The sequence below is a fragment of the Lissotriton helveticus genome, chromosome 6 (genome assembly GCF_964261635.1).
Source record: "Lissotriton helveticus chromosome 6, aLisHel1.1, whole genome shotgun sequence".
In the NCBI taxonomy this organism is placed as follows: Eukaryota; Metazoa; Chordata; class Amphibia; order Caudata; family Salamandridae; genus Lissotriton; species Lissotriton helveticus.
Window position 1 is genome coordinate 1,048,867,181 of NC_136067.1, and position 144,179 is coordinate 1,049,011,359.

Consider the following 144,179-nt stretch of genomic DNA (forward strand, 5'->3'; position numbering starts at 1 on the left):
GTCAAAATAATTTGTAACCCCATTTATATATAAAGAAAACAGGGTAGGAGCTAAAACACACCCTTGCCTTACACCTTTAGCGACTGGAAATCTATCTGTTACCTCCCCTGGTTTACCCCAACGTACTTGGGCAAATGTTTGGGCGTGTAGATTCACCAAGAGGCGTATGAGAGGGGCTGGCATACCCAGCTTCGCTAAACAGTCCCACAACTTTGTCCTTGGGACAAGGTCAAATGCAGACCTTAAGTCCACAAAGGCTGCGTAAAGGATTCCTTTACCTAGGATAACGGTCTTCCAGTAGAGAAGAATGAACCGAAAGGCCTGGTCTAGAGTGCTCACATGGGACCGAAAGCCGGCCTGGAGTGGTGTAAGAATGTTAAACTCACCAATCCAGTCCTGAATCCTGCCAAGAACAAGGCGGGCTGAGATTTTTTGTACCGCATCTATAAGGCTGATCGGCCGGTAGTTAGAGGGAACCGACCGATCGCCTTCCTTGTAGATTGGCAGGATTTCTGCCCCATACCAGGACTCGGGGACCTTAGCACCAGAGGCTAGAGCATTAGCCAAATAGACTATGTAGGGGACCCAGAGATCCTGATCCTGCTGAAATAAATCAGCTGGAATACAATCCGGGCCCGGTGCCGTGCCCCTTGGAATAGATTGCAGGATATGTTTGACTTCACAACTCGTGAATTTAAGAGGAGCGATCGGAACAAGACATGGAATGTCATCCTGAGCACTAATACAGTTCCTAAATTGTTCCTCAAAATAGCGTACCCACTGTTGTTGACCAACCGAGGCAGGGCTTGGGCGATCTTCCTGTGATTTGCCCCATTTTAATAGATGCCAGAACTGTCGCATATTCCGGAAGCTACATGCTTCGGTTAGTAGTAACCATCGTTCCTCATCCCAGTTGGACTTGGCTTTGTACTTTGCATATTTATATGCCTTCCTACAAGACCTAATTTGGCTATGATTTTTTTGCTTTATTGATTTAAACAGCTCCCTATGGGTTCGACGACACTCCTCATCAAACCAGGATATAGTTTTCAGTTTCCCCCTCTTACCCTGCTTGGAGATGTTCTTCACAAACAGCTTTTTCAACTCCAAAAATAGACTAGTGTGGATATTAGTGATTATTGCGTTAATATCGTCCTGTGACCCACAATTAGAGATTTCTTCCAGTGAGTTAGATACCAAGGATCTAATCTCCTTGCGTGCCTCAACATTAACAGAGACTTTTGGCCAACGTACCCTCCTCATGTCGTTACTAAGTACGACTTCATCCTGAACGACATTTAGGTTACAACTCTCAGTCCCAAGAAAACTGTGGTCCCTTAATTCCATCACAAGTGAATCATGATCACTTTCCGGGCGGATCGTGACCACCATGTCCTCAACTGCAGCCCACATCTTTACATCGACTAAAATATAGTCTATACGGCTACTATGTCTGCCGTTGCTAAAGGTATGTCTACCTATCCTATCAGATCGCACTCTACCATTTAATGCTCGCAAACCCTGGTCCAGGCACAGCCCTTTAATAAATGTAGCAGATTGCGTCCATTTCCCAATCGGGGCTAACTCAAGCTGAGGAATCCCCCAAGTCATATCCTCAACCTCAGTGAGTGAGCCATCACCTACACTCAGGGGTTCAAAACAGGAATTGAGATCCCCCATTACAACCGTGAACCCGTTTACAAGTGCACCTGATAGGAAATCGTCCAAAATGCGGAGGGTTGGAGCAACCCTTCCGCCCTGGATACCCCTAACATATATATTGATCAACAAGATGTCAAGGCCTTTAGAGGATCTTATTCTAACCATTAATATGTCAGGGCTATCAATTGGTACCTCCTCCACTCTTACTCCCTCATACTGGCGAACCCAAGTAGTCAGGCCTCCCATAGCGCGCCCTCTGTGACCTTTAATTGCTGGTTTACTAAAATTTAAATATCCAACTAAGAACACCGATGAGAGTGCCCAGGTTTCCTGGAATGACCAAACATCACCTTGTTGAATAAAATCCACCCAATCCGTGTTACACATTCGAGACTCAAACCCGGCTATGTTCCAACTACCAAACTTGGTGCCGCTTGAAACCGCCAAGACAATAGTACTGGCCTTAGAAAGGGAAGGTACTACATCCTGTGAAAGTGGAGCTACATTATCATCAGAGGTGCCCCTAATATTTCGTCTGTCCTGTGGGGGTACATCGTCACTCCTTTTATCAGTTTCAGCCACACCAAAAACTACCAACACAGATTCCCCGCAACCATTTAGCGACCCCTCGTTACGGCCAATCACCTTATCATCAGCCTCTACAGTCGCTACAACCTGAGCCACCACTTCTGTTTCCAATTTTCTACCCCGGGCCCCACCAGAAAGATCATACTTCCCGTTAACACAATGCATTGGCTTGACATTTGATATTGCACCATAAGGGGGAACCTTTTCTGGGGTAGAAGAAATAGCCGTACAATCTAAGTTAGCCTTTGGGTCTAAGAGTGGAAAAACAAGTCAATCGTTAAAGTCCAACCCTGCATAAGGTTCGTACAGATTTTGCAATGGGATGTTCCAGTACTCGTTGTAACGGTTGAAATTAGTAGGGTCGCTTGATATGGGGAAGTAACTAGAAAGATGGCGGCGGGGAGGCAGGGCATAGGAGATGTTTGAGTTATTGGCGGGATGGGAAAAATAGGTTGTGTAGTTTGGCATGTTCAGGGAGGGAGTATTTCTACTAGAGCTGGGGTAAACAGGGCCTCTGGGTAGAAATAGCTCAAATTTTGAGTGGAGACACCTCCTTCCTTATTTCCTGGGTACCAGTCACTTATGTGTGAGACAACTCTGTGGTCCTTAAAATTAATGATCACAATGTCTCCATCTATATATTTCGGGCGAAGGCCCACCCAATTACACCTTCTTACCGAGATAATATCTCCGTTTAAGTGAGCTGAGAGGGGTCTGTTTGTTCTCAGCCAAAAGATGACTTTGTTTTTCAAGTTTGCATTATGTTCAGGATTTCCATTTGTGATCGGGGGAACACCAGTTAAAAGGATCACAAAGTTTGCCGATTCTGGGGGTAGATCCACTATGTTCTTACGATTTTAGGATGTTCTTTGGGTTATAGTTTTAATATTATCAACCCCTGGGAGCATAGTTGGCTTGGTTGTAGTAGGGATCAGTTTGTTGGGAGCCGGCACGGACTTCTCTTTAGCTGGCTAAGATACTAACGTCGGTTTGATTGATGTTGGGGGGCATTAGTATTATTAACGGTTAAATTTCCATTAGTTTTGAGTGGTATACTTGGGGTCAGAGTTGTAGTAGTAGGTTTGCCTTTCGATTGAGACTGATCCTTAAAGTTCGTTAAATGGGGGATTTTAATCGGATCAGCAGTTGCTAGAAGGCAGTCCATTTTTTCCCCCAGAATCCTAACTCTCTCCATGAGTGGGAGCATATAGGATTTTAGAATTTGTTCGAAGAGTTCTATGGACTCCTTTTTTGACATAGGTGATAATTCTTCAAGGGGAGGTGGAGAGGAATGGATATAGGTACCTGGTAAAACCTCCCTCACGGACGGGACAATTGCTTTAGTTTTGGGGGTTACTAATGGAGGTGGGGGGCCCTGGTGGTTAAGACCTTTTCTTTTAACCCCACCCTTTCTCCTTTTCTTCCTTGGCGGAGAGCGAAAAACCCTACGTAGGTTCATCGGCTTAATTCCGGAACCACTTTTCAACGGTGTCGGAATTGTCTCGGTGGGTGCTACAGTATCAATTGAGTGATTAGACATGGTTGAGTGGATTTGTGGGGCTATGGTTGAGGCTGCTGGGGTATTAAGGTCTATAAGGCTATTAGAAACAATAGGGGGACTAGTACAGTTATCCTCACTATTGATACCAGAGTTGATAGCAGATGTGTTGTGGTCGCGAAAAATGCTAGGAATATGGTCAGTACAGAATAGATCGACATCTCTATCCAACCTACCAATACTTCCCGAGTCTTGTGAAGTAATTAAAACTAGCGGGGAGGTCGGTGTTTTTTTTCCAATTGCTCTATAGATCGACGTCGCTCAGCACGTTTCTCTGCTAGTAGGAATTCTTTGTCGATTTCCTTGTTAGCCTTCTCAAAATATTTATCAAGAGGCCCAAGGATCGGGACCCCAACACAAGAGGGAAGTGAACTAGACATGACTATGGAAAACCTTAGTATGTTGGGTGCCCCAGAGACCGACTAACCTGAGTACGACAGACGGCAGAGTGTAGGTATTAGGGACCGGACCCAGCCCAGCCACCTTCAGCCCCTGACGGCCACAGACGGTCCCGCCCTTGTCCCGGGCTTCTCCCGGGACGCTCCGCGCAGCGGAGATAATGTGTGCTGTTTATTGGGAAAGTAGTTGGTGGGGGCTTGGCAATCAGGGCGAGCGGCCCAGGTGACTCGGGTCAGGTCAGTAACAGGGACTCCTGGGAAACGGAGTCCGAGTACCAAACGCTCGCAGCCCTGATTCTTCAAGCGCCCACAGCAGTCTTGGAGAGTTTCCTTCTCCCCAGCGCCCACAGAGAGCATGCGCCGCGAAGCGGGACCCGCGAAGCGGGTCCGGCAAGAAGTAGCGCTCCGGGGAGAAACAGCGCACCAGCAACAACAAGGGTCCAGTCCCAACAGGAAGGCAGGAAAGCAGAATGAAGTGCCACGCAGGCTAGGAAGTCCAGTGGCTGTAGCAGCGTTGGTGGGGGCGTGGCAATCAGGGAGAGTGGCCCAGCTGACTCGGGTCAGGTCAGTAACAGGGACTCCTGGGAAACGAATGTCTGACAAAATATCGAAATCAAAAATATCGGGTTCCTATACTTAACTAGATATATACACAAATATCGATTTTTTAATATCGATATACAAAAACATCATTTACTTTTATATCGACTACATTAACATCGGAAAACAAAAATATCGCTATCTACAAAAAATAATGACATTAACTATAATATCGACATCAAAAATATCGTGCACTTCAATATCGGATTATCAGCTATATCGACTTTTTATATGCATCTGTTTGCATAATTAATTAACGTTTTATATGTGTTCACATCTAAATAAACACACAATACTTAAATTAATACTATAGACACACTATTAATTTGTCAAAAATATCCTATTGGTATAATTATATCACCTACACATATAAAAATATTCTATACTACTTTGTATAATTTTATAATTTGTTTTTGTTTTTCACTTCTATTACAAAGTAATCACAACTGAAATTCAAATATACTAACTAACCAATCACAAACCTAATTTTTTAAATAAACCAATAGCAAAGTAATTACTACTGACACTCCCCTATATAAACAATTAAAATCTAAGCACAAACTACTTGCCAAAAGTCACTGAAGGAGATTCATCTCTATCCGAATTGCTGCACAACAACTAGAAGAACCAGACTATCAACCTACTATCACATCTTCTAAGTAAGTAAATAAAATAGAAAGTGCATTATTTGCTAATACTACTTACTTACCTGCTAAATACCCAGTGCCCCTTTGCTATTCATACTACTTAACATGCTAAATAATTATATGAAACTATTTTTTTTAGATACAACGAGTACTGAATATTCTACTCAAAATAACTGTGAACAAACCCTAGGAATACAGATTCTAATAACTATGTAAGTAATTTCACATTGATTCATTATGTGCACATAAATCTAAACACACAGAAATAATGACTTTTGCCCCACATATTTCTTTTTTTCTGTAGATTCTACTACTGAAAACTGCACTACTAATGAACTAAGGACATCAGTACTATTTCTCCAATACATTTTACTACGTAAGTATTATGCAACTGAAATAAATGTGGAAAAACAATACTAACATTTAGAACTGTTCTAATTATGTTCTATTATATATTGTTTATTTACAGAGCAAACACAACGAATAGATATACAGACATAATACAGAACTCCACATTCTGAATAATACAGATAATAATCACAAAGTAAGTATATTAAAGAACATAATTACCAGATAATCTATTAAAAAACATACCAACATGGTGATTATTCTAATACATATGTTCCTTTTTTATTTAAGATAACACTACAAACTACTCTCCAGAAGCTGAAGAAACAACTATACTGGCAAAGACCAACCTAAAAAAATATGTAAGTATCTTCACAATGTGAATCATGAAGATACACTTTTGTAGTAGAAATGAGCTCTAACATTGCAAATGTACCGAAACATTAATTAATAATATACTACTTTCATGTTTTTCATAACAGCTACAACAACATCACAAACAATTATCCCCAACTAAAGAAGCAAGCAGCTCCTAATTTTGCTGTAAATTCAAAAACACGTAAGTATAAACATTCCTACTTATCACTAACATAGATTATTTATCACATTTAATTTGACATTAACTATTATATATACATTTTATAGATATACAAAGTACAAAATGACCGAAGGAGCGGAATTTGTGACCAGCCAGAAAGGAAAACTATTACTATGCTACATGGGTTACACTTATACACAAGAAAAGCAATATGGCATGCAAGTTAATTGGAAATGTTGTAAATATTATTCTAACAAGTGCTATGGCAGAGCAACAACTAAAGAAGCTACAGTACTGTATACTAGGGAACACAATCATCCACCTAATGTTACTGAAATAGAAGTTAGAACAGCTTTGGAAAATATAAAAGAAGCTAGTACAGGTTCCCAAAAGCAAACAAATGTCATTTTAAAAGAAGCCATTCCTAAAATCCCAAAAACTGCCACAACTCAAATGCCAAATATCCTCTCCTTAAAAAGAACTATAGCACGAACTAAAAAAGCTACTACTTCTACAACACCATCTCCCAGAACATATCAGGATATAAATTTAACTGCTAACCAAATAATAACTTTAAATAAACAACCATTTATAGTTTACGACAACGAAAACAATGACAAAAGGCTTATAATTTTTGGTACCAGTATGAATTTAGTTAAACTGCAGCAAAGCCAATATTGGATGATGGATGGAACATTTAACATCTGTCCCAAACCATTTTTCCAATTATACACAATACATGGCCTCTACCACAACTGCAACATACCTTTGCTATATGCACTATTACCAAACAAAAATAATTCCACATATATGGAGTTAATAAATATAATTAAACAAAAAAATAATGATTTTTTTCCTGAAAGTATCATTCTTGATTTTGAGCAAGCAATGCTCTCAACTATCATAAAAATCCACCCCCATACCTGCATTCAAGGCTGCTATTATCATTTAAACCAGTGTTTATGGAGACACCTTCAAAAAACGACCCTAAGTGTCGAATATGCTACAAACTCATCTTTTGCTTTCCAAATTAAAAAACTCATTGCACTTGCTTATGTACCTGAAACAGACGTAGCTGAACACTACAACATTCTTATAGACAGCCCCTTCTACAAACAAAATGAAGCTAAATTAAGTCCATTTCTGGACTACTTTGAAGACACCTGGGTAGGCAGACTCCACAGATCTGGCCACAGACGAAATCCCAAATTCCTCATACCCTGGTGGAACGTTTACAGAAGTACACTTAACGGAGATTCAAAAACTAACAATGCAGTGGAAGGTTGGCACAATGCATTTGTACAATCAACTGGCAGAACCAAACCTACTCTAGAACATTTCATTAAATGCCTACAGAAAGAACAGAGCTACCAGGAATTTAGAATGGACCAATCTGTAACTGAACTTGTCCCTAAAACATCAAAGCAAAATAAACAAATGCACAAGTACCTGGAAGAACAAGTTAAACTTTACCCTAGTACAAAAGGCATAGAATACCTAAATATCATTGCCAAAACACTACTCTAATTAATTCCCAAAATGTTAAAAAACACTAAAAGTATCACCTAAGTATGGAAAAATATGTAACGTGAGCTTCTAAAGTATTTAATGTATGCAATAAATAGAGATATTATTATAATATATGCACACATTAAAACTAAATAACAAGTAAAAAACTATTCCATAATAAAAATAACATTACCCACCCACACAAAATAAGAAAGCAGGGACTTACCAATCATGTTGTCAATCCAATAACCTCCTTGTCCACCAAAGTAATCCAGGTAGTGCCAAATTAACCCAAAAAAAATGTAAAAATACAACTGTTCCAAAATTAAGACATCCACGTTATCCAGAGCCATCGAATAAGCATAAAAAACCCGAAAAAATTGAAAAATAGAAAGGATCGCTCCAGCAAAACCGAAAAATGTAAAGAAGTGTTTGTAAAGCAGTGTTGAATTAAACAAACAAACACTTCCTTTAAAAAAAAACGGAACTTCCGATGTAGCGTACACCTATGACAAAAACATAGAAAACAGACATTCCCACCCACATTAATTAGCTAGTAATTAGGTACAAACATATTAAAATAGATTATTTCACTTGTAGATATACCGTAAAAGACTAAAATTCACTCTATATATAATGAGTTAACTAACTAACACTACGTGTATATACCATAAGTAATTATCTGTTTTCGAAATCTAAAACATACCTCCCTCACATTCAACAACACAAAATATAAGGTCACTAATCTCAAAACATCATTAAAATACACATAAAACATATAAAATAAACCTTACCTGAAGCGACGTGAAGTGTCTCCCAACCGCGATCAGCCCTTCTTCCAAATAACCCAAAACGACCTAACCCGGTTACAAAATAAAGCACCCAAATGCAATAAAATAGTCCCAAGTATAAAATATAATACATATACTTCACTAAATATGCAAAAATGAACATTAAGTTTCTATTATTGTAAAGAAATATTTACTTTAATCCTACAATGATTTGATTAACAAATATGTAAATGAATGTAATAAATACATATTATGAAAAGAATAATATTTATATTAACAATGTCTAGAAATATAACTACATTGTCAAAAATTATAATAATAGAAAAATGTGTTAAAAATATGTGACTTACATAATAAATATTTTATGTATTGAAATAAAGTGTAAAAAATACTTTTGTTATTTCTATATTTCTTTATGAAATTACAATATGTAAAAGAGATAACAAATAATAATCATTTTTGTACAAAAAGTATGAAAATAATAATGCTTCTGTATAGTTGCTTATCATTGTGTTTATAAAATATGTTTATAAAACCAAATGTAATAAAAAGAATTTTGTAATGAAATAACATTTTATTTGTGAAACATAAATAAAAATAATGTTTCTACAATCATGTTGAACTATTTGTATCATTATCTTACTATAATGTAACAATCTTATCAGAAATTTTGCACTGTATATTAAATGTGAGTATATGTTGGTCTCTAATAATTTAATTATTACTATACCAAATCCAGCGTACATTAAATTAAAACTGACCCTGAACCCAAAAAATACCCCTTTACCCAAAAACCCAAAACTGACCCTGAACCCTAAAAATACCCCTTTACCCAAAAACTGAAAACTGACCCTGAACCCTAAAAATACCCCTTTACCCAAAAACCCAAAACTGACCCTGAACCCTAAAAATACCCCTTTACCCAAAAACTGAAAACTGACCCTGAACCCAAAAATTACCCCTTTACCCAAAAACCCAAAACTGACCCTGAACCCTAAAAATACCCCTTTACCCAAAAACTGAAAACTGACCCTGAACCCTAAAAATACCCCTTTACCCAAAAACCCAAAACTGACCCTGAACCCTAAAAATACCCCTTTACCCAAAAACCCAAAACTGACCCTGAACCCTAAAAATACCCCTTTACCCAAAAACTGAAAACTGACCCTGACCCTAAAAATACCCCTTTACCCAAAAACCCAAAACTGACCCTGAACCCTAAAAATACCCCTTAACCCAAAAACTGAAAACTGACCCTGAACCCAAAAAATACCCCTTTACCCAAAAACTGAAAACGGACCCTGACCCCTAAAAATACCCCTTTACCCAAAAACTAAAAACTGACCCAGAACCCAAAAAATACCCCTTTACCCAAAAACTGAAAACTGACCCTGAACCCTAAAAATACCCCTTTACCCAAAAACTGAAAACTGACCCTGAACCCAAGAAATACCCCTTTACCCAAAAACTGAAAACTGACCCTGAACCCTAAAAATACCCCTTTACCCAAAAACTGAAAACTGACCCTGAACCCAAGAAATACCCCTTTACCCAAAAACTGAAAACTGACCCTGAACCCAAGAAATACCCCTTTACCCAAAAACTGAAAACTGACCCTGAACCCAAGAAATACCCCTTTACCCAAAAACTGAAAACTGACCCTGAACCCAAAAACTACACCTTTACCCAAAAACTGTAAACTAACCCTGAACCCAAGAAATACCCCTTTACCCAAAAACTGAAAACTGACCATGAACCCTAAAAATACCCCTTTACCCAAAAACTGAAAACTGACCCTGAACCCAAAAAATACCCCTTTACCCAAAAACCCAAAACTGACCCTGAACCCTAAAAATACCCCTTTACCCAAAAACTGAAAACTGACCCTGAACCCTAAAAATACCCCTTTACCCAAAAACCCAAAACTGACCCTGAACCCTAAAAATACCCCTTTACCCAAAAACCCAAAACTGACCCTGAACCCTAAAAATACCCCTTTACCCAAAAACTGAAAACTGACCCTGAACCCTAAAAATACCCCTTTACCCAAAAACCCAAAACTGACCCTGAACCCAAAAAATACCCCTTTACCCAAAAACTGAAAACGGACCCTGACCCCTAAAAATACCCCTTTACCCAAAAACTAAAAACTGACCCAGAACCCAAAAAATACCCCTTTACCCAAAAACTGAAAACTGACCCTGAACCCTAAAAATACCCCTTTACCCAAAAACTGAAAACTGACCCTGAACCCAAGAAATACCCCTTTACCCAAAAACTGAAAACTGACCCTGAACCCTAAAAATACCCCTTTACCCAAAAACTGAAAACTGACCCTGAACTCAAGAAATACCCCTTTACCCAAAAACTGAAAACTGACCCTGAACCCAAGAAATACCCCTTTACCCAAAAACTGAAAACTGACCCTGAACCCAAGAAATACCCCTTTACCCAAAAACTGAAAACTGACCCTGAACCCAAAAACTACACCTTTACCCAAAAACTGTAAACTAACCCTGAACCCAAGAAATACCCCTTTACCCAAAAACTGAAAACTGACCATGAACCCTAAAAATACCCCTTTAACCAAGAACTGAAAACTGACCCTGAACTCTAACAATACTCCTTTACCCAAAAATAATTATTATTATGTAATTACAAAATAATTATTAATTAACAATAACAATAAAGTTAATATATTAGCACATTAGCTGTAAAGAAATAAATTTAATTATTAATATTATTTTTTCCAAATTAATTTACAATAAGTAAAAAATATATATTAAACTAAATGAAGCTAATTAATATAATTAACTAATTTATATTAATTAATTACCAATTAATTATTATTTAAAAATATGAAGAAAATTATATTAATTAATTAACTAATTAATAATAATTAATTAACAATTATTTATTATTTGAAAATATATTCAAAAGTATATTAATTAATTAACTAGTTAATATTAATTAATTACCAATTAATTATTATTATTTAATTACCAATTATTTATTATTTAAAATTATGTCCAAAATTATAATAATTAATTTACTAATTAATAATAATTAATTACCAATTATTAATTTTGTACTATTATGTACGATATTATATTAACTAATTAACTAATTAATATTCATTAATTACCAATTAATTATTATATAAAATAATGTACTAAATTATATTAATTAATTAACTAATTAATATTAATTATTTACCAATTAATTATTAATAAAACGTTTTTTACAAATATATATTAATGTATTATTTATTTTTAAATTACTTGCCACCCTTATCCCCTATAAACCCAATAACCCGCTCCTAAAACTATATGTTTTTAAAAAATATTTTTATATTAAATATATTGTAATTTTTTAATATAGACCTTTTTATCAAATTTTTATTTACAATTATTATATTTTTTCCTACACTATTTATTTTTTCCATTACTACACGATATTTTGTATTGTCGATATTTTGTCATGCGATATTATTTTTTTCGATATTTCTACTTACTTACCTATTACGATATTTTTGTATCAGATATATTTGCTTCCCAATATTTTTTACCTTCGATATTTTAACTTCGATATTTTGTCTTTCCGATATTTTATTTTCAATATTTTGTCTGTGTACCCTGGGAAACGGTGTCCGAGTACCAAACGCTCGCAGCCCTGATTCTTCAAGCGCCCACAGCAGTTTTGGAGAGTTTCCTTCTCCCCAGCGCCCACAGAGAGCAAGCGCCGCGAAGCGGGACCCGCGAAGCGGGTCCGGCAAGAAGTAGCGCTCCAGGGAGAAACAGCGCTCAAGATGGCAACAGCGCACCAGCAACAACAAGGGTCCAGTCCCAACAGGAAGGCAGGAAAGCAGAATGAAGTCCCACGCAGGCTAGGAAGTCCAGTGGCTTTAGCAGCGTTGGTGGGGGCGTGGCAATCAGGGAGAGCGGCCTAGGTGACTCGGGTCAGGTCAGTAACAGGGACTCCTGGGAAACGGAGTCCGAGTACCAAACGCTCGCAGCCCTGATTCTTCAAGCGCCCACAGCAGTCTTGGAGAGTATCCTTCTCCCCAGCGCCCACAGAGAGCAAGCGCCGCGAAGCGGGACCCGCAAAGCGGGTCCGGCAAGAAGTAGCGCTCCAGGGAGAAACAGCGCTCAAGATGGCAACAGCGCACCAGCAACAACAAGGGTCCAGTCCCAACAGGAAGGCAGGAAAGCAGAATGAAGTCCCACGCAGGCTAGGAAGTCCAGTGGCTTTAGCACTGTTGGTGGGGGCGTGGCAATCAGGGAGAGCGGCCCAGGTGACTCGGATCAGGTCAGTAACAGGGACTCCTGGGAAACGGAGTCCGAGTACCAAACGCTCGCAGCCCTGATTCTTCAAGCGCCCACAGCAGTCTTGGAGAGTTTCCTTCTCCCCAGCGCCCACAGAGAGCAAGCGCCGCGAAGCGGGACCCGCGAAGCGGGTCCGGCAAGAAGTAGCGCTCCAGGGAGAAACAGCGCTCAAGATGGCAACAGCGCACCAGCAACAACAAGGGTCCAGTCCCAACAGGAAGGCAGGAATGCAGAATGAAGTCCCACGCAGGCTAGGAAGTCCAGTGGCTTTAGCAGCGTTGGTGGGGGCGTGGCATTCAGGGAGAGCGGCCCAGGTGACTCGGGTCAGGTCAGTAACAGGGACTCCTGGGAAACGGAGTCCGAGTACCAAACGCTCGCAGCCCTGATTCTTCAAGCGCCCACAGCAGTCTTGGAGAGTTTCCTTCTCCCCAGCGCCCACGGAGAGCAAGCGCCGCGAAGCGGGACCCGCAAAGCGGGTCCGGCAAGAAGTAGCGCCCCAGGGAGAAACAGCGTTCAAGATGGCAACAGCGCACCAGCAACAACAAGGGTCCAGTCCCAACAGGAAGGCAGGAAAGCAGAATAATGCATATATTAGGACCAGGTCCCTTATCACATATCTGGCACTAAACAGATGTAAAATAGTTCCTCATGGATTGCAGTGCAGTCATTTCAAAGGCGGATGAACACACTTACAATAGAGAAAACACCCAATAGAATGAGGGGAAAGGGTTATTCTCCTCTGGGTAGAGCCACTACCTACTCTTCTAACTTATTAAAGAACTACTGATAACACGTGTTACAGATGACTTTTCTGTCAATTCAGACCTAAATATCTCAGGTTCATGAGATAAAAATATGCTATAGTCATTAAAAAAAGGCAAATTATAACTGTACTCTGTTAATTTTGAAAAGCACTTGTTTATAACCTAAGGCAACCAAGAAACGTCATGAGACAGAACTTTTCACATGAAGCAAATGTTTTGTGAAGCATTTTGTCATATACAAAAAATTCTTCATCACCCAAACTAACCACTTTCTTTTAAAAAAATCCAAAAATAATGTATGCTTTCACTTGTTCCCAATTATAGTCGATGGGTGCTTCTACATATTACCAGTCACTGTTTGGAAAATGGTTCAGCATTTCTGGCACACTGAAGATTAGTCGTGATACAGTCTTGTCCATCATTACGTGAAAAGGTTTTGAATAGTCATTTCTGTTATGTACATGCAGGACCTGGAATTAGGGGAAGACAACTAGTGTGAGCATAGTCAACTATGCATCACTGTAGTTTACTTAGCTTTGTGAAACATGAACACTTATTTTCCAGTCCAAAAGCTGGAGCTACATTGAAAATGTGTAATGTTTATTTTTTCTCCTTCTCATGTAGAAAAGGATTTTTTATTCTTAGGATTGTGCTATCATTTAACGAGGCCTTTTAGCTGCACCTGCAAGTGAAAGCAGCCCATATGTCATATCTGCTAGTTTGAAAAACAGTCAAAGTTGCTTGTGAGAATGTTTTGTATATTTTAATGAGGCTGAAACTGTATCTTTTCTGTCTTCACTTGATTGGTTGGCCCTTTAACAAATGATGTGTTACGGATAATTTTAGAATTCTGTTGTTTGAGGAATGTGTTTGTAGCCTTTAGATTCGGATTACACTTAGATTTTCTTTCTCTCTCTCACCAGAGATCAAGATTTTGTCCTGCCTTTCTTTGGAGTCAGTTTCTCTATTTCCCTCATAATAGTGACAAATATAAAACGCCTTCTTGCATCCTCAAACAACCAATTCACAGAATCAGCCCAATTGCAACCCCACAAAAGCATTTTGGTATGTATGAAACCCAAACTGTGATTAGATAAAATATGTTAGTGAATCGCGATTTGGGTTTATGAGCAAATACCAATTCAGTATTTGGAAAGAGCATCACTTCCAAATACCAAATGAGAATGGTGATGTTTAGTGACAAAACTACTGCTGCAAAACATTAGTACTGTACCATCTACAAGCATGTAGTAGTAACCCATTCGTAAACAAGAAGGGGGGTCTTCTAGGGTCTCCTTTCCCCTTGTGAATGTAAAAAAAGGTTGATTTAAGAGGAGTGTGTGGTCCATGTGACCATTACATCTTCTTAACCAAACAAAAACAAGAAACTTTACTTTTTATGTACAGTGCAGTTTCCTGTAGGGGAAACTGGCTGCATTAAACAAAATACTTCTTTAATAAAAAAACAATACAGACATGGTGGCCTGCTGACCTAAACAGGACCCCATCCTTATTATGCTGGCAATACCTAGTGAAGTGCCAATTGTGACGGCCACATTAATATTCGTGTACATTCAGGTAAATCGATTTGAGACCCACTAAAAATATATAATTTAAAAAGCAAAAGTTCCTACATTTACAACAGGGATCATCAAATAACATTTCAGAAACAAACGCTATTTGGAAATTGCTATTCTATATGCATCTGGCCCTTAAAGAAACTGCTTGCTACAGCCTTTTAGAGTCTTTCTGGCGGAATCCCGCTACCCTGACTTCTCTTCGAATTTTTCAGAATTTCCCCTAGCTTAGCAGTGTAGGATGCTCTATTTATGAGAGAATGAATTTACTCCCTTCTATTTGCAACACTTTTATATTAGTGTGTTATTGCTCAGATGACTTTGAATTGCTTTGAATATATTGACTAATGCATTCATGTATTGACTATTAAATTCAAATGAATCCTGATGAATTTAGTTTTAACTTTGCAAATCTTTAAATAAACCTTTATGGTTTTGAGCTTAAACATTCTCTGACTTCCTCTTGGGTTAAATGTTCTTTACGTTGTTACAATATATTGAATTTGATGTCAGCCTCAGTTGGAACTGAACATTTATTGAGGGAAATTATTGAACTAGAATTTGCATTAGAATTTGCACATAGCAAAGTGTCCAAATAGTGGCCAACTCCAAAAAGGCACAGTTTATTAGGATTGGTCTGTCATTCCAGAATGTGTCCTGCTCAGCAGTTTTCTTGGGATAGTTATCCACTGTTGAAGACTCGTACAGAACAGAGATTCTCTGACACACATGCTGCATGAGCCTTTGAAGCAGATTAATGAATGTCTAATGGACAATTGTGAATAGCAAGCTTTTGAAGACACTGAAAAAGGTTTCTAGCAGACACTGTCATGGCCATCTTTCATCATGAAAATGAGATGAAACTGATGATATATTCTTTCTTAGTCAAATCAAATCAAAATTTCTTTATTTCGATTGTTTGAAGCAATCATAAAAGTACAAGTTAAAAGAATACATTGATTACATAATTAAAAAAAATGAATATGATACAGAAATTCATCAATCAATTCAAGAGATTACGGCTCAGGAGTAAAAAAGTTTAAAATGTAAAGTGTTTTTACAGTGCATTTAAATATCCATTTCCTAGTGCGCATCACATCTTTTAAATATAGTGTTATTGTTGCTACACATAGATGGTTGTCAAGACATTGGATATTAAGCATCGCCAAACGACACTGTCGGTGTCCTAATTCTCTTAATAATGGTAGTAAGACATTTTTCCTTGTTACATCATAAAATTTACAAAATAGGAGGACATGGATAGTACTCTGAGGTGAGATGTGATCACAGGGACAAGGAGGTAGATCATGCGTCCAGTTATTAATCATTGGAAAACTAACCAGTCTGTGGAAAATACCAAATCTAAAGCGTGAAAGTAAAAAACGCTCATATTTATTTGATACATAGATTAAATAGGGTTGAATATTAAAAGTCGTTAAAACCATTTGATGCTGCAAGACAGAGGGTTTTAAAAGTTTTAAAACCTCCGTTGCAATTATTTGTGAATCCAGAAGAGCTAAACCCTCCCTCTTCAACTCTTTCCGTGAGATAGCTGAAATACTAATAGGGTTCCAGAAATAATCTTCTCTCCCAATATCCTTTAAAAAATTGCAAACATAGTTCACCCATGGTATTTTTGTAGCTCCCTCTAATTTTAAGATGTCTGTCAGAACAGCTCTATTTAACTGCGTTGCATCTTGTGTCCAGAGCCTGTGCCATAATAGCACAGGCTCTAGTTTAATTAGGTCTGATATATAGGAAAGACCCAGTTCTGAGTGACAATTGTAGTTAGGAGAGCTTTTGGGAAGTGCCAAAATATATTTTAAAAATGAATTTTCAGCCATCTGTATGGGGGTGGGGTTTGCAAATCCCCAGACCCCACTACCATAGGTAGCGCCAGCCACACACTTAGCTTTATAGATTTTAATTAATTCTACAGGTGGTCTGGTCCCTAGTTTATTTGAAAAGATTTTAAGAGCAGCAGTCGAACGTAACAGCTTAAGTTGTTTTGCAGACACAGCTTGGGTCCACGTCTCATTTTGAGCGAAGAGTATCCCAAGATAGGAGAATTGCTTGGCAAAATCGAGTTTCTGTCCTTCAAAAAAAATAGGCCTCTTGGGTTTGCTTTGCCTACCACAATACATAGTAAAGGTTTTTGTTGTGTTGACGTTCAGGCCCAGCTCGTTCATAAAACGGGAAAAGCTGTCAACCACGCGTTGTAGGCCCACTCGAGTACATGACATAAGTACAGCATCGTCAGCGTACAATAGTGCTGGTATTGGGCGGCCACCTACATAAGGGGGGTCCGAGCTATCATTACACAGAACTTTTTCCAATCCATTTATGTACAAGTTAAAAAGGAAAGGGGCCAGGACACAGCCCTGTCTGACCCCACTCCTGATTGGAATTTTATCGGTGCGTTCTCCCTTTAGGCCAAAGCGAACGCGGGCTGAAGCGTCGCTATAAAACGCTTAAGATAATAAATAATATTAGATTCAACCCCAAGTTGTTCTAGTTGTAACCACAGCTTAGAGTGGATCACACAGTCAAAAGCGGCCGAGAGATCAACGAAGGCCAAAAACAGGTTACCCTGTTTTGCCCTCGTATACTTCCCGACCAACATTAAAAGGTTCAAGCCCTGCTCTACTGTCCCCAGGCCGGAACGGAAGCCATACTGGAGATCAGACAGGACAGACTTTTTCTCTGCCTATTCCAAGAGCCGGTCCAGAATTACTCTCCCAGCTATTTTTTTAAAGGAATCCAGAAGGGAAATAGGCCTGTAACAGACCGGGTCATGTCTATTCCCCTTCTTGTATATCGGAACTATTACAGATTCCACCCAGGTAGGCAAAAAATCAGCGGCGCAGTTTGAATTGAGCACCTGGACCAGAAGGGGCGCCCACAGAGAGGGAGTGGTCTTAAATATAACTATGGGGACCCCGTCTGGGCCAGGCGCTTTACCGCTCTTGCTTTTGCTCAAAGCTTTTTCAACCTCCTCGAGAGTAAAATACAAATTTCTATTGGGAGGATGTTCAGGTGCAGGGTTCAAAAACCCTACTTGTGCTTGTTCCTCCCCCTCATATACCCTCGAGAAGTGTCTAACCCAGTCTGAATCAGGGATCGCTATTTCTATTGTCGGGCCGACCTCTTCTCTAAGAAAGGGAGTTCTCACGAGTTTCCAGAAACTCGCACTGTCATTACTTGTAGAGGCGATATGGAGAGCCTCCCAAGCTTCAGTCCTCAATGTATTCTTTCGGTCTTTAATTGCCATTTTATATTCTTTCCTACATCTACTGACATCCTCGTATGATCTAGGTTTTTTATGCAGCGCCTTCTTCAGGAGCGCATAAGCCCTAGTGCACCTAGAGTCAAACCAGCTGCCCCCCTTTTTTTTTATTCTTAAATTGCCTCGTAAGGGAGCCTTTAATTTCATTTGATATTGAAAGGAAGGATGCAAGACAGACTTCAGGTAGTGAATTTTCCTCAAGACACGTCATTATCTCCAAGAAGCATTTGTCAACTTCTCTTCTAATTATCTCTGCCTCATTTACCATAGCCCATTTTAGAGTATACCCATTAACGCTACCAATGGCTAGATTTGCGTCCAAACTATCACTTTCTTCCTCGTTAAACCGCGTGGATACAGTAGGTAACCGAATGGTCGCACAAAGTGGGAAATGGTCGCTCAGTACTATATCAGAGACACTGAAAGAGTGTATTTTATTACCAAATTTGTTGGAGACAATAACATAGTCTATGGTTGTAGAGCAGCCCCTACCATTGAATTTTGGAGCTAATACAGAAGGTGAGGTAGACAGTTCATTTGCAAACCCTAAGTCAAAATCAACTAACAGGGTGTTAAACTGTTCCCCTAAAGGGGTATGTTTAAAACGCGAACGACCCTCACCATCATCCTGTGCTAAACCACACCTATTATCCTGTATCAATTCACACAGATTACAATTAAAATCCCCTAGCAAGATTATCATCAATGTATGCTTAAAGATTTTTTCCTGTGTAAACAAGGCTTTGCTCAGTTTCTTTAAGACAATCTTTACATCACCAGGGGGAATATTATTGTATAAATTAACAATAACATTTGGAGTGTCACAACCCAAAACAAGTACCAGGATTTGAAAGTAAGTGTCTTTAACAGGTTCAATAACTTTTTCAAGCACCAATTTATTAGACAAATAAACACTCAAACCACCCTTTGGTCTTCCATGGAGAGCAGCAAGGGCCGGTGTATGGAAGGTCCTATAACCATTCAAATGTACTGGTTCATGGCTCCATGTTTCCTGAAGACAGAGCAAGTCCTGCGCTTGAATAAAGTCCCACCAAATTGGGATTTCAATTTTTGTTCTAATTCCCGCTACATTCCAAGTTGAAATTTTAAACACCGATGGATCTGTCAGGGGAATAGGCGGGACAGCAGGAGTCAGAGTGATAGGGCTAGTATGTAAGATGGGGGCGACTTGGTCAGCCCCCCCCCAGTGCGCTCTTGTAGTATCACAACGCCCCCCATAGGTTCGTCACCCTCCAATAGTGCTTGGACTACACATAATGAGTTTTTCCCACTTGCACCTGTATGTTTTCTTGTGCGGGAATCGGGAGTTAGATCTAACTCTATGCCTGGTGAAACAAAGGGTGGTTTATGTCATCTAGCTGTAGTCAATCATTGTTTTGCAAACCGCTAAGAGTTTCATAATAATTAAATGTTGGAACACCATATTAGTTATAGATAACCTTGTAGTCGGGGGCAATAATTCAGTTGTATCAGATGTTGCCCTAAACAACGTCTCGTTTGTTGGGGTAGTAGCATGTGCCCTAGGCAAAGCTACAAAAGAGGGGGCTAACATAGAATCCTGTGAATTAGTAGTTAACATTGACATATTCATATTAGGTAGGGGCGGGAGGGTACCTGGTGGGAGTGAAAAACGTCTTTCTGTACTTTCAATTGGAGAAGCGACCACCCCTATTGTTTTCTGCAACATTAGATCTATTGCTGTCAAGCTGGGTAAGGGGGTGTTAGTAGCTGCCCTTTGTTTCCCATTTTTGGTCGATTGATTGGGAGTATTCTTCCCCATTTTTAACACTGAGTGTAAATATAATTAGAAGTACAATAGTACAAATAAAAAGGATAATACTTCACCGTGTTTAAAAACTAGTACACATATGTTAAAATATGATGATTGCTTCAGAACAAAGTAAAATACATATTGTACATCTATAACTATGTGATTCAGTGCAGTAGTTGCTAAAAAGCAGACCTCAATTTGATGGGAAATGCCAAGAGCAATGGCCCAGCCCGGCCTCCTTCGGCCACAGAGGCCCCGCCCTTGTCCCGGGCTTCTCCCGGCGCAAACCCGCACGCAAACCGTGCAGCGGTGGCCTAACCTAATTATATACAAGCAGAAGGGGGCGTAAAGGGGGCGGGAAGAGTCAACAGCTGCAGGGTGTTACGGGGCTGCTGGTCCTCGCAGTCCCGTCCCCAAGCCTTTAGCAGCAACGATTGCAGTTCAAACGCCCGGGGCTTCACATGCACTTTTAAAGGTCCAAAAGCGGCGAAATCCAAATGAGAAAGGACAGCCTCTGCGAGCTTTCTTAGTCAAATGGTACCCATTCTAGTTCTTCACAACAGAGTGAGGGGTGAGATGAGTGCATGCCCTCAAAAGCAAAAATCAATCATACCATAAAAATGAACACACCTCAGTGAGAGGAGCCCCAAACCTCTTATGTTTTTTCATAGGGGTAAAACTGTAGAATACCAAGGTAATAAGGATAAATAATCTTTAATTGGACTTCAAAATTATCAAAATTATTAGTCCTAACTTCAACTGGGAAAATGAACACATATACTAGAAATTTCCTGAAATTGGATCCAGGTGGGTACAATGAAATTCTTTTGCCCATATTTGCCTGTCTTCATCAGGCAGAGCCTTGTCTCGGTGATCTAGAGCCCCAGCCTGCCATATGCAGGTATTAAATATTCCTTGGATCATCAGAGAGGACAAATTATTGACCGGGACCCCATATTCCAATGTGCCTTTCTCTTATCAGCCAACCTTTGGTCTCATGTACTAATGGATGCTTTGGGTATTCACTAGAAATTCTGCTCAAATTAAGCATTTCACAGATCCCTTGTAGTACATTTCTATTCCTATTTCTGTATGTTCTAATCTTCCTGTCCTTATGCAGACGTCTCTGTCCTTGTTATTTAAATTGGGTGAGTAATAGATAGGACTCATACCCCATTTTCTGTGTTTATTATGGGTAATAGCCTGGGAAAGATGAGAAGGTGCCACAAGGCGTGTATAAGACCAAGAAACAACGTCGGTGTCATGCACCCGATAATTTCACCCTAAAAGAGTTTGACACTCTAATTGAGGAGATGGAATCTATTATTGATGGCAAGAAGACTGTTAGGGGTAATGTGGCCACATCTAAGGCCGATGACCACCACTTTCTCCACCACAGAAACTAGCTCCCCTAAAGCTCATGTGCCAGATACTTCTACAACAGAGCCAGAAAGAGGGGACCTGGCTGTACTGAGCAGCAACAGATATGCACCTCTGGCCAAAATCAAGTCTCTTGAGGGGAAAAAGGTTGCTTTTCCTCACCTGTTGGGGCCTAACACCAACAGCCAAGACTTGAGTTCAGGTAGTACTCCAACTTCTGTAGTCAAGCTTCTCCTTATCCTTGACCACTTAAAGGGATACATTGGATGCTTAAATGTGTTGGTCCCAAGTTTGACTCAAATGGTTAAAGAGCTATTAGTGCAGGGCATGCCTAATTGCATGACTAATCAGCAGGCCCACTTCCTCAATAAAGGTCCAGGACAGACAAATAACACTAAAACCAACATAGCTTGAGCTTGTAGGCCATTTTAGAATGCTCCACATGGATAAGTTCCCAATCTGCATGAGCACATGGCATTTGAAAACCTTTAATATTAATACCACTGTAGTGGCGGCTGTTGGAAAATTGGTTTGCCTCTCACTTTCGGCCATGGGCACTAGAGTATTCAAAACAGTGAGAACCCACAAAATCAGGTAGAACATTATATTGGTGGATTTTTGCTCAGTCTATAGGGACTTTCAACAAGACAGTTCTCAAATTAAATGTAATCCAAACTCCCCTGTCCAGTCTGGTAGAGAAGGTGTGGTATATCTTACAAATACATCATAAGCAGTGCCTCTCGCTCATTCAGTCGGACTTTGGTCAATGACCCAACTACATATGGCCAGGTTATGTGACGTATAGCACAGACGCTATTCCTCAAAGGTCGGCAGATCCTTCAGGAGGGCTAATAATATGGTTATAGATTTTACTTGAATGTTCAATCAAAGGTCTAGAGATCCCCTCATAGATGTCCTTGGCCAGAGGCTTTAAGACACCTAAGTGGCTTCTTACCAATATTTTCAATTTCTACACTCATCCTCTCCCCGAAAATAAAAACCCTTAACAACTACTTATCACATGTGAATAATTATCCCAGAATTAACCTTGCTGGTGAGTTTAAGACACCATATGAACCATTGTCTTGCATGACTAATTTAATGCAAGGGGAAGACGAGAGTCTAGGTATTCCTACCTTGGGGGCCAAACCTTTAAAGTTTTTAGTCCTCAGCCTCCTTAACCCTGTCTTGTGGCCTACGGGCTTGCAAGGGAAAATCTATTTATGATGTTAAAATTGTATGTTCTTTGAAAAGAGGTAGCTACAAAATCAAAATTGATTAATTCATCATTGATAATAGACTCAATCCTGTCATTTTAAGCAACAGGAAATGAGTCAAATGGTTGTGTCTCACATGTCAATTATGGAACTTCATACTAAATTATACACCTGCCTTAAAGGATTTTTTACAAACACAAAATTCCAGCTCCTAAGGACAACATTATTTCAGGCCACTGGTATTGCAGTGAGTGCGAAGGACCAGAGAAAATTAGATTTTAATGGTATTCAGACAAAATATCAAAACCAAAATATTGTTATACCAAAATATCGTGCCTTAACTATAGTGACATAGAAATATAATCTGCGAAAATTATGTTCTCAAGAATATCGATTTTAAGGGAAGTAATATCAATTTTAAAAATACCAAAATTATTAATATCGTTTACAAAAATATGGTTGTTTATAATATTGCTGTTTTTTATTGTTATGTATTTTAGTTTATATTTTGATTGTATATGTAATAAATGTTTTGTATACTTATTCTTTATGTTTTTTAATATAGTTGTAATATTTTTAGTAGCTAATTTCCTTTAATTCATATTTATTTCTAAATGAATGTTATTTAAGTAATTGATAATTAACTATGCTAATTGTGTTAATATTATTTTTTTATATTATGTGTAGCTGCGGGTTGTATGTTTTGTAGGGGTATATGGGTTGCACTGACTGGAGGGGGAATAGTATATTTTACCCATCTGTAATCCAACTCTATCCCTACTGTTGCACTGACTTGAGTGGGAATAGTACATGTTACCATTTGGCAATCCAACACTTTCCCTACTGTGCGTAGACTGGAATGGGAGTAAAAAATATTCCCCCTTGGCAATCCAACACTTTCCCCACTGTTTCACTGACTGGAGTGGGAATAATCTATTTTACCCCTCCACTATTCAACACTTTCCCTACTGTTGCATACACTGGAAAGGGAATAATACATTCCACCCCTCTGTAATCCAACACTTTTACTACTATTTCACTGCCTGAAGTGGGAATAGTAAATTCTACCTTTCCGCAATCCAACACTTTCCCTACTGTCTGGAGTAGACTACTGCATTTTACCCCTCCTCAGTCTAATGTGTTCCCTACTGTTACACAGACTGGAGTGGGAATAGTAAATTTTACCTCTCCGCTTTGATAGTTTTTATGTTGTTTACTTTTTGAATTTCAATTAAATTGTTATTTTTTTATGTTATTTTGTTATTGGGTATATGTATATTTGTTTATCAAATGAATACATTTAAAAAACATTTTTTTATTTAAAATATCAATTGAGAAAATATTAGTTTCATAATATTTTTAATTAGTTATATGCAACTAAATATAGATATTAATATATATGTGTGTTTTACTTTTTGTAATAGGTATAATAGTTATATTTATTTGAAAATTAATTAAATATATTTAATTTGTATTGTATTAGTGTTACTTTTTATATATATAATGTTCAATATTTATATATATTTCAAAAAATGATATTTTCTGCAATGATATTTATAACAATATGTTTAAATTGATATTTTTGTCATTTACTTTTTAAATATAGGATGATGATATTTTTGACAACGATATTTATGTGACGATATTTTGGTATGGCAATATTTCCAGAGGCGATAACTTGTCAGTGAACCTATTATAACTATTAAAGAACAAGCCTGTGAAGCTATTAGGGAAATCAGAACAGCATAAAAGCATACTTTAAACACAAAACAAGCAAGAATGGAATGAGGACAATCCTGTACTAATGACAATGTTGCTTTCTGGCACATAATTGCCCACAGTTGCTTATCCAGCACGAATCACTGTTTACAACTGAGCCTGTGTTCTAATCTTGTTTCCAAGCTCTATTCAAACCAGCAGGCTCTAGTTCCTGTTCCTTTTGGAAGCAAATTAGCTCTGATCACTGCAGCCATTTCTGACAAGAACACATTATCTTCTCTATGCCAGCCACAATTAGCGTTATTGAGTCAGCTCAATGGACAAGGCCCATGGACCCAGGGGATGGAAATAAGTCGGGAATTGCTGTCTAGGCACCTTATATCAATGTATTATCAAATTATATTCTTGACGGGGCTAATCTAACAGACAATTTGGGATGGATGGCTCCTCTGATAAGGCAAAGGCGCTTCGCCCCACTAGGTGTAAAAAGAAAAAGAAAGGGATAATAATGTAACGTTAATTAGGTTACGTTGTTATCATTTTCTGCTTCTGGAAGCAGCGAGCCAGGTTGAGGTGGGACTGGGCTCATCACAGGGAGAGGGGCTGAGGGAGGAGGGGTGGCTGTTGCTGCACCATAAGAGTACATGACGGTTGGCCGGCCCTGTCAGGCTGGCCAAACGGTCATGCACACTTTGCAAGTCTCCACAGGCTGGATTGTACAGCCTGGGTGGGGGACATGCACAGTCTCCCATTCCCCATCTGAGTGACAAACCACAGCACTCAGACTAATAACGATGCTGCTGTTAGGGTGACAGCAGCATCGTGATTGGCTTAGGGGAACCTGGGAGCCGGAGTGCTGCTGGGACCCAGAACAGCGAGGACGGAGAAGAGGCTGCCTGTGACCACAAGTTAAGCCTTCTTTTTTTCTTTTGTTGCCCCCTCCATGCCCTGGCTCCTCCTCCATCAACCACCATTCCCTACCTGCCACCACGGCACAGGAAGTTGTCTTGCATCCATGTTTGTTAACGAGAAAGAAATTAATGTCACTGATTAATAAGGTTTTGATAGACAGCTTAATTTCATCTACACATTGGTGTTAGGCATGATTAGACTTAACAACTTCATATCCAAAACTGAAAAATGTGGACATTAGTTTAGACCTGTAGGACATAAAACAGCTTAGGACCTTGTCTCGGAAATCCATGCTGTGCTCAAGAATATGCAGTAGTCTTACATGGGCAATTACGTCAAAGACAGCTGATTAGTCTGGTAATACATTGAACAGGATTAGCTCAAGGAAACCTGTTTATTCTCCACTCCTGACTTCATGAAACCTCCAGGGGGTTGCAATGGCAGAGTCAGGGATTCCAAAGGACAAGACAGACAAAGCAGCTGCTGCGACTGGCTACCTCAGGCTGAAGTCCCTGCCAGCATCTTCCATTCCTAGGGATTCCAACAAACCTAAGTTGTGAAGACAAAGTCTGGCTGGTCCCCCATGGTACTGTCAACCATGGTGCTCAACGGTGCTCTGCATGAAATTCTTACAAAGACCATTCCATAAACATACTGATATCCTTAGAACAATGTATGCATTGACTAAAGATGAAAGTGGTTGGTTGAGTACACTTTCAAAAACTTTAAATGTGCCCACAAAGTTGATCGTATTCTCCAATTATGCACCGAAGTTGGCGCCGTCTAGTTTCCATCATGGAATATTTATGGAAAGGACAATTTGCAAGTAGTGAGGGACTGTTAAACATGTCAGCTGACAGATACTGCTATGCTATGTTCTTGTAAAACACAGTGACACTTTGTTCAACATTATTATAAACATGTATTCTTGGCAGTCTACTCTTACAGCCCCTTCACCTTTCTAGGGAGTACAGGCTATAATAATAATATCACATTTTTGTGGTTCCTAAGAAATTTAAATAACAGGTGTTACTACTAATCCAGGTATTCTCTTTACTAACCTTTAAAGATTAGGCAGTGCATCAATAAAGAGAATTCTGCAGTTTGAAATAAAATAATGTGTATAACGTATATGCAATAATTCCCTCACCAATGATGTCATTGATCCCACTTGCCAGAAATGTGACATTCCAGTGCCACAATACACCGCGTGCCATAGCTCAAATGCAAACAAGGTGTGGCTTATTTGAAATTTGTACTTAAGGCTAAGCTGTGCAAAATGGGTAGTTTTCAAGAAAAAGACGTGTACTATGCATAGAAACAAATAGCATGTGATATTCGGCTCTCCGGTGGCTACAATGTGGTACAAAAATGTTATTAGAAAACAAAAGTCGACCAGCTCGGCCATTTGAGCTGCTCTTCATTGGGAAGGGCCTCTCAGCATCTTGTGAATACAGCGCTAATCACCAGTAAACCTGAGCCACAATTTCTACAATGCAACAACAGCATATTGTGCTTTTGTATGTGTTTTTATGTTTGTTTTTGAGCTCGCTCCTGCCGCAAATTAAAAAGCAAAAGGAAATCAAGTAAAATGAATGCATTGTTTATACCCATAGACAAAGTACCCCACTAACACTCATTGTTTGTAGAGCTCCAGAGAGGACAATATTATTCAGATCATTTTTTTGCTAATGATCTACAGTCTCTGGAAGTAGTGACAAGTTTTTTTTATTTCAAGTCATTAACTTGCATAAAGTACAGTGCGTTTTGGATATGGGAGCAATTATATCACATTTAACAATAACATTGTCTCACGCCCCTCCAGCTGTGCCAGAAATGCTAATGAATTTCATTAGTGTCTCTGAATCATTTTTCTCCACGATGCAAATATGAGAGATGGCTCCAGTACAGAATATTTTCCAGAGTGAGAGGTGGAATTGAACTTTATTATCAGTCTGCTCCTATGAATGTCATTTCTAAAGTTATTCCATAATGAGCAGCGCTGTATGCTTCGGTGCATTCTCTGCTTTCGGCATTTCTCTTGGCAAAGAATACTGTAATGGTGTACCCGTTACATTAACATTTTATTGGACAAACTTGATGCTTTGTGCGGTATATTGTGAATGTGGTAGCTGTGTGAGGAATATTTCTTATTCGTCTATCTTCACCAACTTTCAGGAGGCAGAAAGAGGAAGATAGTGCTCACGCATGGAAGATATAAATGTTTCAAAACTTTCTTAGGGACACATTTGGAAAGGGCTCTAGGAACTGACTTTGGGAGACGCTGTAAATTGTCTCTAAGCCTGTATTACTATCCAGTGCCGTAGCATCCAAAGCCAGTGTCAAGTTGATAAAATATAAGTGCAAGAACTCAAGGTCTTCAGCGGCAATTGGCACCACCAACACCTCCTCAGTGGTGGCCGACACAGTTCTGGGGTGGTGCTGCAAGGAGCGAGGAGGGGAGGGAGTGTACAAAAAAACAATTACATATACCTGCTCGACGTTCTGTCCCACATCGGCACTCTTCCATCGGCTGAACAGGAAGCAGCCAGGCTCCCTTGATCCAATCACAATGCTGCATTACACCTGTGTTCGGCGCTCAGACGGGGACTGGGGGCCTGGGTATGTTCTCCACGCAGGCTGTAATGCAGCCTGATTGGAGAACATGCTAAGTGTGCATTACTGTTTGGCCAGCCCGAGACGGCGGGCCAAAGCGTCATGTGCATCTTAGTGTGCCCACCACTCCTCCCCTGCTCTGTGAGCAGAGAAACCCCATCCCACTCCGCAGCTGCCGCAACAGCAGCAAATAAAATGATAAAAACATCACGTTATTATCATTATTTTCCTTTCCTTCATTGTTGCAATGCAGTGAGGAGCCGCTACTGCACATCCTGTCATTCCTGTAGAAACATCAATGTCGGTATGTGTGGCCCACTAACCCTCATACTTAAACACGTTTGACATTTAGGATACATCAAGGTCATCCCAAGCTGTAGTGAAGACCTGGAAATGCCAGTTTAATATTTTTTTTTATATATTGAATTGTTTAACACTACTTGTCGGCTGTGGTCAAAAATAGGCAGAGAGTGCCATCGTGTGGTATACTCTCATAAATAAATGACAGTGTTTAAAATTAAGCGGCAGTGCCAAGCACTCACAAACACTGGCACAAATTAAGCAATGCCACCTAAGATGTTAGCTCATGCAAAATTAACACAGGTAATATCGGGGACATATTCATGACGATAAATCTGGCAGAATATTTTCCCGGTTAAAAGGCCTGGAATTCAGGAATCATGTGAAAATCAGTGCTGTAACGCTTATACTGAATCTTTTTTCTAATTCAGTAGGGGCTACTCAGAATTCTGAGGTAAATCTGGATGACAAATGAGTGCATTAGAATTAATGATGTAGTCTTGATAAAGGCCATAAAACGGGGAACCCAATGCCAGGAAAAACATTGCCACCTATTTCATAGGTAACTCCGCACATGAGAAAATCTACACATGTAAGGTTATTCTTACACTTTGTAGTAATGTTCTTACTCTAGGCTACTCACCATTTCCAGGTGCAAAGATACTGCAAAGCATAAAGGTACATGTTCCCACACTCTAAAATGGGGGTAGAGTCAGTAAAATTGTGACACACGATGGTAAAGTTACTATTAGTAGTGACTTTACAACCATATTTTATGTCCCACTCACTTTGGCAGATGCCGCACCAATTGGGTGAAGTATAGGGACATTTATAAACGTTTATTAAAGTTGTTAATATTTTTAACATATTTTTATGTTTAATTATAATGTAAATATTTTTTACATATTTATTTTAAATTCAGAACAAAATTAAACAAATAATGCAGCACTAGTAACTTCATTTTAATTAAATGTGATCAATTTAAGTACATTAAATTCAATAAAATTATTTTTCAAAGACTTATTAAAAAACAAACCTGGATCATGTTTATATTAATTTATTATGTACTAAAATTTACCAAACTTTATGTGTGGAATAAATTGTAATCATAATTTTTTTTCAGTTAATTTATTTTTAAATTAAACAAGCTATTACAATATTTTAGAATATAATAATATTTATTCATAATTTATATGTTTATTTATTTGTAAGAACTTAAAATACAATAATTAATTTTAACCTTATTTCCCATGAAGACATATTTTAAGCCCCTACCTCCGTTATTTTCAATGGGAGGGTGTTGTGGTCCCTGTGAGTGGCTATGTTTGGTACTGGATGTGAGGCCTTATTACAACTATGGTGGGCCATAGGACCGTCGTAGTCATGGTGATGGTCCGACAACCGATGCACTTGCACTGTGGGACCATATCACAACTACGGAGGTCGGACTACCACTGATCGCTTGCACCGCCGGGATCAAGGATCCTGCTGGGCCGCTGGTCTCTCCCTGGGAAAAATTGGCTGGCAGTGCTGGAGCCAGCTTTGCCGAGCATATTTTGAGTTGGATCACTGCCACTCTTTTCATGACAGTGCGACCACCATAAAAAGGGTGGCGGAGAGCCAAGAAAGTGTCCCTAACAGAGCCCCCTGCAGCTCCAGGGCCTAGGCGCGCAATCAGAGTGCACATGCTCCCCTATATCTTTGCACCCCAGTTCCTGCACGGTCCGGCATGCACCACTTGCAGCATCATGCAGGAACTCGAAGACGGTGCTGTCACTGGGGTGGTCGTATGTAAGGCTCTGCAATGAGCCTTAAGGACCATCGCTGTCGCACTGTGCTGCTGCCTTCCACAGATTACAATCGTAATCCAGCAGGCGGTGGCATCACAGTCTGCGGGAGTACCAACAAGGTTGTAATAAGGTGCTTATTCCCGGTCTGAGCTGAAGTACATTTACTACCTTTTTGGCTGTAGTATATTTAGTTGTGCAGTTTGTGAATAAGAAGGGGGTTACTCTTTTGTGGATGGGTCCTTGTGTAACAAAACTGGTGCTATGTAAAGCACTGTGATACCCGATACCTTCGGGTCTAGTTAACGATATATGAAACTCTAAAAATAATTTAAAAAATGGGTGCATGTCCTTCCTGAAACTCCTTCCTAGTCCTCCCTTAGCCTTTCCTTACTTCTCCCTACACCAACCCCTTTCATTTATTCATAAACATTCCCCATTTTCCAGCCTCTACCTCAAATTTACTACTTAGACAAAGAACTACAAGTGTGGGGATCTCTGCAGTAGGGCGAAGATTTTTGCACAGAAAATATTGGACAGTGAGATGGGTAGTAATATTGTAGTACTACTAAACGTACCACAAATTCAGTCTGTGAATAGGCCCATCAGAGTTGTTGATGTGCTGTATGAAAGAGAACTTCTTTATGGTCCAAAATTACATGCTTTATGCTGGTGAGCAGGAATAATGGACTGCTATTTCCACCTATGGCCCAAACATAGAGATTTCTGTTGAGCTATGAGTTTGAATACAGCATTACAGCTTTTTTTGTGCAAACAAATTCTTCAAAGCAAACATGTCTCATTATTGTGGTGCTTTTAGCAAAAACTTGCATAGGATGGCTGTCATGAATAAAGATATGTAAGGATAATTTGAATGAACCTCGTAAGGGCAGGAGGTACAAAAACCAACACCCACCAAGATGAGTAATTTGCATCTCAACTGGATTGGGAATGGGTATGCAATTCACGATACAACCTCTGTAAGAATATGCTGCATTGTAAATGGTACATTTACATGACATGTCAAAATGACATGACAATTAAATATTGATTGGTCAGGTCTCAAATTGCACCCTATTGTCGATGACTGTGGATGTAGGATGTATCTTGCAAAGGACAATAGATATTCTCCCTTGCATTTGCTTGTCCATTTTATGTATATGTACTGCTTTCAAAATGAATGTTTCCCTGATGGGCACACTGCCGGCACCACTGTCTGCTCTCAACGAGACAGTTCAAGTGAGTCTCAAAAGGGGAACCGTTCCCACATAGAATTAGATACCACTCCGTTTGAGGAGTCAGTATCTGATTTATAATTTGAGACACAATTTCTGTTGCAAAGCATTGATATATTGCATCACAACTCCCATTCAGAAGGAGGTGGCCGGCTATGCCCCCTTCTTAAAGACCTATGTCTCCTGAATATCAATCTCAGATTATAGTTATACCATAATATCAAGGTTAAAATGCAGTGACTGCAAAAATGTCAAGGGAAGGAATTGTTTTTTTATTGTAGTTTCAAATAGTGATTACTTAAATGTTATGCTAGAAAATATCATTTTTGCAAGTTATTCAGTTAGGTTTTTGTTAAATATACATTTTGGATAATAATATAAAATATGTAGTAAAAATATTTTGATAGATTTTTTTTGTGTTTAATGAAAACTATTTTGTGGATGTATAGTTTTACAAATATAAAATGTCTGAAAAACATGACTTGTTTTCCTGGTATTTAATATTTTAAAATAAGCAATTTAATAAATACATGAATATTTAATATATACATTTGATAAAATAGTTGTTTCTTTTTGACTAATATTTGTAATATGTTTATTTTATTTTGAAGTGTTATTTGTATGTTTTAAATATTTAAAGCAATAAATTAAAAGAACAAAAAACAACTGAAATATATATTTAATGTATTTAAAATGTAATATTACAAAATGCTATCTTTTATTGAATGTGTGTTAATTGAAAATGTAATGGCATTTATATAACTGTACAATTTTGGGTGATCCAGTATTAAATTCATGTTTTATAAAATGTGCCTATACAATTAATGTTTGTGTGACTATATGTTAAATAGTATTTTGTATGACCAAAGGATGTTTTCAAAAATATAAACATTTGAATAAATAAAGAATTTGTTGCAATTATGCATTTCAAAAATATAATTCTTTTCTACGCTGTTTTTGTAATAGGCATTATAAAAATAATTCATACCTGTCCAATTATATACGCATTACCCAAAAGGTTTAAGGACTGAAAGTCGGATAGTAAAAATGAGTTCCTCCACCTCTACACACTTTTACCAATGTTTGTAAAACTGGTTTTAGAATAGTAAACATTACCCTGCCCAAACTTTTACTTTTTGCACTTGTTTGTAGGGTTAAAATGGTCAATATGACTCCCACACGCCTTATGTATATGCACTGTCCCCATTGTTTCTTGGACTGGAGTTAGTTTAATGATTCTGCCCCTGCCACCAAATAGTGTGTCATTCATCAGTGTTGGTAGGACTGGAGTTAAAATAATATATTTTGTTACCCCCAAAATATAGACTTACGCCAATCTTTGTACAATTGAAGTTAGAATAACAAATATGACCCCACCTATTATAGATACTTTCTCATCAGTGTTTGCAGGGCAAGAGTTGGCATAGTAAATATGCTTTCCTCCTAATATATGCCCTTTCCCTGATGTTACTTGGACTTGAGTTAGAATAGTATATTTTAAAGTCCCACATATACACACTTCCACCAGTGTTTATCAGACTGGAGTTAGAATGGTAACTATGCCCCACCCCAAATATATGTATTCTTTCCAATATTCATAGGATTGGAATTAGAATGGGAAATCTCACTCTCCGCAAATATAAATACCCCAATTTTATTGAGACTGGAGTTAGAATAGTAATTCTGAAACTCCCTTAGATATGCACTTTCCTCAAGGTTTACAGGACTGAGATCAGAGTAGGAAAGTTGAAAAACCTCAATGGTACGTCCTTACCCCATTGTTCATGGGACTCGAGTTAGAATAGTAAATCACACACCACCAAAAACATGCACTTTAACCAATGTTCATTGGACTGCAGCTAGAGTAGAAAATATGATACCCACCAATATATGTACTTTTCCCAATGCTTGTATAACTGGTGTTATACTAGGAAATATTAACCCTCTATGATCCCTCAATTATATGAACTTTGCCTAGCAGCAGTAGGATTCATGCTAGCATAGTAAATATGGATTCCCCAATTAGATGCTTATTTCAATATGGGGCATATTATCAAGAATGACGTTAAAATATCGCTGGTTTAGCTGCAGAAAACTGCCGCTAAACCAGCGATAATGGGCTTGATAATATGCCCTGGAGTATTCAAATAGAAGCTCATATTCTCACCAGAACATGGACTTCTTTTGGAATACTCAAGAGCATATTATCAAGCCCATTATCGCAGCTTTAGCGGCAGTTGTCTGCCGCTAAACCGGCAATCATTTTTAATGCCATGCTTGATAATATGCACCTGCGTTTGAAAGATTGTAGATAGAATTGGTAAATGTGTCCACACCCACATATATTCACTTTTTCCCAGTGTTAGTGAGTTTAGAGCCATATTAGTAAATCTGACTCCACCAAACATATGCAATTTCACCAGGGTTTGTAATACTGTATTTAGAATAGTAAATGTCAACCATGCATCAAAATATGTAATTTTTAGAATTACTATATTCTTTGCATGTTTTTATTATTGATTCTGGACTTTATATTTTAAATGTGTATAGTATTCATGAAATAATTTTTAAAAGCAACATGTTTATTTTATTATTGATGCTGGCTGCATGAATATTAAGTTCATATTTTGACATACATGCATTTTTGTTATAATAATATACTTATTAAAGATAAAATGCTTCTATGTTTTCGCTGATTGCTTTGAAAAACTTTCATTATTCTTAATTGTAAAATACATTTATTTTTAAAGAGATTTTATTTTGCTTATATTGTTAGATGAATATACCTTTAAAAAAATCAGTTTAGTGTTTTGCAATTGAGCTATTTTGTAATTTTGTTTTTAAAATATACGTAATATTCATATTAGTTTTAAATTATTTCTACAAATGCAAATATATAAATATCTTTTATGTTTAAGTGGCAAAGTATTTGGAAATATTTTAAATATATATGTTTAATTAAGTTAATTAATTAAAAATAAGTACTGTTTAGTTTTTATAAACTAACTAATTGTATGTTTTTTTACTATAATTGAAATTGTGCTGCACAACATTGTGTAGTTGAAATTTTCTTTATTTTCAACTTTCATTTGTAATCCCTGTATTACTGTAGTCAATCTTTTGTTAGTGGGAAATCCAAAATCTACTACATGAAACAATTTAGTCTCCAGAAACTAAAAATCAACAATCTTGGCCAGGTAAACAACAAGGGTATACAATTGGGCAAATATATATATAGGGTTTTCAGCATAAAGGAAAGGAAGGTGTAAGGCACTGATGTCCGCACTTGCCAACGAGGTATTGAGAAAGAAAGAAGTAAAATTGTTCTTGGTGGTGCAACAAACCCTTCTATGCTCCTAAATGGAAAGAACATTCCGAAACAGACTAACAGAGTAATAGTTCATCACACAAAGATTTGTGCTGACGTGTTGAAATGCAACTATTTCATGCATTAGTTTCTATGTTAAACCATAGAACAATATTCATGGCCATTGACACCGAGTCAGTACAAATGCATATGAAGAGAGATTCTTCTTTCAATAAATCTTTATTCATCTTGTTTTCCCGTCTAAAAACCACATCAGCGAACAGTAGCTGCCGCGTGTTGTCTAACAAGGACTTCTTCAGGGCTACGAAATACTTACAAAGAATAAACACTTATTTACAATTTGTACAAACATTCATAATATATAAAAACAATTAAAAGCATTTCGTATTTACAATTTGTAGAAGTACAGATGCTGCAAAAAACGTTTCTATAGTGTTGGTAAGTGAATCACCTAATGTCAGTTACAAGTGTTAATTCTTCATCGCATTTTCTGACAACAATATAAATACATATTCATGTCTTTGTCTCAACCATGTAGCCAAACTATATATTACAGACATAGTTTATGGGGATATTGACCATTTGTATATGTTTATTTCTGAAATGGCTCCAGACTTTTACAAATTAATGACATCAGATCAACCTTGAGCACTAAAGTTTAGGGGGACCACTGTAGGATGTATAGAAAATTCCATAAGACCAGTTCATGTTTAAAGTGTGAATAATAGTTCTGTATGGGCCTGTATGGGCAAACATACCTTCAATATGTAAGTTTGCATCACTATTCATCTGTCTCCGACGGGTAAAAGTTTGTCAAAAGGTCCCATATGTGGTTATTTTATAGCATGTTAATACGATATGGCCAAATTACTAAGACCCTGAAAAGATCTATACATAAAAAACTTGAATGTCAAATCAAGAAAATGATAATGATGCATTGAATATCTATCTCAGTGTATTAGTACATCAATTCTGTTGCGCTCCCAAAACAAACATAGTAGATGACCCAACGATGTGATAAAAATCCACAGTAGAATGACTCTATTCGCCGAGGAGTTATCCTTAGTATAAGTCTAACTCTATTTGCTGCACAGGACATAAGGTCTATGATAGACAAAACTATTTCAAATTAATCTTTGCGTGAAATGTATGTTTTGTTTATGTTTAGGGAATTTGTTAAGCACATGTATACCAAACGGTCTCTTGGTGCTAAAGGAGAGGGGGGACACTTCCTGTAAGCTACTAGCAGTAGACTTGAGTGAACAAGAAGAATCCACAGAAGTGTGGTATAGTGTGGTCGCTACAATGGTGGGAGCATACAGTGTTCTTTAAATACCCCTCACACACTAAAAGGGCCCTTGGTGTCATGCTTCATCATAGGGGTCTTCGCATCCCTCTACGGAATGCGGCGTGCTACTGACCAACGACTACGCGGGAACACTGATTTGAAATCTATGTGTGGTGCATGATGGTATTGAATGATAAGTGAGTGGTGGGGTCAAAAGTGAATAAATATGTGAATGTTAAAAAATACCTGGCATGTGAGGTCTAAAAATGTTTTAATGGGCCTCCGTGCTGGTATTGTTAAAAGGGGTATGATGGAGGTATTTTGTATTTAATGTACAATACCTCTCGTGTGCGTCAACATGTTTTGAAGCAAAGGCTTCTTCTTCAGGATGGGGTGCATAGGTCCCCCCCTTACTCACGTCAGGGTGTCGGTTGGCATTAATTTACCAACAATGTATGTCTAATAAAAGTAAGAATGAGACTAAATGTGCCTACTTGTTTGATTCTTACTCACCAGTACCTACAATGAGGACCTGTAAAAAAAGGAAAAAGAAAACAGGAAAAGAATATACATGTGGTATTTTAGTTATAATATCCAACATGATAGTACAGTGACCTAGAAAAAAGTGAAGGCAGCACTCTCTAGACATAATATGTCATCCTATTACAGTGTATTGCCCTGTAAAAAGGAAGAAAAGAAGGGCCAAGTACAAGACAGACTTACACAGAACATAAATAACACGCTCTATTTAAATTCCACTGGTTGTTGTTGTAGACTAGGATATTGAAAGGTTTAATTATTGAGGTGAAAAGAATGTTAAACAATGCATACTTGCTGCAGTTTAGGTGACTGGCATCATGAGCATTAAAACGGAGGGCTCACGTGCTTAATAGCAAACTGTAACATGAGGTGCAAAAAACATATAGTCTTACCTTTGCCATTCATTGGTTTACTTGAATTGCCTGTAGTCTTGTTATTTCATCTCGGCTGTGCCGTACTTACAAAAGCAGGAGATTCCCAGTGTCCAACCATCCCGTCCGTGGCTCCGCGGATTGTGTGCGGAGCGCAGCGGGACCCGGTTAAATACCCCATCTAAATGGCTAATTGGAAAAGCACTGAGAAGTCCGGAAGTGCCCCCAAGCCATTTATGGTGATTCCGGTTAACGTGCCTTCCGCATTTGCTCCGTTATGAGACAGTGTCTCATATTACATGCGTGCTTGATTGGAGTCCACTGACCGTGCGCGGGATATCCTGCGGTTGCCCCATAATGGAGACAGAGCCTATTCTTACATGCGCGTTAAGCTGGTGTTCTAGTTTGACTTCGTGCAGGGTGAAACAGAGCTTTAACATGCATGCGTGAGGAACGGCTGGCTCATGCGTGCGCATTGTAATTAACATTGCTAAGTAGTGTAACTGTCAAACAGTTCCATATTTTAGGTTTTTACATTCATGAAGCGATGGGACATGAGGGGAACATAATATTATAGAGTGGTGGCAGTACCCAAACCACTAGGCTATGGCACAAGATAACAACGGCTGGCTCGCGCATGCGCATAGTAATTAACATTGCTAGGTAATTAAACTGTCACGCGGTGCCAACTTATAAGCAATTACATTCATGAAGTGATTGGGCATGAGGGAGAACATGATTTTTTAGCGTGATGGCAGTACCTAGACCACTGGGCTATGGCATACGATCACAGAGTGTATCACACACAGTGTTGTCTCCAGGTTCGTGACTGCTGCCCCATAACTGATGATCATAGTGTAAAGACCATGTGAGTTGGGTGATGGTGTATATGTTCACCAATTCTTAGGGTTTTTTTTGTAATAAAACACAGTTTGGAAAAATGTTTCAAAAACATTTTGTAGTATGAGAACAGCCCCATATGACAAGCTAGCTAAACTGACTCCACGGGATGTCATCATTAAGCCCAACAGTATAGGTCCCTAGGCGAAACACCCAGCGTTGTTCCTTCTCAAAAACGCCATTTTCAGAAGGTAGCTGTTCTATTATTGTCCAATTAAGATCATTCACTGTGTGTGTCTCAGTTAGAAAATAAGAAACCATTTTGGTCGTACTTTCTTACACCTGACATTACTTTTGTGTTCTCCAATTCTGATCTGAGTCGGTGCCAGGCCCTTTTTTAACTTTTTTTCACCATTTATCACTTCAAACCCACCACTCACTTAACAACATAACCCCTCCGCACACCACACATAGTCATCGATATAAGTGCTTCCACGTATTTCGTTGGTTAGCAGCATGCCGCACCCCGTAGAGGGGTGCGAAGACCCCGATGATGAAGCATGACACCAAGGGTCCTTTTGGTGTGTGAGGGGTACTAAAAGAACACTGAGTGCTCCCCACCACTGTGGTGACTACTCTAGTAACATTCTTTGTTTGGATTCTTTCTGTTTTTGTAAATTGTATTTGGGGAGACCGAATCCACCCCGCTTCTCTCCTCTCCCTTTTTGTTGTAATTATTTTTAGTTTCACTACCTAGCAATGTTAAGTACTATGCGCATGCGCGAGCCAGCCGTTGTGATCTTGTGCCATAGTCTAGTGGTTTGGGTACTGCCACCACTCTATAACACTATGTTCCCCTCATGTCCCATCGCTTCATGAATGTAAAAACTTAAAATATGGCACTGTTTGACAGTTACACTACTTAGAAATGTTAATTACAATATGCATGCGCGTTAAAGCTCCATTTCACCCTGCGTGATTGCCAAGTGAAACTAGAACACCAGTTTACCGCGCAGGGAACAATAGGCTCTGTCTCCATTATGGGGCAACCACAGGATATCCCACGCACTGTCAGTGGACTCCAATCAAGCACGCATGTAATATGAGACACTGTCTCATAACGGAGCAATCGCAGAAGGCAAGTTAACCGGAATCCCCATAAATGGCTTGGGGGCACTTGCGGACTACTCAGGGTTTTTCCAATTAGCCAATAAGATGGGATATTTAACCGGGTCCCGCCACGCTCCACACAAAATCCACGGAGCAGGGGACGGGATAGTTGGACACTGGGAGTCTCCTGCTTTCGTAAGTATGGCATAGCCGAGATGAAATAACAAGACTACAGGCAATTCAAGTGAGTAAGCACATGAATGACAAAGCTAAGACTATATGTTTTTTGCGCCTCATGTTACAGGTTGCTATTAAGCACGTGATCCCTCCGTTTTAAGGCTCATGATGCCATTCACCTAAATGGCAACAAGTATGCATTATTTAACAATCTTTTCATCTCAATAATTAAACCTTTCAAAATCCTAGACTACAACAACGACCAGTGGAATTTTAAATAGTGCGTGTGATTTATGTTCTGTGTGAGTCTGTCTTGTACTTGTCTCTTCTTTTTTACAGGGCACTACACCATTATAGGATGACATATTATGTCTAGAGAGTGCCGCCTTCACTTTTTTCTAGGTCACAGTACTATCATGCTGGATATTATAACTCAAATACCACATGTATATTCTTTTTCTGTGTTCTTTTTCCTTTTTTTCCAGGTCCTCATTGTAGGTAGTTGTGAGTAAGAATCAAACAAGTAGGCACAATTAGTCTCATTCTTACTTGTATTAGACATACATTGTTTGTAAATTAACACCAACCGACACCCTGACGTGAGTAAGGTGGGGGTCTGTGCACCCCGTCCTGAAGAAGAAGCCTTTGCTGCGAAAGATGTCGACGCACACGAGAGGTATTGTACATTAAATACAAAGTACCTCCACGACACCTCTTTTAACAATAGCAGCACGGAGGTCCATTAAAAATTTTTTAGACCTCACATGCCAGGTATTTTTTAACATTCACACATTTATTCACTTTTGACCCCACAACTCACTTATCATTTAATACCCTCACGCAGCACACATAGATTTCAAATCAGTGCTCCCGCGTAGTCGTTGGTCAGTAGCACGCCGCATTCCGTAAAGGGATGCGAAGACCCCTATAATGAAGCATGACACCAAGGGCCCTTTTGGTGTGTGAGGGGTATTTAAAGAACACTGTGTGCTCCCCACCATTGTAGGGACCACACTATACCACACTTCTGTGGATTCTTCTTGCTTAATAAATTGTGTCTGGGGAGACCGAATCCACGTTCTCTCTCCACTCCCCTTTTGTTGTATTCATTGACTAGAGTGAATAGCCATGTTTTCAGTTTTTTCCTTAAGTTGATATATTCAGAAGTAAGTCTGATGTCCATTGGCAGGGAATTCCATAGAGAGGTGCCAAGGACAGAGAAACAGGAGCCACCCATTCTTGAGCGCTTAAATCTTGGGATCGTCAGCCTAGACATTAAGGCCGATCTGAGATTGCATATGGAAAGATACCTAAAGATCTTAGCAGAGAGGAATTTAGGGCCCTTCTCGCAGAGGGCGTTGAAGATCATGCATCCTGTCTTAAGCATGGACCTCTGAGTCACCGAAAGCCAATGTAATTGCTTCAGGAGAGGTTTAATGTGACAATGTCTTGGTTGCTGAAGGACCAGCCTGGCAGCTTGGCTTTGTATTAACTATGGCCTATGGGTCTGATATGCAGGGATCCCTAGATAGATGGCATTGGCATATTCTAGCCTGGACATGATCAAGGCAAGCATGACTGCCGTACTTGCTTCCCTGGTAAAGAATTTCCTAGTTTTCTTAAAAGCCCTCAGGTAGTAAATGCAAGAGGAGGTAGCCAGATTGATCTGTTCACGCATAGATAGCTTGGCATAAATTTTAATGCCTAAACTTTTAACTGAATTTTTCGGGGTTGGTGGAAGGCCCAGTGCAGCTGGCCAGTGTACTGGCGTCCACTGATTGAGTCTATTATTAGAAATGACTATCTCAGTTTTATCCGAGTTTATTTTGAGATAGCTAGACTCATCCAGTCTTTAATGAAGAGCATTGTACATTGGAAGAAATCCTTAGACTCCTCCGTCTCGTCAATTGGGAAGATCAGCTTCATGTCATCAGCGTAGTTGTATACCTTCACTCCCTTGGATTGCAGAGCATAAATCAGCGGGCTGATGTAAATGTTAAATAGGTGGGGGGAAAGAGATGAACCTTGTGGGACACCACATGTGTTCTTGACCCAGGCCGAGTCAAAAGGGGCCAGCCTAGCAGAAATGTGTAGTGGAAATAACAACCTCACTACACCTAATGGTTTGCAAATTGGTACAAGGATAGTTCACCATCCCAACTAAGCGTCCTAAAACGAACATCCTGTGGGGGTATCAACTTTGATGATCATGTTGACCCTCCAACTGTAAAACAGCATAAATGTCTGAGAATGGAGACCATGTTAAGTCTCATAGCAACATTTTTTTAAATAAAACAATTTCTGAGGAAATTAGATGGAAACAAAGTATTTCTGAAGCAACCCAACTGCATAAACAGTAATACAATTACATAATGGTATCGTGGAAAATGGTACGTTATGTCCGTATTAAATGTATTTATGTGCCCCCAAAGAAGAGAGAGGCGACCAGGACATGGTTTTGTAAAACCCCGCTCTTTCCATCATGCACAAATTAATTGCCAGCAGTGTATATTTAAGACAATTCTCCAAGCGAAAATAAGGGCCCCAACACTAGGGAATTTCTAAAGTTATACTAGACATTATAAATGTATCTAATATGGCATCTATTGCTAAAGGGAACAAAATCATAATTACTACAGATTTATGTTGTGTCAAAACATCTGGAGAACATACGTGACAAACAGCAATTATGATAGCAAGTTTATGGTAAACTACATTTGATCTTGCGAACGCCATCTTGACATGGCTATTGAAGTATGTATAGTTCAATACTGGCAGTTGTCATACTGAATATTTAACCTATGATATAATGTCCGACTCTCTTTGCTTCCACACGTTCAGTGGAGATACATTTCCTTACTTAAAAATGCGGTAATCTCTGTTCTTTTTGGAATATAGGACAGAGAGTATTTATACATGCACACCGTAACATAATTTCACTACTTAAAATTCCCAAACCTCACAGACCAAAACTCACAGAGTGCTTGTGCTCCTTACGGACAACGGCATGGCGTCTGCTTCAATAAAAGACCAGATCACCGCGCATTGTTCAAATTTATAATGCATAGTTAACAACGGACACCTGTGAAACCAGTGCCAGTTGATTGAAATTAATGACAGACTGCGCAATTTTTGAGAGCCCATCTTTAAATGTATAAAACATCAAAAATGTGAAGCTAATCGAAACTAATACGAAGCTAAGTAAATGTTGTGTCGAAACTGACCACAGACTACGTGAGTTTTGGAGACGCCATCTTTACAGATCTAAAATGCCAAAAACATGAGACTAATAGAAACTGTTACAGAACTACGTAAATGTAATGGTATCTTCATAGCATGTCTATCAGAACAGGAGCAAAAATGATAAATCTAATAAATCGGGTCTAAATCTAGTATATTGGACCGGCCATATCATATACTGATATTCCACAAAAATGTATTTACCAGGATCATATATTGATCGGCACAGTAACCCAATATTATATGCTTATAGTCTAAGGCTATCCAAATATTGAATTATCCAATAGTGTTACCCCGTTAAGTATAGGTGTAACATTTTTGAGAAATGCTAAGAGGAGAGAGACCCAAATACAATGATAAAATATGTTTTTCTCTTTTCACAAATGAGTAACATATTCGTGTAACAAGAGAATCGTAACTTTCTTTTAATAGCATCATAGACACAGTTAAAAGGCAGGCATCATCTGAGAGGAGGCCAAACTCTAAACGATGAGGAATACTCTTCTCCAGACTATAAATTGTCAATATTGGTTGACCTTCTTGTGTATATGTTACTCATTGCAAAAATCTCGAAAAAAGGGTCATGCAAGCTCCAATCATGCCTAGAGTGATGGAAAAAAACTAAAGGCCGATGGACTATGATCACATATGAACCATAGAATTAACATACCGTTCTTGAAAATTCAGAAGGAGGATCATATAATGTACAGTCACAACATTCTGTATCACTACTCCTTATTTATATGGTCCATGAAGGGACAAATCAGTGGAATACATACAATTCATCTTAACACAAAGGATTAAAGTAAATTACATCTTCAATAAAGCACATATTTTTTCCCCAAATCAATATATACATCAGTAGCTGAAATCAGAAAAAAAGGTTTTTATGGAGGGGGGTCGGGGAAGAAGTGTGGTGTCATAGAAAATGGTGAAATTCATTTTTGGTATTTAAGCCAATATATATTTATATATATGGGGTTTGATTGAGCAAGCCCTGATAATAGCGTTGAAGACCATGGAAAAAACATAAACATAAAGATAGAAATATCAAATAGCTGCCTGAGAAAAATATTTCTTTTATCAACAGGGTAAATGAATGACACAGTTTGTGATTAATACCAGCAAAGATCACAAAAATATAAGAGTCCTCTGGAAGAAGACATGCACATATACCCATAATTACAACAGATCTCATAGCAGCTGCAAGACGCAACACATACATTACACAGGTATGGAGGACATGAAAATTTTCAAGGAATACAGCACATAGCAGCTAAAGAGCAAAGAGTGTACTAAACTGCAAAGATATCTGTGACAACCAACATCCAAGTATGTTGCTCAACAAATTTCCCTTATGCTTCTAACTTCAATTACAACCACCATGTGCTTCCTAATTAACACAATAACATGAGTTTCCACTGTCAGGATTAATAACTCTGTAAGCCAAGCCTTGCTAGTGAAAAGCTTATTTGGATCACCTGCCTGGGTTTGTCCACAGGTCGCAGAAATTCCGACAATCAACATAGACAAAAAGCAACTCCAAAAAGATGTTAAAAGATATTTGTATCACAATGCTTAATGTAATGCAGCCAACTAATTAAGGGCCAGATGTAGCTCGCCAAATACCGGTCGGTAACGGCCGATTTCGGCCGTTACCGACCGGTATTTGGAGTTTGAGATGTAGGTGGGTCTGAATTTACAGATTCGGTAAATTTACCACTTCGGTATTTTACCGAATCGGTAAATATACCGATTCTGTAAATCCATATGTAGGTGACACTCCTAAGAGTGCCACAGGCCCTTAAGAGTCGGTATTTTACCACCCAATCCTATTGGGTGGTAAAATACCGAATTCAGGTGTGCATGCACATCTGTGCATGCACACCTGTGCCATGTGACACACAGACATGCCCTTAGGGCATGTCTGTGTGCCACATGGCACACATGCCTGTACTTGGGGTGCTAGAGGGTGTCAAAGTGACACCCCCTGCACCCTTGCAGGATTCGGTATTTACCGAATCTGTAAATACCGAATCGGTATTTCACATTGATTCCTATGGGCTTCACAGCCCATAGGAATCAATGTGAAATACCGAATCGGTATTTACAGATTCGGTAAATACCGACTCTTACAGATTCGGTAATTTTTTACCTACATCTGCCTCCTTCCTATTTACCGACTCTTAAATACCGATTCGGTATGAGTCGGTATGTAAGAGTCGGTAAATAGGAATTACCTACATCTGGCCCTAAATCCTTAATCTAGGGGTATGTGATTCAAAATAGGTGACAGCTGGCATAATATCTAATTAACTCAAACACAATGACAACTTAAATTGGTTCTATTAGGAGGCCTAAACATAAATAAAAAACAATAATATATGACTTTATAAAGTTGACAATAGAAACTACAGCCAGGCACCAGGTTGCACAATGAAACTGGAGAAAGAATTTCATACAATTGTGTGGTTTCAAATCACATTCTGACATCATTGCATGTCAACTAATAAGATGGTAGTGTAGTGAGACTGTGAGCTAGGCCCTTGCAGTTCCGGGCGGACGCAACAGAGGAATTACGTAACTTGCTGGGAGGTGTTAATGTGTGGTTGTTAATGGTTATGACCTTATGAGATTGCAGTGTGTGATTGTGCACTGAGGAATGAAGACGCCTGTTATAGGTCTCTGTGTGTGGTGTATTCATTTGCATGCTCCCAGGCTGTTGAGGACGCTACATCTTGCGATTAATAGGGGATACGTGCCCTGAAGAAATGTGACTGCTGTCCCTGTGAGTTTGCAATGATACAGCAGACTTCTCATGCATGCCATGTGCGCCATAAATTGCCAAGAAGCAGTTTGAAGCTTACATGAGTGGAGTCGAAGCCCTGCTCCAGCCCATATATATGCATCCGAAGAAACTGAAGGCCCTACAAATGTGCGCACTCGAAAGCCCACCAGAATCCCACTAGTAAGGCCAAAAGAAGTAATAATGAACTCAGAAAAAATGAGTCGACGAAACAAAAAACAGCCAGGTGCTAAAAACAAAAAACTCACTCTCCATCAAGGATGAAGGCAGTGCTATAAGACCATCAAAATCACATGACAACCCAAGCACAAGAACAAAGCCAGTGCTTGCAGAAGGTGCAGATGCAGCTGCACAGCAAAAGCTGTTGGAACAGCACATGCACTTAACAACAGCAAAAAGGAGTGTGAAATACACCGCAGCCACATTCCGAAAACCAGGCCCGCGATTTAACATCACCAAGAAGCCGAATACTGGCACTAGGTGGACGGCATGGATTGAGAAGTTTGATGATTTCATAGATGCGCTGGAAGAAGCAGATGACAAGAAAATCATTAAGCACCTAAAGAACCTTGCTGGTGATGGAGCGAAAGAAGTGATAAAGAAACTATCACAAAAAGATTCAGTATCATACTGTAAATTCAAGGACGAATTGGAAAGCAAGTTAAATGCAATGCCAAATGTCGACTATGAAATGTACATTTTCGATCAAGCATGATAACAACCTGGTGAAGACTCGCTCAGAGGGCTTATGTTGAGACACTCAGCTTAGACAAATTGCTAGTGCCCCAAGGGCAGAGGAACGTCTAGCTTGACAGGCCGATGATATGGAAGCTGAAATAATGAGAGGTGAATCAGTGTTGCGCATGAAAAGCAAGCAAAAGCACAATGAAGATGCACAAAAGTCATTATCTACAGAGACTAAAAGGTTGTGTTTCCGATGTGGGTTTTCATTTCCCCATGAAGGTAAATGTCCAGCCATGGGACAGACATGCTAAGGCTGCAGGAAAGAAAACAACTTTGTAACAGTCTGCAAAGTGAAACTGAAACCAAGTGTGTCACAGTGAGAAGAGAGAATGAGTGCCAGAAGGATCCAGAAGCATTCTCACTATATCCACAAGTCCAAACAGCAATATCAGAAATGACAAGTAGAAAAAAGACACAATCAATCATTATCAAGTTCGTTCCTACAAAGGCTCTTGAATGTAATTATCAAGCACCAGTGAACAAGATGGATTTGCAATGATGGTATGGACTGAGGAACGACAGGCACCTGTAGGTTTGATTGCTTGCAATGAAGAACAAAAGACAAAGGCAAAATAGCAAACTGAATTCATTTGGACATCGCGCCAAGATCACAATAAAAGTTAACGGTTGTCCTATAACCTTTCTCATAGATGGTGATTCATAAATTATCATCATGCCAGTCGGAAGTTTAATAACTGTCTCCTGTGCCATGCCTCAACTCATCAAACATGAAGATATACACATGGGCAGCTTCTAAACCATTGCAGAGTCAAGGGTCATTTACAGCAACAATGTGACATAAAGCAGTGTCAGTGCCAGTCATGTTCTTTGAGGGATTTCATCTGTGCATGCCTACTCAGTTTTGCTACAGCTTCTGACTTAGAACAAATATCTCCCAATTACAACCTTCACATGCCATCTCAAATTGTGAATCCATTCCATTTTCTTGTTTCATGGCCTTGGAAAGCCCAATACAATGAAAGTGTGATTTTATATCAATTATGACATTTACCCTGTTGTCCAGTGGCACCACAGAGTCACTTTTCACTTGCAAGAAGCCATTCAGCAAGAACTCGAAATGACGTTTAAGCTAACCCTGGGCAGAGCTGGAGGAGCGGGACTACGCGGAGGGACACGGCTTTGGGAACAAACTCCATTGAACTTCGCTCTGCTCCACGACCCGCCTCCACCTCCCCTAATAACATTGCAATAGACACGAACTAAAACAAAATAAAACACTTACCTGTACTGAGGCATCCCCGGGCAGCCCTTCTCTTCTTCCTCACCTTCTCTGTCCTACATTGGGTGATAATTGCGAAAACTGCTCATGCACGCGCGCACGCATGTACAGTTTTCACAATCATCACCCAACGTAGGAGTGCGACGATGAGAAAGAGGAGGAGGGCAGCCTGGGGCCGCAGCAGTACTGCCAGGTAAGTGGTTTTTTTTTTGTTGTTAATCATTTATAATTCAGTTTTAATAGGGGGCTGGAGGCGGGGGCTGGCAAACTCCGCTCCGCTGCCAAGTGTACAGAGATTTGCCTACTCCGCGTTCCATGGAGAACACGGAGTAGGCAAAGCTCCGCACACTCCACTGGCAGAGAGGAGTCATTCTCCCTTGCCTAGTTTAAGAATGACATCATTGAGCGCTCCATCAGCCCTACGCCATGTGTCTCACCATAGTGGTGGTGCCAAAAAAGGACAGTGGAAGTGCAGTGCGCATCTGTGTTGACATGCACCAAGCCAACAACGAATTTGACAGAGGAAGACATGCTGGTCCACACATAGCCGATATGATCATACAACTGAACGGTACTTAAGTCTTCTCCTGTCTTGACCTAAATGAGGGATTCCATCAGCTCAAGTTGGAAAAGATCTGTAGGTACATCATTCCTTTTTTTACTGATGTTGGTTTGTTGAGATATAAAAGGTTGAGTTTTGTGGTGTCGTCAACTGCAGAAATATTTAAGGATGTTATACCTCAAATATTTCAACCTGCCACACATGCTTTTATTTACAAAGATGACATACTGGTATTTTGGGCAATGCAAATGGAGCTCTTACGCAAGTACGCCAGTTACTTGCTGATGTAGGTCTCACTCTGAATGCAGCAAAGTGGGAGTTTCACAAGACCAAACTAAAATTCTTAGGGCACATATTTTCTGATGGGGGAATGACTCTATATCCAGGTAAAGTGCACACACTGTCTAATACCTGCCCACCACAAGATGTCACCATGCTGTGATCCTTCTTAGGCAATGTCAGTTATTTGTCAAGGTACATATGTGACTTTGCTACTGTGAGGGCCCCACTAAGAGATTTGACAAAATGAAATGCCCCTTTCTAATGGCCTGCTGAATGTGAACAAAGGTTCAAAAAAATAAAACATGTGATTGAGAATACTACATAGATGGCCTATTTTGTCCGTGTTACATACTGAAATCACAGTAGATATGAGCAAAATGGGGCTGAGGTCCTTCCTCAACATAATGGTCATCTGAATGCTCAGAGACAGATTGTGGCCTATGCTAGCCGTAATCTGTTGGACACATAACTTGCCTATTCTGACCCGGAGGAAGAGAGTCTGGCTGTAGTGAAGGGCTGCAATCATTTTCATATGTTGTGCATGGCAAAGGCAGATCGTCCTGGAACAATTACACAGGACTTGTCATATTTTAAGCACTTACCTCGACGTTCATCAGCTCCTGAAATCATGAATGATGTGACCCTGACTAGCAGTCCAGATCAAGCACCAGCACTTATGCCATTGGTGCACAATGAGGGGCATATTATCAAGCTCCTATCACCACCATACCGTCACTTTTTATGTCATTGTGGCGGCGATAGGGTCAGCTCCCTATTATCAAGGCAGCGTTCAGCCCAAAAATGTGGCTTAATGCCAAGTTAAGTGGCTTAACGCTGCCTTTATAATAGTGGCCCTTTCACGCTAAATTTAGCGTGAAAGGGGAGAGCAGTGGGTGTTGTGGTGGGCGTTCCACCGCAACACCCATTGAATTCGACGCTGCCACCTATTATCACGGGTGACGATAGAAGGTGACAGCATTGAACTTAAGACCTAGAAAATCCTGGTCTTAAGATGGCGAGAAGAGGAGAAATGCTTTATTTCTCCGCTTTTTTCATTTTTCCATGTGTGCTGCCTTGTGCAGCACACATGGAAAAAGCAAAATGCCATGGTTTGCTTATGTACAGGAAGGTGTCCCTTCCTGTACATATACAAACCTTTTTTTAAAACAAAATCCATTTTGTAGCTTACATGTGTGCTGCATGAAGCAGCATATACGTGATTTACAAACTGGCATTTTAGGTTTTTTTTATGTGCAGGAAGGGACACCTTCCTATACATAAACACACCTCCCTGCTCGCAGAGACCCTTGCACTCTGGTGCAAGGGTGCCTGCATTGGCACTAAGTTTTAAAACTTAGCACCATCGCAGGGGAAAACGCGAGGCTGCATCATATCCTTAATAATATGGGGCAGCCTCGTGTTTCCGAAGTGGTGGAGAGGCGTTAAGCCAAGAAGGCTAACACCTCTCTCTCCCACCTCCTTGCTAATATGCCCCTGAGTCTCCTACCACTTGATCTGGCTGCCTAGTGTGTCTTATAGAGGAAATGTAAAGTGACTGTTGTTTGTAATTTTTGTTTAACAAAAGTGGAGAGTAGTGTTGTGAGCCTGTACACTAGGACCCTTGCAGTTCTTGGGAGACTCAAAAGAGGAATAATGTAACTTGCTGGGAGTTGTTAAATGTGGTTACTAATGGTTATGATGTAATGAGAGTGCAGTGTGTGATTGTGTTCTGAGGAATAAAACCGTCTGTTACAGAGCTACATGTGGCGTATTCATTTGCATGCTTCTGGGCTATCGAGGACGCTACAGTATGTAAAAAACACATAACAATAGTATTTTAAAAGCAGTAAAGATATATTAGGGGCTATGGGCTGGATATACTAAGCATTTTTACTGTAGAAAAAAGCCCTATTCACAGAATCAGGCCGTTTCCGACAGCAAAAATGCAATTTGGTATGTATTCATTCCAAATTGCAATTTGGTAACAAGTTACCGAATCGCAATTTTAAATTGCAAATACGTACTGATACGGTATTTGGAAGGGGCATGTATACATTTTTTGTGACCACAGTGCAGTTGAAAAACATTCACACTTTACCACCAACTCACATTTGGTGGTAACCCATTTGCAAATGGGAAGGGGACCACATGGAACACCTTCCTCTTTGCGAATCTTTGAGAAAATCGTTTTTAAGAGCAGGCAGAAGTCCCATGGACCACTGCCTACTCTTAAACAGGATTTTAAAATGTCATATTTTGTTTCCTTTTTTTTTAACTGTTTCTTTATTTAAAAGCAATCAGAGATGGTGTGGCCTGCTTACCCCAGCAAGCCACCATCCCTGTGAGGACAATGAACCCCAGTGGGTCACAAATTATGACTTAGTTCATGAATATTCCTGAGGTATATCTATTTTCGATCCACTAAGAATTGCTATTTAGGGAAAAGGTGCTGGATAACCCCTTTTGTACATTAGTATTAGCAATTACCACATTGAGATTCACAAAAAATTGCTATTTGGTAAGAGCTATTACTATTCTTCGTACATCGAGCCCTATGTTATTCACAATAGCAACAATACATCATTGATTTTGATGAAAAACAGGAGTATGAAGATATTGTGCAAACAATTAATACTTTCTTATACATTAAGCAAAAAAGTCAATTCTTTAGTTTAGAACTGATTAGAGTAGACGCACAGTAGAGCAATTTTAAGGAATAGATTGTCTGACTAAAAGTTAGGAATTCAATACGTTGAATTATGAATATGAGATCTCAAATATTAGCTCAACATTTGACTATTATATGTGTGGACATCTTACACGAAGCTAAGACTTGAGATATTTGCAATCTAATTCAACTGTTAGAAGTAAAATGTAAAGCACTGATCTACGTGTGCTTCAACAAACCATCTTTTTCAATTAAGAAATTCAGCATTGTGTCAATATAACTTTCTCTGAATGAATGTGAGCTATGCTCCTCTCAGGTATGAATACCATCGTCTTGCCCTTTACAGCAGCAGAACTCACTGCTAAATTCTTCTACCTCAAATTTAAAGATTACAGGGAATTCAATCGGATAACATGCTGTGAATGACCACTCACAGGGAACAATTTCGTCCTCAGAGAATAACAATAGAAAAGAAATGAGTTTCCAATGAGAGTATCAAAAGAGAAAAATGGTGCAAAAAAAATGTCATTTGAAAGAGGAAGCTTTCAGCTCTCTAGTCAAGAGTTAAAATGCATTTAATTCAGGCCTGTGCTAAAATTGCAATTGTAAATTGGGTGTCATGGGGTCTGCTCACAAAATGCTGTTCAAACGAGAATTCTTCAGATCGGTCTGCGATCAAAATGTAATTTGGAAATATGCTTCATCAGCCAGGGATTGCTAAATCTTGGGAGGGAATTCTGGTTGTTCTGCCCGGGGTTGACGTCTTCCATGGAAGGACTATTCCATTTGTCAGCCTAATTGCATCTGTTTGTGTGGTTGAATACCGAAAGGGCTTGGAAACCTTCCTCTAAAGTTGATTCACGCTATGGAGTTTCCCAGGTACTGAAAGCATTTAAAATGTCGATATTAACCCAGTAATAGCATAACAATCTTTAGCTTAACTGGACTCTCCCATAAAATGGCACATTACATTTTCAATTAGACTTCCAAGAAACCTTTCTTAAGATGTTTCACCTTCAGCAGTAACCAGTGTCCTTTAAAGGATTTCGAAACTTCATAATTACTAATAAATTAATTTTTGTTCTTCAGGCTTAGACATATTAAGACATATTTAGAACTTCTAATTTGAACAATGACTGAATGGCAGCTATTACTCTCTCTAGATCCGAACATGACAGAATGTGCTGCAACATCCTCATGCAATGATGGTACTTGCACAGCCCTCTCTCCGACTCATCTTTCAATTTTTTTGCAGCGAAAAGTGAGGCGACATGTAAATCACTTTCAGGCTATCACTGTAAAACAGGTGTCCTCTACTCCTCCTATGTATGACCATGTAGGCCATAATACTTTAATCCTACAGTAATAAACTAAGATAAGGTGCATGCACTCCTGCCCAAAAGAGCCCCGCACAGGCATAGACAATGGTGGCTCAGTGGTTAGAGCAGCAGACCCTGATGCAGAGGTCTGGCCAGGACCAGGGATCAATTCCCCGCCTCAGCGGGTCCTGGGCTCAATTTCCCCGGACCTGATAATTCTCGCCACGGTGCCTATTCTAATCATGGGTCCCACTCTGCAACTCTGGGCAATAGCTTGCTTGCGGCCACATGCATCAATCTAGGATTTTGCATTTCCTAATTAGCGAAAATTAAGGAATCGCTATTTAGGAAATGCAAAATCCTATGCATCAAGAAATCCTAAAAGTTTTTAGGATTTCTTAATTTTCGGAAATTGCGATTCCTTAATTGCGAATCGCAATTAAGGAATGGTATTACATTGATTCCTATGGGCCTAGAGGCCCATAGGAATCAATGCCGTTTTGCATTTTTTTTTTTGCACTCGCAATTCGTTGATGTATTGCAAGGGTGCAGAGGGGGGTCCAAAGGACCCCCCCCCCTGCACCCCTGAAATGTATTTTAAAGTGCATGTTTCACACACACATGTCCTAAGGACATGTGTGTCTGTAACATGCAAGTTTAAAAAATGCATTTTTCTGCTTTTTTTAAATTTTTCGCAAATTAACACGAGGGTCAACCTCGTGTTAATTTGCACTTCCTATTTCAAAATTCGCAATTTTTTAAAAACAAATGCATTGCATTTATGGAATCGCACAAATGCGATTCCTTAATTGCATTTGCATTTTTAAGAAATGCAAAAAATAGTGAATTTTGACAATCTGTTTCATGCATCCCAAAAACGTATTTAGGAAGTGCAAACGGCCGAATTTACCGATTCGCACCGTTTGCACTTCCTAAATAGGTTGATGCATGTGGGGGTTAATCTCCACAACGGCCCCAACAGCGCTGTGATGCCTGGCTTCACCTTGGGGGTGCCCAGGAGTGGACATTACACAGGGAAAAGCCAGGAAGGGTTCCACAGCGGTATGAGTATAGCGCCAGGACGCCCCGTTGCTGGGGCAGCAGTGCGCTTTACAAGTACAAATTCAATTCAATTTATCAACGATTCCCAATGCACCATTGCAATGGAGCGTTTCTTCTAACATAGTGGAGAAAGTCAAAGACTTTGTGGAGCAGCATAGCACCAGATAAAAATAGGCTACCATGAGTTGACAGCTGTGGGAAATCACCACTGATGAGGTATATTTCTAAAGTATTTCTGAACCACTATATATGTTGCAGATTTATTTTCAAAAATGCAATATTGCATGACCAAAATTGAAGAACATGTTATGGAGCATTAGTGTAAGGCACAGGAAACATTTATTAAACTGCCTGAATGTATGTGAAAAGGCCTAGGTAGAGAATGGATAAATCTAGAGTAAGTTCTTACCTGTAACTAAACTGAATATATGCTTTGATGTTATCTAACAGAGATTATTAATGTTCCACAATGCTCCTTTGTGGTTCTCTTGCACTTCTGAAAAATGTTCCTTAGCTTTGAAAAGCCCACTGAAATAGCTTGTAACCTCAAAATGGGATTTTTACTTATGAGCACCATTACTAAATCCACTTTGTGAGTCAGAAAGACTTTTCTGACACACAAAATGGCTTTTGAATTCACTCCAAATCACAATTTAGATGGAATAAGAAACTGGCATCCCCTCCTAATTGTGAGTTGGAAGTATACGTTTATGTTTCAATAGCTTACAACCACAATTGAGGTCCGCACCTCAAAAGATTTGGCATTTGGTTCACAAACGGGGAGGGGCAGGGCCAGACTGGCTGTTGCGGGCACTGGGCAGTCCCCCGGTGCGCCACAAGGGTGTTGGGCGGTTTTGAACCCCTGGGGGCCGTATTTGTTACAGGACCGTCTTTGCAGCATAGCTGCAAAATCGGACCTGAAACAAAATCGGTCGAAAACCGGCCCGGCAAAGAGCTCAGTCTCACCCCCAACGCCCCCTCCCCCGGGGGGCGGCGGAGCACTTTGCCAGGGCCGGTTTTTGTCCCAGTCCAGCCCTGGAGAGGGCTACACTTTTGTCACTTTCACCATTGTGAATTCAGTCAAGACCACTGCCTGCTCCTCCTGATGTATTCCCATACAAGAAACATTTTTCTAAAGCACCACTGGTTCCTTTAAGGAACATGGGTTACTTTAAAAAAAAGTTTCCCATTTGAGAATGCAAACACAGTGACGATGGTCATCTGTTTATTGTTAGCTACAACCCTGTTATTTGTGTGTTTGTTGTGAATCACAGGGGAACACAAATTCAGACCTTCCTAATTAATATTCATTAGACAAGTAATTCTGTGATGCCCTCTGACTGGAGATGTTGTGATGTGACCTATGAGGTCATAGTTTGCAGCGAAGATTCAGAGTCAGGTCTTAAAAGGTTAGTGCAGAACTTTTGACCACTTTTTGTGACCTGCCTCTTAGTACATTTGGCCCTTCGGAAAGTATTTTTGATGGTGTATCAATTGAGACAAACTTTTTATTATTTATTAATCTGTTGCAACGTGTTTCAAGACGTTGGGTACAGCTTTTTGCTCTTTAGTCCCAGCAATTTACAGTTCATATTGAGACATTTTAATGACTTTAGCTATGTCTAGTTGCTTCCTTACCTGATTGCATTAATGGAGTCTAATAAGTATGTTAAGAAGGAAATGGCTAAGTGCCATATCTGGAGCTGCTGCTTCTAATCTAACTATTTTATGAGAAATAAAAGTACACATTCTACTATGAATGATTAATTGTGCCAGTTGTTTGGCAGAGCTGTTGTCTCAAATCTAAAATAACGACTTTTAATTGGACCTGCACTAAATTTTAATTTGCTTTCTAAAATTTTAAATGCTGCATCACTTGATATTCACAAAAACAACAAGTGATGGACTGAATGTGGATCAATGTCACACACTCCCCCAGTCAAAAGATCTGGGCCCAAATCCATCGTTTTTTTGCACTCCACACCACCCTGGGTCAGATAATGGCTTTATGCAAATCAGCTCTGACCCTGTTGCCCCATGGGAACAGTCCAGTCCGAACTACAAAAGCCATATCTTTCCCAGACCGGAATCAAGCATCCGAGGACCGGACCGGTTTCGAGGTAACACCTCTCTTCAGCCCGGCTAGCTTGACTCCAAGTGGTGTGGAGTGCCTGGGACCCACGTCTGGGCATCCCCAGCGCACTTAGGGCGGCAATTGCAAAAACAACAAGTGATGGACTGAATGTGGATCAATGTCACACACTCCCCCAGTCAAAAGATCTGGACCCAAATCCATCGTTTTTTTGCACTCCACACCACCCTGGGTTAGACAATGGCGATATGCAAATCAGCTCTGACCCTGTTGCCCCATGGGAACAGTCCAGTCCGAACTACAAAAGCCATGTCCTTCCCAGAACGGAATCAAGCATCCGAGGACCGGACCGGTTTCGAGGTAACACCTCTCTTCAGCCCGGCTAGCTTGACTCCAAGTGGTGTGGAGTGCCTGGGACCCACGTCTGGGCATCCCCAGCGCACTTAGGGCGGCAATTGCAAAAACAACAAGTGATGGACTGAATGTGGATCAATGTCACACACTCCCCCAGTCAAAAGATCTGGGCCCAAATCCATCGTTTTTTTGCACTCCACACCACCCTGGGTTAGACAATGGCGATATGCAAATCAGCTCTGACCCTGTTGCCCCATGGGAACAGTCCAGTCCGAACTACAAAAGCCATGTCCTTCCCAGAACGGAATCAAGCATCCGAGGACCGGACCGGTTTCGAGGTAACACCTCTCTTCAGCCCGGCTAGCTTGACTCCAAGTGGTGTGGAGTGCCTGGGACCCACGTCTGGGCATCCCCAGCGCACTTAGGGCGGCAATTGCAAAAACAACAAGTGATGGATGCTTGATTCCGGTCTGGGAAAGATATGGCTGTTGTAGTTCGGACTGGACTGTTCCCATGGGGCAACAGGGTCAGAGCTGATTTGCATAAAGCCATTATCTGACCTAGGGTGGTGTGGAGTGCAAAAAAACGATGGATTTGGGCCCAGATCTTTTGACTGGGGGAGTGTGTGACATTGATCCACATTCAGTCCATCACTTGTTGTTTTTTGCAATTGCCGCCCTAAGTGCGCTGGGGATGCCCAGACGTGGGTCCCAGGCACTCCACACCACTTGGAGTCAAGCTAGCCGGGCTGAAGAGAGGTGTTACCTCGAAACCGGTCCGGTCCTCGGATGCTTGATTCCGGTCTGGGAAAGATATGGCTGTTGTAGTTCGGACTGGACTGTTCCCATGGGGCAACAGGGTCAGAGCTGATTTGCATAAAGCCATTATCTGACCCAGGGTGGTGTGGAGTGCAAAAAAACGATGGATTTGGGCCCAGATCTTTTGACTGGGGGAGTGTGTGACATTGATCCACATTCAGTCCATCACTTGTTGTTTTTTTCACTTGATATTCACGACATTTAGCATTATGCAGCTTTTTTTGCGACTGCTCGAGAATAGTTAAAAAAATGCCTCATTAAGTGAAGTTTTCTAGTCAAAGCTGTGTACTGTCTGTATCTTGAATGACATTTTGATGCAACATATGCCCTACTACTAGCAAATTCTATTTTACAGCATTTTCCTATAATGTTGTGCTTGTGCTATATTTGGCAGGCAACATGTGTGATTAAATAGAAGATGTTATATGAGATATTCAGTTTCATGGTTCAAATATAACCGAAATACACTTATTTTAAAAAAACTTTAAAGGAGGCTAAGAAAGCAAGAGGGAGTTAACATATATACCTATTGCGCCTGTAGCAGTAAGGCACACATCTCATCAAAGGTGTTACATTAATCTCCCACAGACCACACACTGCAGGGTGGCCTGAACTCCAGGGGGGCCCCTCTGGCACTGTGTATTGGCGTCAGGCCCCTTGCCTGAGAGCTCCGATAGGGTCCGTGGGGTAAGGGTCCTCCAAGTACTTTGCAGGTAAGCCTTCTCAAGTTCAATATACCACTAAATTTCACATAGCTTAAGGGCTGACATCGGTAGGAAATAAGTCCTTAAGGTTAACGTCATCTGGTGCTTAATTAAAAAGCGCAAGGGCCCACACAATTTCTTAGGAGCATACCACTACTATGCCAAATGCCAGGTTTATCTGATACTTGGTTTGCCAAATACCAAGGCTATCTAATATTGATTCAACCCCTTGCCTCTTTCTTCCACCACCCTACCTGTACCATGTATTTATCTAACTGATTCTCACTTTTTTACTACTTTCCTATCTTCTAATTTTGTGTTTCTCTCCTTTGTGCGTGTTTCTTTCTTGTTCAGGGTCAAAGTCTGAAAATGAAAACTAACGGCCTCATTTAAATCTTGGCGGACGGGTTACTCCATCACAGCGGTGCCGGATATCCAGTCTGACAAAATGTAAATCCCATTATATCCTATGGGATTTATATTTCAGCAGACGGGATATCTGTCACCGTTGTGGCTGAGTAACCCTTCTGCCAAAATTTAAATCAGGCCTTAAGTCGCATTTCCCAAGAAAGAGTTCCAGCCTTCCTCAATCAGGAGCACAAATTAAATTCTAACTTAATCAATGAACCCCTGGAAAAAGCAATTAGAAACAAGTTTTGTATCCTTGGTCAACACAGTTCCATTAAGCAACAACAGCCCACCTTCTGTTATCCATGGAAATAGCCGTTTTTAAAGAGTGGAACATTCTTTTGGACATTATTTGTTTGCTTTCTGTGAAATAAATGATATGCTGCTTTTCCTCCGTTTATAAAATCAGTATCACGTCTAAAAACCTAAAATAGTCTTACCATTAGGAGTTTGGAAGCAGTAAAACATAACGTGGACCCCTAATGGCTAACTACAAAAAGAGGTAGTGCATGCCTGTGATAGGACAGAGACCATTACAAGTGAAGTAATTGAAAAAACCTAGGGCACTCATTACGATGTCCCTCAGAAAGGGTTCGAAAGGCATTCAGATTTTCCCAATCCAAGTCGGAACCCATGTTTCTTACCGGCTCGGAAACATTTCCGACCGACCGACTACGATAGTAGGTAACTGTTCGGTCTGTCTGACTCAGTTCCGACTGGTATTCAGGTCCTCTGAGTCGGTTGGAGCCGAACCTCACAACTCAATGGACTGCATTTCCGACTGATATATTACAATGTCGGATTCGGACAGCCTTTCGGACTCGGTTCATCTGACATGGAATGGCTGTCGGAAACTGACTTTGGGGCCCGCAGAAGGCCCTCCTTTGCCCTGAGGCCTCTGGTTGGGGCCTGTGAGGGTACCCATGGGACCCCTCGTTACAACCATGCACAGTGTGGCAGGCTCAAGGGATGCTCACAACAGGGTGCAAGGGTTTCCGCAACTACCCCTTTCTTAAATGGGAGCCTGTGTTGTCAATGGGAGCACAGGCTCCCATAAAAGTCAATGGGAGTCCAAACAAAAGATGTTCGGAACCATCATATTCAGTCTGTAGGAGTCCCCGAACCCGAGTCGGTCAGAAACGATTCCGACAGGGAGTCGGTCGGAATGCTTCCCGACCGATATCATAATGAGTCCTAATGTTGTTGATCAAAGAAACCATCCTTGTGTACCTGTATCCTCATGCAAATATAACTGTCCATCCCAGGACTCAGACTCACCAGAGGTTAATGTTGTGAGGCATGATTCTACAACAAGGTATCCTAGGGAACTGTCTGTGTGTGCTCTGCATGGCAGAAATGCAGATGACAATGATTCAGAAGGGCAATTTAAATCATCATTGCATTCTAGACTCCTACAGCCCAAACAAAAATGTGCAATTCTCATTGAAATATGTTTAATTATGTTATGCTGTGTTGTGCTGTCTTGGACTATGCTAAGTTATGTTATCTTGTAGTTTATTGTGTTATGCTAAGTCATGTTATCTTGTGTTGTCTTGTTTTATGCTAATTTATGTTACCCAGTCTTTTATATAAACTTCACCACTTTCATCCTAAAAGCTACAGTGGATCCCTTTGCTGACTGAATGCAGAAAGAGCCCCAAGCTATAAATAAATGATCAATAGGAGTGTGTGGCCAGCAACTAGAAATAAATACTGGAAAATGTTTGTGTTCAGATGAGTTATCTACTGAATCTATTATACTTGAGGAAATGGGAAACTGTTTGTTTAAGGATAGTAACTGGGCGAACATGATACAATAGTAAATGTTTGTTTGTACAACAAAATGGACGACTTTGAATTACTGGTGAAGGGGATTTTTGGACATGTTAAATGTAAACATATAAAGAAAAACCCTGGAACCTTGCTATGAAAATGACTTATTACTGAAATATTCCTGCTGATGCATAGAATGTCTTAAGTTACACAGTCAATAAAAATTCTGCTTTGGAAGATGTAACTGCTAGAGGTGAGGTCTCTGATTCAGGTGTTTGTTTGAAATGATGAAAGAAGTGTTATAGAGAAAGGGGGAATCCTTTGGTTTAAATTCCCATTTGTCAAAGTGTCAGACCATAGCTCCTCCTGCTATTAAACCACAGAGAAACAGCCCCCTTTATAAAATGTGTGACACTGTTCCAGGAGGATCTCTCTAGAATGATTCAGGACCTATTCACGAAAGAGAGAATGATAAGTGAAAGCTACAATACGACGTGCTTCTGAAATCAGAGTCCTAACAATGCCCATTCTTTGAAAAATTCAGAAGACAATGAATCTTTGTTTTACATGTGGATCCATTGCTTGAGCACATAAAGGACTGTGGCTTGTAAATGTGTTGAATATACTCCATTTGTGTAAAGTGTGCTTGGTAGAAAAGTGACGAAACGTCAAAGGTAGTGCATGGAAGTTTGAACAGTGATCGGTCAATGTTGTCAAAATAGGGCTTTCACCAGGTTTGGATTTGCATGATGCATTTTCAATGGAAAACAATCAGCAATATCTCTGGGTTGCGATATAGGAACAGCAGATTCAGTTCAAAATGCTTCCTTTCGGCCTGTCCTCTTCACCGGGAGTGTTCACGAAAGTACTGGCATACATCATTGCTTTTTTCAATTGGATGGTGTAAGAAATGGGGGACTCTAGTTGGCAGGATGTTACCCTGTCCTAGTAGGGATCCTTCTTCCTAGTCAGGATAAGAGGGATACACTTCTAAAATAACCCCTGCTCACCCAGTTGGTAGCTTGGCACAAGCAATCAGGCTTATCTCAGAGGACAGTGTGCAAAGCATTTGCAAACAACCAACAGTAATGCAGTGAAAACCCTACAAAAGGAAATCACACCAGCTTTAGAAAAATATCTAATATTTTATCTGTGCAAACAAGACCAAAAACAATAAAAATCCACCAAACAGTTCTCAGAAACATCATTAAGCAAAAAGATACTTAAAATACAGTTCCTTGAAGTCGATAGTCGATAGCTCCATCCGGGGCTATCCAAGCGTTGTGAACAACAAATCCAAACAGTTCTGGCTGACCGCGGCGTCGTGGGCCAGCAACGGTGTCAGGAAGACCCGCAAACCTTTTAGAAATGCAAATCGTCGGGCACCTTGCGTTGAGCAGCAAAGTGCCTGCATCAGCGGTGTCTGTTACGGAGGTCAGTGCCGGAGTGGTCATGCCATTGAAGTTGCAGATCAAACTCTGTGCAGTTGAAGACTGGAGAGCCGGCCTCAGAGGGTATCGAGGATGGTTCATGCGGTGCGGAGTGCAGCCGTGCGGCATGCAGTGCGCTCAGGTCGTGGTGCAGGAAGCGGCGCAGTGATAGTTGTCCAGCGGCTGTGGTGAGACCAGGGCTGTGGTGCGAAGTGTTGTTGTGCTCGAGGTGGTGCTGGCAGGTCACGGTGCAAGCAGTTGTAGCTGAAGCGCTGTCGTCGGCAGATGAACCGGAGTCCATGACACTGGCAGGCCAAGGCAGTGGTGTGGGACAGGGAGACACATCGTGTAACATATGAGAGGTGCCCTCAAACCATGGTGCAAGCAGTGGGGTTGCTGTCTGCGTGGAGCATCGTAGATGAGAATACCAGGGGGGCGGCCTGAATAGAGGTGGTGTGAAGTGCAGATTGTAAATAATCTAGGGCAACTTCAAAACAATTAAATTCTCAGAACATATCACAATAAAAAGTAGTGACACTAATGTTTAGAAAAATACAAATGCAATTTATTCAAAATTCATAATAATATTATTAGTATAAAAGCATACAGAGACCAACATTTGTACAACATCCAAGCTACACACATCCATCACACATTCATATTACACTCTGTTATTCATATCGGTATATATGATCAATTTGAAAATAGTGCAAATCACAATTAGATCAAAATATATATAGCGAAACATTTCAATGAACACATGATTGTTTGTGTGGTTTCCAGGTTGCCTCTACGCGTGTTTTGGCAGAACACCGCCTTCCTCAGGAGTGCCACCACCAAATGTTGTGCTCAGAAAAAGTTCTCCACCGAAGAAAATGTAGGATAGGCAATGTGGTATTTTCCGGGTGCAAACCCAATGGTAATGCAAACAATAAATACCTAAACACAGTAAAGAGCCAGCAATCTCCAATTTGCGTATTTTCTTCTCTCACGAAGATGAAAAGAGATGTTATGTGCTTCATATATTGACAGAAACGAGGTAAGAGATCTTCTCTTATAACCTCAAAACCTTTAAGCTGGCAAATGATGGCCCTGGCAGGATGGACGAGCTGCCAATCCGCTAAATCTTGCAGCAAGTGCTGGATGCGTTCCCACTGGAAATCATGCAGACAGCTATTTTCCTGGTGTTGGTCACGAAGACTAAGACACCAAGATTTACAGACCCTGTGAATCTACAGGTTACGGTGGAAGCAGCGGCTCGGTGGCAGAGACGGGCATCGTCATTGGTGAGACCGGTGTTCCGGTGTGGTGCCCTCTGCAGTACATTCAGGAACCTGAGCCGACAGCGGCATCGTTGATGGCATCAGGTTGCTTTTTCTTCTGATGCACTCAAGAACGCAGTGTTCCCAGTGCTGGTAGCAGATTAACTTGAAGTCTTTGCTGTTCCTGAGACTTATTTAACAGGGGGCAAGCTCTGCCTGAAGCCCTTGGAGAAATTCAAAACAACAAAGATGCAGAGAGTTCAATCCAGTCCTTTTCTCGGCCCAAGGCAGAAGCAGCCACTGCAGGCCAACATAGCACAGCTCATAGCAAAGTTGTAATTCCTCACACCTTCTCCGGCTCTTCTTCTTGGCAGGTTCCTTGATCTAAAAGAGTTCTAAAAATCTGGGGTTTGGGCCCCAATATTTATATCACATTTTCCATTGTCCTCTTGTGGCAGAAAGTCTTCGAGCTTAGTCCAAACCAGTTGTCCTCTCTAGACCAGCTTCTTGTCAGGAGATGCAGACAGAATTGTGCACAGGAGTTAGGGCCTATTCAGTTGCGAGGAAAACTCCCCCCATACTCTACATTCAGCCCAGGTCTATTCAGTTCAGCTCTGAGTCATCCAGGAAAGGCAGGACAAATCTCAACCACCCTCTCAGTGGGTGTCTGCAGTGAGTGCACACCCCCTACCCCCTGTCACTCCAAAACCAGACTGTCAATACACAACTCAGCAGAGGCACAAGGGATGGCTAAGCAAGATAATGCCCCTTTGGTATTGCTTGGTTCGCCCAGAGTTGGCAGGGTATGCCCAGACGTTGGTCCCTAGCTCACTCTACCACTGGATTCAAGAAAGCCTGGCTGATGAGGGTTATGAACCCGAAACCGGTCCCAGGATGTTTGTTTCCAGTCCAGGGAAGACATGGCTAGGCAGTTCGGACTGGACTGTTCCCAAAAGGCAAAGGGCCAGACTGATTTGCATATGGCCATGTCTGAACTGGGATGGTGGAGTGAGCTAAATAATGATGATGGATTACACCCAGATCACTTGCCTGGGGGTGAGTGTTTGATTTGCTCAAACACTCTGTCCATCATCCCCTTTGGTATCGCTTTACTTCAAAAGTGGCACTTTCAAACATACAATTTAAGAACCATCTTTGCTAAAAGGACACAATTGTCTAAAATAAAACATGCCTGGTCGATAATCACTGAGCTCAAACCCAGATCAGAGGCCCCATATCTTTCGAGCACTTATGCAGCTGTCTGGAAGAAAAGATTTTTGGCACTGAGGATGGGCGAATGGCCCTTTTTAACACCTTGGCCACGGGGGTAATTCCGCCGTGGTGCTGGGGGAGAGGGGGGTCGCGCTGCGCCGCCATGCTTGTGACGGAACGACTCCGTCACGAGCCACGGGCACGCTGTGCTCATGACGGAGTGGTTCCGTCACGGCCCCGCCCACTCGTTAATTCAGCCACGTAGGCACGGAATTGATGCAGCGTGGGCGGAGCGGCCGCGGCGTGACGGAACCACTCCGTCATGAGCACAGCGCGCCCGTGGCTCGTGACGGAGTGGTTCTGTCACTAGCACGGAACAGGTTAAAACATTTGCCTGCATGGCGTCGCTCAAATGAGGACACTAACTATAGGGGCTGAGATCATCAATCTGAAACAATTGAGTACGTGGTGTGTGTTTGCCCTGCATTTCTCAAGGATAGAAGGCAGTTGTTGAGAGGTGAATGGATCAAGCACGATGTCCGATCCTGCCGGCAAGCCATTATATCAGCAATGAACCCCAACAACACAATGCTCAATGTTAAGTTTGCAAAATTTGTTTTCCAAACTGCAAAAAAACTTAACTCCGTAGGTTTGCAGGAACTATCGCCACAATCTTCAAACTCATGACCGGTCTGGGACCCCATGTCCCCTATTAAACTCCAAGACTCTTACTGGTGGAGCCTTTGCATGTTTTACTGGAAGTTGGTTGGTGGGTTTTACACTCATCAACAAGGTCATTATGTTTTTAAACACACTTTAGCTGCTTCTTGCTTTAAAAATATTAATAATAATAATTACTTATATATATATTTTACACTATGGTATATTTTTGTACAATTTTTTATTTTCTGATGCATTTAAGATGAAACATATTTTTTGTTTGTTTTTAAATTGTCATAATTTCAAGTAATCGAACAATAAACAATATTGTACTACTAAAAGATGTATTATTAAATTCTGAGTGTAGAGAGTCTTTCTATCATGTCCTCATGAGAAGTAAGATGTTACAAAGTATCTCCCATGCTATCCCACGGGTCAGATAGCCTTTCCATAGTGAAATATGAAATGCACAGTATTTCACTATCAGGCCATTTAACACACACCAGGACATGTCCTACCTTTCACATACACTGCACCCTGCCCAGAGGGGTACATAGGGCCTACCTGAGGGGTGCCTTACATGTACATAGGATGGCTAAGCAAGATAATGCCCCTTTCGTATCGCTTTGTTCGCCCTGAGTTGGCAGGGTATGCCCAGACGTGGGTCCCTTGCTCACTCTGCCACTGGATTCAAGATAGCCTGGCTGATGAGGGTTATGAACCCAAAACCGGTCCTCGGATGCTTGTTTCCAGTCCAGGGAAGACATGGCTAGGCAGTTCGGGCTGGACAGTTCCCATGAGGCACAGGGTCAGACTGATTTGCATATGGCCATGTCTGAACTGGGGTGGTGGAGTGAGCTAAAGAATGATGATGGATTACACCCAGATCACTTGACTGGGGGTGAGTGTTTGATTTGCTCAAACGCTCCGTCCATCATCCCCTTTGGTATCTCTTTACTTTATAAAAGTGGCACTTTCAAACATACAATGTAAGAACCATCTTTAGTAAAAGGGCACAATTGTCTAAAAGAAAACATGCCTGGTCTATAATCACTAAGCTCAAACCCTTTTAAACTCCAAGTCTCTTACTGGTGGAGCCTTTGCATGTTTTACTTGAAGTTGGGGGTGGGTTTTACACTCATCAAGAAAAAGGAAGGTTTGGGCATGGCAAGTCGGGGCACTTGCCACGTTTACATTGCGTTATAAACTGAGCGCAGACACTGCAGTGGCAGGTCTGAAGCACCTTTGAAAGGCTGCCTGTGTAGGTGGCTGTGAGCTTTTCGGTGTTTGCGGGGTTAACAGTGAAGGGCAAGAGACGAGTCTTGGTGATAACGGGTTTTATTGTACTTAGTAAATGGTCCGAACAAGTCTTTCTCAGTATTGGTGTTCGCCTGGGGGATCTACTTCGGGACCTTCTTCTTCGACGGGTGTCGAGCCGAGACGTCCTCCGATAGCCGATCAGGCTACGTCGGGCTGTGGTGTCTCCGGGGTCCGTCCTGACCTCGCCTCCTCCCAGGGACCAGTATGAAAACAAAAGACAAAGGCACTCGTGAGAGCGATGTCCGGCAAAGCCAGCCGTAACAGGGAAAGGGAGTGAGGATTCAAACCACGCGCGCTCCCACTCTTCTGATCCAGTGAAGGGGCGTGATGGGGGTTTGTGTGCTCGGGACAGGGATAACCGGGACCCAGGGAAGTCTCTTAGGTTACAGTAGAACCTCCCCTTCGTCCCACCCAGCCCCTGAGACGATTACGCACCTGCACGAGCCACGCACCTCCCCTGGGTGAGTGGCTGGGCGACACGTGGGGTCGTTGGCCTCCTGGCGTCTTTCCTCCCGTCCTGGCTCCTCGTCCTCCTCCTAGCGCGTCTTCCGTCTCCTCCGATTCTCCCTCTCTCTGTCCTCTCTCCTCTGCCTCGCTCCAGGTGTACAAGCACGCCTCGTTGTTCCGGTCTTCCTCTTTTGACGTTGCACCGTCGCTCCGTGACTCCGCCCATTCATCGTCTGCTTGATGGTTAAAGGGCCAGTCCCGTTCTTCCTCCTGTATAACAGCAAAGTCTTCCCCTGACCCTTGATAGTCCGTCTGCTGAGGGATAGAAGAGGGGTTACTGCAAGCATTTTGTAGAGGCTCTCGTACTCGCATCAGTTCTGACCTCTGAACGGGGTCCCATGCCACGGGCGCCCCGTTACAGTGGCACAATCAGTGCTGTAGATCCACTAGCAGCATTTGATTTACCGGCCCTGGTAACACAAAGTGCAGTGTATTAGGGACTCAGTAGTACATCAAATAAACGATTCATGTAAACAATAATCCATAAACACAATTTACATAGAGAGCCTATGCACTTTAACACTTTCTAGCAGCGGTAAAGTGCACAGGGTGCTAAAACCGACAAAAACAACATAAAAAAAGGAGACCAAAAAGTAAAAAGTCTGGGGGTGAACCTGCTGAAAAAGCCAAGTCTAACAGAAGGTGTTCAATCATTTCCATACTTAAATGACTGGCTGTTATCTGACTCTTTTTCTTTTTAAGTTGGTGGCCAGAGTGAAGATAGTTTCTACTGTTTGAAATCTCTGAGATTCATAATAAATTATCAAACGTTGAGTCATTCAACAGAGCAAACTAAGCCATTCATTGGGGCATTAATAGACACACAGAAAGGATGGGTGTACCTCCCAGGGAACAGAATAATTCAATCCTTGCAGACTCAGGTGACACAGATTATGTTGCTGCAAATGGCTAGACATTGGACAAAAATTCAGTGGCTAATGTCGGAAATAACAGCAGTGGTCCCTTAGGTGCAGTAAGAAATTGGTGTGTTAGTTGAAGGGAGGAAGTACTCACATCTAGAAATAATCACAATCCTTGTAATTGATAATAATTTGAGCTGAATAATCACCCTGATAGCTATGACACGGAGAAGGCAGGCTTAACTTAAAGACAATGTGTAAAACATTTATGCAGTACTCAAACATTAATAAATTCAAAAGGCAGAACAAACAAATTCCCAAAATGAATTAGAAAGCAGATTAAAATGTCATGAATAAAATGACACCAAACCAACGAAAATTCATTAAGAACAACTGGAGATATTTATTTTTATTTTTCCAAATAGAGATAGAGCCAAGAAGCACAATTGCCAATGAAAGTCAACGGTCATGGTAGAACACAACCTAGACACACTTTGACAGGTACAAGAGGAAGAGCAGGTCTAGTCTTCTAGGCTCTTCTTAGGTCTCAGACAGCAGAATCAGCCTTCTTCTATAAGCTACAGGTCCAAGAGTGTTCTGAAGAGGGTGCCTGGAGATGTTACATTTATGTCATGCATGAGCTTGTGGGTGGGGACAGCCTAGCCATTGCACTTTAGGCATTTTCAAGATGGCCAAAGTCTTCCACTACACTAAACTGAGGTTCTGAGGGCTGGGTGTGTGTATGGGAGAGTATACTATGGTAATCCTGGTATACTCTCACATGTAAAACTAAAATCTAATTTTAGGCAACCCCTGTACCCCAACAAACTCAAAGATAGCGTCTGGTAGGAACATTTTGATATTTCAGCAACCTGACAGTGGATACACACAAATAGGTTTGGCAATCTGTTTCCCTCCTTTGAAGTGCCCATCAAATGTCATATAAAAATCCCTAGCCGAGCTGTCAAGTAGGCCTTGACACTCAAGCAGTATTGAATACTGTCTTGTCAACAATAGGCCAACTGTAATGAATGACAGTCTATCTGGATGGGCAAAAGAAGGATTCAGGTCTTGGTGTCAGCTACATCTGCTTGTGACAATGTGGGCCTCTTTGAAGTTAATCAAATCTTTGGGCCCAGCATACAGCCCATCTGTCAAGGGCACAACAACCCCTCTCCACACCCAAGGCCTTGGGCCCAAGTCCTGGGCACAAGTTCACATCTCCTTCATGCCAATTTAAATATTAATTACTGCCTGACAGAAGGGAGAGAAGAAAATGCAAATTTACCTTTCAGTGACTTATGGCAGGGTAAAGGTGTCTTTCTGTAATATCTACAAAAAACCTGTCTGCCCAATTGAGTTGGATTTTTTAATAACTATTAACATTAGTTGTTTAATTATTTTTTTTAGCTAGCCCCATTCTTGAGATACAGTATTGATATGCAGGGTGATAATTGCATTGGAACAGCCAACCCTGCGGCTGCTACCTTGACAATAGGGTTGTACTACTAAACTGCAACACCAACAATATTGTTGCACAAGAATATCAAGTACAGAATTTCAAAGGACAAAGTATTGAAAGATGAGTGCATATAGGAAATATCGATTTCCTATTTCTGACTCCACATCTACGTACCTGGAAGAAATATTTACCACATATGTACACGTATATGGAGTTAGGTAAATATTTTGTCCCATCCATGTTGAATCGATATTCAGGGGACAAAATAAAGTGCGGGTCACTGAAAGGACATGTTTACATGACACTTTACATATCTTAATTTTGAATACCATCACGCCTGTCTTACTGGGCAATACAGCATATTTAGAGATGATTTATAAATATTTAAAAGGAGGTTGTTATGCCTGTCAAGAGAGTTATTGAGACAGGTCAAATTTTGAAGGCTAAGCCTGCAAAATACCAGGCTACTGACAGCAGGGTTGTAGTTATGTTTTCATTGTCACTGCAGTAGGTGGCACCATGAGTGATGAAGCCCATTAATGGCATTGAACTTACTGACCTTGGGTACATTTTATGCACCATTTACTAGGGACTTATAGGTAACTTAGATATGCCAGTTAGGAGTATGCCAAATTGACTATGTTAAATCGAGGAACGCAAGCCATTTACCACTAGTTGGCAGAGATAAAGTGTTCAAAATTCTATAGCAAGCAAAAATAGAGTGCAGCGAAAAGGCAAGTTGGGGGTGACCTTACAAAAAGGGCAAATTTCCAACAGAAGCATCATCATCTGAAATTCACCCAGATATCAGAGGAATACAGGGCCCATCTGCAGTAGTTGGTAGATAAACTAAATCTCAGAAATGTAATATACTTTCAATATCCAAGCCCTTTGCAAAATAGCATCAGAAGCCCCCTTGAGGTGTTAGAAGAAAAGGGAAAGTAGTCAGTTCTAGAGATGTATCGCTGCTCAAATTGAAGGCAGCTAATGGTGGCATGGTACACCGTTAAGAGGGTCACTCCACACTTTTAGTGTGCCTCAGTGTTGATCAGAACCAACAACAAGAAAGTGAAAGTTGACGTAAGCATGCAAGGTGGCACGAGGATCAGGGCTCTAGGCAAGATTGCCAAGGAGATATTCTCATGGGAGGAATACCACCTGTTAGCTCTGAGGGTAACTCACATTCCATGATTGGAGAAAATTCAGGTGGCAAGAATGAGCAGTGATCTACTGATGGTAATATCCTTTCATTTAAGGATGTAGGGGTTTCAGTTGGTAGTGGACATGTTCAGGAGTCCATTAATTTGTGATGTGTACTCAATGTCAATCTCATGGCTGTCAGGGATCTTCTTTGCATTCCCTCTAATACCCCTTGCATCACCTGGCTGTTTATGCAAGGCCACCCCCAGATTTTTGCCTTCTTTTGTTGAACACGTTTTTTTTGGCATTATGACTCATTTTTCCTGCTAATCAGTGGTCAACTACTTGTGCTCTCCCCTTAATACATGCTCAAATCATCTTGTATATTTAATATATTTGTAAGTCCCTTGTAAATAGTACTATGTGCACCCAGGGCCTGTAAATTAAATACTACTAGTGAGCCTGCAGCTCTCATTGGGACACTAATTCTTGAATACCAAATAGGCAATTTAGGCACTGGCCTATGGGCTCATCTCCTTGTTGTGGCCCAGCGACAACAGATCAAAATACAACTTAAAGTAGATCCAACCGTGACATCAGATTCACATAACAGTTTGCCTCTTTTAAGCTCATCTTCTGGCAGCTGTCTGTTTGTAAAACCATCCAGTGCATTGGCTATTAGGAGATAATTTGCGAGGGAGACCCAAAATTCTGACTGCTTAGGGGCCACCACAGGGTTTAATCCGGCAATGTATGCCACCCACAAAAGGCTTTTACAACATGTCTCAGGCCGCAGCCTGTAGGGCAGTTTTAAACAAAAAATTTGACCTGGGAAAATAAACCTTTTGACAAGTCTAAACCTTCCTTCCTTTTTAATACATATAAGTCACCCCTAAGATAGGCCCTAAAGGCTCATAGGACAGGGTGCATTGTTTTTATAACGTAGGACATGTGTATTTAAGTCATTTTTCAATGGTCTAGCTCTCCCATTGACACAAACGAATTGCAATTTAACATACTCTTTAATGGTAAAGGCAGATTTTAAGTCACAATTCAGAAATTGCCACTTTTAGAAAGGCTGCCCAAACCATTTGTGCCTTCAGACAAGTTCTGGGTCAAATGACTATGAATGACTCTGTGCTGGGGTGTAAGTATGGGTTCCAGACAGTAACACAAATGGACCTTAGGTGCTGAAATGATGGACCACCCTGGCAGGGTGACTAGGGGAGTACCTGTACCTTTTGTGACAACGAGGGGGCTGCTTCGAGCTGCAACCGTGCCGACCGTGCTGACCACCAATCTGAAGCTCTTGTGAGACCTGCTTTTTGCACTACAGTGACTACCAGCAAAGACCGACAACGCAAGATCCACATTCCACACTACTGGAATGATAGCCCGCAGTGACTGCTGACATGAAGCTCCAGCATTGACCATCTCCGACACCGACTGGCTCACTGTGTTACAGCGATGACCATTCACAAACCTCCCCGTGATCCTTGAGCCGTCCTTCACCCCAGGACTCTTTGCACTGGACATTGAGAAGGTCACTTTCACAGGGGTACAAACCTGGTCACAATTCCCATAGCGGTAGTCCTGAACTTGTGACTTGCCCTTAATCTAGTGCAAGCAGATGACCTTGAATGGCACTTTGTACTTTTAGGCGCTATTTTCATTATAAACGTTGAAATTGAATTTCTTTGGTTCGGCTGTCTGGATTTTTGTTGTATCTATATTGATTCATTTTAATTATTAAAATGCACTCTTTTATTCTACATTGGTTTGGCATTTTTTTTTGTGTTGTGTTTAACTTTATTGCTGTTTCAGCACTGCATATATAATTTATACTTAGCCTCTAGGGTAATCCTGACCGCTTTTGTTCCACTCTACTAGAGGGTTAAGCATAGGTCAATTTAGTGACTTTTTATAGTTCACCCAGACATGGATTGTGGTTGTTGCTTGAGCTAGGCTTCCACCCCCTCAACCAATTGTCCAATTTCTTACACCTCCTCTCCCAAATGTCTTGCTGACGATTCAGAGACAGCAGGTAGATGAAATTTCGGTGGCCTCATATCGACCTGGTCAGCTGTGGTTTCCTCTGTCAAACTACTTAGTAAAGAGCTAATGTCTTCAGCTTCTTCTTGAGCCCCTTCTTTCACCAAGCCTAATTCCAAGACAAATGATGAGTTTGTATCTCATTGCATGACAACTGAACAGCTTACCATCGAAGAATAAGGAGAAGGCATTTGACATTCAGGCCTGTAGCAAACCTTAAACTCTGGCAGTTTACTCAAGACATTGTATGTATTTTGAGATTTGGTGTCAAGATAAGGGAGGTAGGTTTGAAGTCATGTGACAATTTCCCTATAGTAGACTTTCTAAGTGATGGGTTCTTATTAGCTTTATTACCCTGTTCACATTTCATTTTGCACTGAATGATATTTCTAAAGTAATCCCACAAGCTTTGAAGTTGTGTAAGACTTCCAGCTTAAGAGGACCAGTAGTCCATATTCCAGCAGCTACTTGGGACTTGTCTGAGGTGGTTAATGTTTAAATAAAACATGAGAGGCTTTGAATAAAATGAACGTGTCATGGGTGTCAGCAAAGGTGTCTTTGCAAAGGCCAGAACTTCAGCTAAAAGGTTGAGTAATCTAGGTGCTTTAGTGATCACTTAGTGCTATCTAAAGCTTCTGGAAGAATGGCTTTCAGGTCAGATCCTACAATTAGGCATAAAGTCCAAAACCAATAAAATTGCTTCCAGGAAATTGAAGGAGGTTCGGAGACAGGTAACCCTGAACCATTCCACATTAAAAGTCTGTTGTTTATTTATTTAAGGTGGGGGAGCTAAAGGTTTTTGTTTTTCTAATGCTTTATTTGTGGAACACAGTACTGCAGATCAAGCAAAGAAGGTGACAGCAGCAACTTTGAATTAAAGGGTAAAACTGGCCATCAGGCAAGCATACATTTGCGTTGTCTTTGCTACTTCTGGGATTTTGCAGGGCTACTCTACCTGAGCAGTATCCACCTGCTGGACTAAATCATCTGGGATTTCCTTACAGGAGATGTGTAGGGCAGCCACTTGGTCCACTCCTAACTCTTTCATATTACAGTATAGGCTAGTCATTGAACTTTGTCCCTGGAGTGTTAAAAGCTGCGACTGACATGTAGTTTACACACTAGGGCACAACTAATAAGTACATTTAAACCACTTACCTGAACTGCATCGTCCCCGGGCTGCCCTCCTCCTCTTCGTCACTGTTTCTGTTAATTCTTCGAAATTGTGGACATCACAGGAAGGGGCAACAGTAGATGACATTTCACAGTACAATAGATCAGACCCTAATTGCGCAGTTTTTGCAAGAATTAGCAGAAACGGCAATGAAGAAGAGGAGGACAGCCTGGGTAAGCCGCAGTTCAGGTAAGTGGTTTAAATTTACTTATAAGTTGTATAATTTATTGTTACTATAGAGGGGGTGGAGGTGGGGGCTGGCTAACTCTGCTACGCTACGGAGTGTGTTGGAGATTTGCCTTCTCCACGCAACGCGGAGGAGGCAGATCTCGGCACACTCCGCATGCGGAGCCTAGGTCTCCGCCCGGGGCTACATTTAATTCCCTTCAATATGAACGTCAAAATGTTGATGTCACAATGTATGAATAACATACACCCATGGGAAGCCTTCTTTCAGCTTTGCCACCTGTCCCCAAAGCATCTTATGCTTTACTGTGCAATCTATGTAATCCATAAATCAATTCTGGCACCAATAATGTAAATATTTTTTATAGGATTGGATACAGTAAAACAAATCGCACACAACAAGTGTTGGAAATTCACAATCAGTATTTTGAAATGAGAGTATCAGAGCTTTTAGTTCCCCTAGCTGCACTGTACAGTCAACTAGGGACTGGGTGTATGTTTTTCCAGGACAGAACTTTCCATCATGCATGCGCCCTTTTACAGTTGCAAATGCTACAGAATACTGCTGTTTCATTCCTACTGCTGACTGGGCTGAACTATTGGTATAAATGATGCCTTCACATCAATCTAGAGGCAGAAGATATTCTTGTTCGAACAGCAGAAATGCTTGTGTTTGTAATGTAGAGTCAAATCTGTAAATTCAGCTGAGCAACGCATCCCTGAGCAGAACCGATGCATCACTGCTGCTGAGTGGATTGTATCCATCGCAACAGAACCAATGCATCTCCCCGATGGTATAGTGCATCCACAGTTCAGGTCCTCGCATCTCTCGCCAACGGCAGCCTCGATAATGACACCAGACTCCACATAGCAGCCTCGCAGCTCCTCAGAACCAACACATCGCCAGCTGCCCGCTGCATCCCTGATGCCGGAATTCACATTGTAAGCCTTGTTGCTGGGTTCCTCAATGAGGACACAACAGGGCCAAGCACAACATTCTTGCCGCATCTTGGAACGATGCATCGCTCTGGCTGCATGATGCATCTTCAACATGGATTCTTGCAATGCTCGGCAACAGGGATTTAAGGTATTATGTTCACTGGACCTAACAGGGTCCCTGTAGCTGATCTGAACTTGTGACTTTTCCCATTCTGGTGTGACCAGATATCCCCTGAAGCGCTTTGTAGTTTTTGGCACTATTTACACTTCAAACTTTAAAATTCATTAATTCCAGTTTTACTAATTGGCTTTTGTCATTTTGATCTAGTTTAAAAGTGCTACTTGAGCGGGTGGCACAATTAGTGCTGCCGCCTCACTAGTAGTGTTTAATTTAGCGGCCCTGGCCACAAGTAGTGTCATTCTACTAGAGGTTTACAAGTAAATGAAATATGCCCTCTGGGTATGAGTCAATTATACCACGGCTACAAGCACTTTACCACTGGTTAGAAGTGGTAAAGTGTGCAGAGTCCTAAGCGCCAACAAAAATGGGTTTGTAAAACAAGAGAATGAAAGGCAAAACGTTTGTGGATCACCCTGCAGAAAGGGCTAATCCCAGCAAGTTCCATAAAACCCCAAGTGGTAAATGCATCTTTTTCTGTCTTTTAAAGTTCTTCAATGTAAGATAAAGCCCATGCTTACAGGTAGATGCATCAAGCATTTTTGCGAGCGCAAATAGTGCGAATTGCAAAATTCGGCCGTTTGCGCCCGCAAAAATGGCATTTGAGATGCATCAAGGGTTCATGCACTCGCAATTTAAGAATTCGCAAATAATTGCGAGTTTTCAAATTGCGATTGCATTTAAGGAATCCCAATTTGCGATTCCTTTAATGCAATGCATGAACCATCCCAAGATTGTGAAATTGCAATCTGGGGCCGCTATTTACCGCAAAGTCTAACTATGTGGTAAATAGCAAAAACTTAGAAATATGCACTTTAGTACATTTTTCTAAGTTGTATAATACACACACACATGTCCTTGGGACATGTGTGTGCGCAACACCAGTGAACATTACCATTTCAGGGGTGCAACAGGGTGTCCTTTGGACACCCTGGCACCCTTGAAATTGCTTCCTTATTTGCGATTCGCTAATTGCTAATCGCAAATAAGGAATGACTCCCCATTCATTCCTATGGGCCTTTAGGCCCATAGGAATGAATGTGAAGACCATTCCATATTTGCGATTCGCAATTAGCAAATCGCAAATAAGGAATCAGTAGAAATCGCAAAAAATATTGCGATTCTTACATAATGCATCCCATTTGGCGAGTCTTTAATAGCGAATCCTTAAAATTCGCTATTAAGGACTCGCAAAACATGACTTTGATGAAGCTGGGGGATAGAGACTTATTCTGTTAACACCCCTGGTACTTCTTGTTTCTCTGATCTTAGTTAGTCAAAGTACGTTTAAAAAGGCATTAATCATATTACGCCTGAAGACTGTCAAGTTTGCTTAGATCTTTTGAGCATTACAAATAAGTTAGCCTTTGGCATTCACGGATACATGTTTACAGGTCCATTCATAACAGGCTCCCACAGTTTTTTTAATCATGTGATCATGAAGTATAGTATACTGTATTGACTGCAAACATTTGTGGATGGCCCTAGTTTAGTAAAAATGAAGCCTTGATTAGACCAACAGTTACTTAAGCTTGGGAACTTTTCGGCATCAATAATATTGATAAACACGACTTTGTATCTGTTCAAATTCGAACTAGGTTTTTACAAAATATTAATTGTGATTCAATTAATCAATTACAGGAAACATTGTAGTGCTTCATTGTCTTTTCATGACAGATTCTGGTATTGGAAGAGAAGACAATTAACAATTCTAGAGGTTGCAATCAGGCACTGGACATAAAACACAGTGGTAGGTGTTATTTGACACCTATCTTGTGTCAGTGGTACAGGTTCTATGCTGGTCTTTGTCATTTTTTGCATTCACCAAAGCAAAACTATCTTCCAGTAGGCATAAGGAGCTGTCAGTGAAATTAAAAGTAAAGTGTCAGTCAGTGGAGAATAGAGCAACTTTATCAAAAAATCCTTGTAGCAGTCCAACTCTGAGAGTCTCAAACCAATAGGATGAGATTGCAACATTGACCATGGATTATTGATCCTGCTTCAGCTTTGAAGAGTAGCTGCTCCAGGTATGATTATTTTCTTCATAACTTAAGGTCTCACTTCAACCATCCATCAAACTCATGCAAGGTCATGGAATCTTATTTGGGCAATACCTGTGATCTGCTCTGCTTTGACAAAAACTTACTACATAAACTTATTTGTATGAAATCAACAGGAAGAGACCTCCAAATGTATCTGTTTATTATTGTTGCTGCTTTGGCTTTTGTGCCTTGAGGACCTCATTTCTGAAAAGTGTTGCGTCGCGGCATGAAAACAGCGATGCAGCACTTTTCAGTGCGCCCTCCTTGTGACACTATGGGGCGTCGTATTTACTGTACGGCGCTCAATATCACTAGGATTCACAAATACATCAGTATTCCGTACGTATATGTAGGCGCAAAAGTGGCGCATTGCTGGGGTGTCTCTGAAAACAGAAGCAACTCCAGCAATGTGTCCTTTCAAATGGGGCAAACCCCACATGAACGGACCTGCGTAGGTTTGACGCTTGCTCTGAGACAGGTGTAGGGATTTCACGCGGTGGCTTCACAGAAGTATCTCAGTGAAATCTTATAGGTTTCACTGCAACACTTGTACAAGCCTTTTTTGTGGGCTAATGACCAACCTGCATACACTATATGTGATGCAGGTATAATGTAGCACAGGGGTTTACAAAGTGACGCATCTGCTTTGAGGCATCAGTTTGTAATTATGTCGCAGTGAGGAGCATATTTTATGCCATTGGTGTGTCACAAAAAGTGACGCACCAGCAACGCAAAGGGGCTCAAAAGTAAGCCCCTCATCGTCTTATCCAGCTGAATACTTGGTTTTCGTCAAGATTGCTTTTCAAGGGTCCATTGACCTAATCTAAGCCCAGGGATTTCACATTGCCCCTTATCACCTGCGACTTGCTCCATCTTGAGCCATTCAGGTGTTACAGGAAGTCAGACACTGCTCCAAAGCGAAAGAGGACAAGCTGTTCTACAATATTGTGGCTAAAATATCGATTTTAAGATGTATCAAGACCAAAATATCGACTTCCCAAATATCACAGCAGAGTTAATAGCTGTAAATGTATACTTACCTCGATTATGTTTCAGGGCTCAATACTATGGTCATTATACATCTGTTAACAGTTAAACTGTCTTTCAAAGCAGTAAGGCGCCAAGCAGAGTTTCAAAGGAGCCACCTTAATTTTATCACCAGAAATATTTACTGATTAAAGCACACATAGGTCCATGCGCTCAGCACAAAACTCTAGTTCAAGTTTTAAAAGCTAAATATTTCAGTTTATTTATCCAGCTGATAATGTTTGGCTGCAAGCATTAATCGGTAATTCTATTATATTAGTTGCCTTGCAACTTTCGCGATATATTTACAGACTCACTTTTAGCAACAGAGATTTTGCTCCATTCAATCCCTTCGAAGACCCTCGGGAAACGTGACACTCACAAATATTGCATTGTTGCCGTTTCTAAAATTACATTTGATTACTTTTTCATGAAAAGAAACCCCTCAGTGCCAGATGTGCTCAAATGAGTTGGCAGACAATGACAAGTAAATTACAGACGAAGATGCTATTTGTTTCCACTGAGGCAGTGATGAAGATAAAAGATGCGCCTTATTTTTGTTTTGTGTTGTGTTCCTGTATCAATGCTTCCAGTTATTTTTCAGTGTGTTCTTCTTTAGGAACACCCCGGGGATCCGAACTAAAAGCAGTTTGTACAGAACGTTCTTAGAGTGAGACTTACTTTGATGGGGATAATAGCACAATACAAGCATTGCCAAAGCCTAAAGTTCTCGGCTTTCAAATGCTGACATTTTGCCTTTGCCTAACTTTTCTTATCATTTTTTTCCAATTGAATTAAAGACGCCTGGACATGCATTGCTCGCGTTCTAGGAATGGGTTTTCTAATAAGGAAAGCCCAATTCGAGATGGACGGCGATGCATACCTATGTGTCATGATGCACTTGTGGGTCCTGATGCATGTATAAAACAGGAGGACATATTGATTTTACTGATCTAACATATTGGAAGACCACAGGCAAAGGTGGTAGGATTGCTATTATCCATAAGGAACAATTCACTTGTCCCCTGCTTGGGAACCCTCTTTCAGATAGTGAGAGCGCCCACTTTACCATAGACTTCACGCCTCTTATTTCCTTTACGGGCATTCTCATCTATCGCCCCCCTGGAGTGGTAGGATCCTTCAACAAATCACTGCAGGAGGCAGCGGTTAACCTGGCCAGCTCGATGGCTAACTTTACTCTCCTTGGAGATTTCAATCTTCACTTTGACAATCCACGAGCTGGAAATGCAGTCGAGTTGGCCAGAGACCTTACTGCTCTCCAATTGTCCCACAAAATCCTGCATGCTACTCATGTTAAAGGGCACCTCCTTGACCCGGTGTTCTCTAGTTTAGAGGACCTTAAAGGGATTGATCTCACCCCTCTTCCATGGTCTGACCACCTCCTTGTCTCCCTTTTCCTGGTCTCCACAGGCCACCAAGCCTCTTACTCAATCGATATGGACCCAAGGTTGCTCCTGGGCCAAGCTCTTCCTGGAGAAATGGACCCAGGAACTGGAAAGAACCAGACCCATACCTGACCCATGTCCAGTCAAAGCCAATGAGGACTATTGTAGCTGGACTGAGGAGTCACTTGATTCTGTCCTTCCAAAGACTAAAATAAAAAGACTGTTGGGCCTCATAATTCTTCTTGGTTCTCCTTTGAACAGCGCACTTTAAAACAGCGTTGTAAGATTAAAGAAAGACAGTGGGGGCATGACTTCCTTCCCATCAAAAAGTTGGAATACAGGGCAGCTATTTGTGTCTATATAGCAGAAATAAAAAAGCCCAGGCCTCCTATTATGAGGGTAAGATTTTATCAGCCGCCAACTTTCCTAGAGAAACCTTAATTATTATTGAAAAACTACTTAAAGTCCCCATCCCACGAATAGTACCGGATACCTCTGGTCTACGTTGAAATAAGCTGACAGAATATTTCAACACAAAGGTTCAGATTATTCTTGAATCCCTGTTGCATAAGAATGACAATGACGAAATCCCATACAAGCAAATGGATTCTGATCCACGTCCTCCTGATCACACACCAGAGGTCTTCCCCCCATGTCTCAGGAACCACTCCTTACCTTGCTGTCCTCGGTAAAGAGAGAATCACCCAAGGATCCTGCACCGCTTAACATTCTGAACCAGGCAGCTTCGATAATAGCCCCTAACATGACAGACCTGATTAACACCTCACAAGCCACAGCAATAGTTCCTACCAACTGGAAACGGGCCATGGTGAAAGCCCTACTTAAGAAACCTAATCTGGATCCGGCAGATTTGGGAAATTACCCCCCTATTTCCCTTCTGCTAGCAATAGGAAAGATGGCAGAGAAGTACGTTATTCAACCCTCTCCGGATTCTTTGAAACTCACAACCTGCTTCACTCCTCTAAAACAGGATTCCGACCGCGTCAGAGCACCGAAACGGCCCTGTTAGCAGTGGTGGAGAAAAGTAGGAAAATCTGAGACTCAGGAGATTCATCAGCCATTATACTCCTTGACCTGAGCGCAGCATTCGACTCGGTGAACCATAGGATCCTGGCTCACTGTCTCAGGAGTATAGGAGTAACAGGCATGGTCCTTCAATGGCTGTGTTCCTTTCTGGAGGGAAGAACCTTTCAGGTATTTGAGGGGAACATAGCATCTAAACTTACCTCCCTGCTGAGCGGAGTCCCTCAGGGCTCTTCACTTAGCCCAACCCTTTTCAATGTGTATATAGCTCCTCTGGCAGCCATTGCAGCCCCCTCTGCATTCCACATGGTGACCTATGCCGATGATACGCAACTGGTGGTAGCATTAAACCAAGCAGATAAAAAAAACAATGGCCTCTATTCTTGTCTAGAGGACGTTTTGAATTGGCTGGATGCATCTCAGCTCAAGCTTAATGCCGGAAAAATGGAGCTCCTGATATTGGGCAAACCCCTTAGTTTTAAATCCAGATCCATGTGGCCAACCGGCATGGGTCCTCCCCCGGTCCCTAAGTCAGAAATTAAGAGCTTGGGCATCTGGTTGGACCAGAACTTGAACTTTAGGGTACAGGCCAGGAAGAGGGCAGCTATCTGCTATGGCCTGCTTCGAATGGCCAGCAATGTACTCCCCCTTTCAAACTAAAAAAGTACTGGTCCAATCACTTATACTTTCCAGACAGGACTATGGTAATGCACTATATCTGGGGGCCCCCACAACAGTAGTCTCCAAATTACAGTCTGTTCAAAACAGCGCCGCCAGACTGCTGACTGGAGCCACCAACAGACAAAACCAGCACTCCGCTCACTTCTCTGGCTCCCAGTGCAGGGACCTATTAGATTCAAGGCCTAATGTCTAGTACCGAAATCCATGCAGGGGAACGGGCCTCCATCAACTCTGCCATGATCCGTCCCTATAATAGGACGGATCGTGGCAGAGCTAATAGGACACTTTGGTCAGATGAATTGCACCTGGCCGAGGTCCCCAGGATCAAGAAGGCCAGAAGTGGTGGATGGCACTTCTCTTATAACGCTGCTAAACTATGGAATTCTCTGCCACTACATCTTCGCATAGTTCCCAATCATCTGGCTTTCCGTAAACAACTGAAGACCTTTCTGTTTCCTTAGTTCTTCTGCCTCCCCTGTGCCGGTTCTCAGCGCTAGGATGCTCCCGGGTAGCCATGCGCTTTATAAATATTTTTTCATTCATTCATTTATTTCATGCTGGAACTGTAACAAATTAAACAAAAGATAAAACAAGTCACGAAAGGACAAAAAATTAAGCAAAAAGTCCGGAAGCACTTTACAGCTGCTGGGTAAAACAAAAATGAAATGAGTAGGGCAGGAAGCTGGGGAGAGAGGTGAAAAAAGAGCAAGCGGCCTGGCAGCACTTTGCAGCTGAATGCAAACGGATAGCAAGAATGCCTATTCTTTAAAATTGTTTGTTAACTTTTTCATTTTTTTAAACATCCCACTTTCCTTCATGCAATGACAGATATGGTGGTTTGTTGACTGCAACAGAGCACCATCCCTAGGATGGCTGCAAATCACAGTGAGTTGCAATCTGCAATTTTCATCATTAATATTCATGAGGTAGGCTGAAATACAACCCACTACGATTCATTATTTTGTGAACTGACCTATTAGTAAAGTGTACACTAGTACATACGTCCGTTCTCAAATACCACACTGGTAGCAAAAATACTGGTCTCAAAATGAGACCCACTTTTTTGAGCAGTGTTTAGTACATTTGTACTCAAATTGCCAACATCACTGTGGAAAGGCAACAGAAGGTGTTTGGGATTCAGTTGGACATGGATTTAGAGCTCTAGGTAGGTGGTTTGTGAAGTTGGGAAGTGGTTTTGTTGGTTCCATTTTGACACCACTGTCAATCATTGCCCTTGAGCAGTAGTCTTGATTGTAGGTAGGAAGGTGTGCAGGAAATACACGGTAAAGAAAGGAATCTCTCAGAAAATTGAAGACATAGAATTAGAAAGCAAGCTGAATGAATACTACAGGCAAATTAAGTGTTTGAAGGAGTTCAAGTGAAAAGCAATTGCTACAACAAGTATTTGACTTGATTAATCTAATGAAATCAAGAAATAAGATCAAGAGATTATGTGATGGCGAGATACGCTATCAGAGGGGGGATTGGAACAGTACAATTTTGATTCCACCCTAAGATACTGGAGGAGTGTGTCATAATCATGATTAGCCAGCACTTAAAAATATTTGTGTGATTAACTTGTACTGTATATTTAAAGGTCTCCACGTGTAATGGATATGATATCATAAATTGTGTGTTTAAGAAACGTGACCAGTAGAGGAGTTCGAAGCAATTATTTATGAATGAAAATCTAAGTTCCGGATGTGATTTAGTTAAGCTAGGGTGGAGACAGCAGAGCCACACTATGTGGAACTCTGGGAAGTGGTAAATAAACTATGACTAGCAACGCAGAGTTCCGCGAGTGGGCGAAGTTGCTTGTTCCGCGGGTTCACGTGACTTTTCTGATATACTGCAATGCGGATTGTGTGTTTGGGGGAAATATTGCGCGAAGTGCACTATGCAGTCGCGCATGGATGCGGCCACCTTGTTTTCTTCTCTGTTATGATGCTGGGGCCCTAGTTTTGAATCCTTCCTAAAGATTTTTAATCCCTCTTTCTGAAGACTTTTTTCAGATCTTTTTTATTGATTATCTTTCCCTGTGTCTTGTAAAGTGCATATTTTGTGTTGTTTTCTACTTTTTGTGTGGTTTTTGCTGTGCTTTTTTGTTTTGTTCTGTTTGTCTAATTACTTGCTTTTTCATTTTTTTACTACCTTTCTTCTTCCCCTCCCTTAATTTTTAACTTTCTACATTTTCTTTTCCACCCTCCCCCCAGCATAATGGCAGAGAGTGCGACCTGAGGAAAGGGGAGCCACCTTCCTTGCAGAAGGCGGCGCCCAGAAGGGGTGCAGCCCTGGGCCGTGTTTTTGGAGGTGGAGGTGTTGCCGAGTTTAACTCTGAAAAGCTCCTAAAATTTATCTGCTGCTGTACCTTTTGGCTTCTTGGTCTCCCTCCCGCCGCCGCATCCAGCCATCTTGCGGCCGCAGAGCGGAGAGAGAGACTACACATCCCAGCCTGCCCTGCGACCGAAACGGAAGTCGCAACTGCCGCTGACGCGCCCGGAGGCACTTGAAAAGCCCGACACCCTCGGTGGAGCGGGTGTGTTGCCGAGCTTAACTCTGAAAAGCTCCTAACATTTATCTGCTGCTGTACCTTTTGGCTTCTTGGTCTCCCTCCCTCCGCCGCATCCAGCCATCTTGCGGCCGCAGAGTGGAGGGAGAGACTACACATCCCAGCCTGCCCTGCGACCGAAACGGAAGTCGCAAATGCCGCTGACGCGCCCGGAGGCGCTTGAAAAGCCCGACACCCTTGGTGGAGCGGGTGTGTTGCCGAGCTTAACTCTGAAAAGCTCCTAACATTTATCTGCTGCTGTACCTTTTGGCTTCTTGGTCTCCATCCCGCCGCCGCATCCAGCCATGTTGCGGCCGCAGAGCGGAGGGAGAGACTACACATCCCAGCCTGCCCTGCGACCGAAACGGAAGTCGCAACTGCCGCTGACGCGCCCGGAGGCGCTTGAAAAGCCCAACACCCTCGGTGGAGCGGGTGTGTTGCCGAGCTTAACTCTGAAAAGCTCCTAACATTTATCTGCTGCTGTACCTTTTGGCTTCTTGGTCTCCCTCCCGCCGCCGCATCCAGCCATCTTGCGGCCGCAGAGCGGAGGGAGAGACTACACATCCCAGCCTGCCCTGCGACCGAAACGGAAGTCGCAACTGCCGCTGACGCGCCCGGAGGCGCTTGAAAAGCCCGACACCCTCGGTGGAGCGGGTGTGTTGCCGAGCTTAACTCTGAAAAGCTCCTAACTTTTATCTGCTGCTGTACCTTTTGGCTTCTTGGTCTCCCTCCCGCCGCCGCATCCAGCCATCTTGCGGCCGCAGAGCAGAGGGAGAGACTACACATCCCAACCTGCCCTGCGACCGAAACGAAAGTCGCAACTGCCGCTGACGCGCCCGGAGGCGCTTGAAAAGCCCAACACCCTCGGTGGAGCGGGTGTGTTGCCGAGCTTAACTCTGAAAAGCTCCTAACATTTATCTGCTGCTGTACCTTTTGGCTTCTTGGTCTCCCTCCCGCCGCCGCATCCAGCCATCTTGCGGCCGCAGAGCGGAGGGAGAGACTACACATCCCAGCCTGCCCTGCGACCGAAACGGAAGTCGCAACTGCCGCTGACGCGCCCGGATGCGCTTGAAAAGCCCGACACCCTCGGTGGAGCGGGTGTGTTGCCGAGCTTAACTCTGAAAAGCTCCTAACATTTATCTGCTGCTGTACCTTTTGGCTTCGTGGTCTCCCTCCCGCCGCCGCATCCAGCCATCTTGCGGCCGCAGAGCGGAGGGAGAGACTACACATCCCAGCCTGCCCTGCGACCGAAACGGAAGTCGCAACTGCCGCTGACGCGCCCGGAGGCGCTTGAAAAGCCCGACACCCTCCGCGTCGCGGGACGCAAGCGGGACGCCCGGACGAAGCCCGGGCAAAGGGCGGGCCCTCTGTGGCCCTCAGTGGCTGAAGTAGGCTGGGCTGGGCCCACTTATTTATATTATTATTTATTTATATTGAAAACATTTTTTTTTCTTTTTGTTTAGTGTCATAAATCTCATCGTGTAATATGGCAGTATAGACATTATACCTCTGACCAGGAACTCATCGTGACTCACCTCCAATTACTTAAATTTTTTTATTGATTAACTGTTATTATCTATATCCATCGGGGCTACGGTCTCCCCTTCTCTCCACGTGCAAGGATGACGGCTAAAAAGTTACGTTCAGGGAGATTATTGGGGGGAAGGTCCTGCATGAAGACAAGATCCAACCCCCTTAGAAATAAGGCTGCCAATAATTTGTTGTTAAAGGGCCAATGCCAGCTGCTGCAATTGTGGGAAAAACCCCAGATAAGGATTTGTTAAATGTTGCAAACAAAGCCTTTAATATAGCTTCTCCATCCGGCACAACCCTTGTGGTGGTCAAGAAGGTCACTCTTCTGGTGAATGAAGAATACTTGGGCTCCCCGATTATTGAGGAGCCTTGCTCAGTGCCTTCTGAAATAACTGGTGTCATTAAGTGCTCTGCTTTCAGTTCTGATGGCGGCCAACAAAATAATGTATCTGCAAATCATAAAGTGTTTCTATCTAACGCTCCTATAGGAGGTTTACTGCCAAAGGTGGAAGTTAAGGGGGACTCTCATTTGTCGAGTATTGACCTGGAGCTTTGTGGTCGATACCTAGCTGATGTTTCCCTGAAATCATCTGAAGCTATTAAGTCCCCGATTGGTGCTACTCCATCTGGTCTTCTGCTTTATAGTAGTACCCCCTCCTTAAAATCGCAAGATATTTCCTCACAGTACAACATCTCGAAGAGCCCACTGCTTAATATATCTGGCATTGGTCCTATTGGTCCCCCAGGCTTTGATAAATTGGAAAAACCAATTTCTGAATCCCTGATTGCATTGGAACATTTGTTGTCATCCATTTTATTGCTACTGGGTAAATTTGTGGGAAGCTCTGATTGTATTTTGGAATCGGTCACTCAGATACCAAATGTCTTACTGTTAAAGCTCCCGGAAAAGGTTCGTGATTTAGATTCTAAGGCTGGTTCGCAGGGGCCTGAGTTGAGCAGTGACCACTTAGCTGGAAATGTTAATCCAGTTCAAAATAAAAATGTGGCTATTCCTAAAAATGAGCCATCTTTAGTACCCACATTTTCTACATTCAATTGTGTAAGAAATTCTGTCCTTGAAATTGAAGAAGAAAATGTCGATGTTGCCGCTCCAAAGTCGGAAAAAGAGTTATTCCCAATTTTTGTGGCTGAAATTAAGGGGATGGGGGGAAGAAAAAGTAAAATTTGGAAATCACAGAAAGAACAAAGAAAAAAAGAGGAAACCAATCCGTAGATATAGGAAAAAAAAGCAGAGACAAATAATTTTTGAGGATTCTCAAGTCCCTGATATCAATGAATCTATCATTGAAGAGTCTGTGAAGGGGTCCTTGAGTCAGGAAGTTGCCACTCATCCTTTTGACAATTTGAATCCCTCTGCATCAGGCATTAAAACTTCTCCCAATGGTTCTACCTATCCTGTGGGAGGCCCCTTTTTAGATGTAGGAGGATTGACGATTCCTCCCCCCGCAGCAGAGATGATAGGGTTAGGCCCTATTGTATCTGCGGCTCTTAATCCCTCTGCTTCTGCTTATCATGCTACAGGTGATGGCGTTGTATGGCCTCACAATTTGCCTACAAAAGTATCAGAAGTTTTTGTAGATACATTGACTGTGGATTTTCTATCGTTATTTGATTTTGATCAGCCTTTAAATAGAGCATGGTTACTTAAATGTTTCAAAAACATAGAGAGTTTAAAGTTAATCCAAACTAATGATATTAATCTAGTTTCCTTATCCGGAACAGCTGCCGCGCCTTATGTTAGGGTAAAGTTTTATTCCAAATTTATAGTAAATCTTATATTGCAACAGGCTGAGAATTTCCAGTATATGGGAATTGATGTATTACCTGTTTTTTCTTCTGGAAGAGATAGTTTCCCTTATAACAGACTTCCTCAGCTCAAGGGCACTGATAAAGATGGTCCCTTTCCCTCTTATGATGATTTAAAAATATGGGTATCGAAAAACACACGTCTGGTGACGCATGTAATGCCTGCCCCGTTAATTCAGAACAGCCTCCCAATAGTAGATAACCAGCGGTGGAATTGGCTGCCCGGTGCTTTGTCTAGTAAATCCACAGACAACCCTAAACTCTTTCAACATCTTTAGTAGTAATTTGAAAGTTCTCTCTTGGAATGCCGCCGGGATAAATAATAGTTCTGAGAAACTTCAGTATTTGTTTTCTCTGAATCCTAGTGTGATTTGCATCCAAGAGACTTGGTGTGCCAGTAGATTGTGTGCAGGGAAAGATTATTTTGTCCTTGAGGCAGTGGCTTCTCCTTCGAAGAAAGGGCATGCAAAAGGGGGAATTGCGTGCCTTCTGTCCAATAGATTGAAGTGGAACTTCACCCATTATGTTGATCCAAGCAATCTCTTTCAGCAGTGTCCCTCTGTAGCTTAACTAGTATGGGAAATAATAATTCTCTGGTAATAATAAACGCCTACATCCCCCCCGATGAATGTTTTAATATTTTATTGAAGCAAGTGTTTTCATACATTAATCAGATTAAAGAGGTAGAACCTCTCCCCCATGTTTTGTTAGTAGGTGACCTTAATTGCAAAGTTTCTAATTCTAGCTTAGAGCTATTTAGAAACAAATTTAAAGAAGAAGCCTATCTTATTCCTCAATCCCTCTTCCCCAATAAAATTAAAACTAATAAGAGAGGGAAGCGGTTGCTAGAAGAACTTTCAGCGGCGGAGGGGTTAATAGTGAACGGTAGGCTCCCCTCGGATGTCCCTGCAAAATATACTCATAGATCCTCCCAAAGTGAGTCAATTCTGGACTATGTAATCACCGACTACTGTACTTTCTCCCTAGTGAAGGATTTGGTGGTCTCTTCGACATTATTTAGTGACCACAATGTGATTACTATAAGCATTAATACAAGGCCCTCTCAACCAGGAGAAGGCGACTCCGAGCACTACGTGAAGGACCAATCAGGTCTTATTGCTTACATCCCACAGTTAATCATGAGGTATATGAAGGAAAATCATCCAAATGTTCAAATCATATTTATTTTATCATTGTTTTTCCGTTGGTTGATTCACCAATCATTGATTAGAATATTCAATATCATATCCTTGTTGTTGGTTTTATCATGCTGTTAACACATCCCGATGCATTTCGGGCACCGCCCTTCCTCAGGGGATTACTTTGTGCATGTGTCTAACAGATTCCCAGTGAAAACGAAGACCGGTCCGATTGGTGAATATTAGTTCCTTGGATTTTTCACTGCAAGGCCAGGCAGTGTTCAACTCCAGCAGCACACTACACCCTCACCCTTGGTTTACCTGTGATTTATTTAGCTGTGGGAGTTCCCCCTGCATATAGTTATTACTATAAGCATCTCATTTCAACCTCCTAAATTTGATTCATGGTCCCTTAACAGTGATATAGTTAACTTTCATAAGGACTCTGGAAGATGCTTCTGGAATTTTAAAGCCAAGAAGGGCCTGGAGTGTATTCTAGGTAAAACAATACTTGAAATGAAAGTTTGGCAGGGTTCCGAAATAATGCATTTTGAGAATTTCATGAAGGAGGTCATCTTTGTTGCTAAAAGGTCTTTCTCTTCTGTAAAAAAGATTTATGTTTCTAGACCGATTACCCTCCTAAATAAGGAAATAAATAAATTAGTGGGGGAGCAATTTTTATGTAGATCTATTGAAATAAATAATAAAATATACTTGCTAAAAAGAAGGAGAAGCAGAATCAGGAAGAAACCTAAAAAAGAAAAAGAAGACTCACTCTGGATAAGTCTTTGGGAGGCCGCTGTTCATGGCAAAGTCAGACAACTCTGGTCACTCATTGGTGAGGGCTGTGGAGTAAGAGTTAGCTCCCTCCCTATTCCCATTGCTGAATTGTCATGGGTGACTTACATTTCCAACTTGTATGCTGGGAATGTCGCAACGGTAGAATGTAAGGAGACTACTAAAGAAGACGAGTTTCCTATTGACTCCCCATCGGAGAAAACCATTAAATTGGCCATTAGGAACATGCGTTCCTCTGGAGCAATGGGGCCTGATGAACTTCCTATATCAGTACTGAAGCAGGATCCTGTTTCATGGAGCAAGATTCTTTTTCCATTATTTAGATCTTGCTTCATTAGTAAAATTGTGCCCTCTTCTTGGAAGGGGAGCATATTGGTTCCATTATTCAAGAAAGGCGATAGGGATAAGCCAATGAATTATCGCCAGATAGCCCTTCTTAATGCCATTGGAAAAGTCTTTACCAAATGTCTCCTATCTTTAATTACTGATTGGGTTGATGTGAATCAGATATTACCCCTTGAACAAACTGGCTTCCGTAAGGGCCATGGTACATTGGATAACCTCACAGCCCTTCAGGTTATTTCGGACAAATATATAAGAGTTGGGGGGGGAGGAGTGTATGCGGCTTTTATTGATTTCTCCACAGCATTCGACAAAGTTGACCGTCCCTTGCTGTGGAGAAAGCTTTCCGACTTGGGCATGCCTCCTCTCCTATTAGAACTGGTGCGGTCTCTACATACGGACACCTGGTGTCGAGTTCTACAAGGTGGAGAAAGGGGTTTATCGCGGGTTATTCCCTCCATCAATGGATTAAAACAGGGTTGTCTTCTGGCCCCTTTACTTTTCTCCCTGTATATTGCTGATCTTCCAGCTTCCCTTTCATCTTGTGTTGGCATAGCCCCGGTAGTGGGGGGATCTTCTATTTCCTGCCTGCTATATGCAGATGACATTCTTATCCTAGATTTAACACCCAAGGGATTGGCCAATCGTCTGCAGGCTTTACATCTTTTTGCAGAGACCCACTACATGAGGATAAATGTCACAAAAAGTAAAATCATGTGCATTACAGGGAAGAAAAAATCTAAATCTGAGAATTTTGGTTGGGCAATAGGTGGTCATAAACTGGAGGTGGTTAAGACATATACCTTTTTAGGAAAAATAATTTCTGCCAACTTGAGCGAGAAGCCTCATATTGATAATAATTCCCGTAAAGCCAGATCCCAATGCAAAAGTCTGAGTGCCCTTTACTCCGCCACAGGGAGAAGACATTTTGCTTGTTTACTGGAGGTTTTTAGGGCAAAAATTCCACCAACCCTCCTGTAGGGAATGGAACTGGTTGACTTAAAGCATTGTTTTTTTTTACAGACGGTAGAAGGACAATTGTTAAGGTCTATAACTTCCCTTAATCCGGCCTCTTCGGTGGCCGCCTGCAGACTGGAATTCGGTCTCCGTAGCAGTTGGGCGCAGGGCCTGTCAGCTCTAGTTCAATGGGTTGTTAGCCTAGCTAGAGGAGAAATGGGGTCTTTGAGATTCCTTCTCAAGGGGGAATTGTTGGGTAATTTAAAAGAGTACTCCCAAATTGTTAAGAACTTTAGAAAGGCTGTGGCACTTTTTGAATTGGAAGAGAGTACCCTTTTTACTATCTCTCCTACCCAGTTAAAATCCCTTTTGAAACAGGCTTCATGGGATCTTTGCTTTACGTTGGACAAGAAGTCCGTGCAAGTAAAGAGGGGAGGTGATCTCCTTGCTAATACATACTTAATGAAGCTTGCCCAACCCTATGTCGCATGGAATTTACCACATGGTATTCGGAGATTTTGGTTCCTCCTAAGGCAGGACTTGTTGCCTCTGAACATTCTTTTGGCAAAATGGTATGGGTCCTCTCCCACATGTAACTTTTGTAATATGTCTGTTCAGGATCGTTCCCATGTACTGTTTATATGTCCTGCATTGCGTCCACTTCGGTTGAAGTGGTTTAGACCAATATGCTTGCAATTGGGTATCCTTAATGTGAATTCTTTTTTACAGGCCTTATATACTCCTCCAAATGAAATGTTTTGCTTCAATATTTTTAATTTTTGTAAATTTTTTTTTAGCTATTTATTGATGAAATATGGAGGTTTGTGCCGCTGATTATCGTGTTTAGTGGAAAATGTTGTAGTTGTCATTTTTATTTAGAGAAATTTGTATTTGTATCTGTGTATTTTGTATTATGTGGACCTCTTCGGAGTGACAAAAAGGGGACTCAGTTGTTCCTTGGTGAAGAGTTATATGGTCAAGGAGGGAAGAAGGTTAATAGGAGGGTAGTGCTCAGTGGAGGGCTACCCTGGTCATCCCATTAGTTGGAATGAATGGCCTCACACACCGGTAGCGATGGGTAGGCGTACTAGCTCTGACCAAGGCTTCGAGAACCATTAAACCCCTATTGGCTCTCCCCCTTGAAGTCACACCTACCGGGTACTGTTGACACCTGTACTCCTTGACCTGTAGGCAAGAGCAGTCTTAACCAGGTAGTACAACAGAAAATATAATGTTTATAGGTTGACACTTTATTAGGTCTTCCCTTGTGATAGATGTATAATTATATTAGGTCCTGAAGAATCGCAGCATAATTGCAAAAGCGAGAAACACGTCGACCTCACAGAACGCTTTGTAGTCCTAGATCGTGATACGGAACCTAACTTCTGGCGATCATAGGCTACCCACTGGTTTTAACTTATAGTATGGGAACCACCAGAATAAACTGATCTCCGGTATCCCGTGCTATATTTTAACGCACCCACCTACACTATCCACCCCTCACCTGGCCCCTCACTTGCACTTCCCCCACAGGCTGTTGGAAAAAAGATCTCCGACAAAGAGCCCCTCCTAGAGGTGAGCCCGTTAGACATTGCACCGCCTGTCCAACGAGGAGCAACGGCCGATGATGAAGCATGACACTTGCAAGAGTGTGTGAGGCCATTCATTCCAACTAATGGGATGCCCAGGGTAGCCCTCCACTGAGCACTACCCTCCTATTAACCTTCTTCCCTCCTTGACCATATAACTCTTCACCAAGGAACAACTGAGTCCCCTTTTTGTCAGTCATTGTTACTTGGGGCTCTGACTCAGGTTGGACCTTCCATTCTACTTTTCTGGAATGGTAATTTGAGCCTTAGGATCAACATTTGATCCAATTCCTTTACCCCTCCTTTGCTACAGACCTCTTCGGAGTGCCAAAACATAATAAAATAAATTGAATTGAGGTGGAGGTGGATGTTGTTGTGTTTTATTGTGCAGCATCACCTCTCCTCCACCCTGGCAGAAGGCGGCAGGCCTGGGTCTAGGTACAGGCTCCGGGTGCAACAAGCAGCAGTGAATGTGCGTAGGCAATTTATCACTGCTCTAGGGTCTGGCCCACCCATAACTAAGTGACGCACCAGTGGTCTAATATCCTGGACCAAGAGCAGGACCTGCTGGACTTGCTAGGTGTTGAGATTGCGGGGCTTGGTGTGTAGTTAATTATAATTGTTATTGTGTGTTTTCTCTGTGTTATTGCAAATATGTATTTTCCCAAATAGCAAGAGTGCTGCTTCTCATATACAGGTAAGATACGTTTAAAATGCTTTTGTTATGCGATCATTCTAGACAGGTGCTTGGCACTACCTAATCGTACTTGTTTGCAACTTTGCGCTTGCTTAGGCTGAATATTTATGAGATCTTAAGTTAGGTAATGCAGACTAGGGAGACTCCTTTCCTTTGTACTGTCACTAAGATAGTGGTAGTTAGTTAGTTACTTACTTACTTAGTATTAGTTAGTAATTTAGCAGCCCCTGTCCTCTCTCTTTAGCCCTTGACTCTTTAGTAGAACCTTTTTTGTGGTTCGTATTAGTGAGTGAATGGCAACCAGATACATTTGTGTATGCAGTATACATGGGTCCATCTATGCATTTAGACTAAATGCAGACTTACTGAATTGGCCCGTCCAAGGGGTTTGAGATGATTGCAAATGAGATGGGAACTTAGAAGCAAATATTTTTTTGCAATTCATTCCAAAGTCTTTTGAATAGGCGGGCTAGGTAGGTGTACGATTCAGGAAACAGAATGGGACTGTGGAATAATTAAGATTGGACAGTCCACGACTGCAAAACTAGTCTACTACTACTACTACTAGTCAATCTGATTTAGGAAAGGTCAATGTTATTGCAATTGCGTTTCCTGTCTAAAAATCTTTTTGGAGCGATACTTTAATATTTATTTAATACCAATAATTTTTTGTCTCTTTAATTATGTCTTACATGATCTTCAGCATCCAGGGGCAAGAATAATATGAGGTCTTCCAAAGTGGACACAGGAGCTCGAGGTGCCTCCCAGGACAAAGAACGCTCCCCATCAGATGGCTCTGCTGGCCTCAGTAAGTTCCCCTGTTGTTAATATTACCATATATCTTCCTATCTTTTACCGTTCCTTATTTTTTTAACTACATTATTTCAGTTTCCTAAATTTATCCCTGCATTACCTATAACTTTATTATTTATATTACGAGTGCCTTTTTCCCTCAAACTGCCTATAACTATATTAGTCTGTCTGTAACTTCTTTTCTTCAGGTTTTTCAGTCAGATTTCCCTCTCCCCTTGTATATTTTGTAGATTTCCTAGTGGTAGTACTGTAAAGACTCGGAAAAGCCATTGGTCCTTACTACTACTAGAACTAGTGCTACTCAGTGTTCAGATGGCATGACCAAGTAAGTTATTCTATGCCTGTTTGTTGAGATGAGAAGGCTTTCTTTTACTTTGTCATGCTCAATCTGTAAATGATGATCACGTTGGACACCCCCAAAGTTCTCTATTCTTCTCTTCTAGGCCTAGTATTATTAGTAGTAGCAGTTGTTGATTAAATGATTACTGTTGACCATGGCCAGAAGAAAGTATGAGGAGGAGGAGAACAGCACCATTACATTTTTTTAACCAAGTAGACCTTATGTCTGATTGTCTGCACAGTTGGCTACTCTTTTTCTTTTCAAAGACTCAGATTCACCAATAGCTCTAGGAACTGAGTCCAGTCTTTTGGGTTGTCCTCTTCTTGAGAGGCTTTTCAAAAATTGCCACCAACAAAATGTCCAGCCGGATATTTTATTATTTTTGATAGAACACACTGTCTAGTCTGTGTACCCAAATTGTACTGATGTGTGTGGTGTATGTATTGTATTTTTAATCTTGCTAGTGAAAAAAATAAATAGGGGGTATATGGCATCTAAAAAATGTGTGGGTTTTTTCCAGGGGAACCTACCACCAGTGCCAGGGCAAGCGGGGAAGGTGAGGCCAGCCAGGAGAGAGAAGATACAGCAGCTGCTGGGAGTAAGTCATATTCCTTGCCTATAGCCAAATGAATTCATAGTGTATACACTCGCTGCAAGGGTGTACGCTGTACACTGTACTTTTGAGACTAAGTTGAGAGCAGTTGAAGAAGACACCCTTTACCTAGCCTTAGCGTTATCGGGAGTTGAGTAACTAATGTGCTCTTCTCATCATCAACTCAGCAGAGAAAGTTTTATGAAGACTACTAAGAGAGACCTTGATGGGTTGATGGAAAAGAGAAAGAAAAATGAAAGGAGGACGGACGGGTGACATGTAATATATGACTGGCAGAGAAGGATGTGTGGTGAAGGGGACCCGGGATGCATATGGGTGGCTGATAGGATGCATGGGTGGTTGAAGCAGGATGGGTAAAAGGTGAAATAAAGGATGCCTGCCTGGGTGGGTGAAACTGTATGGGTTAAAAGAATCCTCCGAGGCGGGGTTTGATGGGTCAAACTCAAATGCAAGCAAGGAGGACACATGGGTGGTTAAATGATAAAAATGTATGTTTGTGAAAAGTTTAGCGAGAGTAATATAATATAATTGCTATGTTTGTATGGTATTTAATCATTGGTGAGGATGGGATAAAGACATTGTAAAAGAAAATTAAACCGTGCCAGAGTAGCAAAGCAAAGGGTGAGGAGCAAATATAATGCTAGAAGAACAATGCAATAATAAATGGAAAAATCCCAGGGAAGGAGAATAAAAAAGGAATGGTTTTTTTCAAGGTTTTTGATTCAAAGGTTTGAGGTTGTATTTCAGACTACTCCCTTGACTCACAGTAGTTTGCAAGCACAACATATATATTATGTATGTATGTACCCACCCATCATCAATCGCCTCCCACCGACTTCGAGGCCCATTCCCTCCCTACCCATGTCAGTTCAACAGTATTCGCCATGGGTGGCCTATCGGCTGTATGGTTACAATAGTAGTACCTCACGCCATGTGATGTTGTACCGTATATCATCACTCATATTAGTAATTTATCATATCATCTGCCTTGTTGTAGTAGTCAGGGTACAAGTGAAAGTGAGAATTTGCCATTGATTTAACATAGTATGGCCATAATAATAAAAAAGAGCTAATTGTGTATTACAGCTGCCTCACTTGCAGACAGTAGTAAAGTAGCATGAGTCTACGACACAAGTATGTATTTCTATGTCGCAAGCTGAGCTGGCATAGCTAATACAGGTTTAGCTAAACAAGAGAAGGAAGAAGAATACTTGTCTACCCCATAGTGCCTAATGCCTGAAATGCTAATCACATCTAAATCTTATGGGTGGAGGAAATGAGGGTACCACAAATATTATGTACTGCTAGTGCTACTGTGCCACTATAATTTTTTGTGTATACTTTCATGTGTTATTGTGTTTTGCTAAGAGTATTGGTTACTTCATATAGCTACTCCTTCTCAACCCACCAAGCAGGAGATAGCAGCTATGAATCAGTAACAGAAGCTGGAGGCCATCAGGACAAAATATCAGCAGCTGCTAGCTCAGGCAGAGGAGGAGAAGGCAGCAGCTGCAGCCTGCCATATCCCGGGCCCCAACTAGGCCCCACAAGTGCCTTCAGTGGTGCGGCACCTTGGTCTGACCCCTGTTTATGTAAAATCTTTCAGCACTGCATACTCCCCCAGATGGTGCACATTGACGCTAGTATGGCGGAGTGCTTCACCCTTATTGAGCGCAAGATCCAGCTCCTTACCCACTGCTAGATGACGGATAGCCCTATCTTGCCCGTTTTTAATCTTCTTTTGGTGGTCAGGACTTGTTGTGCAGAGTGTAGAAATGTGGGAGTTGGGGAAAACTTGGGTGTTGTTTTTTTAATGGATATTTGGATTCTTTATTGACAATTGGACTTTTCACTGGACATTGATTGGAGTTATGGAGAGGGGTGGGTAAGGTGTTGTAGGTTTGTTTCCTTCTAGTTTATTGTTATGGGAATACATTTATAGTTATACAAATGATGTTAATCGTTTTTGGGGAGTTACTCTTTTACTTCACACTGTTTCCTTTGCTGCAGGGTCACAGCCTTTTTCCTGAAATCTGTCACCAACAGACTGATGTCCGACGAAAAACAAATTGGAATATCGAATACTGTCTGTTTATGGGTGCGCAATATATTTTATATATTGCCATTGTATGCTATAGTTATACTTAGTGCAAAAAACAGATTTTGCCTGGATCTCTACTTTTTGAAAGCGCTTACGATTTATGCTCATTAGCCAAACACATTGCTTTATGTTTGTACCTCTTATTTATTTATACCTATTTTATTATTCTTATTTTTGTTTTATCATTAAACCGTTTTTTGTGAAAAGGAAAAGATAGTGCAAAGTTACATATAATCCAAAAAACACGTTAAACAAATGTATTTACATTCAACTACATTAAACAAACTGTACATATTACATCACAATACACACAATTATATAAAAAAACACATTAAATCAATTGTGACCTTAAATATAACTCATGCAATGAATAAATCAATTTCATAGATTTTTAAAAGAAATATCTATGTATTCGTAAGAGCGTGTATTCAATAAACAAATATTTCATCTATACAATAAAAAATCTCTTTCTGTTCCTCTATGCTCTTTCTGATGTGCCGACGCGTTTCGAATCTTAGGTTGTAATTGCCTAGATTCTCATCAGGGCTCTCTGATTCTCTGTACGAGATGTAAAGAGTAAAAATAAAATAATTTTTAAGTAAAATAAAAAGTGTTTGTTCTGCAAATTTTTTTTAAAAAATAGCTCTGAACTCTGCTCTCTAAATACCTTATGAGATGGTAGTAATCCTCATCTGGTATATCTCCTATATCTCTGTATTTCCTGGTTGTGAGTTTCTTTTTAAGACTGGGGGTTCTCTGTCAAAAAGACAAAGTGATTCAGTCTCAGTGACATTGACAGAAGACACTTATCAACATTTAGGCAATTCAGTAAGCCTTGTCATACCTTGTGCGTTTCCGTATCCCACCTATTGCTATAGTAATGTCAACGAATTTCCTTTTACTCCAGTATCGGTGGTCCAGACATTTCTATTTACAAATGAAAAAATGTTATTTAGTTTCTCACAAGATCTCTCTTTTATTCAACTGTCACGGTTAGAACTCCATTTGAAGCAAGTTGTTACCTGAAATCTGTTCGTAATTGGGAATATTAAAGAGCCATCTATGTCCTGCTCTCGAACCTACGTCGGAGGACGGCGTTCGTCTTTCTGTAACCAAACAGAGGGCCGGCAATTAAAGGAAGCCTTGCAACTTTGTTTCAACCAGATAAACATCCGCCGCATTGCAGCGCGTACCTCGTTATTTACTTGACTCTGGATCACTTCACCTTTGTTCGCTCCAATTGATCTATGTTTCACGTTTCTTACAACAAACGCGAGGCGTTATTTCAATAATTCCGCGCGTACATTCGCCATATTCAAATTTTGCCCAAAAAGGTTTAAGTCTAAACGCATATTGCCTCACCTCCTAGTCATGTTCCCTGTTGCTCGAAGTATCCTCAATGTTGTGGCAGACATTTTGCAAGGAAGAGTTTACTTTTTTTAAGATCTCATGGACCGCTGTCATTGGTCATAAGTTTGCAATGCATCCTGGGACATGTGGCCTATATTCTATTTTACTCCTATTTTAATGATTATCAACCTCGTATTCAGTCAAAATCATTGGGCACTAATTTGCAGTGTGTTTAGGGGCATATGGAGAATGTTTTTCTACATTTTAGATTTGTGAACCTTTAATCACCGTTGTGAAGCAAAGGGAAATTAATGTATTTGTGTACTCCAAAGTATCTTCAAATGCTAGTGATTTCTGACATATTATTTCATCTGGTTAAAGTGCTATTGAATTTAAGGATTAAATATGCCTCTTTTTGGAGCAGTGCTTTATCAATGTCTATTGAACGCTTTGCTGCACTTATTGTGGCTAGAACTGTCCATTTAAAGTCATTCCCTGCATGTTTTTTTACAGAAAAATGTTCAACCATTGGAGCATTGGGGACCTTCTTCTTTAGCCTCGACCTATGTTGTGTAATCCTTATGTTCACCTGTTGATTGGTTTTCCCTGGTGTACAGTCATAATATCGAGTCTTTTATTTCGACTGGACAGAATATCGAGTAAAAAATATAGAATGGACATAATATCGACTAGACATAATATAGACAACAAAAATATCGACTAGAGAAAATTAATATCGAATAGAATGGACATAATATCGAATCAAAAATATAGAATGGACATAATATCGACTAGACATAATATAGACAACAAAAATATCGAATTTAAGGTAAGTTAATATTAATTTTTATTTTTTGTGTAATATAAGTCTGTAGCGGGTTGTGGGTTTATAGGGGAATAGGGTGGGAAGTAATTTAATTCTAATTAATTAAATATGTTAATTTATTTATTAATATCTATTTAGAATTAATTGTTAATTAATTATTAATTGGTAATTAATTAAAATATAATTGGTAATTAATTATAATTGATTAATTGATAAATATTTTAATTTTAGTAATTTATTTTCTGTAGCGGGTTGTGGGTTTATAGGGGAATAGGGTGGGAAGTAATTTAATTATAATTAATTAAATATGTTAATTTATGTATTGATATTTATTTAGAATTAATTGTTAATTAATTATTAATTGGTAATTAATTAAAATATAATTGGTAATTAATTATAATTGATTAATTGATATATATTTTAATTTTAGTAATTTATTTTCTGTAGCGGGTTGTGGGTTTATAGGGGAATAGGGTGGGAAGTAATTTAATTATAATTAATTAAATATGTTAATTTATTTATTGATATTTATTTAGAATTAATTGTTAATTAATTATTAATTGGTAATTAATTAAAATATAATTGGTAATTAATTATAATTGATTAATTGATAAATATTTTAATTTTAGTAATTTATTTTCTGTAGCGGGTTGTGTGTTTATAGGGGAATAGGGTGGGAAGTAATTTAATTATAATTTATTAAATATGTTAATTTATTTATTGATATTTATTTAGAATTAATTGTTAATTAATTATTAATTGGTAATTAATTAAAATATAATTGGTAATTGAAAATAATTTATTAATTTTTAAATTGTAAATTAATTTATTGTTAATAGGTAATTAATTAGTATGAGTAGGCAATTTTTATAATTAAATAATTTTATTTTGTATTTATAAATAAATATTTAATATTTGTATACAATTTTTTAATATTTTAATTATTTGTAATTGGTATTAATATTTATGTTATTTATATATATTTGTGAAGTATTTACTTTCCCTACTATTGCACTCTCTGAAGTTGGAATAGTAATTTTAACCCCTACGCTATCCAACACTTTCCCTACTGTTGCACCCACTGGAGTGGGTATGCAACGTTTACAACGCTACTTTTACTATGCACTACCATTACAACAAAACTTTTAAATTGCAAAAACTTTTACAACGCATACATTTACAAAGCATGTTTTTAAAACGCAGATACCGTTACAACGCATACTATTACAATGTAAGTATTAGTAAGTATATAATTATTTTTAAAAGGTTATATGTTTGGGATTTTGGGTAAAGGGGTATTTTTAGGGTTCAGGGTCAGTTTTCAGTTTTTGGGTAAAGGGGTATTTTTAGGGTTCAGGGTCAGTTTTCAGTTTTTGGGTAAAGGGGTATTTTTAGGGTTCAGGGTCAGTTTTCAGTTTTTGGGTAAAGGGGTATTTTTAGGGTTCAGGGTCAGTTTTCAGTTTTTGGGGTAAAGGGGTATTTTTAGGGTTCAGGGTCAGTTTTCTGTTTTTGGGGTAAAGGGGTATTTTTAGGGATCAGGGTCAGTTTTCAGTTTTTAGGTAAAGGGGTATTTTTAGGGTTCAGGGTCAGTTTTCAGTTTTTGGGTAAAGGGGTATTTTTAGGGTTCAGGGTCAGTTTTCAGTTTTTGGGTAAAGGGGTATTTTTAGGGTTCAGGGTCAGTTTTCAGTTTTTGGGTAAAGGGGTATTTTTAGGGTTCAGGGTCAGTTTTCAGTTTTTGGGGTAAAGGGGTATTTTAAGGGTTCAGGGTCAGTTTTCAGTTTTTGGGTAAAGGGGTATTTTTAGGGTTCAGGGTCAGTTTTCAGTTTTTGGGGTAAAGGGGTATTTTTAGGGTTCAGGGTCAGTTTTCAGTTTTTGGGGTAAAGGGGTATTTTTAGGGTTCAGGGTCAGTTTTCAGTTTTTGGGGTAAAGGGGTATTTTTAGGGTTCAGGGTCAGTTTTCAGTTTTTGGGTAAAGGGGTATTTTTAGCGTTCAGGGTCAGTTTTCAGTTTTTGGGGTAAAGGGGTATTTTTAGGGTTCAGGGTCAGTTTTCGGGTAAAGGGGTATTTTTAGTGTTCAGGGTCAGTTTTCAGTTTATGGGTAAAGGGGTATTTTTAGGGTTCAGGGTCAGTTTTGGGTTTTCGGGGTACAGGGGTACTTTGTAAAAATAAAGTAAAATTACATTTAAATTAAATTTATTTAATAAAATTAAATTATATTAAATTATATTATAATATTTTTAATTAATTTATATTCAAAAAATTATTATATACTTACCAATACTTACGTTGTAATGGTATGCGTTGTAAAGGTATATGCGTTGTAAAATCTTGCGTTGTAAATGTATGCGTTGTAAAAGTTTTTGCGTTGTAAAAGTTTTGTTGTAATGGTAGGCGTTGTAAAAGTATGCGTTGTAACGTCATACATCCCTGGAGTGGGAATAGTAATTTTAACCTCTACGCTATCCAGCGCTTTCCCTACTGTTGCACCCACTGGAATGGGAGTAGTAAATTTGACCTCTACGCTATCCAACACTTTTGCTAATGTTGAACTCACTATAGTTGTAACAATACATTTTAAACATTTTCTAAAATGTTATATATGTTTATTTAATAATATGTTATATATATATATATATATATATATATATATATATATATATATATATATATATATATATATATATATATATATATATATATGAACAAATCCTCCTCAAAAGAAAAGGCAGTGACCCGTAGGGAATTGAAGAAGCACTTTATTTTCGGCAAGCCGTAGGCGAATGCATTTCGGAGTTTCCTCCTTCATCAGCGCCCCTCTCCAACCGCTCCTTCTGCTGCGAAATGTTTAGAACTGCCTCTAAGTAGGTGGTCACAGTTTGCTCCGCCTCCTGGTAATGTTCAGCCCTCCCAATGTAGTCCTTGCGTGTAGGGACCACAAAATCCATAATGCCACAGTCATCGGCATCACGGGAATGGAGATGCCGCTTTGGAGAAATAGCGGAGTGTCAGAGTACAGACGCAGGCTGGGAGCACGAAGGAAGGTGAGGCATGTCGACAGTCCAGTGCCCCTTCAGCTCCCCACTTGAAACCCCAGCAACCTTTCAGTCCAGCATTATCAAACGGGGGTCAGCGCGGAATCCGGCTACCCAAGAGGGAGGTAGGCATACCTCCTCCACCGCTTTATTTCGCCAGGCGTCGAGGTGGGTCATAGACGATGTTGCTTCCACAACGAAAACAGGATGCTCCAGAGAGCTATGCCAGGGCGTCCATACCTCTTTGTGCGGGGGTGGGTACACCACAATTGCGTTATGGCTCGACGCAAATTAAACACGAACAAATCCTCCTCAAAAGAAAAGGCAGTGACCCGTAGGGAATTGAAGAAGCACTTTATTTTCGGCAAGCCGTAGGCGAATGCATTTCGGAGTTTCCTCCTTCATCAGCGCCCCTCTCCAACCGCTCCTTCTGCTGCGAAATGTTTAGAACTGCCTCTAAGTAGGTGGTCACAGTTTGCTCCGCCTCCTGGTAATGTTCAGCCCTCCCAATGTAGTCCTTGTGTGTAGGGACCACAAAACCCATAATGCCACAGTCATCGGCATCACGGGAATGGAGATGCCGCTTTGGAGAAATAGCGGAGTGTCAGAGTACAGACGCAGGCTGGGAGCACGAAGGAAGGTGAGGCATGTCGACAGTCCAGTGCCCCTTCAGCTCCCCACTTGAAACCCCAGCAACCTTTCAGTCCAGCATTATCAAACGGGGGTCAGCGCGGAATCCGGCTACCCAAGAGGGAGGTAGGCATACCTCCTCCACCGCTTTATTTCGCCAGGCGTCGAGGTGGGTCATAGACGATGTTGCTTCCACAACGAAAACAGGATGCTCCAGAGAGCTATGCCAGGGCGTCCATACCTCTTTGTGCGGGGGTGGGTACACCACAATTGCGTTCTGGCTCGACGCAAATTAAACACGAACAAATCCTCCTCAAAAGAAAAGGCAGTGACCCGTAGGGAATTGAAGAAGCACTTTATTTTCGGCAAGCCGTAGGCGAATGCATTTCGGAGTTTCCTCCTTCATCAGCGCCCCTCTCCAACCGCTCCTTCTGCTGCGAAATGTTTAGAACTGCCTCTAAGTAGGTGGTCACAGTTTGCTCCGCCTCCTGGTAATGTTCAGCCCTCCCAATGTAGTCCTTGCGTGTAGGGACCACAAAACCCATAATGCCACAGTCATCGGCATCACGGGAATGGAGATGCCGCTTTGGAGAAATAGCGGAGTGTCAGAGTACAGACGCAGGCTGGGAGCACGAAGGAAGGTGAGGCATGTCGACAGTCCAGTGCCCCTTCAGCTCCCCACTTGAAACCCCAGCAACCTTTCAGTCCAGCATTATCAAACGGGGGTCAGCGCGGAATCCGGCTACCCAAGAGGGAGGTAGGCATACCTCCTCCACCGCTTTATTTCGCCAGGCGTCGAGCGTCAGTTTTCGGGTAAAGGGGTATTTTTAGTGTTCAGGGTCAGTTTTCAGTTTATGGGTAAAGGGGTATTTTTAGGGTTCAGGGTCAGTTTTGGGTTTTCGGGGTACAGGGGTACTTTGTAAAAATAAAGTAAAATTACATTTAAATTAAATTTATTTAATAAAATTAAATTATATTAAATTATATTATAATATTTTTAATTAATTTATATTCAAAAAATTATTATATACTTACCAATACTTACGTTGTAATGGTATGCGTTGTAAAGGTATATGCGTTGTAAAATCTTGCGTTGTAAATGTATGCGTTGTAAAAGTTTTTGCGTTGTAAAAGTTTTGTTGTAATGGTAGGCGTTGTAAAAGTATGCGTTGTAACGTCATACATCCCTGGAGTGGGAATAGTAATTTTAACCTCTACGCTATCCAGCGCTTTCCCTACTGTTGCACCCGCTGGAGTGGGAGTAGTAAATTTGACCTCTACGCTATCCAACACTTTTGCTAATGTTGAACTCACTATAGTTGTAACAATACATTTTAAACATTTTCTAAAATGTTATATATGTTTATTTAATAATATGTTTATATATATATATATATATATATATATATATATATATATATATATATATATATATATATATATATATATATATATATATATATATATATATATATATGTGTGTGTAATTTTTGGTGATATAATTTTTTAAATTATATAAATTATTTATTAAAATTACATTTTTTTTATTAATTATTTCTAAGTTTATATTAAATATATTTATTACTATATTAGTTTTAACTTAATTTTAAGACATTTAAAAAAATCGATATTTTGACAGTCTATATTTTTGTAAGTCGATATTTTGGAGTCGATATTTTGGTACTTACCTGTTTGAAGATAGGGAGTCGATATTTTGTCAATCGATATTTTTGACTCGATATTTGTGTATCTCGATATTTGTGTCGTCGATATTATGTCAGTGATCCGTTTTCCCTATATATACCTTGGAACAGGGACAGATTATGGCTTATACTACATTCTTAGTTTTACAATTTGTGAAACTGGAATGCTTCTACACTACTCCTTTGTGATTGAATTGTGTGCCTTCAATCGTGTTGGTACATGCCACGCAATTACCACATCTGTGGTGGCCTTCTACTGGCTTCAAATTCCATTGAGATATCAAGTTGCTTTTGGGGGTAGGCACAGAAATATCAGCTCTTACTATTTGCTGGCCTATACTCTGACTTTTTCGCATCACAAATATTGGTTTGGGGAAAGGGCACTCAAGGTTCTTAAGGAGATGCCAATTTTGTAGTACAATTGGTTTAAATCTATTGGTGTCACGTCCGAACGTTGTTACACACAACAATGTGTCTAGTGCCTTTTTCTCTTGAACTTGTAGCAAAGCTTCCCTTGGTGTAAATTTCGCTCTTTTAAAGGAGTGTGTAAGCATTTATTTGGGGTAACCTCTTTGACTCATTTAATTGCAAAATTCTGTGGCATGCTATTCAAAGTCATTCATCTCTGTGCAATTTTTCCTTATCCTAAGGAGTTGGCCATATGGGAGGTCTCCATCTGGCTCCACTGCCACAGGGGCCAAATGTCGTCAACGTAGCGTAACCATTCTTTGATGTTATCTTTAAAGGGGTTATTGCTTTCCACAAATCTTTCCTCATATTGTGCCATATAAAGCACTGCCATTTCCGGTGCATAAGGACATCCTATGGCTATGCCCTTTACCTGTACAAAGAATTAGTCGTTGAATTTTTTTTTTTTTCACAACAAATTTTTATTGAGTAGGTAGACAAAATGAAATACGTGGCTCCCCACAGTCAGGAGAACACCACCAAGCATCATGACACATTTTCATCTGTATTGCAATGTCCATTCCAAAAAAAAAAAGGATGAGTAACAGGGCCACCCCCCCCGCCTCCCCCCACCAGCCCCACCCACCCAACCACCCTTCTACCCACCCCTTATCCCTCCCTAACCCCTTGCACGTGAGTATACAAAACAATCAGTACATGGTCGTATTGTGCTAGGTATGACACGCTGCCTAGGCCTGTATCACATCTTCTACCTGTATGTCTTCCTCTAATTCCATTGTGGGTCCAGTATCAATCCCCTATACTCCGCCCATCGCTTCCAGATCCTAAAGTGTTTCCGGGGGCATCCTCTCGCTTCAAACACCGGGCGTTCCAGTCCCATTAAATAGTCTTGTCCAGCCTTCCACGCATACAGGGGGGGGGGGCACGCTCTCCCTTCCATGCTCGTGCCAGGTCTCTTTTGGCAACTACAAGCCCCAACAACAAGAGATGACGTTTATATATATTGCCACCTACTCCCTCCAAAACATGGAGCAGCCCTAATCGAGGAGTGCGGGGAAGTTCCCACCCCAATACCTCTGACAAACAACTCCAAACACCCCTCCAGAATCTGACCAGTCCAGCACACGACCACACAGTATGCAGCAGCCTACCCGTCGCAGCTCCACAGCGCAGGCATTCCAGAGACCCAATAAGTCCCGCCTTCCACAGTCGCTCTCGGGTATAGTATGCCCTGTGTAAGTACTTGAATTGAATGAGCCTAAGCCGTATGGCGATGGCGGCCCCTCGCGGGGACTCCAGGGCCTTCCTCCAATCATCCTCATCCAGGGGACCAACATCGTCCTCCCAGGCCTCCTTAAGTGAAAGGAGGGTGGTTGAGCAATGAGTAACCAGTGTTTGATAGATTTGGGACACCTTCTTGTCTCCAAGGTCTCCCATGAATACCTTCGCTTCAACTGGGCTAAATTCCGGGAGTGACTACAAGGTTAGTGAGGCTAGGCGCTAATGCATGGCGAACCTGAAGGTATCGAAAGAATTGGGTTTGGTGCATGTGGAACTCCGTGCTGAGCTCCTGGAACGATTTGAGGGTGACCCCGGTCATTACATGGCCCAACGACGAGATCCCAATTGCGTCCCAGCCATCAAATCCCGGCAATGTGGCCAGCGCGGGTAGTCGCCCGTTTCTCCACAACGGAGTCTCTGCCGTTAATATTCCCCACCAGCCCATGCGACGCAGTGCCTGTCTCCACACCTCAAAGACCACCCGCGTAGCACATGGCAGTGCCCTCCTCAGCCTAGCCGAGTATAAAATGGTATGGAGGGTGTTAATCCCCATCAGCAAGCGCTCCAGGCCGTACGCCGGGTCTCCCCTGTCTCCATACCACCATTCATTGAGTACCAGTAACTGGGAGGCCTGATAATAGGATAGGAGGTCCGACGTGGCCAAACCACCACAGTACGTAGACCGGAAGCATGTCCGCAGTGCCACCCTGGCAGAACCTCCAGCCCACAGGAAGCGGCCCAGAACGGAGTTGACCTGCCGAAACCACTGGGGATTAATTGAATGCGGGTAGCTTTGCAGCTGGTATAGGAGGCGCGGGAGCGCAACCATCTTGAAGATCGCAGACCTACCGAAAATAGTTAGAGGCATCCGGGACCACGTTTTCACATCCGTCTGGACCCTCTCCCACACTGGCACTATGTTACGTTCACAAGCAATGTCCACAGATTCTGAGAGGAACACCCCCAGGTACTTCAAACCCCCAGCCGCCACCTGCAAAGCTGACGCCCAGGGACCCGCTGCAGCCCCGCCTCCCAACACCCACAGAGTGGATTTGCGTGGATTTAAACAAAGGCCGGAACCTCCCCAAAAACACGCATAATGTCCAAGACTCGGGGCCCGACCTGTGTAAGTCGGTAAGAAAGAAGAGGACGTCGTCTGCGTATAACGCAATTCTATCAGTGAGGTTCCCTCCCCTCTCAAAGCCCCGCATCTGTGCGTCAATGCGCACCCAAGAGGCCAGAGGCTCCATAGCAAGTGCAAATAAGTATGGGGAGAGTGGACACCCCTGTCGGGTCAACCGGCCAATCGGAAACTCTTTCGAGACCGCCCCAGAGACACGCACCGAAGCAGTAATATCTGTATATAGTAATTTGATGTAGGAAATAAACACCGGGCCCAGATTTAGACGGGGCAGGAGTGCAAATAGGTACGTCCAGCTAACTGAGTCGAACGCTCTATCAATGTCTGCTAGCAGCAAAGCCGCCCGTTCCCCCGTGGCACCCATGGCGTCAACCGCCGCCTGCGCCCGTTGGATGTTATGCCGCGTCGCCCTATGTGGCATGAAGCCGGCCTGGTCGGGGTGGACCAGGTCCGTCACATATGGGAGTAGCCGGTTCGCCAATGCCTTGGCCAGTATTTTAGCCTCTATGTTGAGCAAAGATATCGGACGATAGGAGTCGTGTCTGTCCGGAGGTCTGCCCGGCTTCTGAAAAACTACAACTTCGGCATGGCGCCAGTCAGGTAGCAGCCTACCCCGTGTTCGCGCCGCTTCTAATGCATTCCGGTAATGGGACCCCAATTGAAGTTGGAATTTCCTATAAAATTTGCTCGGGAAGCCACTTGGCCCAGGTGCCTTCCTGGTGTTGAGCTGTCCCAGAGCGTCACCCAGCTCCTCCGTTGTAAGGGGAAGGTCTAGTGCTAACTTGGTCTCATCCGAGACCGCCCGCGGCGGCAAGTCGTCGATGAATTTAGCGACGTCGTCCGCCGATAGACTATCTTGCGGAGCATATTGCGCCGTGAAGTAGTGGGCAAAGCTCGCTGCCAGCTCATCTGGGTCAGTAATCGCCACTCCGTCCTCAGTAGTGAGTCCCGGTAGCGTAAGCGGCTGGAAGGTACGCTGACACAGCCTATGGAGCATCGTACAGGACTTATCGCCCCATTGATATACTCTACTCCGCGTGGCCAGCCATGCCTGTCGAGCCTCATCGAGCAACACAGAGGCATAGGTCTGTTGCGCCTACAGGAGCAATCTCACCGCCATCTCGTCCCCCCCGTTCCAGCACCGCAGTTCCAGAGACTCCACCAGCGTGGCCGCCTCAGCGACAGCTTCCCGGCGTTGTTTGCGGGCCGCCGCACACCACGCGATGTCAATACCCCGTATGGTGGGCTTCATTGCCTCCCAAACCACCACTGCGTCTATATCATTCACTAGGTTTTCCTGCCAGTAATGGGCAATCGCACCCCGTAGATGCTGGATGTAGTCAGGCCGCTGAAGGTGCCACGAGGACATTCTCCACCGGAACGGCTGTCTTTTCTTAAGTGGGTCGACCCTGACTACCACTGGAGAGTGATCAGACAACCCCCTCGGCAAAATCTCGGCCTCCCGCACTCTGTTCAGGTAGACACTGGGCATAAACACATAGTCCAATCTCGAGAAGGAGCCATGCACCGTGGAAACATACGTGTACTCTCGTACCTTAGGATGCATATGTCGCCACACATCCACCCAGCCCATCCCCTCCACCATCGCAGTCAATCGGGAGGGGGGGCAGCCGCTAGCGTCCCCCGCAGTCGCTGGCGGTCCATGCATACATTCATTACCTCGTTCCAATCACCCCCCAACACTGTCATGGACTCTGGGATATCCTCCCACACCGCAAACAGCCGCTCAGACAAGGACCACTGTAGGGGGGGGCGTAGACACTACCAAAGACCACAGGTTCGGTGCCCACCATACCTTTGATAAAAATGTACCGACCCTGCGGATCTGCCTATTGCCTCTCGTGGATGTAGGCCAACCTGCGGTGCACCAAGACAGCAACCCCCCAGGACCCCCTAGCAAAACCGGCATGAAAGACTTGTTGGTAGCCAAACCTCTGTAAGCTGAGCACTTTTGTTCCCATCATGTGCGTTTATTGCAATAATAACACATCCGCAGCTTCCCTCTTCCCCCATCGCAAGATCGCCCCTCGTTTGATCTTGTCGAGCATCCCCCTGACATTCCAGGTTACTACACGCATGGACTTCCTGGGGAGCCTCGAAGACACTTCAGCCATAATCAAGTAGGACCGACCAAACAGGCCCCCTGCGCCACACCCACACACTTAGCACCGACATCAATACATCAGAAAAACTCACGTGCTGTCCCCCCCACCAACCCCAGGTCCCCCCTCAACAACAGACCCCCCACCCACCTCGACCCTACTCAGCCCCAACTCTTCCCCCCCTCCCCCCCTGTCGCCCCGCGCCCCCCACCCTTATACCTCACAGAACTCTGAAGTACCTGTCCTGGCATGGGCAGCCTCGGGCCCAAAACAGAGGACCCAGGACCAACCATGCCAATGGATCCCAACCCCCTGGAAAACAGTGGAAACATCCCCCCCCAGTCAACTCCCACCCTAGTAGGAGGTTGGTAGCCCCTAAGAAGCAGCCACCCGAACCCCACCCCACAATCCCACACTTGTCCAAGACATCAGTCACAACCAGCAACAGAGGCAGTGATTATACATCCAAACGATGGAACCCGGCCATGCGACTCCCTTCAGCAGGAGCCCGTATCAGTAACTGAGAAGCAGAGTTCCCCCGAGGCCCTCAATGGTCCTTTCCAGAGTGATCGGAGTCTACTGTCCCACTATCTTGTGTCCCACTGACTGAAGCGGATCGCTTCCGTGATCTGGACCTCCGGTTCCTCTTGCTCCGGACCGGCTGGTCTCCACGTTCCTGCGAAGATTCTCTCAAAGGGCCTGGGTTCAGTCCCGGCTGGGCATGCGGCCTGACCCTCACCGTTTCGTCCGTCCATTTAAACACGTCTTCCGGGGTGTCAAAGAAGAGTGTTCGTGACTGGAAGACCACCCTCAGGCGGGCCGGATACAGCAGGGAATATTGGATTTTTAGACCTCGCTGTGCTGTTTCGCCTTTGCGGCTATGAAGGAGTGGCGCTGTTGCTGCACGAGCCTGGTGTAATCAGGAAAAATCATGATCTTCTGATTCTCGAACGAAATGGAATCCATGGTCCTTGCTTCCCGCAAGATGGCGTCCCTATCATGGTAATTCAAAAGTCTAGCTATTACTGGTCTGGGCCGCTCACCCTCTGGTGGCCTCTGTGTCAGGGCTCGATGGGCACGCTCAATGACGAAACAATTAGAGAGAACCCCCGGGGGTAGCCAGCTCTCCAGCCACTAGGAGAGAAACTGTTCCATGTTCCCTTTCTCACATCTCTCCAGAAAGCCAATAAAGCGGAGGTTATTTCTGCGCGCGCGCCCTTCGGCATCCTCCACGCGGAGTGCTAGGCCCCGTTGAATGTTTTCCATCACCGCCATTTTCTTCTTCAGGGACCCGACGTCGTCCTCCACCACCGAAATTCTAGATTCCGCCTCCGTAATTCGTGCCACTGCGTTCCGTAGATCCTGACCTAGCAGGGTTACATCCGCACCCACCGCACCAATTTTGGCATCTAGCATGTCCCTGGACTGGGTGATCGCTGCCATAAGCGCCGCAATATCCGGTCCCGCTCCATGCCCCCCTCCAGAGGGCCCGGGCCCCCCACTGGGCCCTGTAAATTTATCAATGGTCCCCTGTTTGGAGGGACCACCTCCTCCTCTGGTCATGGCAGCAGTCTACTTTTGGGCCGCTTATGATAGGGGTGGCTGAACCAACGCAGACTCTTTACCCCTTCAGTAGTGTCCAGTATAGGCCAATCCGGCGTTTCTTCCACCTCGGGGTGCAGGCGCCCCCTCCGTCGCTCCCCGCGGTACTGGCGCGGCTCCCTGATCAGACTGAGAGTTTGTGGCGTCCCCTAGTCTGAATTAGGCCCCGGGATCAGCACCCACCTCGTCGGCGGCCCCGTGGTCCCGCAGCCTCGTGGCCAACTCGCCTCTGACCGGCCTGTACCACTGCGCTGGGTGCTGCAGGCCCCACTCGCTCCAGCGGCCTGCCTCCCGGGACCAGCCGCCGATATTCCCAGTATTGGGGCCCCAGGGGAGTCACTCACGGTTGGTTGTCCGCCTCAGGGTAGCGCCAGGCACAGGCCCGTTCCCCGCAGGTCCGCCCAGCCACAATCCGGTCTGCCGCCAGAGAAAGTCCTGGAGCGGGAGCCCAGTCGTCTGGGCAGGGCCACACACCAAGGATCTCAGCTCCCCAGGCCACGCCACATGCCAGCCGCGGCCGAAATCAGATGTCGATCCCAAGGTGCGGGAACCACGAAACTCGAGGCCCCGGCTGCACCAGATCAAGTAGGCCGATGTTCCTCCCGGGCGGCCTCCCTGCTCCAATCTCCATGGCTACCACCGGCGAGGCAATCGGGGGGACGCCTGCCGCCCCTCCGTCTCCAGGATGGTCTAGGCTCCGGGAAATCAGCAGTTCGGCCGGCCCTCTTCGAGGCCCTCCGGCCAGGAGGCACCAAAATCGAGGCCCCGGCTTCGCCGCCCCGCACTAGGCCGCACGTCCCTTCCGGCGATCCAGCCTCACCGAACAGTCCAGGAGCGCCGCTGGTCGCACCGGAGGACTTCCGATACCTTTGGCCACTCTTGCCCCACAGGTGGTTTGTAGTTCGGGTTCGGGGGCCAGGATAATCGGTCGGATTTATATCGGGCCAGCGGGAGCTCTAGAAAGCTGCAACCGCCATCGTCGCCCGCTAAGCCACGCCCCTTAGTCGTTGAATTTAAAACAGTTTTTTTCAAGAGCTATTTCTGCCAACTTTATAATGAATGAAGTTGGGACCCTGTGTGGCCGTTCTCTGTTATCTAAGTACAACTCCATTACTTCGAGTGCCTCATCTTGGGGAATCTGTGTGTACAATGATGTCACATCTAATGTTACCATAATTTGTGTATCTTCATCGAAGGGCATACCTTCTACTCTATTGAGGAAATCAGTTGTGTCTCTCAAGTATGAATGTACGTCTTTCAAGAAAGGTTTCAGAAACCAGCCCGCATACTTTAAAATGGGCTCTAGTATGGAGTCGCAACCCGCGACAATTGGTCTCCCAGGGGGTTCCTCTGAATTTTTGTGAAAGATCGAAATTTACACCAAGGGAAACTTTGCTACAAGTTAAAGAGAAAAAGGGACTAGACACATTGGTGTGTGTAACAACTTTCGGACCCGACACCAATAAGTTTAAACAAACTGTACTAAAAAATTGGCATCTCCTTGAGAACCTTGAGTGCCCTTTTCCCAAACCAATATTTGCGATGCGAAAAAGTCCGAATATAGGCCAGCAAATAGTAAGAGCTGATATTTCTGTGCCTACCCTGAAAAAAAGCAACTTGATATCTCAATGGAATTTGAAGCCAGTAGAAGACCAACACAGATGTGGTAATTACGTGGCATGTACCAACACGATTGAAGGCACACAATTCAATCACGAAGGAGTAGTCTGGAAGCATTCCAGTTTCACAAATTGTAAAACTAAGAACGTAGTATACGCCATAATCTATCCCTGTTCCAAGATATATACGGAAAACCAATCAACAGGTGAACATAGTTACACAACATAGGTCGAGGCTAAAGAAGAAAGTGCCCAATGCTCCAATGGTTGAACATTTTTCTGTAAAAAAACATGCAGATAATGACTTTAAATGGACAGTTCTAGCCACAATAAGTGCAGGAAAGTGTTCAATAGACATTGATAAAGAACTGCTCCAAAAATAGCTATATTTAATTCTAAAATTCAATAGCGCTTTAACCGGATTAAATAATATGTCAGAAATCACTAGAATTTGAAGATACTTTGGAGGACACGATTACATTAATTTCCCTTTGCTTGAAAACTGTAATTAAAGGTTCACAAATCTAAAATGTAGAAAAACATTCTTCATATGCCCCTAAACACACTGCAAATTAGTGCCCAATGATATTGACTGAATACGAGGTTGATAATCATTAAAATAGGAGTAAAAAAGAATATAGACCACATGTCCCAGGATGCATTGCAAACTTATGACCAATGACAGCGGTCCATGACATCTTAAGAAAAGTAAACTCCTCCTTGCAAAATGTTTGCCACGACATTGAGGATACTTTGAGCAACAGGGAAAACGACTAGGAGGTGAGGCAATATGCATTTAGACTTAAACCTTTTCGGGCAAAATTTGAATATGGCGAATGTACGCGTGGAAATATTAAAATAACGCCTCGCGTTTGTTGTAGGAAACGTGAAATATAATTCAATTGGAGCGAACAAAGGTGAAGTGATCCAGTGTCAAGTAAAGAACGAGGTACGCGTTGCAATGCGGCGTATGTTTAGCTGGTTGAAACAAAGTTGCAAGGCTTCCTTTAATTGCCAGCCCTCTGTTTAGTTACAGAAAGACGAACACCATACTCCGACGTACATTCGAGAGCAGGACCCAGTTGGCTCTTTAATAATCCCAATTACGAACAGATTTCAGGTAACAACTTGCTTCAAATGGAGTTCCAACCGTGATAGTTAAATAAAAAGAGATCTTGTGAGAAACTAAAGAAAGTATTTTCAATTGTAAATAGAAATGTCTGGATCACCGATACTGGAGTAAAAGGAAATTCGTTGACTTTACCATAGCAATAAGTGGGATACGGGAATACACACGGGAAGCAAGATGGCGTCTGGCTAGCAGCGGCCGAGAACGCTCCCGATGTCAGTGTTATCGAAAATAGAATATAGGGTGCAATAGACACGTACCATCAATGGAAATAGCCCGTAGCGGTGACGAGTGTCTGTGGGCGGTTGAGAAGCTGATCTTCCAGCTTCTGTCAGCAGCGGCGGCCACGGTAGCAGAGCTGCCGGTGCGGCGGTCTGAGTGGATCACAGGCGAGGCAAGTAAAGTCAGGGAAGCTAGCGGAGCGGTGAGAAGTGGATGCGGATGTGGATGCCGAGGCTGCCTGACTGGCGTAGTACAGCAAGAGAGAGTTGGAGAGTGATCCACTGGTGTCAAGAATGGCCCCGAAGAATGCAAGGGGTGGAAGAGGAAAAACTCCGGAGACAGAGCAACAAATGGTCGCACCCCTAAAACCAATAGCACAACTAAAGGATCCGGGGAAAGGCGTCATGAAAGATACCAGGAAGGACGCGGATAATCCCCCAGGTGAGAATGGCGGAATACAAAAAAAAAACAATAATGATACAGGGACTTGGAGTAATACCAGGGGTAAATAAATAGGGGCTGCGAATGCTGGGAGTCATAAAAGTATCACCGGCTTTTTTTCCCCCGCCAGTCAGGCAGATTCTTTTAAGAAGAGCACACTAATCACTGATAATGCCGCAGGTCTTTCCAAAGTAAAGAAAATAACACAGCAAGGGTCACAAGAAGTTCCTGCGTCCCAGATAGCTCCGGCTGCTGCCCTCAAATCACAATGCGGGGAAATAATGGAAGCTGGGGAGGCCAGCGAAGCTTTAGTTCTTGCGAATAGCGCAAGTCATGGAGCACCGGACTTAGCAGCTTTACCTAACGAACAACTAGAAGGTTCCACAGATCAGCGGGAGATGGCACAAGTGGAAACCAGAGCAGTAAATTTGGCAAATGTGGCAGGCATGGAGCTGCTGACAACAGATATGCTAGTTCAAGAGATTACAGCAAGCAGTGGCCCAGTGGCCCTGAGGACACTCAGGATTTAGCTGATAAGTTTTTTTTGGTCACGGATGGGTCAGAAGGATCTCCTTCTGATATAGAAGATAGTTAAAGGGAAAATGCCTCAGATTTCAGCCTGGTCTCTAGCTCTGAAGAGGATAACAGAGCATCCTCAAAGGAGAAAAAAACAGTCATAAGGAGGAAAAGGCTATCTCGGAGACAAAGAGATATCACACTCTCAGGAAAAAGCTACTAGCGGACAAAGGCGTGCAAGTGGGACCAACTCAGAACCTACTCTGAGATGGGATTATTCAGCTTCTCGCAATACTTATCCAGAGCAAACTTCACAGGGGGGGGGGCTGCTGTTGAAGCCTCCTCGTTACAGCTGATATTGGACTCAATAAAGCAAGTACAAGATAAGATAAAGATTGAGGAGAAAAAAAATAGGCTGGTAACTAAGAACTTGCAAGGCGCAATCAGAAAAGTGGCAAAAATATGCACAGACACAAACACGAGGGTGACGCAACTTGAGGATCGCACAAGTTTTCTCGAAAGCTGCCAAGTCAAAGACTCAGCAAGGATAAATGGCTATGAGAAACAACTTACTGATGTCCAGTGGAAGCTGGAAGACTAAGAAAACCGCCAGCGGCGAAATATTCTCAGGGTCCTGGGCATTGAGGAAGGAGCTGAAGGTGATGATATAAAGGCCTATGTCCTAAAATTGATGAAAGGAGCATTCCCAGAGTTAAGCCACTGGGAGTGGGAAAGGGAAATTCAAAGGGTACATCGCTTTCCAATGGTGATGAAGAAGAACCAGCCTAGAGTACAAGGAGGAACCCCAAGGCCGAGAGCAATATTGATATTTTTGGGCAATTTCTTGTTAAGGGAGGAGGTATACTCTAAAGCCCGGCCTAACTCCAAACGCTCATTTGAGTCCCAGTCCTTCTTCACTACCCCAGACTACTGCCATACGACAGTTGAAAGGCGGTGTAGATTGCGAGAGCTGGTGGACCCATGTCATCAGATGGGATTACAGGCTTACTTAATGAACCCAGCAAGGTTGAAGATCATACATAAGAACAACACTAGAGTCATTACCTCCCAAATACACGCAAAAGCGTATATGGGCTCGCTAAAGCCAGGAATTGTGGATCCTGCCACCCCATGATCTCTTAACTGTAGAATTGTTTTCGGTGTAATTTTTTTGGTTGGAGCGGGTTGGAGTCATGGGGGCAGGCTGGGATGGCGTGTTGGGATGGGGGTTTTAGAGTAAAAATTGTGCACGGGCAAATATGGAGGGTAGCAGTATGTCATATACATGCACATTAGTGGGTAAAATGCACAACCTAAACAAAGAACGGCAGAGGGAGGCTGACGGCCAGACTCCATCACAGAGGCCTTAAGCCTGCTTGCTTCATCAGGAGGGGGGAGGGAGGGGGCAAGGGTTGTGAGGCCTTGCAGGGGGGGGTGGGACAGTGGGGAACAGGGGCAAAAATGGGGTTAAAAAAATCATTATCAGGGAGGAAAGGATATCAGAGATATATATACACAGGACAAGGAATTGGGAAGTTAAAGAAAATTCATGCGGATAGTTACAATTAATATTTGTGGCTTAAATAATCCCAAGAAACGCAGGGACCTGAAAGAATACTTTAAGTCAGTGCATGCAGACATTATATGTATGCAGGAAACGCATGTAGAGATCTCTCAAGTTTTTTTACTAGAACAATTGGGATACCAGCTGTTAACTTGCACGACACAAGGGACTAGAACACGCGGGGTGGCGATATTGGCACAAGCAAAGACGGTTATATTGAAAAAACAGAGGGCAGATAAGTATGGCAGATGGGTCTTAGCTGAATGTCAAATGCAGGGATTTAATTTCACACTATGCTCCGTATACGCTCCAACAGTGGATGACCCAGAGATTTTAAATCATATTAACACACAATTGTCCAACTGGCCTCTGCAAATAATAATGTGCGGAGACTTGAATATAAACGGCCTAAATGGCCTATGCAAAAATTACCCTGCCAGGTTCACTGGTAGGAAGTAGAGAAGCCACAGAGCTCTGATACAGTTAATGCAGGATAATGGGTTGATCGATATATGGGAGCAGGAAAATGCCGGCGGGGGTAGCACATACTATTCTGCACCTCATGAGATCGTAGCACGCCTAGATTATTTTCTGATATCACCTTCGTTAATACCTATGGCCAAGATTAAAAGGCTGCCGAGGGTGATGTCAGACCATAACCCACTAGTTCTTGAAATCCTAATTCCAAACTCTCAAAAAGTAACAACGAGCTGGACATTTGAGAGAGCAATATTGCAAGATGTTAAGTATGTCGCTCATATGGAAGGTTGTCTTAGGGAATTTCTGGAGATTAATAGGGGGACGGCCTCACCAGCAGTAGTATGGGATGCCCTGAAGGCTGGTATTAGGGGGAAACCACCAGCTTCTCTTTCAAGCGGAATAAGCTGGAGAAGGAGGCTATTGAGGAGAAGATAAGGTCAGTCGCCATATTAGAAGAAGAGCTGGTGAAAGTAATAAGTGCTAAAGGGGAATTGACAAGAGTTGTACAGAACCTGGCTATAGCTAAGGCAGCAGTAGGGGAAGTATTTGCTTCGAAGGCAGCTGGAAAATACTTAGCTTGGAAGCAAGACCAGTATGAGTATAGCGAGCAAATTGGGCGTATGCTAGCTATTAGAACTCGTCCAGCCGCTACTAAGAGAGGAATTTCAGCGCTCGTATCGGAGGCAGGTACAACAGCTACCACACTAAATGAGATCTGCTCGATATTCGAGGATTTCTATCAGAAATTATATAACCAGGATAAAGGGCAGGCAGAAAGGAAATAGAAATAGAAATAGAACATTATCTAGAGGCTGCATCAATAGAGAGGCTAACACTAGAAGATAAAAATGATTTGGAAGCCAGCTTCACTCTAGAAGAAATACAGGGAGCAATTTAAGACCTCCTCTCGGGGAAAGCTGTGGGGCCTGACTTTATTCCACTCGAGTTTTATAAGAAATTTCTCCCAATTTTAGAAGTAGATATTAACAAACTTTTGGTTTCAACACAAAGGGGAGCGGCACCGCCTAGGTCTTGGGGCGAAGCTTTAATGGTGTTTTTTCTTAAAAAAACACAAAGCACCTACTGATCCAGGGTCATACAGACCAATAAGTCTTATGAATAGTGACACCAAGATATACTCTAAGACTTTGGCTAACCGTCTGAGTTTGATAATTGGCAAGGTCATCTCCCCCCAGCAACATGGGTTTATCCCCGGGAGGGGTACCGCAGACCATATAAGGAGGGTATGTACATTGTTTGATGGGATGGCAGCCTCACAAGATCCTATGGCTTTAATACTGCTGGACGCTGAGAAAGCGTTTGATAGGGTCTCGTGGGGTTTCCTATGGGCTGCATTGAGTAAAGTAAATATCGAGAAAGTTTGCATAGGGGCCCATAAAGCTCTATATAAGAACCCTAGGATCAGGCTCAGAGTAATGGAGGAGCAGAGCGAGACAATTAACATCGAGCGTGGAACTAGACAAGGGTGCCCCTGCTCCCCGCTACTCTTTGCCTTTTATACCGATCCATTCATAAGAAGACTTGAGCTAAATAGGAACATCCTGCCAATTACTTTGAACAGGTATGAGACTAAAATATTAGGGTATGCAGATGACCTAGCCGTCACATCGCCTGATCCTGCCTCTGCATTAGTTGAAATAGAAAAGGAAGCTAAAGTCTATGGGACCTTATCTGGATATAAATTGAATCAAGGAAAAACACAAATTGTTGTAAACCAACAGGTTACAATTGCAGATCAGAGAGTTATAGATGCCGCTGTTTGTCTTGGAATTACCATAACATCTGAATTAACGAAGGTCGTGGAAAAAAACCTGGGCCCAGTGATCAAAAAGGCTAAAGAAGATTTAGACAGGATGAATAACCTGCATCTAACAACAATAGGCCGATGCAATGAAATAAAAATGTTATTTCTGCCTAAGGTCTTATACCTATTCCGAACTGTCCAGTTAAAATGTAAAAACAGCTGGTTTAAGGAAATTGAGGGACTTACCAATCGCTTTATATGGGCAAAAGGAAAAACACGAAGGGCTATAAAATTCCTGTCATTATCTAGAGATCAGGGTGGCCTGGCGGTACCAGATTTCAAGGCCTATTATTTGGCGGCAGCCTTGCAATACATCAGAGGATTACTAGGTGGGAATACGAATGATAGGTGGAGGGGCAATGATGGCATTCCAGATATATTTGAACTATTAATAGTGGATTCTAACAAGGGACTGCTTACATTTAATTAACCTAATTACTACAAAAAAACAAAATTCAAGATACTAAGGGGCCGCATCTTCAGTATGGTTCGGAAAAAAATTAAACTTGAGAGGATGAATTTTTATACCCCTCTGTATAAGAATCTCTCATTACCAGAAGGGTTCCACGGCCAGGTGATGAAACGGTGGGACACCCTCTGGGTTAATAACATAGGAGACCTCATCGATCACACAGGCTTAACCGCTTTTGACAAAGCACAGCAATTATATAATCTTGAGCGCAGAGATTTTTATAAATATCTGCAGATTAGGTCAGTTTTATTAAAAAAACAGGCGGGTAATATGAACTTTAAAAGGGAGGATGTTATGGAGCAATTGAGAGATGAGGAGGGTTGTTCGATTTCACAATTATATGATGAAATATGCCAGTATAAAGAGGATGATCGGTTGAAAGTATTTGAAAAATGGAGAACGAAGCTAAATTTAACAGGGAACGAGGGTGAAAATTCGCTTTCATTTGCAATTACATTATTAAAAGTAGCGAATCTGCAAGCACAGTCTTAGAAGACCTTGTTTGAACGTTATTACACACTGCATAGAATAGCTTGGTGGGGCGGAACAAGTGGGATAACATGCCCGAGGTGTCAAAGCTTGCAGGCAGATACAATACAAATGTTCGCCTCATGTCCCAATTTAGATCCATTTAAACGCTCATTAGAACAATTCTTGGATAGTGTATTAGGGATATCCATTAGCTTAACCAATGAAGTTATGGTCTTAGGTGTAGTGAGAGATGAGTTTGAAATACTTCATCAAGAATTTATATTTCTGTCAATGCCCTTAAGTCGGTTGTGTATAGCAACTCTATGGAAAGACCCAAATCCACCAACATTCCAACAGTGGTTGTCACGGTTGCTAGATATACATACCTTAGAGAAAGCTCTGTATGACAAAAAAGGGTGCATGGCAAAGGAATTGGGGAAACAGGTCTGGGCACCGATTGTAGAATGGAAATTAAGGATAAATGAATATTAGAAGGGGTAAACCTGAGGTAGTTCCTATATAAGCTGGGCATCGTGACCTCTCTAAAGGCACACCTAGCATTATTTCTTTTTTTCTTGTATCCTTCACTCTGCTTTTTCTTCTTCTCTTTTTTCTTTTTAGTATTTCCGCATGTGTGTTTACATTGTGTTATTTTCTTGTATTCATGACTCCAAAAGGAGTATATTTATTTCATTGTATATATTCTGTGTAATATCGAATTGGTAAAGTTTAATACCTGATGATGAATAAAAAAAAATGTTAAAAAAAATTCCCAATTACGAACAGATTTCAGGTAACAACTTGCTCCAAATGGAGTTCTAACCATGATCGTTAAATAAAAAGAGATCTTATGAGAAATTAAAAAAAGTTTTTTCAATTGTAAATAGAAATGTCTGGACCACCGATACTGGAGTAAAAGGAAATTCGTTGACTTTACCATAGCAATAAGTGGGATACGGGAACGCACAAGGTATGACACGGCTTACTGAATTGCCTAAATGTTGATAAGCGTCTTCTGTCAATGTCACTGGGACTGAATCACTATGTCTTTTTGACAGGGAGCTCCCAGTCAAAAAAGAAACTCACAACCAGGAAATACAGAGATATAGGAGATATAACAGATGAGGATTATTACCATCTCAATAGGTATTTAGAGAGCAGAGTTCAGAGCTATTTTTTTTTAAAACTTGCAGAACAAAACACTTTTTATTTTACTTAAAAAGTCTTTTATTTTTACTCTTTACATCTCGTACAGAGAATTAGAGAGCCCTGATGAGAATCTAGGCAATTACAACCTAAGATTAGAAACGCGTCGGCACATCAGAAAGAGCATAGAGGAACAGAAAGAGATTTGTTCTCGTATAGATGAAATATTTGTTTATTGAATATATGCTCTTACGGATACATAGATATTTCTTTTAAAAATATATGAAATTGATTGATTCATTGCATGAGTTATATTTAAGGTCACTATTGATTTAATGTGTTTTGTATATAATTGTGTGTATTGTGATGTAATATGTACAGTTTGTTTAATGTAGTTGAATGTAAATAGATTTGTTTAAAGTGTTTTTGGGAGTATATGTAACTTTGCACTATCTTTTCCTTTTCACAAAAAATGGTTTAATGATAACACAAAAATAAGAATAATAAAAATGGTATAAATAATTAGGTACAAACATAAAGAAATGTGTTTGGCTAATGAGCATAAATCATAAGCGCTTTCAAAAAGTAGAGATCCAGGCAAAATCTGGTTTTTGCACTTATAGGGCCCTGCCTGTTTCTCGTCCCTTTTTTCCACACTCATCCTTTGATACAGATAGTTATATTTAGAGCAGAACTTAACTTAAGATCCTCGCTCTGCCTGCCCTTGAGTTGGTGTGCTTTTACCACATCCACCGCACCAAGTGCGTGATCAATTAACAGTGTAAATTTAATTTAGTCTCACTAATAAATCACACGGTTTGGGGGAAGAGGCTTAGGGGTTCGATGAATGGATAGGAGGGAGGATTTGAAGGAAAGGTTTGACAAAGACAAACACTACTACACAAGGACAGCACATTCATTTTGGCGGCCAACCATCATAAATCTGTTATGGGAGGAAAAGGGAATGCATGCATGATGATGAGTACTAGACTAGTACATGTAAATTAATTTTCCTTCTGCCCCCAGAGAGACCCAAGTTACATTTATGTTCTTGTAGTGGGGTTTGAAATATAGCAAATACAAATAAAATATCTATTGGAGTCAAGTAAACAAACATAAACAACAACACACACAGTTGTAATGATTGAAGAGAAAAAATGATACTGTATGTATTGCCAAATTGGATGTTGCATATCTGCACTGCATTCCTACTAGACTGTCCGTTAATCTTGGGTGCCTGGCGGATGTGGATTGGTAGGGTTAGTGTGAATTGTGTTTCCAATATGGCGCAGTGTAGGGGCCTGTAGATGGAATAAAAATATATATTGAAGAATCAAGGGGGAAAGTTGAACTGCATAAAGAAGTGCAACAAGAAGACTTTTTTCAGGGGCAGTACAGCTAAATGTCTATTTACAGCAGATACCTCCTACAACAGGCCCCCACTCAACCTCTACTTAGCTTTGAATTTGATCCAGACAGAACTGAGCACAGACACACACAGCAACATATTAAGTAAAAAAATCAATGCACGACTATCTGTCAGTTGCACCACACTCACCATCACTCACATGTGTATGTCTGGTGGTGGTGTTGTTTACATGTAGGCCACCTCAAAGTCATCATCATCCATATTAGTTGGTTTCAGTGGATTTGACAAATGTCCATTTTCTTCTGGTTGCAGTTCTCGAAGTGGTCACACTCATGCCCAAGCCCTGAGTCATTCCATCATCTCTGATCCTCCTGAGTCTGAGTAAATGTCCAGTATTTGTTAAGCATGAACAATAACCAGAAGGTGTCAAGGCGCTGAGGAAGCTATTGCCCATAGTCACATGGTGCTGAGCTGATCTGCCGCCGGTGCCCTGGATTGAACCATGAGCCCCCGGGTTCCAGAGTCAGACACCCTGGCCGCTGAGCCACTCGTCTTCCACTACAACTATGTGTACCAAGTATGGTGTTTGGCGTCTAACTCCGTACCAACAATGTCCCGAGTGAGTTCTGACACAATGTAATGGATCGGCCTGTAGTAGTACAATTTTGTTATTGAACAGCAAGAAGTGAAATATTGACTTGCAGACTCACTGTAGAGTAGACTAGATTTGTGTTTGCATTGAGCTTTGCATTAACTAAGTGACTAGTCAGGTCTGAGTCTTTGAGGAGTTTAAGTAAGCATAACACAATTTTTAAACAGCAGTGTGGACTGTGTGGAGTAGACCCGGTGAAGGAATTGCGCTATCCAATCTTTCAAAGGGGAAGGCAAAAAAGTAACCTTCAGGGGGACATTTTTGATCAGCCATTGGTATGCCACCACAACATTGTGAATCTCAATAATGATCTTCACTAAAACATTAAGCATAACAAACAATCACCCACTCTACCACTGCCTGCTGCCACCACATGAATCATCTTTCTTCTCCTCAAGTCTCAACACAAGTTGACAGACACATGATTGATGATGATGACATATTATCATTCATAAGTTGATATCACAACAAACAACAATCACTCAGCGTGCAATGCATGCCATCATTTACCTGTTCTTCTGGTGCGATAATAGTGATTGATTGGTGTCACATTGCAGAATGCAGATTATCCATTGCTTCACTGTAAATCAAATTATTAATAATTCCACATGTGGGGCAGTACCTCTAGGCTAGGAGGTAAGTATAGATAGATAGCCAGAGCCCAGGGTTGGAGGCAGAGGCAGGGACACATTTTTTTGTATTTTCCATCGAATGTCTGGCTTAGGGAAATGGCTTTAGTTCGAGTTGGGACTTCTTCACTACACACAGTTGAAACTCCAATCCGGCAATAAAATGTGTCTAAGAGTAAGATAGTGGGGATGGATTGGTCAACCAGACACACACAAATAAGAAAGTAAATAATGTTCCTTAGCTATGTGTTTGTTTTTAGATAACAAAGAAAGAAAGAAAGCCTAGTTGTCAGCAAAGTAGAGCTTGTCCTCAAATTATGGTAATTCACATCAGAAGTAGGTCATCTAATACACTACGTCCATGACCTGAGTCGCCGTCATCATCTTCCTGCTGTGGTACTTCAGGTATGGCATAATGCGGTGGTATATAGTGCTGATTCAATTTGATCATGGTTAACCTCTCCACATTTTGGGGTGAGAGACAGGTCCTTCTCACTGTCAGAACGGCACCAGCAGCACAGAAAATATGCTCAGCAAAGACACTTGCTGTGGGGCAAGCCAGATAGTTTATCAACAGCCTGCTTAGAACTAGCCATTGGCACCTTTTTCCATATCAATACAGCAATGGGTTTTGATAAAAGTAGAGCTCTGTTGGGTCATCCAGATAGGCCTGGACCATCCGCTCAATGGTCATAGGTGCTCGGCTTTGCTAGGCCTCTTTTGATTTCACCTCAGCACTAGACGTAAGCCTTGCCAGTAGAAACTATTCCTTTGCCGATTTTGGTGCTGATGCTCCTGTTCTTGTTGTTGGTGCTGTTCCTGCTATTGTTGGTGGTTTGGGCTGTTGTGAGAAAACTGCACTGCCCTCAGGCTCAGAAGTTGAACTTGAATGCTGCCCTGCAGTACTTTTTGTGCCCTGGAGGAGCGATCCTCTTATTTCCCACCGTTCCTTTTCTAGCTGACTGGCTTGTACAACTATTCAAATTTTGTAGTTGGCACCATCCCCAACTGAAAAAGGAATGAAAGTGTCCAGTAATGGTTTGTACTGTGGATCAAGAATTGGGGCACAATTTTAATGGTTAGATGGTATAATAACTCTCTGCACCCTTGTATTTTCAGATAAGCGAAGGATTAACTCTCCACTAACTCATATGCTTCTTTTTTTTCCTCCACACCGTTGTAGATTGCAGACACCTTCCTTAGCTGTTCCTGTAGCATGTGCAAAAATGGGAAATCTTGGCCCATGTTACAGTCCTCCTTGCTGACTTCACGTGTGAAGACCTCAAAAGGAAGCCATCTCTCTGTCAGACATGTAACTAGGCCGCATTGGTCCATCTCAATGATCATGCCTTTCACAGTAGCATACCCTCTTTGCATTACATACTCATTGGTTGGTCTGTACTGGTCAAACAGACATTAAAGCTTGTAATAAGTTGACTTCCAACATGTTGGCACCTCCTGAAGGAGTGCTTTAACTGCCTTTCCATTATCATGATGAATGATCCTCAGCTGCTTCCAGGCTTTAAAAGAATGGCTGAGAGTGCAGATTCTTCTGCAGGTGGTCAGAAAGTTGCTGACTCGGTCTTCTTTTTTCAGAAAGTCTGGAACACCGATGGTGATGCAGTGAGCCTAACACAGGACCCTGAAATAGCCACCATTGGCCATGGCGCCTTCACTATATTACTGCCATTGTCCATGGCAACAAAACCAATGTTAAGTCCTCTTGGTCACAGCCATTCAAAGACCTTAGTGTTAAAGTCTCCCAAAATGTATCAGCAGTATGGAATTTCTCCATGGCGAACATGGCTACTGTAGCATGCTTCTGAGTGCCATTAAAAATGTCAGTAGTGTCAACACCTGCAGATATCTTTTCTCTAACCCCCACAAAAGAGATCCAGTTTGCAGTGATGCACATGTAATCAGTGGCTTGCCTACTGGTCCACATGTCTGTTGTAAGGTGGACAGTGTTAACAGCACTCTGCTGCAAAGCTTGTCCTAGCAATTCCAGCACATCGTGATGAAGTGCTGGAACAGCAACTCAGGCTAAATAAGATCCAGCTGGGAACCTTCCATTTCAGGCAGATAGCTGTCACAGATTCTAGAAACCCCACCCCTTCTACAAATGAAAAAGGGAGTAGGTCCAGTGCTGACATTTGAGCCAGTTCACGTTGTACAAATTAGCAGTTCGGTGGTTGTGTTGGTACTGCCCCTCCGGCCTAAACATGCTGAGATTGATAGCCTGGATTATTTTTCTTTTCTGGGGCCACTGATGCAGGTGACTTCTTGAGACCATATATTGTTAGGCTCAACGTGTATTTTTGTTGTTGCGGTACCCTCTTGCCTTGGACCCCTTGGTGTTTTGGCCTGACTCTTGCGCCATTGCAATGTTGCTGATGTTGACTTTTGATGGTACCACAGGACTGCTGGGGCCAGGGCTTCTTCGTGTATCGGAGTAAATGTCTCCCTCTTGTTCACCTTCCACCATGATCAGATTGTCATCCTATCCACAAACAACACTTTCAGTTTTTTGGCCACTAGGGTGCACCTTCCCTGGATCAAGTGGTGTTCTCAGATGGGTTGTTTGGCCTCTGGTACCATAGTGTGTACCAAGCTTACCACGACTAACAACTTCTCCATAAATGGAGCAAATAGCAATGTGCACCTCCTTCTGGCTAACTGAAAAGAAGTCCCAGACTGGGGAGGTCAACTTTATGATGCTGCTGGTGCCACTTGCAATGTTTGATGAACCGGTAGGTGGGCATGGCGTTTGACTCTCTGCAGGACCTCCTTCTACTGAGGTGGTTGTTGTGGATGTAGGTCGCTGCCAGGACTTTGTAAATATGGCAGCTCATGGTGGTGTTGGTGGTATCTCTGTTGATGGTATCCGTGCCACATCCTTCACAGCAATTTGGGATGGTGTAATGTCAGTCTTCACTGGGGCAGGGCTATCGTCCTTGATGACTGGTTTCTCATCATCCCACTCATCTACATCTACCTCCATAACTCTAAGGCTTTCCGGAACCGTCCCTTTCCTAGCCTTGTCTTGTGGGCATAGTGTGTCTCACTCCAAGACTGAGGCGGGATCCAAGTGGTGTGTAGATCATCAGAAAGGGGGCTTGGAGAAGAAGTTGATGGACTAACCCTCCTTTTCCTTGCTCAGGATCTGGAAGATAATGGATCTTCTGAAAGAGTGTTTTGCTCTTCTTCCTCATCAGGAACCTCAATCTCCTAAACTGCCCCTACTTTGGGGGAACTACTACTATTGGTGGTGGTTGTTGTTGCCCACTTATTTGAGTTTCCTGCATTTATTGTGTACTACTTTGCGATACGATACTTCAATTTTAATGTCACTACTCATCGGCGTTGTCATGATTAGACCGGCTGCCTCTGTGACAGACATGGACTTTGGCCTAGGTTACTGGGGTCAGGCCGCTGTTGCCGGGGTGCGGCTCCCAGCTTGGTCCCCAGACACCACTGCTGCAGGCGCAATTGTTGGTTTTCAAAAAAGGTAGTTGGCGACATACCGGTGGTGGTAAGTGTTAGTGCCTTCTTCTTCTCACTGATAAATGTTACTTTCTTGGTACTGGTACCTTTCTTTGGGGCCATCCTGAAGCTGTTAGCTAGCATGCAGCAGCACTTGTTTTAGATTCACAAGTTGAACAGATGTCTGTGGTCACACGTCACAAGACTTTGTGCGCAGGGTGTAGGCCTTCAGTCTGGCAGCAAAATGGGTGATGTTGCCGCCTCCTCTTGTGCACCCAAAAAGCAAAGAAGCAAGAACATCAGTAAAATGTGGCATTGTTGTAGTTCAAGAATCACTAGAACAAACAAATATTATAATATATAATTGAGAGTGTGGTTACACTTGTTAGTGTTACCTCAGTTATTAAAAAAATGAACAATGCAGTGTAACCATTTGTGAGACTTTGACAAAAACAGGGGCTTTCGATGTGTACTGTACAGTCCAAAACACTCAGGAAGGAAAGGAAAGAAGAACAACAACAACAAAAGTACAACGGTTTAGCATTGTGCATCACGTGCCAGGGAATGGATGCAGCACTCAGTCCATAGACAAATAATACTTATGTGCACATCATATAGCAGACATGAGGTTATTGTTAATGGTTCATTGATGCCGAATCATGTTACTTTGAAACTGATATGTAAACAAATGATATAAAAAAAACACAAATTAAAAAAATGAAAATATATTTTAAAAAATCTGGAAAATGTAAACATAAAAAGGAAAAAAAGAAATAATTATAAATAATTAAAAAAGAAAAATTACCCTTAAGAGTCTAATTATTAATTTATTAAGTGGCTTACCTCATTGATCAACCATCCACGCAAGCATTTTGCAAAGGGGCACACTGGCTGAATGCACAAAATGTCCGCCAGCCAAATGGCCAGGCCACCACAACAAGAAGCAATAGGCCGAGAGGAACAAAGGGAAGACATGCAGGCCTATGGCAAAAAAAGCACACTGACTGCCTTGACAAAATGGCCCCTGCCATATAGCTGTGTGGAACCAAGGCGAATGCATTGGCGGTCTACTTGCAAACACACTCACACACTGGCCCGAAATGCATTCAAAACAACACACTATTTTAATGCAACAATGCCAAAAATGAAAACCTACAGGGCTAAAAAGGTTTGCAAGTTACAACCACACGCATCCAACAAAGGCATTTAATTAATTTAACACATTAAAAAAAGTCAAATGTCACAAAAACATATTTTGTATTTTAAGCTAATGCCATCCAAGGCCAAAATGATGTTTACATTAAACAGACACCACAGAAACAGTTGGTTCATTCCCCCATGAGTAGCTGCAGGTCCATTGGCTGGAAACCCCATTGGCAGACTAGGCCATATGGTGAATCAATTCAAATCAAAATTGCAAATGTATAGAGAAAATATAGTGAACTGTGCTACATTTTTGCTGGATAAAAGAAGAAAAAATTGCATGCAAACAACAACCACCAGCATGAAAACATAGCCAGCCACTACAAAGAAGGCATTCAGGCCTATGGCAGAAGCACACTGGCTGTCTTCACAAAATGGCTGCCATCTACATGGCCAGGCCACAACAAAATGCAATAAGCCTACAAAGGGAAGACAATGCAGGCCTGTGACAAAAGCACACTGGCTGCTTTCACAAAATGGCTGCCAGCCACATAGCCAGACCTCCACAAGAAGCAAAACGCCTACAAAGAGAAGACAATGCAGGGCTGTGGCAAAACTGCACTGGCTGCCTTCACAAAATGTCATCCAGCCACATGGCCAGGCCACCACAACAAGAAGCAATAAGCCAAGAGGAACAAAGGGAAGACATGCAGGCCTATAGCAAAAAAGCACCCTGACTGCCTCCAAAAAATGGCCAGTTTATCAACAGCCACGTAGTGAATCACAACAACAAGCAGGAGGCCTGGAAAACAATGAACACAAACAGGCCAATAGACACAGACTTTACAAAATTACCCCTGTCCACATGGTGAGCCAAGGCAAATGCTGGCGCCAACTATTACAATTACAAACACACTCAAATACTGGTTAGACAAATGAAGCATTCTAAACAACGCATCTCATGGAAAAGTGACATAACACCAAAAACACATTTTGTATTCCAATCCAATGCCATCCATGCCTTCAACAGACACTACAGAAACTGTTGCAGTTACATGCACCTATGAGTAGCTCTGGGCCTACTGGCTGAGAAAGGGCTATTGGCAGATTACTGGGTTACATACAGAGTGAATTAAATAAATATTGCAAATTGAATTAAAAAAATGGGGAAAATGTATAGAACAGTGCAACAGTTTCCTTTACAAAAGATGAAAAAATATTTATAAAGAAACAACTAGGCTCTTACTAAAACTACAGGCCACCCACCACAATAAATTTAAAAAATCGATAAAAAGTACCGTAAAGCTAGGTGCAGGGCCCCAATCAAACAAACAACACCAGTTTTCCAACTTCCTTGTGAAATCTTCAAATCGAAAGTCCTCAAATCCAATGATATATTATGCAGCAGACACAAAGAGTGATCCTTTCAGCTCCAAATCCAAATGAAAATTGATCAGGAGATGGGCAAAGAATTGGGTGGACCCTGCTGGACAAGAACAGGACGTTGGAGCCTTTGAGGCACTTCCCCCTCTTAAAAAAAAGTGAAAAAAGAAAAATGACTCCTTGCACTCAAAAGTATAGCCAAATTTCAATTTGAGGAGCTTTTGTTTTACTCCAAATCGTCATTTTGAGAAGGTTTTGATGCTGCTCAGGGATAAAACATTCTCCAGATTGCAGTCAAGGTATATCCTGTGCATTTGGGATCACGTTCTTCACAAAACCCCTGGCGGAAGTCCGCTGGCGCTCTCGAATGACGTGTTGGCAACCACAAAACTGCGGGACGATGTGACCACTTAGCAAATGTGGTGGCACCCGCAAATGGCTCAGGAAATCTCGCCAGTGATCGCAGGCCCCAGGTAAGTTGCTCCCACATGTGCGAAAACACATTACGGGCGTGCAAACACAAAAGAACTCTGCTCATTTGCGGGATGCAGAGTTTTTCCCAACTCCACCTTCTATGTGCAACGTGAAGTGCCAAAACTCAGCAAACTCCACAAGGGAGTTTTACTCCCAGGGTTAGATTGAGTAGGAGGCTAATGAGACGAAATGACTTCTGCAACTAATGTTTGGAAGATCATGTGTAACATGAGAATATATATTTACTTGAGTGTATTTTAATTAATATTTCTAACTAGCCTTTTGCATTACTCATGTTTTAAGAAACTTAATTTATCATACATTTACAATTGTGCGCATACTTGTAACTCAGTGCACTCTAAGTTGATTTAATTTTGAGACCTGTGTTTAATTTCAGTGCTGGTTACGTTGCAGTTATAATTTGATTTGTCTTTAACCTTCAATGTGGAGGGTTTTTGTTTGCTTTTGTTCCCACTGCAGGTGTGGTCAAAGTCTCATTATTTAGAGTAGAAGGGTTTTGTTTTCATTAGATAGCTAAGTATGAGAAGACAAAGTTTGGCATGGAGAAAACCAGTAACAAGCAAGGAGGCGAGGAGAAAAATGACCAAAAATGCATAAAGTTGCACTTTATCAATGTGGGAAAAGGTGGTGCAAGTAGCCAGTACTGCAGAAAGTCACATGGCATTGTCTCCAGTGAATGCAACTAATATCTTATACTTTAACTTAGTGAAGGTCAGAGAGACATTTTAGGACTTTCAGGGGAGCAGACCTTTGCTTCTGATTTTGGTGGCGGTGATCCTGTTAAGGTAACATAGGGAAAGATAAGGCTAACTAATGGTTACTTTTGAAAATCAACTCTTGCAATTTCATTCTAATTTTTCTCCACATTGCTTACATAATTATAAATGACTTATTCTTTCTGTTGTGTAGGGTAAATCTTTTTAGGAGATTTGGAGACATTTTATTTGTTCTGTATCTCTATACCATTATGCTAAGATTTGTTTATGTAAACCTAATTTTGAAGTTATAATTAAACCTTACTAATCTTATATTCAGTTGCTGACTGGATTATTGAATGACCAGATTTGGTTAATCTATGTTGAAAACATAAATTGTGATTGAGTTCTTCCTCTTACCTCTCATGCAGCAACAAACACTATCTGGTTGAGAATAAATGTTTAAGTGGGCCCTTAAGTGGGCCCAAGCCTTCTCATCACTGACTTCCGAATTTGATTGAAAACTAGGTTTTTTCGTTCTTGTGCTCTATTTTCTAACTCCATATTTTACTTTTTATAGAACTAAAGGACAATTTCTACCCGGAGCCCACCAATGCAAAAACTCTGTCTGAAATGGCCTAGAGCCTAAGTGATTGGGTTCAAATCACAACCTCCCAAATTACTAAATTGAATGATCCTAGGAAAGTCAACGTATATCCCCATACCTTGGTTTCCTAGTCAGGCAAAAATTGATGGTAGCAAAACATGATCACCTTTATTGTTAAGGCACTAAGGGCATAAATACCTTCTCCACTTCGTAAGGGGTGGATATTCCAGACTTTTTTTTCAGGAGAAGCAGGGGTGTGGATGGTTTTTGTGAAAATGGGGCTAAATTTGAGTTTTCAAAGGGACTGACAAGTTCACTATCAACTTGTATACCTGGGCACAAGTATATGCTGTGGTTCAGCGAAATATATTAGTGAGAAAATTCATTGACGAAAAGTTCTTGTGCATTCCTTTTTATTGGTAATCCATAGATTATTGCGACATTTTAATGTTGCTTCACATCAATTGTCTGTGAAGCAACATTAAAATGTCGCAATAATCTATGGATTACCAATAAAAAGGAATACACAAGAACTTTTCGTCAATGAATTTTCTCACTAATATATTTCGCTGAACCACAGCATATACTTGTGCCCAGGTATACAAGTTGATAGTGAACTTGTCAGTCCCTTTGATCATATGCCGCACCCCGGAGTAGAGGGTGTTCCTGGTGCACAGTAAACCTTTTTGAACACTATTCTACATTCATTGCAGTGCTCGAATCACTAAACTTGTTAAATTTGAGTTTTACAACATACCTTTCTCAGCATGGGCAAATCAAGTATGTGCGCTTCAGAAAACTGCACACCTGAAAGAAACAAATGAGGCACAAAAGACAAATAATTGTACCACATCAGGTTTAATGCCTGATATGTTATGTCTATTCTTGTTCCAGTGTTAACCACTCATAATGTGTGTACTGGCAGAATATAATACATTTGGACATTCAGATATTGAAGACAAAAGAAATGAATAAAAGTGTGCCCATCAGTGGCAGACTATTTTCAGTGTATGTGTATATTCCATTAAAACAATCCAGAGTGCTGTTTATATATCCTGTGGTGCTAAAAGAAACATGCTTCTCTATGAGCTAAAAGAAGTGCAGCTTAATAAATAAAAAGGGAATCACAGTGCAACAATTACTGCTAAAATATGTTAAGGATGCATATTGTTCCTGGAGCTGCATATGATGGCTATTGACAACTACCATTCTGTCCTGTGTCTCAGATCTTATGAAATAGACAGCACTTTTGCCCCACTGGATTACATATGTTGTCTCACTAACTGCCCAGAACCCCACAGAGTACACACTACCATCATAACTTCCATGCTGCTACAGCATGCACAACACAGTTAACTCAACGTAATGATGGAGTAACATGGCTACAAAGTGTTGAAACTTAGTAAATACCAAGCTGTGCCACCTGAACAAGGGATGCTACTCTGTGGTTAAAAAGGTTTCTAGGTCCAATTTATGTACGAAATTATCATCATACTCTTATTAATCAGAAAGAACATAATGAAAGGTAATTAACTAATTGGTTTGGGAGCCTACACCTCACCTAAAGCCAAGGCAGAACCTTGCTGGAGTGTGTATCTATTCGAAATTGCACATTTGGCCATGGTAATGACCATCCCAAATACCTTGTTAGAAAGGCAAGAATGCATCTGAAGCAGTGTGGACCATAGGATAAATTTCATCTGGAAGAGATGTGGTCCTTTACAGGAGGATCGGAACTGAACTGCCATAAGGCAAAGGTGGATTTTTGACAGAATGTAATGTTTAGAAAATAAGGAAGTAAGGCACCTATACTTTGGAATTGTGAAGGATGATACAAGTTTCCATACTGACAGCCTTCTACATGTACATTGCATTATTTTGTAGGCAAGTGTAGGTTCAAAGCAGTAGGGTGACTGGATTTTCCAGACAAGAGACTCTTCCTGTCATTATTTTGTAGGCAAGTGTAGTTGCAAAACTCTAGTGTGATTGGGTATACAAGACGAGGAACTCAGGGATTCTCTTGAAGCTCTGCATATCTCTCACTCCCTCTCAACTCCTTTCCAATTATGTGACTATTTTTTGCCCACTTTTTTAGAGAACGTGATAAAAAAAGTCACACTTTGTCAGTGCTCCAGTCTCTTGCTACCCAGTTTGCTACCTTTGCTTTTCCTCATCTTGGGTCAAATGATTCACCAGGCTCATCAGGGAATGCAAAAGGCCATTGTTTATGATGCCTGTCTGGCACACAGAAAGGACCCAGAGACTGGAAGTTCACTCACTTAAGTCAAAGCAAAATGAGCAATGTCTGAGTTTAAATGGTTAGATTTCGATTTAATTTTTTAATTTCTGAAATACCTAATTTTAGTTAACAATAGAGGAGGCAACACAAACAGTACCAGCAAAAGAAATTTGCAGCACCAAACCTTGTACCACTATACAAATAATAAGGCGAGAACACCACTGCTTACCAAATCCAGTCACTAGTACCTTACTTGATGAAAAGTTAAGTTAAACAGATACAATTCTAACTTTCCTGCCCATAAATGCCCTTTGTGAATACAGAAAGTCGTACACTTAGACATCCGTCTCTGTTTACCTTTGTGAACCTCGCCCATTATTTCTAAGGAATCAAACTATGGAGACACCTCCAAATCCCTGGTGGGAATTAGGAAATTCTACAAAGCAAAAATGACTACAATGTCAGCCCCTGATAGTGGTTCCCCTTTTCCAGGGCTTTCTAAGGCAGGTCACAGTTGACAGGTCCCGCCAGCTAATCGAAATCTGGAGGTCAGCGAGGGACTCTCCTTGTTAGAGGAGGGCCCCCAACCAGTGTCTGGCAAGAACTTGTGGCCTCATTCAGTGAGAAGTGTGCCAGCTATTTCATCCCCATGAAGGAAACAAAATTTCACCCCAAGCAATGGAGGAGGTCGTCATCTCCAGAGTCACCAGAACAGAAGTCCCTCAAAGTTCCATTTTGCCATGTAGTAATCATATGCACATCCCTCAGGTGACAAGACAGGTGGCAGAGGGCATGCCTTCAAATCCTCATTGGCGCCTGCCCCCTGATGTCATAATAACTGCAGCACTTCCAGGCCAGTCTCTCAAATGGTGGACCTCAATAGGGGGCGATTGCAGCCTGGAACCCATTGAGCCAAGGACTAAGCTAAATACTTCTGGTAACTTTAACTATGGCCATGACCAAAATCATATTAATAGGCACTCAGAGACCAGTCCACCTAGTATGCCTAATGGGGCCCAAGACAAAATTACAAATCCAGCCATAAGCAAACCTCTGTCCCTACTAAATCCATATAGAGATCATCCCGTGAAACTAGAGGCGCTCTAAATAAGAGATGAGAAGCGCCTCAAGGCAATGGGCCCGTCCTTCTTTCCCCCAGCAATGAACCAAAATTGATTGCCATAGGATGCCCACACGACCCAGTGGCCACACACGGCCAATCAGACACCAGCTCTGTCTTCCATACTGGAGGGACTGAAAAAAATTAATTAGAAACAATAACATAAAGCAGAGGCTGCACTCTATCTCATAACTGGAAACAGCCCATCTGACCCCATGGTAAAACTGTAGCCCTCCAAGGGGGTGTCCCCTCTGGTTCAGGATAGCATCCTCCTTAGTGATTCTCAACTACCTACGGATGCATCTCAAATCCCCCTTGCATCAGTTCAACTGGTACGAGATTAAACACAGGAAAGACCATAGTGATCAGCTTCTATGCCTGAGTGCCCCTGTAATACGGAGTTCCCGCTTGCCGGGCACTCTCAGATGGCCCCCATCGTTCACCTACCACCCGAAGAGGTTGGTGAACTACACGCATCGCTGATGTCAGATGCAGAGCCTCTGGAAAGAGGAAAGGCAGTCCCAGGATTGGAAAAGGGAGAGACAGAAAAACGGAGAGAGACACGAGAAACACATGTGAGAGGCAAGGAGACAGAGACACTGACGGGACTGCGGAGCATCGTTGACGAACGAGAAGACCAGGCAAGAGGCGTGACTGGCCCCAACAGATCTGCTGAAGTATCTTGACGTCCCAGAGAAAGAGAGGACACCGTGATACCCCTTGCTATGGTCCTGGAGGACCGGAGCCCCAGGCAAGGGCCTTGGATTCAATGCTTTAAAAGGCTGGCAGGGAGGAGGGACATGGGGGGCACAGAGTGACCAGGGAGAGCATGGGTAACCGAAGTGCACAATTCCTCACTCCTTTTCCCCTCACACGTGGTGTCGCCTGTGGCATGTTGGTGGCGGTTAGTACCTAGAAATATAAAGCAGAAAGCTGACCCCATTTTTGTACTAATCTTTTCTTTTCCCCTTTTTCTGGGACGGCTGGAGAACCCCTACAACTCGTGGAGAGCACCAGGAGAAAGGAATCATGAGTGTGAAGGTCCTTCACCTGTAACCTCAGAGACTGTTCCTAGGAAGCCTTGTCCCTGAATATAGACAGTGCAGAGACTGTTGCCTTAACTTTCGTTCTGTTTTTATGACTTGTTGACTCCAAAGTGTTTTTGTTTTCCTACCTTTTTTTTACTCCAATAAACCATATAGGCTTGGGGTAATCCTCATCCACCTGAACTCTGACTGACGGGTGCATTTCTTCAGCAACCTAGACAAACACTCCCTCAACCCCTTCTGAGGCTGGGCAATCTTACAGCCCCAAAAGAAACAATGACCACTGGGGCCAAGACAGTGGACATCTTAGTTCAACCAACTGAACCACCCATCAAAGCGGCATCAAGACTGTACCCTCAGTCACCCGTATACAGAAAGAGGGGGTTCTTACCCTCCTCACTCTCAATGAACCACCAGATCAATGCCAGATTGTCCTCCTGCTTCCACATGCTCTGCCTGCTACGAAAGATCTTCAAGTGGATCCCCACAGAGACAAGGAAAAAAGATACCCACTAAGTCGTCAGCAGCAGACTACGGAAATGCACCGTATTCCTGCACCACAAATAAACTCCAAAATGCCTCCTCAAGACTCATCATGAACATCTCTCACAACAGCCACATCACCAACCACCTGAGTGTCCTCCACTGGGTCCTGGTCAACAAAAGGATCACCTACAAGCTGCTCATGCATGCCTACAAAGTCCTCCACAGCGCCAGACCCGCATACCTCAACCACTGTCTCCCTTCCAGACATCTCTTCTCTGCCCATCAGGCCCTTGCCACCATCCCATAGATCCACAGGACCACCGCTGGAAGAAGATCCTTCTCCTTTGTCACTGCTAGTACCTGGAACTCCCTTCCTCTGCATCGCAGACAATCATCATCTCTGCCCCAATTTAGGAAGGACCTAAAGACCTGGATCTTCGACTGAACAGCAAACCCACCACAGGGCCTTGAGACCCTTAAGGGTAAGTAGTCACGCTCTACAAATCCCTGATTAATTGATTGATTATCCGACAAAACACTCAGAAGAGAGAGAACATGCTCCTGCTGATCTACCACAACCAATCACCCTATTTAGGTAATGAGCATCAAAATTTACAACAACGGGGCCTTTTGGCAAACACCTCACTGGCAACGGCTATCAAGCCATATCCAACGATCACAAATACAACAAACATTCCCAACTGAATGGAAACCTGCATGGCCCTGGTATGGTCGGACAGGATAGGCGCAGTCCCATGGCATCCCACTACGTACACATGTACCTTTGTATGTAACAACTGCTGCCCCTGCTGCAAAAGATGTTGGATCAATGCCCAGGCCCAGAATTCATTTTGAAAACCACCCAAAAGTCTCACCTGAGACACCATTTCACCAACAGGAAGCCAGGAGTCTAGAGGGAATTTTCATATTCCATCCTGAATATATTTCAGGTGGCCAAGAAGACAATCTAAATAGGAGTAATCTACTTAAATTACTGTCTGTGCTACCTGAGTTGGGGTCTCTAGAATATACAGACCTGGCCGATATTATGTTCAACCCTGGCAATAAGTTGCAATAAGACAACGAAAGTATGATTCCCAGACAGGGGGATAGGTGGAGTAGGGAATGTCCATATTAAACTGTCCAAACCAAATACCTTTGGCTGCTGTCAAAAACCTTCAATTCCATTGCCAGCGAGACTCTGAACGCTGCGGCTCCAAGGGACCACAAAATCCTCGATCAACAATAGAACCAAATATCATTTCCATGGAACAAGCAGATAGCAAAGGAGTTTGCTGGCTAACAGGGGGGTTCCACTGAATGCAAAGAGTGATGCCAAGGAACACTAATCTCAATGCCTACAAATACACAAAAATTTAATTACGATGTCCAGATGTGCTCGTAAAATATCCTTGGTTTAAATTCCCTACTGAACTACTTCAGTGCAATGAAAGAAATCCATAAAAAGGAAATAAGTTGCTTACAGGAAACTTGGCAGCTGTCCATCACAACCTGGCAGGATCATAATGAATTTTTATCTGGGGCGAACTAGCGAGGAGTGTCTACACTGATGCATAAAGCCCTGTAGCCGTAAGTTAGAGTCTTTGTAGGTGGCCTGGGGCTTTTATTTTTGTGATGATAAAAGCAACATCTGCAGGACATAGACGAAAGACTCCAGCACTTATTATTAGAAACATCTATATGAATCTCAATTAGCCCAACAAGAAAATTGCCTCTGAAGAAATGTTAAGATTAATTAAAGATCCAAAACAATAGCATTTTACAGATATGTGGGTCCTGGCTGGCCTGAAGTATGTTCCTACTTGAAATACCAGAACCTCCTCCCTGGCAACAAGAAGAGGGTATTTTGTGTGGCATCCCAGAGATTGTCCAGGGACCTTCAAGGAAGGACAGGGCTAGTCAGAAATTTGAGTCTTCTTTGAATGCCATGGATCTTCAAATCCTACATGAAATAGGGGCTCAGGACCAACCAGCCTCCTGCAAGTACTCAACAAGCTCATATGCCTCTCTAATTAATTACATCTGGATCTCTACCCAGCACTTCACGTGGGCAAGCACTTTCCAAGTCCTCAATACATTAGCGACGGGTCATGCAAGGCTAACTTGTACGCTCCACAGGGATATTCTAAGACTGTCACAACTTCAAACAATTGAATGGAAGAGGGCACTTGCGAACTGCTAAGAATAAAATAGTCAACAAAATCCACAACTGCAGCCTTGGAGGAGCTAAGATATCCCCTAAAACAAGAGGCCAGGAATTCTCCACCGTCACGCGCAAACTGGCCAAATTCATTAAAAAAGTTAACTGATAGATTTATTAACAAGGTTTAAAAGGCAGGAAGTCCACAGGGATCTTACAACCCACCACTAAGGTTTCTCAAGTGAGAACTAAACCAACTTTGGAGATCAGTGCAGAAAAGCAACAATACCCACTTATAAGTGGTCGAAATCCAGAAGGCAAGGAAGGCTATAGATCCAAAGCCTGGAAAATCACCCAGTGGAACAAAGAAATGGCATGGATTGAACTCCAGAAGGCCTCAAAAACTAAAAATCCTGCAACATTTTGGAACCTCGACAAGAAAAGATTGAGTGAAAACACTTTTAAAGTGCTGCCTGTTGTCTCGGTCCCCAAGTGGACAGACTACATTTCCAAGCTGTACAACACCGACACAATATAATCTGCTACTTTAGGAGGAATTATTTTCCTGTTAAGACTTGCTTAAACATGTACTGGCCTCATTCCGAGCAGCTGGAGCCTGGGCCCAAATGGCTTGCCCACAAGAATATTTAAATCTGCCATAGGAGATTGGGCAGCCCTGCTTAGTACGCTTTTTAAAAATTGCATATGGGGAAATGCAGTGCCAGACAACAGTAGAGGTGCCATACTCTCTCTAATCCACCAAAAAGGGGCATTCGAAAATCCATTTAACTTCCGGCTCATCGCCCTTCTTGATGTGGAGAGCAAATGCTTCACACAAATCTTAAACAACGAGTTGGAAGAATGGTCCAGGTCCAAGGCGCTAATACTGATCCTTCAATAGGGCTTCAGGCGTGGGCACAGCACCTCTACTCGTCCTTGATTAGAGCTTCTAACATCAAAATGCCCACCTATTTTTATCACATACATCAACTTGACAATCTCCTTTGACAAAGTTGAAAGGAGGAGACTTTGGCAGAAGCTATCTAACTGGGGCTTATGGGAAAATCTACTAGGAGACACAGAAGTCTACACACTCAAACTTGGGTAAAAATAAAAATCCCAATCAATAGAGTGACAGCCCATAAAATTTGGAACACTACAGGAGTAAAACAAGGCTTTAACCTCACACCACTCTTGTTCAATCTTCATCTGGTGGGAATAAATAAAGCTCTGGCGTTTGCGCATGCGTTTCTTCCTAAATTTGTTGTGAGAAGGTGGGTTGGTATATGCTGTCCACTAATTAAAACGGGCATCTTGTACCAGGCCACACAACCCTTATGATGTCTAAGGTCAAAGATAACCTTATTGAAAGCTATCTTAGTGGTAACTATGGAGAGCAGCCTTCAGGCTTAATCTTGAAGGAATGTAAAACAGCTTGTTTTGCCAGAATATCACCTCCTAAAAGACTAATTGAAAGGAAAACCACAGTGTTTATATAAAGATATGTATTTATTGATATAACACTCTCTACTAGTCTCTACACAAGACTAGGGCATAAAGCACACAATACTAGATCAATAGAAGATTTGTAAATAGCTAAATACTCAGCGGACTCCAGGGGAAGACTGAACCATATACTAAAGAAATGGTATAACAACAATGACTTCAATAGAGAAAGTGCCTAGAGCAGGAAGAATCATTGCTGTAGTGTAGTTCCTATATTCCCAATAGGCTCTGCGCATTGGAATAAGATATCCTATAGATTTGATGTAGGACTTAGGTTAATAGGTCTCTATCAAACATACTAAACTTAATAGTGAGTGCCAGCTAGCTCAGAGGTCACCAGAAACTTTCTTGAATTCACAAGAAGGGATTAATGTCTGACAACCGCATAAACATGACAACATTGTTTCCCAAGAATAAGGGTATATCTCTCAGAGTCATGGAAACAATAGATAACCAGTTCACTCAGTCAATCGTGCATGTTTCGTTTCTACAGAGTTGCAGAGAAATAGTAAGACGGGCGTTTTCAATAAAAGGTTTATTGAACAGTCTTCTTTCTGATGCAAAAGAGGTGAACTGCTACAATTGTTAGAATGCAAAGTATAATGCATACAGCGAGAATAGTATTATGAAATAATACTGTAGTAGCAATGTATGGTTTCTTAGCCATATAAAAATACATACATAAATAACATAGACTAAAATACTCAACTGGTGCTTCTAAAATACGCCTACCCCAATGTACCTAACCTAAGTCTAGTACGAGGGAGGAAGTAAGTATGGACTTTTGCATTGGTTTAGTTTTGCCAAGAACCTACCAAAGGTTTCTCTAGGTTCTAATCAGCTCCATAACTTGTTAGAATGAAGAAGGTCTGGTATCTCTTTCTCGGGACTCGATTTCCCAACACCCCGCAAGGGGAGTCAGAAACACTGTAGCTGGATTCTCGACAGAGAAGGGCAGCTTCCTGATCAATGCGTCAACTGTAGAGTCAGCTTCCTTGAGAACTTGCTGTAGGAAGCTGCGGCGGGCAAGTAGGTCGCCGAACTGCTCCTGACCACCGTGCTTTGCTATACCAAGTGAAGGTATATTTATACCTTGAAGGTGTTTAGGAATGCCATGTTTGATGTAAAGTCGGGCATATGAACGTCATGATTGAACCCCTGGGGAATAGTTGTTCATTGTAAAGTAACTGAGTTCTTGGAGAAATCAATATTCAAGCAACGGGAAGTCCCTAATGGCTTCAGCTGGTTTCCCAAGAGATCGTGTGACCTTTGATGAACAGATGGAAGTAGCCATGCCTGTATTTGGGTAGCATGGGCTATGCCTAAATAAGGGCTTGATTTATATGCCTATATAAGGGCAACGTGCATTGTACCCATATAAGGGCATGAATCAGGAAAATACATTCGGAATCTAAAACGCCATACAACACCCACTCCACATTCTTATGTACGACTTCTACTTAGATCTAAACACGGTAAGCACATCTAAACTTGATGTGTTAAAAACCCACCCAAAACACATAAAAATACAATGGTACTGGGTGTACATGAAAAGAGCATTTGTGCTGTACTCATTTAAAGCAAGGTTTAATTCTAAGCATATATGCTGACATTTGTAAATGCTGTATGAATGACTCATGAAAATACATTTATGAAATGGCTCGTAAATACAGAAGAAAAAAGCCAAAACTATTTCATGTCAGTTTACATAAACTATTTGAATGTAGACAAGGTCAAATATTGTCTCTGGAAGTTTTCAAAGAATTCTAGTTCTCTATGAATAGTTACTTTAAGCAGATTACTTTGTGCCAAAAAATGAAAAATACAAATTTGGAAAAAGAAAAAGTTAATCATAGAAAAAAGAGTCCCAAAGTTAGAACTTTGTTTTGAAAAATAAAGGTCGAATTCAGAGTCTCTCAGAACACTGTGTGTCAAATCAAAAGTCAGTGTTATTGTTTGGAGAAAACATCAAATCTTCTAAGTCTGTAAAGAATTTGTCTACCATTGTAGGTGAGAGTTGGATTACCTCGTTAAGAAGATCAACCGCACATAGATGCGAAACATCGCCGTTAGCATTGGTGGCATTAGCAATGTTCGTAATGGATGGTGCCTTTGTGCCTGTTTCCTCTCGTACCTCACCGTCAGCATTTTGCGTCTGTGAGATCTCAATGAATGCCGTCATCAGAATTGGTAGCCGCTGGGGACAACACAGTGCATGGGCCATTACTGGTTCAAGCAAAGTATCAACATCCATTGGCATGACTGATAGGAGTGTGAGACAGGTGTCTAACACGCATTCTTCTCCGCGTAGCAGGCAGCGTAGAACAGGTAAAATGTAATCTTGCCAAATTGGTCTGAATGACAGAAACCCTGTGGTATTTAATTCTGTTAAATGAGTTAATCCCAAAATGTGGACAATGCGCTCATGACACTTCATCACCGGTAGAGTTGTCTCCACGGTGATCTGGGTGTCGCTTGCTGATTCACTTGCCATATCGCAGCAGTAGGAGCAAAAATAGGATCCCGGCAGCAAGTCCAAAAATGAGAGGCAACCCGCCAAACACAGAGTGCACGAAGTTTGGAAATATTATTAGGACTACTTCAATGGGTGCTAACAGTCCTGAAAAAACTGTCTTAAATACATGTACTATACCACTCGTATCAGACATTTTAAGATACGACTTAACATTTCCGAGAAATGTATAGGGCAATTTGTAGTTAAGAGGGCATGTATCTCTGCAAAAGTCCTTGCGACTTGCAGATCATAGGTCTCTTTGGCAGTGGTTAGTGGCACAGTTTTCTGTAAAAGAATGGCTTTCATTCTGCTTAAAGTATCAATTTGTATAGAAGAGATGTTCAGTGAAGGCCATAAAGGCGACTCCCGTTCTGTCTTGGTTTTAGGAAACAATACTTGCATACAGCAAGTGACCCTGGCTGACACAGTTACGAGATAGGGTAAACCTGGCAACATGCCACAGCAGCTGTGATCGTTCAACATGAGGTAACTTCCATTAGAAAGCTGTCCAAAAATTGGATCAATCACTGCAGCTGGTGAACCTTGCAGGTGGCAGGATAAGTTGGTAGAGGAACTATCGCAGGCCCCGTGTAAATACCCTGACAAAGGAGAGAACCGCTTAGTGTGTTTTTACAATTTTTACCACTAAAAAAAACTTATTTTTCTCCACTCCAACATTTGTGTGTGTATGGTAATTCCCAGGATGTCTCGATGTATACTTTACCCAACCTTTCATATGTGCCTGCTAGTATATGTTTTAGGCAATACTGAAAATGAAACATTGTACCAGGCAGAGTGATTGTTCCATGTATTATCCATTCAATGGCTGGTTTTTCAGCAACTGTAAATGGCAATGTTTCCAGTTTTTCAATGCTCAGCACCGTATAGTCTGCTCCCCTCCTTGCCAGTTTGATCTGTTTATCTGTGAAATTGAATTCTGAAAACAGTGACGTAGTATTGATTAAACACCAAGGCACATAGCCTGAACGAAAGTTTTGTAACCTCCAGCCTAGTAACATGATAGAACGTAATTGCGACTGACCATGTTGCAGCATGACCAAGTCCTGTTTCATTATGTCTATGGCAGAGGATACTATGCTGTCCAAAGAATATATTCTGGACGACAGAGTTGTTAACCCATTGTCAACTACAGAGAGAGATTTCTCTAAATTAATACGATCAATTTCTCGTATTATTTCTGCAGTCTCTGCTTGCGTAATCTTCCATGCTTCATTATAAGCAGCATAGATACCGGCATATATAAAACGTTTATGATGCGGTTTTTTTGGTCCTAGCAAGAATTCCCTAAGATCAGCGCCATCTTTAAGTAAAGATAAGTGTTGTTTTACATCCTTGAGTGCAGAGCTATGTAACCATTAAAGGCACAGTTTCCCCACACTGTATATTTTTACTATTCCTGGATGATGTCCCTGAACATATCCTGCATCTGGCCTAGTGAATTTGAACCCTTGTGTTTTATTCAGGAATCTATCTTGACAGTTGTTTGTGTCTATGGGCCCGATTAACCATTTTTTCCAATCTGGATCTGTTCTGTTGTGATGCAAAATAGTATGTACGTCAACCTCCCCCTCTGAAGTGTTATCACTAACAGGTGTAGGTGTAGGTATGGACTCATAGTTTAGGTCTTTTATCTTGGCTAACCCAAGACAAGATGTCTGTTGGACAGTGTCATTCAAAAACATAACTTGCTCCGGGATGATGCAGGCTCTAAATAAAGGTTCTATCCCCTGCAATTGCCAATCTTTTGTGCCCCAGACAGTTTTTGTCTCAATCTTGTCTTTCAAAAAGTCGAAACCTAGTGAAGACAGCTGAGCATAAAAGGCCGCAGAATATATTAGTTTGGTATTTGTCAGCATACTTTTCATTTCTGTCTTATTAACATTGTTCAAGTAAATTGATTCTGGATTTGAAATATTAAAACCTGAAAAGTATGGAAATTTTCCCAAAAATGTTTTTGAGCTACCCTTTGGTGGCGTAGGACAATGTTCCCATTGGTTATACATCAGTATATTTCTAGGATTTGCAGATTTGTGCAAGAAATGATGACCATAGTGATTATAACAATACATTGTTCATAATCCGATGAACGTTCTAAATATTCATGATTTGTAAACTTTGCAGACATTTCTAAGTCTGACATCATATTATTAACAGTCTTGAAGTCCCAATCATTAGAAAAGGTACTAGATGAAACACATTTATTGAAAACTAACAAGGACCCCCTGTCGAATTGATATGAAAATTCCTAGGGCAGGGACTATTCAAGTTAAATGTATATCCCTAGGCAATTTTCAAATTTATACATGTCATAGATCCTTATGTCTCAATGCTTGTCAAATGCAATACAATGAAAAACAACTGTAGTGTAACAATCAGTTATTCTCCTTGCCACAAGGAACATTGTTATTAATTAGAATTGGTTTTAGAATTGTAATATGAAATATTGATGTTCATATAAATGTGTACATGAGACAAAAGATAATAGATTGATATGTGGCAGGAATTTTTAATTGTGTCTGTATTTTAATAAAATCATGTTTTTAAATTCATGTAACTAATATAGTTTTGATTGTTACACTTCAGTTGTTTTTCATTGTATTGCATTTGACAAGTATTGAGACATAAGGATCTATAACGTGTATACATTTTAAAATTGCCTAGGGATATACATTTGACTTGACTAGATGAAACAAAGTCATTCAAGGAAATCTTGAACTGGTGTAGAATCTTCAACAGCTCTGCCGGGCCAAAAATGTCATAATCAGTTCTGTCCCAAGCTATACCACCAGGTACCACTCGCAGGAGAGGACTTTGTGGGGCATTTTTCTGCCTATTTACTTGCCCCTGTTGAGAACTACAAGGCCCAGGAGCCTGGGGGATTGTGAACACCTTTGCCCGCCCACAACTGCTATATTACTCCTCGCGGCGCCCGCTTCGCGGGAGCCGCTCACAGGAGAGGACTTTGCGGGGCGTTTTTCTGCCTATTTGCCTGCCGCTGTTGAGAACTACAAGGCCCAGGAGCCCGGGGGATTGTGAACACCTGTGCCCACCCTCCCACAACTGCTATATTACTCGCAGGAGAGGACTTTGCGAGGCGTATTTCTACCTATTTACCTGTCGCTGTTGAGAACTACAGGGCCCAGGAGCCCGGGGGATTGTGAACACCTGTGCCCGCCCGCCTACAACTGCTATATTACTCGCAGGAGAGGACTTTGCGGGGCGTATTTCTACCTATTTACCTGCCGCAGTTGAGAACTACAAGGCCCAGGAGCCCGGGGGATTGTGAACACCTGTGCCCGCCTGCCCACAACTGCTATATTACTCCTTGCGGCCCCCGCTTCGCGGTAGCAGCTCCCAGGAGAGGACTTTGCGGGGTGTTTTTCTGCCTATTTACCTGCCGCAGTTGAGAACTACAAGGCCCAGGAGCCCGGGGGATTGTGAACACCTGTGCCCGCCTGCCCACAACTGCTATATT